At 43.9% G+C, this 144,179-nt stretch overlaps 1 protein-coding gene across 1 annotated transcript; it reads right to left on the bottom strand.

Moving 5' to 3' along the window:
• Window positions 1–39,749: 39,749 nt before the first annotated feature.
• On the bottom strand, window positions 39,750–129,107 carry GATA5 (GATA binding protein 5). The gene is made up of 7 exons (XM_086932846.1): window positions 128,250–129,107; window positions 115,901–116,493; window positions 77,802–77,971; window positions 56,721–56,846; window positions 54,732–54,813; window positions 52,611–52,735; window positions 39,750–41,354 (listed from the first exon to the last, which is right to left on the bottom strand). Exons 2-7 carry the CDS (start codon window positions 116,397–116,399, stop codon window positions 41,202–41,204), a joined length of 1,155 nt encoding a protein of 384 aa, XP_086788972.1. The 5' UTR covers window positions 116,400–116,493; window positions 128,250–129,107; the 3' UTR covers window positions 39,750–41,201.
• Window positions 129,108–144,179: the final 15,072 nt, after the last annotated feature.

The raw sequence follows: 144,179 nt of genomic DNA, 5'->3' as shown, positions 1-144,179 counted from the left end.
ACTCAACATTTGTTGACAAAATGCAGTCATTTATAGAGTTTTGGGGTTACTTATCCCAGAATGGGAGACTGGCCTGGGGCAGAATATTGAAAGGCCTGGAGGTTTTCTGCTGCAACTGGTAGATTAGGGCATTTTGGTACTGGGAGGGTAAAATGGCCCCTGAATTAAAAAAAAAGATCCTAGGTGAACTATAGCCCTGAAGAGACTCAACATTTATGACCGTGACCACTGAGACTACGGATACATGCTCTTTAATTCAATGCACAAATCAACTTATTCGGCTTTGGCTTAATTCATGAAAAACATAAACATGAAACCTAAAATTCCAGAGACACCTAAATGTGGAAAGCACAGAATATTGCATTGGACTTTACATTGGTGTGACCCTGAAATAGTTGTTGTGACTGGAATGTACCCAGCATGGTCAACTAGTGCGTACCCCTGTCCCGAGTGCTCACTGAATATGAAACAGCTACTCTTTCTTTTGTTTTGGCTGTGACGCCACGCTAATCTAGTTTGTACGCAGAGTCCAAGCCGGTGCCCGATGATGCAAGGTCCAGAATTGTTCTATGACCGGTAGGGGCGCCCAAGAGTGACCTTGATGTGGGAACTTGACTGCTGCCTATGGTGTGTTTGCATCACATAAAGCCATGGTGGCAGCGTACTGTGTTTTGTGAATCAGTATTGTGGCTTGAAAGTTTTCTCTGTCTGGTGGAGAGGTGAGCGCACTCGCCGCTTTCATGTTAAGTTCCAGTGTTATATGAAACTTAGGCCCCCTTTAGGATGACGGGCGGACTTTGTCCACCCGCCATCCCATCGGAAAAAGGGACCGCCCGCCATAACGGCGGGGGTCCCGTGGGTGGTATTAGGATGTGCCCGCCACAGTGGCGGGCACATCCTGCATTTTTATCATTGTGGCGGGCAGTGCTCTCTGCACCGCCTGCCACAATGCTATAAATGCATTAATGCATTTGCATAAACAAAACGTTTTGTTTATGCAAATGCAGGGGGTACCACAGGGACCCCTGTGTGCACCCCCACCTCTCCTTCACTCTGGGGGCCCGCAGCGGGCCCCCAGAGTGAAGACCGCATGCCTTTCCGTGGCGGCATCGCCGCCGCAGAAAGGCATCTAAAGAAGCCCATCCTAATATGGCTGCCGGTGTCTATTAGGCAACGCCACCATATTAAACATTTTCCGCCCCGGTCACCTTGCAACCGGGGTGGAAAAGCGACGGACGGTCTTTCTGTCCACTGCGGTCCCCCCCGCCATCCTAATATGGCGGGGGGAATTCAGGTGCGGATGGCGGGCGGATTGCCCCCGCCAGGCTGGCGGTGGCTCCCTCCAGCCTGGCGGGGGCAATTCGCCCGCCATCCTAATGGGCCCCATAGTGTGGAATGTACCCATACTAGAAGCAAATCACCAGAAGGCATCTTCTTCAATATCACTGTAGAATCTTAAGCCAAAGACATGAGGCTTTCACTGTTAATTCTTGTTCTTAGGGTACCACAATTGAAAGCTGTCTATTCATGTGTTATTCCTTTCTAGAATAGTAACCTTGGCCGGATGGTAAGGCAGCATGGGTATGTGATAATCTATTGTTAGATGTATCTGGCTCAACCTTTACACCCCCTTCAATGAGATCAGCCTGAAACAAACTACTGGAGAGAGTCAACGAGGCTAAACTTGTCACCCTAGGACAATAACCCTGCAGCCGGATCGGTAAGCAATCCATGAAGTCCCACCGTTGATAGTTGTAGGTGGTCCGGTAAAAGGCATGTTTGTTCGCCTCTCTCTTAACTAAACTGATGGTTATAAAGAGGGCATCAATAACGCTACTTCCTCATACCTCTCTAGAAACACAAAACAACTTGGTTGTTTACCCTAAAGTCAATATTTATTTATATTTATTTGTTAAGCTTATAAGGCGCGCAGCTACCCAAAAAGGGTTTCCCGGCGCCAATATGGTGATTACCCTAAAGTCATTTCTGCACATTGAATGTATTACCACCAGCAATGAACCCTGGATTTGATTACAATGCATGCAGCTTACAGGAATATAAATGTCTAGTGGTACCTGCACCAACAGGTGTTATCACCTAAGTCAATGACACTAATGTTATCAGCACTTCAGAGGGAGAAGAGTTTAAACTGAGCCTTATGAGGGAATAAGGTTATATTGCATGCACTAAGTTAAGTATAAGACTGAGATGCAGTTGTACATAGATTGCAGGAACTATTCAATTCTGTGCATGACATATCACTGAAATGATCATTTCCGCTCTCTGAATGCTGCAGGGATATTTCCAGAGATTAGAGCAGCAAGGCCATCCTGCCTTGTACAAATCAGAATTGTAAGGAACTAGAAATGGCCACATTCACATACATTCCCCACATTTCTCTGAAGGACATATATTGGATTATTGCCTTCATGAGCTCTACTGGTTCTACAAGATCCTGTGGATGCAAAGTACCAATGTGAAGCCTCTTTGCGCCTCGTAGTTGCCTGGATGCATGGTGTGGTAGGATGTGATAGGTCTGTGTGGTATATGCAGCCTGTATGGGTGAATTTTAGGTAAAAATGAAAATCAGGACTGGTATGATTAACAACAATGTTTGCAAGGAACTAATATACTTACAAAAGAAGTTTGAGGTGGCATACCAACGTAATCCCCAAAGCACTGAATCAATCAGCCGTGCGAGGTAAGGTACAACAACTGTCAATATCATGAACCCTCAATCATATACTGAAGCAGTGAGAATTAGGGTACAACTACCCATTACACACCAATGTATTCAAAACACAGGGGAAGGACAGAATGATATATCTGATGATGTGGAAGAGCTTATGGGTTTTTACAATAAGACTCTTAATGAAATAATTTATACTGTAGAGTACAGCATACAAAACTATTAGAATTTCATATCCTGAAGGAACTGGTTTAAGAAATAATTCAAAGCACTTTAAGACAACTAAAGAAAACCACCAGTAAATGCTGGAAAACAAGGAACCAAACTGAGAGGGAAGACACCAACTATGCTAGGAACAAATATAGACTAGCAAAACTAGAAATATAGGGGAATAACGACAGTATGGTCCTTATTCTGAATTGCTCAGAAATGTTGGAAATTACAATTGCCATGGGGAAAAACGTTTCCCCCACCTTGCAGTTTTTCCTGGTGTGATTTGACCAGGCATAACAATGAAGTGTGGCTTTACCGCAATGTAAAACTGCATGTTTTCCTTGAAAAAGTTTGAATATGGAGCTTTTCACCATACAAATATTTAAGATATAATGCTTGGGGAAATTTTAAGAAATAAAAATTGCAAATCGAAAAGCTATTTCGATAGGGTTTGTAATTTAAAGTCAGGTGCAAATATATTTTTTCACCCAATGTAACTGCTTTTAGAGATGTCTTAAAGTTCCACTATTGAAATCTTCCATTCTACATCACGTCCATGGAGGGTAAAACAGTAGAAAAACCTCTTCTTATAATAGAAGATATCTCCATAGTTACACAAGACAAGTTTCCCACTAAAACCGAATTAATCATAACGACAGTAAGCAAGAAACAAAGATGAAGTTACAATTAGAGGCCATCACCAACAATATAAGCTCTGGCATCACTCGATCACACATGTAATAATCAGGTGCACATTATTGGTTGTCTGCAAAATCCCAAATGACATCTAATGTGTCAACACACACGCACGCATGAGCATTCATGGGTAGCTATCTAGGAATGTTTTTTTCATTTCTTTATGAAAAAAAACATTCCAAGATGGCCACTGGTGCATCAGCAGGCATGCACACGCATAGGTGCCCATTATGGAATGTTTTTTGTTATCAAGAAAAGCATTGCAGGATGCCCATCTGTTTGTGGGCATGCAAGAGTTTATGTGCTGATGTGCTGGCTGCCCTTCTGGAAGATTTTTTGTCATAAAATAGAAGACAAAATACTTTCAAGACATTCTAGAGCTATTTTCAATGAGTAGATTAAAAAATTACGGGGCATATCAGCAACAACCGACGATAATTATCGCTAAGCACACTTAGCGCTAGGATAATTATCGCCGGCTGTCGCCGAATTTTATCGCTGAGATAGCGTGCTATTAGCAACGCTTACTTCAAAAGCGATAAAATTCCAGGCGCAAGCTGCCAATTGTGCGATTATCGCTGGAAATACAGCGATAATCGCACAACGTTTGGCGATAGCTTGCTGATAGGGCAGGGCAGACTCAGCCATGATATCCACCCTCTATTGGATATCATGGCTAAGTTTTACCAAAAGCAGGCATAAGGAAAGTAGCGATAACCAAGGTCAGCGCTACTTTTCTTATCGCTATGCTTGTTAGCGTGCCCATTGATAATTGGAGAAATGTCGGTTAACAACATTTCTCCAGTTATTTTGAGCTGGAACGCCCACTTTGCATCTCATTGGAGATGCAAAGGAGGGTGTTACGGGAAAGGGCACTAAAGCAACGATTCACGCGGTAGCGTGACCTTGCTGATATAGCAATAAAATGATTGCAGCTTTTCGGCCGAAAACGGCCGCAAAAGCAGCGATAATTTTTTATCGCCGCCGTTGTTGATATGCCCCAAAGTGTGCATGGAATGCTGAACAAGTGGATAGAGGCTCTGTTACAGTGTGCAGCTATGGGGTAGAAAAATGAAAAAAATAAAGTGGAGAATGGGGAGGGAAGAGGAGAGGAGAGGTGAAAAAGCAGTAAATGATCCTGGGACTGAGGGAAAAGAGAGTGTGGGGTAAGTAGAGATATACAGGAAGAAAGTGATGTGCTCCACTGAAGTGCTGAAAGTGAAACAAAAAAATCGTTCTCTAGTAGAAGCAGTGAACGGATACAACTAATCTAATTAGAAACAATGTTAACGAAGAAATACTCCAGAGGTTGGACAAACACTAGAATAGAGAGGCATGCCATAGAGATTTGGATGAACTCCGATTAATTTAATCTTCCACATAGGAACTGGAGTAAATGCATGGTATGATTCATTGAGAGCACAAGATGAATGCCAATAACAACCAATAACCAAAAACCAACAATAACCCATACCACTGGACTAACCCTAACCTTATGTTCCAGAGTATCAAGCTACCCATTGTAAAGCATTTAAATGCCTCATCAGGGGAAGTAAAAGTTAAGTGAATGAAAACACCATACAATATGATAAGAAGTAGACAAACTGGCACAGACAAAAAAGCCAGAGGCTAACACAAAGCCAACTCTAAGTGTTTGTTAAAATTTAGGATACAATATTAAAGGAGTCTGTAGCAAGAACACAGAAATGGCATGTGGAACATAAGTCCACCAATTTCAATATGGAGTTCAATATACTGCCTGTTACACTTGAGGAAAGTGTCCGAAACATCAGTGCAATGAATATAAGCCATGAGCGAACATGCTTGAGGAGACGCTCACACTAAATAAGTGGAGAGGGACACACTAGATGGTTCACTTAGGGTTTAGGCTCTCAGAAACCAGAATCCCCACCAGTCTCTGATAGCATCTCTGCCATTGACCCTGTGCGTATCCTTTACATATATCACATACATAAATATATACATATTTTGAGGAAGCTTCATTGTCCATCTCAAAAAAGTATTTTTAAGTGTAGCTAATAACAATTTAGTTGGGTGGTGTCTCATCTGACTAAAACTTGACTGGAATTGATTACCCTATGGCATATCAGCTTAGACAAACAGAAAGTTTGTCTTTTGCAATTTGCGAATTGTATATGCTTCATATTGAATAATGTTTTTTTATGTGCTTTTGTGCCCTTTTGAGACAAAATAAAGTTGAATCAAATTGAATGGAATTGTATATGAAAGGCTTTAGAAGTATCTGACATTAGTGGTGCCTGTGACTGCTGTTGCTTTGCCATTATGAAGACTTGTATTGAAATACGGGATACAGTGGCCAAAACGTGTTGACATTTTGTACATTGATCCATATTGAATAATGTTTTTTATGTGCTTTTGTGCCCTTTTGAGACAAAATAAAGCTGAATCAAATTGAATGGAATTGTATATGAAAGGCTTTAGAAGTATCTGACATTAGTGGTGCCTGTGACTGCTGTTGCTTTGCCATTATGAAGACTTGTATTGAAATACGGGATACAGTGGCCAAAACCTGTTGACATTTTGTACATTGATCGTACACAGTTATCGGCTTAAGACCCATCAGCGTATAAAAAAAAACTTGGCTGCCAGTCTCTGAGACTCCATTGAGGCGTACCTCGTTCACAGAACCCCAAATAACTTTATAGGCTTCCTATTGCCACGCCTGTCACAGTTTAGAACCTGTGTATCTGTCATAAAGTTGTTCATGGAAACGGTCCTGCATTGACACGCATTCTTATCAGTCCATAACAACCAACTCAGACATTCTGCTTTTCATCACCCTTTTTATTCGTTCCACTTTAGATTCACTCCTTCTCTTTTACACTTCCTAAATCTTGGAATTCTCTTCCCCTTGTTCGGCACCTCCAATCCAACCATTTGACTTCCATGAGATTTATGAAAACTCTTCTTTTTTATAGACTCATGGTTATGGTGCTACAAAACATTTACAGATGTTTTCCAGTACCAGGATGCCTGGAAGGGTAGCAGGATGCTCTAAAATACAAACTCATACTACTACTACTAATAACAATAATAATATTTTAATAATAATAAACATTATAATAAATATTTGGAATACACTCAGGCAGGCAATATCCACAATCTGAGTGGTTTATAATTAGAATAATATTTGTATGTTACAGCATTATGAAATTTGTGATGTGCTTGAGGAAGCTCTAATTATGTTCATGTAAGAAATAAATGATGTGATTTAATACAATAGAATTTGCATGAAATTACTTGTAATTTCAAAATTAACGGAAATGCTAGCCATTGACCGCTGTCGTTTTTACAATCTTTTTTGAGGGATGCCGCATTCATGAGCACATGGTTTGGTCGCTAATCTTTTCCTTCCTCCATGTGAACATCTCCTCTGCTTATGTTGACCCTTTGCTCTCTCCGTATCTCTGTATTTCTTTTCAGCGTGAGTTCTTGGCGCTTGCCCATGTGCTGCATGATTCCCTGTTGACTTTGGCCTCTTTCCTGCCCGTCATGTGTCTCTGACGTGCTGGCCAACGCCTTTCCTTGAACTTTGCCTCCATCTTGAGTAGGCCTTCACTTTCTCAGTTCATTCTTCGCACTGTGATAGGTCACTTCTCCTGAATTGACACCCACTGGAGCCTTGGGCCAGGTCATCTGGCATCTTGGTCACAGTGCTTGGTGTGAGTCAGCCAATCAGAAACACTCCAAAAGAGAACCGTCTCCTCCCGCGATCTCCCAGTAAGCTTTTAGGATTGGAGAACTGACACAGGGGATGGATGACTCACTTACATACCCAAGGTTCAGGGATGCTGACTTCATTAGAAAACACTTGTACTCTTTTTGTACACACGCCAGGCTGTGACGTTGAGCACTTTCAAGGTTTGCTGTTGGACAAAGAGACAAGTTGGGTCAGCAAAGGGTCTGCCAATTTTCAGCGTTCTATTGTTAGCAACCTTTCCAAAGTTGCATTAAAAATGTTAGATTTAAGAAAGTTTGAGATGATTTTTGGCTTTTTCAGATGTGCATAGAAAACTCTGCAAGAAGAACACTTGCATCAAAATATTTTGCAGACATTTCCAATTTTGCATAAACAAACTTTGCAAAAGGTTTACCTGTTGAGGATATTCGGCGTAGATTCTGGTGCGAAGAGTGGGTTTAATTAGCCAATTCGTTGAAATTATCTTTCACGGTGGGAAAAAAAAACATCTCTCATTTGAAAGCAAATACAAACTAGGAAACTTCACAGATTTCTTGAATGGTGGGAATTTGCAGAACTTTGCAGGTGTATAAAAATGGTTACCCATCCGTAGTGTCAACAAGCAGCCTTGCTCGAACCTGGACGGGTTCTTTTCGCTCATTGGCTGCAGTTCCAAAGTTGTGTTCAACCTCCTCCTGACCGTTACCTGATTTGATCTCGATTTTTGCTGCTGAAGGAGAGTAAAGAAAGACTCTGCTCCCTTTAAGGCAGGGAATGACAAGTTTGTTGTTTATTATGAGGGAACGAGCAATGCCCTTGTCTTGACAAGAGGAAAAGTCGCTTCAGGAAGTTCTCGGCCCGGTTGCGGTTAAACTGGGCTCCTGAATGGGCACTTCCGCTTCCGGTCCCGTGGAGCCATTCTGAGCAGACAGTATTATATTTAGACCCATTCACATATAAAATGACTGCTTTGTGTTGTCTTCTGAAATATGTTGTTAAGCCACCATAATATATGGGAACTAACGCATGTATTTTTGGGAATTCTGCTTTCTTGGACTTGCTTAATGTTGTACATCTGATTGTAATCTTGCAGGACATACAGTTCGATAACGTGAATGAGTCATGAAGAAATATCTAGTACGGATGTGCATTTAAAACTTTATTTAGCTCGATTTACACGTATATGTGTATTTTTTTATAGCTAGAAAGCAGATTTGTAGGTAGAAGACCTACTGGAGGTCGGATAGATAGATAGATAGATAGATAGATAGATAGATAGATAGATAGATAGATAGATAGATAGATAGATAGATAGATAGATAGATAGATAGATAGATAGATAGATAGATAGATAGATAGATAGTCAGTCAGTCAGTCAGTCAGTCAGTCAGTCGGATAGATAGATAGATAGATAGATAGATAGATAGATAGATAGATAGATAGATAGATAGATAGATAGATAGATAGATAGATAGATAGATAGATAGATAGATAGATAGATAGATAGATAGATAGATAGATAGATAGATGGATGGATGGATGGATGGATGGATGGATGGATGGATGGATAGATAGATAGATAGATAGAGTGAGGGAGGGAGATAGATAGATGGATGGATGGATGGATGGATGGACGGACGGACGGACGGACGGACGGACGGACGGACGGACGGACGGACGGACGGACGGACAGACAGACAGACAGACAGACAGACAGACAGACAGATAGATAGATAGATAGATAGATAGATAGTTAAGTGGAAAGGTATATAGAATTAATACCTATGCATGCCTCCTCTAGGCACACATTAGCGCACGGGGAGGTGGGCACTGAGACAAGTTCAACACATGCAAGAGTGTTGCAAGAGAGATTTATTGGGTGGACACCCTTGTGATTACCTTACACGCCAAACGGAGGAATTCAGCGCCATTAGCGAGTCAGAGCGGCTCACCTTCTTCTCTACTTGGCACCAGTCCACCTCTCGGCGCACCCGCTTCGCGGGTGCCCCTTCGCCTGCCTGAGGAGAGAAAGACACCTGTTGCTGGTTGTGAGGAGCGTAGAGGCGGCAAGGAGGTAAGCGGTACCGGGCGTGTGGCTGCAGCGGGGCTGCGAGCGTGCAGGGACTTCAATTCCCAGAAGTCCCTGCTAGACCGACGGAGAGCTTCCGGTCCGCTCTCCCTGCTGGCCCGCCCCCCGCCCTCCTGAGGCCTCTTAACACCAGTTTGCAGCCTAAGTGAGTGGGACACCCTTGTGATTACCTTACACGCCAAACGGAGGAATTCAGCGCCATTAGCGAGTCAGAGCGGCTCACCTTCTTCTCTACTCGGCACCAGTCCACCTCTCGGCGCACCCGCTTCGCGGGTGCCCCTTCGCCTGCCTGAGGAGAGAAAGACACCTGTTGCTGGTTGTGAGGAGCGTAGAGGCGGCAAGGAGGTAAGCGGTACCGGGCGTGTGGCTGCAGCGGGGCTGCGAGCGTGCAGGGACTTCAATTCCCAGAAGTCCCTGCTAGACCGACGGAGAGCTTCCGGTCCGCTCTCCCTGCTGGCCCGCCCCCCGCACTCCTGAGGCCTCTTAACACCAGTTTGCAGCCTAAGTGAGTGGGACACCCTTGTGATTACCTTACACGCCAAACGGAGGAATTCAGCGCCATTAGCGAGTCAGAGCGGCTCACCTTCTTCTCTACTCGGCACCAGTCCACCTCTCAGCGCACCCGCTTCGCGGGTGCCCCTTCGCCTGCCTGAGGAGAGAAAGACACCTGTTGCTGGTTGTGAGGAGCGTAGAGGCGGCAAGGAGGTAAGCGGTACCGGGCGTGTGGCTGCAGCGGGGCTGCGAGCGTGCAGGGACTTCAATTCCCAGAAGTCCCTGCTAGACCGACGGAGAGCTTCCGGTCCGCTCTCCCTGCTGGCCCGCCCCCCGCCCTCCTGAGGCCTCATAACAACATCCTACTCCCGCAGCGCGGTACGCAGCCCGGGCTAAGACCGGGCAAAGAGCGGGCCGTTTAAGGCCGTTCAAGGACGGCAGAGGACGGCCCTGGCCCTGAACCCCTGCTCTTTCGGCCCAAATCATCATTAACGTCTAAGATGTCGGCCATGCGCAATAGAACTAGAAGTTGCGCGAAAAAAGCTACGGCGGTAGCACAGGTGACTGGACCTATAGATCTTTTTATTTCCCGTGTACATGAGACTATTGACCAAAGTATTGTTTTATTGGAAAAGAGAGTCTCCATGGACCTTGCAAATGCTAAGCGCTCATCCCTGGGTTCTTTGGCAAATGCTAAATCACCCGCTTTGCAGTCTTCAACTAATTGTTCCCTACCCCTAACCATGCCCACTAATAGTGCTTCGACTGTACCAAATACTGTTGATTTATCGGTTGCCCCATCAGACTCAGACCCGTCCTTTGTTGATCTGGAGGCTACACCAGATCTAGAAGCCTGTCAGTTATCTGGCAAAGCGGCGCCGAGTCTGAGTGGGTTTAAATGTTGTGGAAACAGCTCATGTACCTAAAGTTCCTAGGGGAAGGGCTTCCAATCTCCCAAAGGCTATACCTAAGGGTAAAAATAAAGTTAAAGCATCAGTTAGGAATCACAATCTGATTTCCCCTACTCCACAAATGATGACATCAGGTATCCCTTGCTGGGTGCAAAACATGGTAACAGATTTAAAATTAGATCTTGAAGCCACATTAGTAGCACAAATCAAGCCTTTAATTTCTAAATTGGACAGGCTTACATCTTTAATACATTCTAAATGGCCACACAAAACGAATGGGCAAGGGCCTGATCAGCTCCAAGGGATTACAGAAGTAGCCCCTAAATGCACACAGCCCCTTAAAGATGTATTAAACAACGCTCAAGCAACTGTAGCCTCTGGGAATCCAGTTATATCCTATCCGTCGAAAACAGGGAACAACTCTGCCCAATCCACCACTATACCCACTTCGAAGGTGAGGGCTCCTATTTTGACTCCCCAACATCCTGTTGTTGACAATAATACCACTACTACTCAAGTAAAAGATGTTGTAGGGAAATCTAATACACCTTTAGTACCTCCTTCTACGAATAAACCTGAAGGTCTTAAGCCAAAGCAGTCACGCTTTAGGTCAATTAATCTACCACCAGAGGTCTCCCCTTTTGTGGTCGTGTTGACAGCAGTCCCCCCGTTGAAGGAGGGAGTAAAAGAAACTTTTACTGAGCTTAGAAATAAATGTGCTCAATGGCTCCACTTACATAAACCTCTACCTAACAACATGAATGGTGAAATTCTTACCGTGCGTAGAGGGGACTGGGTGGGCAGAAGCAAGAAAACAATAGTAGGGGACGTAATTACAGTTAATTTCAGGGATATAGGGGCAGCTAGCTACATATGTAATGCACCCAATAGTGGTCCTGCGACTCAAATTAACCCACTTCCTTTGTCTTATTTTTTACCGATGTCTTCAAGACCAAACCCTCCTTGTTCCACTTTTCAAAATAATACAGGATCTGTGTACCCCCAGCAACATGCTGCCAAACCCTGGCAGCAACCACTACACCCGTCTCCTTTTCCTCCACATTATGTTAATTTTCAGCAGCAGCCATTAAATGCTCCATCTTTTCCCCTGCACCATGTTAATTCTCATTGGCAACATCCCCCCCATTTTCCACCACCCCTACTTCAGCCTGCCCATCAGTGGCAGCAACCCTTTCAGCCATTCCAACCAGTTAAACACCAATGGCAACAAACGTGGCAGGACTTGCCCCCTTCCCAAGATCGCCTGTTCTCACAATTCGCCCATCCAAACAGATATGCAGTGTTAGATGAGGTAGATTGACTCAGCCCTACTGAAGCTTTGGATTCAAACATCCCTACGTCCTATTTAGAAATGGTGAGTCCTTCCCCAGTCACACCTTTAGCCGCACTTCTTGAACCCGTAATGGTGTCATCGCTAATACCCCCCCCACGTATAGGAAATAGGGGTAGCCTTGATGCATGTACAGCGAATGTTAGCTCCAGATTAAGCCCAGATAACATCTCTTGGGAAGATGGTCCTGCCCTATTACCAGCAATTCAGCCAGAGTCGTCTGTTGTTGGCGACTCTGGTAAACCTGCAGGACTCTCTCTTGTTTCATGGAACATTGCTGGCCTTGCCAGCAAACTAGGTACACCATTCTGGACCAGCTTTTTGGGGGAGGGATTGGACCTAATTTTATTGCAGGAAACTTGGTGTCTGGACCCTATTAATATTGAAGGGTACGCATCTTACTGTCTTAGAGCCACCAAATCTAGCTCAGGTAGGGCTAAGGGGGGCCTTTTGTTGCTTTTATCCACCAAGCTGTGTGATTGTACGGTCAAATACAGTACGACTGTGGGGACTCACAGCCAAGTTATAAGGGTGGAGTGCAGGAAGAATATTGATTTAGTCGTAGTAAATTTCTACAATAATATTTTTGATGCTACCAGAGGGGATATTCTACTGCCTCTAGAAAGGGAAATTGTTAAGGCCCTTGGTATCTCGAAAAGAAAGGCCGAGGTTGTCTGGGCAGGGGATTTTAACCTGCAGCCCTGCCATTTGTCTAACGGGAACATCTGCGGCTTTGGTGCAGCAACGAATAGCCATTGGGGAGGCCTGGGGGCGAGGGAGGATTCTCCACACTTCCAACATTGCAACTATGGTTCAACATTAAATAATATGCTAGTCACACTAGACATGACCCTGTTAAACTGCAACACAAACAACCAGGCAATAACATGCCCTACATTTACAGGCAGAGATGCAGGAACATTTATAGATCACATTTTGTTGTCTAGCAGTGGAGACTTTACTGATCTGCATGTAAACGAAGAAAGTCTCAGTGACCATAACAGCCTTCGTGTTACTCTCTTGGGGCATGGTACCTCATTAGTTTTAGGTGGAAAATGTTCAACCGATTTAGTACCTACTAGACCAAAGGGACTAAGGATTAGATGGACAGGACTAAACTCTAAAGTTAAGCAGAAGGAGGTTCTTACTCAATGTAAGAATCAAATTAGTTCCTGTTTGGATGATGACTGTGATTCTGGTTGCCTAATAGCTCACTTTGTTTCCATGAATAGTATTATTGATGGTATTTTTACTAAGGCCCCGTTAGCCAATAGTGGTCCGAAGCAGGGGTGGTTTGATAAAACCTGTATAGTCGCCCTCCGTGATCTAAAGAATGCTTTAGGCACCAAACCACGCGTTAAGACGGACATACAATACTTTAGGGCTAGATATAAAATAGCAATTAACACTAGGAAAAGGGTATTACAGAATGAGGCGTGGGATAAGTTGAAGGAAGCAGCCGAGACTAAAAACTGCAAACTGTATTGGGAAACAATTAACAGCCCGTTTCTCAATAAAGAAAATGTTCCCGAATTATCTTCTTATGTGGCTTGCAGTGAATGGGTTAGTTATTTTTCCAAAATATTTAACCCAGAAGGGTTATCCTCTGAGTCACTACTACCTGAGCCTACTCCATGGCTACCCCTCCCGTTGGGAATAACATTAGAAGAAAGCCACGAAGCAATTTCTTTAAGCAAAGGAGGCAAGGCCCCTGGTCCCGATGGGGTCCCGCTGGATCTATACAAAGATGAAGCGGCTTTATGGGCTCCCATCTTGGTGAGGATTTTTAATTGCGCGGCAGAAACTAATTTTCCACCCACTTGGGGCCAATCGGTCATTATTCCTTTACATAAGAAAGGGGATAAATCAGAGGCCTCTAACTACCGTCCAATTTCATTATTGGACGCCTCTGTAAAGGTGATGAGTAGGATTTTGCTCAAGAGGCTGGAAGACTGGGCAACTGATTTTAACATCTTAACTAGAGTCCAATATGGCTTTCGGAAAGGCCTGGGCACATTGGACCAGTGTGTAAATCTGGATCTCTTAATCAATAAATATACTGTGGCAAAAAATGGCAACCTCTTTTTATGTTTTGCTGATTTGAGCAGCGCTTTTGATTTGGTTAACCATAACATTCTTTCGGAGGTTTTGCTTGATGCAGGGGCCCCAAGGGAAATAGTTCATTTTTTGGCTAGACTCTACGAAAAACTCTCCTGTAAAGTCCGCTATGGCACCCTTGGTGAATGTACCCCGTTTTTTAAAGTGGCTCGGGGCATACGTCAGGGATGTGTTTTGGCCCCGCTTTTATTTTCCCTCTTTATTAATGACGTCGACCGTTCTTTGGTTGACATCCCAGCAGATGCCCCCATGATTGGTGGTAAACCTGTTCCGCTGCTACTTTACGCGGATGACGCTGTTCTTTTATCCCGAACACAGATGGGCCTTCAGCGCCTAATCGATAATTTTATGCAGTTTATTCAAGTTAGGCGGCTTCGCGTGAACAAAACCAAGACGTATGTAATGACATGTGGTCAGGCAGCTAAACAGGTAAAACATACCTTTTTTCTGGATAAGGAAAAGCTGACTGCTGTCAAGTCCTTTTGTTATCTAGGAATTACATACAACAATAGTGGGTCTTGGTTCTCGGAATTTGATTCTATCAGACTAAAAATGCTGCGGTCTACTAGCAGTATTTTTCGTTTTGCCTCTAAACTTGGCTCACGAAGCATTGTAGACATGATGAATATATACAATGTATGCTGTGTCTCCTCTGCTCTGTATGGGGCAGGGGTGTGGGGACATAGCGAGGGTATATCCTTGCAGAAGGAGGAAAATAAGTTTTTAAGGAGGTTGTTATGTGTTCCCCCTTCTGCCTCCATCCAGTTGATCCATGTAGAAGTCGGGATCGAGTTCATTTCTGACTTAGCAGCAGTCCGGCCACTTTTATTGTGGCGTTCTATTTGGGCTAAGCCAGAGACTCGATTCACTCAGGATATTATTCTTGATTGTATAGGTTTGGACCACTCTTCACGTATATTGTGGTTGAGATACATTCACCGCTGGTATCTCCTTCTTTTTAATATTGATGTGTTCCGTGAGCCTGAAGAGGTTGTTTCTATCTCAAAAAAAGAAATCAAGACAACGTTCCTAAACTTCCGAAAGGCAGAACGAGATAAAATTTCTGGCAATCTTGTTACTGTGAAATTTTATAAAGATTTAAATCTAACTTCGGGATTCCAATCCTATCTTGTGTTTGTGACTCGTCCCTCTCATCAGTATGTTTTAACACGTGTCAGATTGGGCATTGTTCACCATCTGGTTGCTTTTCCAAACACAAGAACCAGTTCAGACATACCCTGTCCGTGTGACAGTATTTCGCGGCAGAGTAGTTGCCACTTCTTACTTTTCTGTAAATTTTTTCATTTTCTCAGGTTAAAATACCTTAAGCCAATTTTTATTAAATATAATATTCGTACTACAGAAACAGCACTGATATTTTTATCCTCACTAGAGAACGAGGAGATTTGCTTTTTTCTGGCTACTTTTATTTTGAAATGTACAGCTGCCAGGAAAAGTATTGTACTATAATATATTTTATACTTACCTGTCTGTACCAATGTTATACAGCTGCCAGGAATTGATTTATGTTGCTATTACTGTTTACATTCCTGTCTGTATATTTACACCTTCAAATTTTATATCAATTTTATAATTAAGGTATTATCCATATTTGTAGATGTCCACAGTATATTATGATTATTTAAAAATTTTGATGTACAGCTGCCAGGCAAGGCCTATTGAATAATTCCTACTGATCTCCTGTTTGTCATTTATGAATGTCTTGTATTTTATGATGGTATGTTGACTTATAGAGACAAGATCACTTATTAATTGTTGCACTTTAACCTTTTGTACATTGTCTTACCATCTTTTCCTATTAGAGTTCATATGGTGATTTTAAATATTTTAACTATGTACTTCTTTTTGCTTGTATGATTTGTATGTACAAATCGAATAAAAGCTTTTGAAATTGAATTGAATTGAAATTGGGTGGTGTTTTTAGATAAGCATCATTTTTTCGAGAAGCTATGGTGCTCATTCTAGGCATTCAAAGTATGTAGTGGAACCAACTCCTCTTGCCCTCAAGGGCAGAAACTAACTCCCTAAAATGTGGGGCTCGTCCCAGTCTTGCTTTGAAACCCTAAAACTTTCCTCACAGAGGATGGTTGCCTGATCTTTCCTGCACAGGTAGTTGAGATGGCATCTCAAGGTTGGGGCTGTTCCATATGTTCCATATGTAGTGTCTCAAGACCCTGAGGGTTCTTCCTCTACGTCTCATCTGCCTGGACTTCTATTGGCGCATTCCAGCTGCATGCTCGGGGTTCAGAGTTTTCATGGGCTGGAGGACACCTTTTGCAGATAAAGACGGGTCCATTTTCAGAGAGAGGCTAGAACAAAGACTACAGGGCCTTTAATTGACGCTTTTGGTGAACTGGAAGTCAATGGAATGATGTTATAATAGATACTGGCATAGGCTGAATGACGGATGGTCAAGTGGATGGATTGATGGATAGATGAACAGATGAGCGGATGGATGGGCAAAAGGGCAATTGACTGGACATGTGGACGGACAGACAGATGGATGGACATTTGGGACTATCATATCATACCATTCTGAAGAGATTGTGCCAACAACAAAAGCATAATTCTAAAAATAATTCTAAAAAAATTATCAATTATGATAATTTAAGCGCCAAAGTCCAAAATTCTCTGAACTCATGTCGGCATAGTCTCTGGGTAGACCGACCCTTTCTCTCCTTCTATTTTTCTCTGCTTTGAAGGACTCAGCGGTGGCTCCTCCGCTAAGGTGGAAGACCGTCGCCCCACTATATTTTGAGCATATTTTGTGGATAAAATTAAAAGAGATGAGTACGGGAGCATTAAAAAAAAATCCTATCCACCACCCCACCCCAACGTGACACCTGGTGGCAACAGCCACTGGAAGGATTGTGTACTTTCTGTTTTCTAGGTTTAAGCCGAAGTCAGAGCCATTAAGTAACCCCACGGCCATCTGGTAGAAGCTGTTACCTAAGGCCTAAGGCTTCACAGGTTACCTGAGTCAAAGAGGTTATATTTGAACATGGAGTATCTAATAAATTGACCATAACATTCCAAGCCAATATTTAGTGCCTCTTCATTGAAGATATCTGACTCCCATTCGGTATTGAGTGACTATTTCTCAGTGCACAACACCCTAAAAATACATAACAGGCACCATTTGTGTAAAAAACAGCTGGCTCTAATTCTAAACTGAGCATCTATATTTCGAACACAGTAGATTCCTATTCTGTATTCATTCTCCAGTTCAGTGAACTCAACAGTATACACTGATTTGGAAGAAACAATTTTATGGTACACAAACTCCAATTCTATATTGAATAGCTACCCCAAGAAACACAGAAGGTTCACTTCTACTTGTTGCCTGAACGCATCAGATTCCAGTTCAATAACAGTCGCGGAATATATGATACTTCCATAATTACCATTTGTGGAGTTTCTAGCCATTAAAAACTGTAGGTTGTAAATCTAGAAAGAGCCCTTTGAAATGTAGCAGAAGTGTCCCCCAATTCTGCATTTGAATACACATGGCATGAGCACAAAAAATCCAATTTGTGAATAAGTGCATATTTTGTTTTAACTCAATTGTTTCGATATGTATTTATGCACTGCTTTTGTTGAACCCAGCATGATGGAATTGGACACCACAAACCAAGAAGTGCAACACAATATGTCACAACTGTGGACTCAATGTCGGTGGATGCTGGCAACAGGCGTTTTCGTGGATTCGCCAGCGATGGATGTGGGCTGTCTGGAGAGGGTTTTGTGACTGACTGGTGTCTCAGCTGTTCTGTAAGGGGTTGGTGGTGCTGTAGGCTAGGAGCTGGGATCCAGGGTTAAAAAGACCTGGTCACTGAGGACCGATGCTGGGGAAACCTGGCTAACTGAAGTGTATTCTTCATCTGATGCAAAGGTTTTCTTTTCGGTATCTGTGAGTCAGTGGTTGGGGAACAAGGCCACCGATGGATGCAGTGGCGTAACGATACTTGAGGGGGCCCCCCTGCAATGTACATGGAGGGGGGCCCCCACACTCCGGACCCAGACCCTCATCCGTCAGCCAGACCCCAGGCCTAGACCACCCTGACCCTCACTAGACTCTGACCTTCATCCCTCAGACCCCAGGCCTAGCCCTGCCCTGACCCTCACTGGACTCAGACCCCTCATCCCTCAGACCCCAGGCCTAGCCCCGCCCTGACCCTCACTGGACTCAGACCTCTCATCCCTCAGACCCCAGGCCTAGCCCCGCCCTGACCCTCACTGGACTCAGACCTCTCATCCCTTAGACCCCAGGCCTAGCCCTGCCCTGACCCTCACTGGACTCAGACCCCTCATCCCTCAGACCCCAGGCCTAGCCCCGCCCTGACCCTCACTGGACTCAGACCTCTCATCCCTCAGACCCCAGGCCTAGCCCCGCCCTGACCCTCACTGGACTCAGACCCTCATCCCCCAACCAGACCCCAGGCCTAGGCCCGCCCTGACCCTCACTGGACTCAGACCTTCATCCCTCAGCATGACCCCAAGCCCCGCCCTGACCCTCACTGGACTCCGACATCTCATCCCTCAGCCAGACCCCCGGCCTAGCCCCACCCTGACCCTCACTGTACTCAGACCTCTCATCCCTCAGACCCCAGGCCTAGCCTCACCCTGACCCTCACTGGACTCAGACCCTCATCCCTCAGCAAGACCCCCGGCCTAGTCCCACCCTGACCCTCACTGGACTCAGAGCCCTCATCCCTCAGCCAGACCCCAAGCCCCGCCCTGACCCTCACTGGACTCAGACCCTTATCCCTCAGCTAGACCCCAGGCCTAGCCCTGCCCTGACCCTCACTGGACTCAGACCCCTCATCCCTCAGACCCCAGGCCTAGCCCCGCCCTGACCCTCACTGGACTCAGACCCTTATCCCTCAGCTAGACCCCAGGCCTAGCCCTGCCCTGACCCTCACTGGACTCAGACCCCTCATCCCTCAGACCCCAGGCCTAGCCCCGCCCTGACCCTCACTGGACTCAGACCTCTCATCCCTCAGTCAGACGCCCGGCCTAGCCCCACCCTGACCCTCACTGGACTCAGACCTCTCATCCCTCAGACCCCAGGCCTAGCCCCGCCCTGACCCTCACTGGACTCAGACCCTCATCCCTCAGCCTGACCCCAAGTCCCGCCCTGACCCTCACTGAACTCAGACTAAGCATGGGCGGAAAATCCGTTTCGCTCGCGGATTTTGCGGATTTTCTGTAAATTCGCAATCCGCGAGATTCGCGAATCTCCCGCAAAATCCGCAAATCCGCGAGCAGCGGATTTTGCTCGCACTGCTCGCACTGTTCGCGTGAGTTCGCGGCTACCCAGTACAACTTCGCGCCCCGCGAATAAGTGCAAAATTGCAGAAATACGATCTTAGCAAAACTGAAACTACTTACCAGGTTCAAAAGTTCAGGCTCATCATTAGTAGCCATTTCCTGTAGTGCTTCCTGAGGGGCCCCTCCAGAGTTCAGTTGCCAGTTGCAACTATTATGTGACCCTGCTCTGAACCTCAGAATAGTTACACATATGCCACAAAGGTCCTGAATTACAGCTAAGGGAGACAAGCAGGAGCCAGGCTGGAAGTTCAAATCCATTAATCAGCCCCTAATTTATTATTGTCAGTTGGGGCAGGGCAGGTGTTGTAACTAATTTTGCAACAATGAAAGCACTTAGCAAGTGCAAAAGATTACTAATCAGGAAGCACTAAGGAAGCAGGTGCCAGCTAAAAAAATATTCTGTGACACATTAATCAGCCCCAAATTAATTCAGGTCACTTGAGGCAGGGAAGGTGTGCTTGCGTTGCCACAATAATGTACACTGACTGGACAACCAGAGGGTGCTGTGATGAAACAGAGGGTGGCATGGGTGGGCCAGAGGGTGGCATGAGTAGTCAGAGAGTGGCAGTGGTGACAGAGAGTGGCAGTGATGAAGAAGAGTGTCCCAAACAGGCTGGACACGTAGAAACAACAAGTTCGCGAAACTTGCGACCCGACAGGTAAGTTCGCAATTTGCGAAATTGTACAAAACCCTCGCGAACTGGCAGAAACCCGCGCAAACACAAAAAAAAAAATCCGCAAATTCGCGAGAATTCGCGGATTTTGCGGATTGCGAGTTCGCAAATCCGCAAAATTCGCGAACGCGAGATTCGCAAAATTCGCCCATGCTTAACTCAGACCCTCATCCCTCAGCCAGACCCCAGGCCTAGCCCTGCCCTGACCCTCACTGGACTCGGACCCCTCATCCCTCAGACCCCAGGCCTAGCCCCGCCCTGACCCTCACTGGACTCAGGCCCTCATCCCTCAGCCAGACCCCCGGCCTAGCCCCACCCTGACCCTCAATGGACTCAGACCTCTCATCCCTCAGACCCCAGCCCTAGCCCCGCCCTGACCCTCACTGGACTCAGATCTCTCATCCCTCAGCCAGACCCCAGGCCTAGCCTCACCCTGACCCTCACTGGACTCAGACCCTCATCCCTCAGCAAGACCCCGGCCTAGCCCCACCCTGAACCTCACTGGACTCAGACCCTCATCCCTCAGCCAGACCCCAGGCCTAGCCCAACCCTGAACCTCACTGGACTCGGAACCTCTCATCCCTCAGACCCCTGGCCTAGCCCCGCCCTGACCCTCACTGGACTCAGACCCTCATCCCTCAGCCTAGACCCCAAGCCCCGCCCTGAACCTCACTGGACTCAGACCTCTCATCTCTCAGCAAGACCCCGGCCTAGCCCCACCCTGAACCTCACTGGACTCAGACCCTCATCCCTCAGGCCCCACCCTGACCCTCACTGGACTCAGACCCTCATCCCTCAGACCCCAGGCCCCGCCCTGACCCTCACTGGACTCAGACCTCTCATCCCTCAGACCTCAGGCCCCACCCTGACCCTCACTGGACTCAGACCTCTCATCCCTCAGCCAGACCCCCGGCCTAGCCCCACCCTGACCCTCACTGGACTCAGACCCTCATCCCTCAGCCAGACCCCAAGCCTCGCCCTGACCCTCACTGGACTCAGACCTCTCATCCCTCAGATCCCAGGCCCCACCCTGACCCTCACTGGACTCAGACCTCTCATCTCTCAGCAAGACCCCGGCCTAGCCCCACGCTGACCCTCACTGGACTCAGACCCTCATCCCTCAGGCCCCACCCTGACCCTCACTGGACTCAGACCCTCATCCCTCAGACCTCAGGCCCTGCCCTGACCCTCACTGGACTCATACCCTCATCCCTCAGCCTGACCCCAAACCCCATCATGACCCTCACTGGACTCAGACCTCTCATCCCTCAGACCCCAGGCCTAGCCCCACCCTGACCCTCACTGGACTCAGACCCTCATCCCTCAGACCCCAGGCCCCGCCCTGACATGCTAAGAGACTGCAATTATCTGTTTAAACTATCTGTTCAAACACTAAAACAAAACACAAATCTTTTTTTTTTTTAACGGCTATAATTTGCCAAGTTCTCTTGATTTTATTTTAATGCAAACGTTTTTGTAGAAAACTTCTCACCCTTTCCCGGTATTCGGTGTAATGCAATTGTGCAATGGTTGCTATTGGGAACATTTCACTATGTCCTTTTTTTCAGGCTGACTATTTTCAAAACGAAATATATAAGCAAATATCCAGCATCCCTCAACAGCCTCTCTTGTTCATGTACTGATCTTGGTACTGAAGGTTGACTCCCGTTGGGGTGTGCCAACTGACCAGCTCTATGTGGAGCTCTTGTGGGAATTTGTTGGTACAGCCTTTAGCCAACCCGCCAAGTTTCTCCGATCTATGCCTGACAGCTGCTACAGTCTAGTTTGTTTTTTTTGTATCTTGGGGCCTGTTCATCCAATTTAACCCCAGTTAAGAATAGACCTTGAAATCTTGGCATCTATGCCTTGTTTAATACCACTGAATGCTCTGCATTTGCACTTGTAGTGTATTCTTCCTAGCATGATTTCTGGTATCTAGTTTCTTCAATGAGAACTGATATGCACCTCCCATGCCCAGTGGCAGAAAACTAATGTCTGAGGTGGAGACAGGCCCCCACCAGAATGCCCGGACCACCCTGAAGAAAATGCAGACGTGCCTGCAGAGACAACTGCGCCACCGCTCACTATTTCATTATGAAGAGGCCCGGCTGGGGCCCGGCCCCAAGCAGACTTGGAGAGGCTTGTTTGCTGGCTCGCTGAGGGGCCCCCTGGAGGCCAGGGGCCCCCGCTTCAGGCAAGAGCGCGCCCCCCCCCCCCTCCCGCACCGTAGTGGCTGTGGGGGCCTGTGTTATGCCCCAGGTCGTGTGCAGTGCCAGTGTGCAGTGCACCAATTAATTTATTAAGAGGTGAGGCCGGGCGTGTTTTAAATCTTCTTCTTTATGAAGTGGGGGGCCCGAGGGGCCCCCTGGAGGTCGAGGCCCCCCCTGGATGGATGGAGAGTTGTAGGTATTAGAAAAATAAACAGGTTTGCACCCTCCCAGAACAACGAAAGAAGCACACAGCATTGCAGTTTGTTCGGGAACAAATTAAATGTATTTGTCTGTATTCATGCATGCTTGCTGGCCAGCAAGGAAAAGGTCAGTGCACACACTCGTGCTCTCAGCCTGCTTCTTTTCCACGTGGCTGGTCTCTGGGCCCTATATACATGCAGTAATGCCACTTTAGGAGAACTACAAAGGGACAACAGAGACATGCAAAATGGACACTGTGCCAATTATAATACAGACATACAATGTAAGCAAAAATGAACAACCTGATGGGCAAGTTACCATGGTAGTCAAACAAGCATTTACAATGCAACGGTCACGTCTTTGCAAAAGTTAGAGCTATTGGCATTGTAAATGAAAACATTTTTATTTATGTGTTGGTTTTGAAAACAGATAAATAAATGGCATTTTCATTTACAATGCCAATAGCTTAATCTCTCGCAAATGCAAGACCTATTGCATTTGCACCCACATAGCACACACACAGAGCCACACATACACACAGAGCCACACACACACACAGAGCCACACACAGAGCCACACACACACACACACACACAGCCACACACCCACACACAGAGCCACACACACACATAGCCACACACAGAGCCACACACACAGAGCCACACACAGAGCCACACACAGAGCCACACGCACAGAGCCACACACACACACACACACACACACACAGAGTCACACACACACAGAGCCACACACACACAGAGACACACACACACACACACAGCCACACACACACACAGAGACACACACACATACACAGACACACACACACACACACAGAGCCACACACACAGAGGCACACAGAGCCACACAGAGCCACACACACACACACAGAGCCACACACACAGAGAGCCACACACGACACACAGAGCCACACACACAGTGAGCAACACACACACAAAGAGCCACACACACACATGCAGAGCCACACACACACAGACACACACACACACAGAGCCACACACACACACACAGAGCCACACACAGGCCACACACAGAGCCACACACACATAGCCACACACACACATAGAGCCCCACAAACACAGAGCCACACACACACACAGCCACACACACAGAGCCAAACACACAAAGCCACACACACACAGAGCCACACACGCACACTGAGCCACACACACACACACAGAGCCACACACACACACACAGAGCCGAGCCACACACATACAGAGCCACGCACACACAGAGCCACCCGCACACACAGAGCCACACACAGAGCCACACACACACACACACACACACACAGAGCCACACACACACATAGAGCCACACACACACAGCCACACACACAGAGCCACACACACAGAGCCACACACACAGAGCCACACACACACAGAGCCACACACACACAGAGCCCCACACACAGAGCCTCACACACACAGAGCCACACTGTACAACAGGGCTAAAACAATCATATTGACAAAGCCAATAGCTCTTATGTCGGTGAGGCCTACTGGCTTTGCCAATGTTTTTTTCTGCTGGGACCAGAGTTGCGCCTGCACAGCCTGAGCCAGTCGACCCCCTTCAGCGTGCCTGCTCCCCAGCGACACACCCACAGCCACCCACCGCCCAGCCAGACTGGGCTGCCGGCTCGCCGGACACGCAGCGACTCTTCATCCTCTGCCACGCTACCCGCCAGTGCTCCCTGAGCACGGGTGTTCGCAAGGCCAGCGAGGGGGAACGGTGTTCATACTGAGCCCTGGGGTCCTGAAGACACATCTGAGCCGCTCCAACAACATGGCGGGACCTCGTCCGCTGTTCTACCCACAGTCCCGTCTGCCGCCCCTCCCGGAGCCCTGCAGCACAGCCGCTCCATGTCAATGCCAGTTCCCCGCCTGCCACCCTCTGCTGCCTGATCAGCCTTTGTTCCAGCAGCAGCAGGTACGGGTCGGAGAGCAGTGCCGCATCTCGACCATCCAGCTGCGTTGCCTCCACCTTCTGTTCGCTCAGCGACGCCGGCTTCATGTCCTTGGACGAGTACAGCTCAAGCCCTCTAGACTCTGGGCCACCTTGTCTGTGCGCTGGGGTCCTGCACCACCACCACCGCAGCAGCACCCAGGAGTCTGTGGCTGAGACGCCACCCACCCACGTCCGGGAGATGAACGGCTACATGTGCATGGGGTGACCGCCCAGTGGGGCCAGCCTCGGCCCCCTCCACCACTGCCGCCTTTCCAGAGAGGAGTTGCTTGATCCGGCACACAGGAAACGTACTTATTCGCTGACCATCCCGGCCCGCCAGGGGAGCACACCGCAGGTCTCACCCGCCTCCCTGGACGCCACCCTGCTGCGCGCTGCCTGTCATGGCCACCACTCTCGCACCGCCTCTCCAAAGATACCCCGAGGACTATGGAGATGTGGAGATTGGCTCTACTGGACACCTTGGCGACGATGGCTACATGCCCATGGTGCCTGGAGCGGCTCTTGTAACTAAAGACTACATGCCCAAGATCAGCTGCACTGTGTCTGCTTTCAAGGATATCCCGCGGCCCGCAATGACAGCCCCCCACAGCTGAACGGCTACAAGACTTGCAAGAGCTCACCCGAGGACAGTGTCTACATGAGGATGCTGTGTGGCCCCGAGAGTCAGCTCAAAGGCGCCAGCGATTACTTGAACATGTCCCCTGGCAGTCAGCCCTCAGCCACACCCCCGGACTACTTATTCCACCCGCAGATTAACGGTGACAGTGACCAGTACGTGCTGATGCACTCCCCGGGTCACCTGCAGCCGGAGGAGCCAGCACACGCCCGGTACCTGAGCCTGCCCAGTCCAGAGAGCATCCTCCACCAGCGCTGCCGGGCAGTGCTGCCCACGCACCTGCCGCTGGACAGTGTGCGGACCCTACCGAGTATGACCAAGCACCCTACGGGGCCCGAGCCCCACAGCCCCGGAGGCGAGTACATCAATATTGACTTTGTGGAGCGTTGTTCGCCAGCTGGGGGCACTTCGCCCCGCTCGGTCTACATGAATCTGGACTATAGTGGCCGCTGTAAGCCGGCCCTGGTACCAGACGCCTGTAATGGTGTGCATGTGAGCTGGCCAACCCAGCTCCCAAATCAGCAGGACACGGCCTGCCGGCAGCGCTCCCCTCCACAATTGTCTCAGGCGCCAATTCTGATCACTTGATCGGACTGTTACCTGGGTCACGAGGCTGGCATTGGAGTCCGGTGTTGGTGACTCATAGGGGGAAGCTTTTCTCTCCGTAGATCTCTCCTGTCCTCCGGCGCAGCTCGGGGTAAACGGAGATGGGACTTCCTTTCCTCTGCATCTTGATGACGTGGTGGTGTGCGTCCTGGAGACTTCCTGCTGGCATAAAAGGTTCCTTATCTTCTTTATGGGGCCATCTGTCAAGTAAGCCAGTCTGAAAAGGATGGGGCTTACAGAGAAAGAAGACCATCACTAGGACCTCTTCTCTAATGGCTGGCCACCGTTTTGCATGAACGGTGACGCCAGCCAATGGAAAAGAGGGGCGGGGCTTAACCTCTCTAGTGAAAATCCCTCTAGTAATTAAGTTCGCCAGCTCGACTACACATGTGCGCAGTCTTTCGCAGGCTGAGACCTAAAAACTAAAGTGACCCCTAGGTTGATTCTGAACAGCTGTTAAAGCTTGTCCAACAAAGGCCAGATGTGTATTAAGTGCATACATATCAAGATATATATTTTTCCTGAACGGCAGGCTATGCTGTCCTTGCCAATGCTTTGCTGTCTTGGTGTCTTGGTGTCAAGGTCTGATGGTCCACGGAGCGGTGGCTTCCTGGAATGGTATTATGGTGATTTCCTTTTTCTGGTGATTTCTCTGTGTCAAAGTGCATTCTGTCTAGAGAATTGCAGGGGATGCAGGATTTGTTTCAGCTACTACTCCCATTGAGATTTCAGCAACACCACTGCAGGGGAGTGGTTGTGGCCAACGATTGGTGGGAAAAGGAAAATCCATTATGGGGACATTCCACACACACAATTATCAGTTCTGTCTTTTCCTGCCCCTGTGAATTTTGAGGACTCTGCTGAGTGGGGGTTGTGGGGTAAATTATGGGCTGACATCTCCTTTGGATGCTGTTTCCATAAGCTCTCTGTCTTAAATTATCCTCCTTCTTTTAAGGTCGCGATTTGGGTAGAGTGTACGGGTCTGGTGAAGGGTGGAACTATTTACTTTAGCTTGTTTTTCTCCATTGTTGTTCACGTTTGAATAACAATTATATTGTTCCTTCAACAATTTGTTGTTTGATTGGCCAGGGGAGTCCTGGACTTCTATTATATTTCTTTAGAAAAAGTTTTATATTTATTTGTATCTTTACTTGGCCACTGGCAAGCCCTTCCTCCTGGAGATGCCACACCCAGCGCCAAGACGGTTGTCTGCTAGAATATCCTTGACAAAAATATTGTGTGGACAGAATATCGTGTCAAAAATATCGAGAACCAAAATATTGAGAAGGAAGTGCAAATAGGTAAGTATTAATTTACTATTCATAACTCCACATCAACGTATCTTGAATATATATTTATTATGCGTCATGTGATCAAGGCTTTTGGTAGCCGAAAAGCGTCATGGTAGACTGGTGTTGGGCAAAATAAAACTTTGAACACCAAGAATTGGGTCTCGTCTCGTCTTTCCCACTATTTGGCTGTGTGCTGATTTGAGGACGAAACATACCGCAAGTATTCCCAGGATTGCTTACCTGGATTCGACGAGACCCCTCCACGTTTGGGCTAGAGCGGCTTGAATCTACGGCTCCAGGTTCTGGAGCACCTCTACAACTCCGCGAAGGAGACGCTGCCGGAACCCCAGGAGAGGCGGAGACTTTGGTGACGACGAGGGGAAGAACGTGAGCTGTTCTGGGTCGGAGGTCGGCGTTGGTCGACTGCAAGCTAGGACTGCACCGGGAGTACTATCGTCGCCGCCGGAGCCCCGCAGAAAATCCTGTGTGGAGTGGAGCAGGGGGTCGACTGCCCAGCTTTGTCGGGTAGGATTTGCACACAAACGGCTTTTCCCTGTGTTAAAACTTTGCCCCGAGTTTGATACGCCATGTCTGCCGACGCAGTACGGGGCTGTGTGGAGGCTTCAAAGGGAATGTTTACGGACTCCCCGGCTGGGGGGTCCGCTACAGTTGCAACTGCAGTCTCGGTGTCGGAACCGAGCAACAACATTAAGGATTTATACAGGGCATTAGAAAAATGCTGTAAAAGTGAGCAGGCGAAGTGGTGGGAGCATAGCTCCCTGTCTGGCTATTTGGAGGTAGGAAGGGTGCCTCGAGGACTGAGGATATTGTTAGCGCCGTCCTATGAGAAGCCTGACCCTCAAATGCTAACGGATTGGGCACAATGCAACCTCGACTCTTCTAAACGCCTCATGCAGATATTAGTACAATATGCGGAAAGCGACAGAGTGAAATTATTGGCAGAAATAGAACGGCTGGAGGCAGGAATAGCAAAGATTCCCAGCACACCTACCACTGTCAAATATCGGGAGGAGATGCAAGCACGCTTAAAACACGAGGAAGAAATCATCAAGCGGCGCAAGGCATACAAATTTCAACGAGACAGGCTCGATTACGAGCACGGGCAAATTTTCACCTTCGCTCGTAAATACGACAATTTGAAACAACACCACCAAAGAAATTACAACGACAGTACCACAGTGGACATACCTACCCAGTCGAACAGTAACAGCATACTGGAAGTTTCATTTGCATCAGGCAATAGTTCACAGGTGGAAAGTGAATCAGAAAATGAAGCCACACGCAATAAGAGATTGGGGTTTCGCAAATTCACTCCTACTCAGGAAATGGCAGTGGTCCAACAAGACCGAAAGCAAACCCTCAGCTCTGTTACACAAGGAGCAGGCGCAAACAAGCCAATGTCAAACGCGCAGAGAGGAGGAAATGCTCAAAAAGGAGAGAGCACAGGAGGGCGACAGAGGAGGCAGAGGTCCAAATGGCAACGCAATCAACCAACCAACTAAGCAATGCCAAAACAGTGGTAAACTTGAGCGACACAATGTTAACTGACAGCGAAACGGCCATTCTGTCATTGGGGTTATCTTTTAGTCCAAAAAGTGACTTTGACTACTCCAGTACACACATTGACCTTTTCAAATATGTCCGTAAGCTCAAACTTAAAAAATATCATAGTACGCGTAGATCAAATGTTGCCACCACTACGAGTACATTGACTTCACCCCCTAACAATCCACCACAATCGGGGGTATCACTTACTCAGGAGCTGTTTGAATTACAACATGAGGAAGAAATAACCCCGCAACAATCTTTAGGTGGAGAACCTGTGCTCACCACTCCAATGACTCTATTTTAACCGAGATCCAAATTTTGCCCTAGTCTGCTGAAAGACAATTTAGATATTTTTCACGACAGGGTTTCATTGGGACTGAAAGAATTACAGATCAAAAATTCAAAAACCAAAAAAAAGAAAAAATACAACTATCGTGATATACAATATCACAAACGTATAAAAAAATTGAGAGGACACAAGCAATTGATAATTAGACAGTCCGACAAGGGCGGGAATGTTGTGCTCTGGCCCAGAAAGATGTACTTGGAGGAGGCCCTTAAACAACTGAACGACAAGGAATGTTATAGGAGAACCAATGTTCAGGAAGTACAAGCAGCCAAAAACGATTTCTACTCAAAATTGATGGCCTGGAGGAGCAAGGGCTTGCTCACACTGGACGAATTCAAATTTCTAAAAAGTGATCATCCTGTAACCCCTGTCATCTATTTTATCCCCAAAATTCATAAAAACCAACAGCAACCGCCGGGGAGACCGATAATCTCGGGCAGAAATAGCCTCCTGGAAAATGCCAGTAAATATATTGACTTTTTTCTACAAGACTTTGTCAAGAACTTACCATCATTCATATTAGATACAGGGGACCTTTTGAACAAACTTTCCAACTTTGTATGGCAACCTAATTTTCTTCTAGTGTCTCTGGATGTCACATTGCTCTACACAAGTATCCACCACAGGGATGGGATAAAGGCGGTAAAACACTATCTTAACAAAAGAACTTTTGATTGTGTAGAACATTCCATTATGGTGGTAGACATGATTCTGGCTTGCTTGGAAAACAATGTTTTTTTTATTTTCAAACCAACTCTTTTTGCAAACTAGAGGCGTGGCCATGGGGGCCTGCTTCTCTCCCAGTTACGCCTGTCTCCATATGGGCTACTGGGAGGAGCAGGTTATCATGATCGACCATGCAGCCACCATGAACACCAAGGTCAAATGCTGGTGGAGGTATATAGATGACCTTTTTATGATATGGGATGGTTCCTCTGATGATGTCGCCTCATTCATTGACCTATTGAATCTCAACAATCTTAATTTGCATTTTACCAGCACTGTGAGTCCTAAATCAATTGTGTTTCTAGATGTGGAGATATATATAGATCAAGGCAAGTTACAAACCAAGCTCCAGAGAAAACCGACGGCAGGCAACACGGTGTTGCACGCATACAGCCACCACCCAGCACACCTGATAAAGAGCATCCCCTACGGGGAGATGCTCCGTATCAGGCGTATTTGCAGCAATGACACAGATTACCGTAATGCACAAGAAGAGTGTAGATGTCAAGTCAAGTCAAGTCAGAGAATTTGTATAGCGCACTACATACCCAGAGGGTTTCAAGGCGCTTAGGAAGGGGGGAGGATTACTTGTCAAATATCCAAGATCTAGATTTCTGGCTAGAGGCTATGATTTGCATACTATTGACAGTGCGCAGAGGAGAGCAAACTCATTAGATAGACAGCAATTGTTATGCCCAAATGATGCAAATTTTAAAACGTCCCGAATTGATGCCAATAATGAAATGAGACTTATTATGACTTTCAGCAGCCAACATAAATCTATTCGAAATATTGTGAAGAACAATTGGTTCCTTATCAGAAGTGACCCGGTCATAGGCAATCTGGTAACCATAACGCCCAATATCACTTACAGAAAAGCAAGATCCATGCAAACTAGTTTGGTTTCTAGCAGCCCTGAACTAGTCATGGGCTCGTGGCTGGAAGGGAGCAAAGGATTTTTGAAATGCGCCACTTGTAAGGCCTGTAAAAATGGTATTAGTAAATCTGAATACAAGATACCTTTCTCTCCTGTCCCTATCAAAATAAGAGAGAAATTAAACTGCAAAACAGAATTTGCTGTTTATGTCTTAAAATGCCCTTGCGGGCTCAGGTATGTGGGGAGCACAAGGCCCCAAGTACACAAAAGAATTCTGCAACATCTGAGGGCTATTGCCAATGCAGACCCCACATACCCTGTGGCCAGACATTTCGAAACTGCACACAACAAAAATCCTCAAGGCCTCACTTATTTTGTAATTGACATGGTCCCCCCTCAACGAAGAGGTGGCGACAGAGAAGGGCTTTTGCGCAAACTTGAGACCCGATACATCATCTTGCTGGATAGCAAGATGCCTAATGGGCTCAATAACAGTCAAGATTGCCACACCTACCTGTAACATTATCACTTTACTGAAGAACTAAATTTGCACCGATTCTGTTTATGTAACTATCAATTCTATCAGCAATAACATCTTATGTAATTCCCTTATCCTTCACACTCATTATCTTTGAATCATTAGATATTTTAATCATTCTTTTCTTCATTGGGCACATCTTTTGTTTTATCACTGGTAGCACTGTATGATTTCAATATTGCGTGATGTTGCACATTTAACCAATATGCACTGAACTTTTTGCAATTTTGCACAAGAAATTGTATTGCCCACATGGGCATCATGGTTAACATGAATTTTAACCATTGTGAACTTATTTTTAGAATTATCTCCTATATTTGCATGTCTTTTAATAGATTTTATTGTTGTTTTACAAAAACATACAGTTGACAATTAGACATGTTCACAATTGCAGCATTTACAAAATCTGATTGCAAAAGTGAGTTTGGGGCAGATTATGAATATTTATATAATTTTTAATGCATTGTTTCTATTTATGTGTTTTAAATATATTTAATTCTGAATAGCCAACCCACAACCAAATGTCTACATCTTGTGCCCGATTATATGCTGCAATCTTAAGATCAGTGCAACACAGTTCGTTATTGCATATTTATACAGTCAAACTGAACTCAACTTGTATTTTACTTGTAGTGTATTTTATTGGTTTAATGAACTTTGAAATCTCTAATGCATTTAGGCATGTAGTATGTCTTCTATGCTCATCACGCATCAGGCACCTTGCACTTTAAAAAGGGTGGCCAGGCCCCATGACTGCGTCATGTGATCAAGGCTTTTGGTAGCCGAAACGCATCATGGCAGACTGGTGTTGGGCAAAATAAAACTTTGAACACCAAGAATTGGGTCTCGTCTCGTCTTTCCCACGATTTGGCTGTATGCTGATTTGAGGACGAAACATATACAGATATGTGGAGCTGAGTAAGGTAAAACTTTGTTTACCCATAGAAACTTGCCTTCACATTATTTTTGTCCTCGATATTTGTGACACAATACTGTGTCCACATGATATTTTTAACTGCATGCTTTGTCTAAACACTGCCAAGACAACGGTCAAATGCTATCAAAGTCTGATGTAGGCGTGGCTGTGAAGGGGACACACTCAAAGGCTGAACCGGAGGTGCTCCAGTGGAGTGACATAGACAAACCAGGCTGCAAAGATTCCCCCTATGTACTTTGCATGCTTAATGTATCAGACCCATTCTCCCTTCAAGACTGCTCAGACTAACCTTATTGCACTCTTTGTTATTCATTCTTCTAGATTTGTTTCATTACGGGTTTACAACATAAGCACAGAATACAACAAGCATGCTAAACCTTTTAATTTTCTTGACACCTGTCAGACTCTTGGTCTTCTGCAGAAAGGTATTAGCACAACTTACTGTGCTGACCATAGAGTGGAGGATATTTTTAGCTTATCTGATTGTCTATTTTAAGCCTTGGTGCTTTGTCCCGCATCTGATCACTGTCTCTTTCATTATAGATTGAATTGCCTGGCCTGCTACTACTATTACATTATCCAAGGTCTATCATCCCTGAAGGTATCTAATATTTTATTGGAATTGACCTGTGATCCTCTGCCACCGCTCCCCCATTGCAGCCTCTTCCTTTTCTAAATGGCTCCTCCCAGCCAACATTCAGGTTTCTCCACTTGATAACAACTTTTTGATGGTTACATCCCATTGTGCCTTCAGTGGATTTTGTAAGATTTTTTCATTTAGGCTAGGAAATTCTCGAATAGTCCTTGAATAGGCCTGTTCTTCTTACCTTCAAAAAAAGATTGATAATGCCACTAGCTCATTTAAGGAAAATCTTAAATTTGTTAAGGATTTAGTCAATTCTATTTTGACCTTCATTCCTTCATCTGAGACTGAAAAGATCTCTCACTTTTCGTCTCCTCCAAAATTGAAAATATTTGCACATCTTTCTGGAAGATTTTGAAATGGCTCTAAAGAGCATGCGCCCCGACATTGAGGTCATCGTAGCAAGCTGCAGATTTGTGACCCCCATCTCAGCACATAGGACCATCATGCACGTGCACTGGAGGCGTATGTGATATAGAAAGAGACCCAGAGCAGGGCTCTGTGGTCTGGAAGAGTACACCATGAGCACACTCCCTACCAAGTGTGACTACTGTCCTCTCTACAGACTGGTAGTGATGGTAGCACTGCTGTCTATAGAGGCAAGTCAGACCTTTTTTACATGTCCATGCCAGGGGGAGTCTCCTGCTGGTCTCTCCCACCTTTGAAAATTGGTCTGCAACCAGGACCTTCTCCCATCCATATGGGACATGGATGATGTGTGTATGCTGATGTATATTTGTAGAGGAAATGTGTGGAGGGTATGCAACCTTCACTATGGGATCTTTGCGAAGCAGAATGTTAAAAAAATGAGCCTTTACCACACAGGTAAGAACCGCGAAGGCCTTTTTCAGGCACTTTAAAACTTGGAACCTTATCATGCAGGTAAGAGTTATTTTTTTTAAATAACATCATTTTTATGTCACTTAAAAAGGGAAGTTTAACAGTTAAGGAAAATGGTATTTAGAAGCCCAGGCAGGCAGTGCTAAAGGAAGTTAAGGGGGTTTTATGCTTCGAGGTGGGTTGTGGTAAAGTGTTATTAGGGTTTTTTAGTTTTCAGTGGCCGGTAGTAGTAAACGAAGGTAAGGGGGGTTTTAAGGTTTGGGGGCGGGAAGTGGTAAAGGGTATTAGAAGGGATTTTTAGGGTTCAGAATTTGGTAATGGTAAAGGTTGGTGGGGGGTTTAAGTTCAGGGCTGGGTAGTGGTATGGGGTAGTAAATCGTGTTTTAAGGTTCTGAGCCGGGTAGTGGTTACGGGAGGTAAGGTGGTTTTAGGATTCAGCTCTTGGGTCTGTTCCCCCTTCAGGCTTTGAATTTATGGTCTCTCTTTAATTCTGCACCACCTACTTTCAACTTCATGCTTGTGACTTCCCTACATGCCTCCCCGTGCTGAGCTACGACCACTGTTATCAGTCCCTCTTTCCTATTCATACCCCTATCTGTGTATTCACCTTCCACCCTTTCCACATTCCTAGTCCAGTGGAACCAGTCGTCTGGGATGGGAAGCTGGGGGAGGGGGGACATAGTCTTGTGGCCACAACTTTGTGTAAGTCAATGTGACTGATGGTGGGAGGGTCAGCTGTTTATGGGGCTCACCTATGTCCATTTTGGCAAGGTTGGTCATGTACTGTGGACTGTAGCTCTGCTGCAAAAAACTATTTATGATGGGTACTGAGTAAAGACTACAGAGCTACAGTTAAGGTGATCATGTGCCATGTATGGATTAAAAAAATGTATTATATAATGAAGAACCCGCTCCTCCCCCCCCCCCCCCCAGGATGTAATAACCGGACCACAATTTAATATCTCCTATATTTTGAAATCTGAAAATAGAACCCATTTGGAAGAAAAAGGCAAAATCCCCTGACTATGCCATTGCATTTGAGCAGAGCAAGGGGTTTGAGGATGGATACATGAGCAATACATGCAGCGGAGAGGTATTAGAAAAATCATTTCCCCCCAAAGATCAGCTTAGTTGCCATTTTCTGGATAAGGTGTAATTTGGCCATTAAGTGCATAGTCATACATTTTTATAGCATTGACACCAATAGCTACTGCCAGACAGAATAGGTTACAATAGGGAGATTCCTATCAAAATTAAGCGAATATTGTGGATCACATCCAAAAAGGTGGGACATTTACCCTTTTAGGCTGGCCAGAAAGTGGTTAAGCCCTATAGTGTACATCGTGAATAGCCAAAATATTTAAAAGTACGTTTGTATAGAGCTTCTATATGTAACTCCATATATAGGTACCTTGGTGACCTGTATATCTTCAAAGTACATAGTAAATCCATACCTCCCTTTGTACACTACCTCTTCGATATTTTGTCCCTCGATATTCTTGTCATGATATTGTACTCTGTCCCGTCGATATTCTGCCTATGATATTACATAGAAAAAAACAGTTCCAGCACTGATCATATCTCTGGTATTTATGTTCTTTGGGTAATGTACACCTTGCAAATAAATAAAAAATGCAATTTACACAGGGGCGGCACCTCTGTTAGAACGGAGGAATATCGCTCCACTTAAACCCCACCCCTCAAAGCCCCAGAGATGAAAATAACTAAAATTGTAATTTATTCCCATTTTATTTTTCATGACCCGTCCCGAACTGAGCGTCAGGGAGGGGGCGTGCCACTGCTTAGTGACAGCAGCCTGTCACTCAGCAGGGAGGATGATGGGCTGGCAAAGCACTGTTTAAAGTGGGCATGTCTTTTTGGCCGGCCGTTTTGCGATGGCCGGCCACACTTGCGATGCTCTAAGTCAGCTGTCCTAAGACAACTGGGTTAGAGCAAACCAAAGCCTCCAGAGCACTGTAGAGTGCCGAGTAAGGCCGCTCCCACCAATCCTAGGGCTGCTGTCATACTGGTAAGAGCAGCCCTAGGACTGGCCAAGGGAGTTGCTGCTTCCGGTTCCAGTTCCAAAGAAGAAGTAGCAGACATTGTGTTCCTGTACAGTAAGTTTACTTTTTTATATATATTATATGCATGTATTTTGTTATATATAATTTGCGCACGTTTCACCATTTTAGTTTTCTCCTATTAATTCATCTAGAGATATTCAGTGTAATTTAATGTAATGTAACCAATGCTTATATAGCGCATTGTGACCCAGCGGGTATCCTTGCTCTGTGAGATGATGGGCCTGTGACAAGGGAAAAATTAGCATTACGCTCTAGGGTCGAGCCAGGTCTTAATTTTTCCTCTAAACGGCAGTAGATCTTTCATCTGTCGCAACTCCGTGGGTAAGCTGTTCCAAAGCCTTGCTGCAGCGACACTGAAGGCTCGCCCCCCCAGTCTAACTCTTCTGACTGAGGGTACCTTCACCCAGTTAGCCGAGGATGACTGAAGACAGCGAGTAGGAGCATACCAGCTGAATTTGTTCTGCAGCGGTAAGGGCCCCAGACCATGCAGTGCCTTAAACACAACACAGAGGGATTTAAAATGAACCCTCTGCAAGACTGGGAGCCAATGAAGTTCCGCAAGGGCCTGGGAGACAGAGGACTGGCGGGGTCTCATCAAGGCCAGCTTTGCCGCCGTATTCTGGATTCTCTGTAGTCTCCCAATTAAATACTTTGGGGACTTCAGCAGCAAAGCATTGCAGTAATCCAGTCTGCTCATAATGATGCTCCTTACTACCAGTGCACGTGTCTGAATAGGAAGCATGGGAAGAATTTTACTAAGGGCCCTAATAAAGGAGAAGTAACTCCCAACGGCTTAGTTGACTTATGTTTCCAAGGTCAACTTATCATTAAAACAGATTCCTAAATTGCAAACCTTCTTAGATGGTGCCAAAGGAGGATCAGCAGGAATGGGCCAAAAGTCAGCTCGGAGAGAATGTGGCACTCTCCCACCCCCAGTACATAAAATCTATGTTTTATCTGCATTAAATTGCAGAGAATTGTTTCTCAGCCAGTGCACCACATCCAGCATACAGGCATGGAAATGATGTAGAGTGATTGACTGATCACCCTCCAGGGGAAGGATGAGCTGGGTATCATCAGCATAGTTCACCAAGCCTATATCATAAGATTTAATGACGTCCACCAAGGCACACATACATTTTGTCTTAAATAAAGACAGCCAAGCTATCACACAGTTCCTGCGTGGAGGAGATCTTCTTTTTTGTGCAGGCGGGGCTGGTGATAGTATTCATGATTTTAAACACACTCTTGGAGCTATTAGGTGCCTTCAAGATTACATCTGCACAATATCCAGCTTTAGGCAGAGGCAATATTTTTCTTATAGTTGAGGATATTCTCCTTCCAGGCAACCTTATCTGTATCAAGATACCCCTTCCTCCCCCGCCGTTCTGCCTGTCTGCAGCCAAGTTTAAATTTTTGCAATTCAGCATTGTGCCAAGGGGCAGAGGGATTGCCTCCCTTTTTTACTAGTTTTTGGGGAGCAACCCGGTGGAGTTGATCGTTAATATGTAGACAGAGGGTAGCATAGTTATCCACAGCCTGTTTTCCAGGGTCAAAAGATCCTTCAAGGTGGAATACTGGGAAATACTGGCTTTTCGCAAGAGACCTTTCCAGTCCCTACCTAGAAAACTCATTTTTCCCTAAAAATAGGGCTGATCTGTTTAGTTTTGAACACCTCAAATTTAATCAGGTGGTGGTCAGACCACCCTACCAGCAGAATATTCACCACTTCCATCGAGTCTTCCCAGCAGATCCAATACATGCCCCCCGTATGTGTAGGCTCTGTTATCCATTGTAAAAGATGCAGATCCCTACAAGATTGTAGACGATTATCATACCCAGAGTCCAAGCTCCCGTTTGCCCACAGATTAAAATCCCCCAAAATATGGAGTCTAGCGTGGGAGAGAGCCATATTGCTGAAGACATCCATCATATTTTTCTGTTGAAGGTGACTAGCCACCCCTGGGGTCTATAACAGGTAATGCCAGTCAGCACCTGGCTCCCATGGTCTTTAAGAGCAAATCCCAGTAGTTCAATCCCATTAACCTCATCAATATCAACAGGGGAGAAGTCCCATAACTCTTTAAATATAATTCCGACCCCACCACCTCTACCGGTAGGACATGGCTTGTGGAAGACTTTATGGCCCTGAGTACACGCCAGACCCAGCTCCAAATCGGATCCAGGATGGGTCCAAGTCTCAGTCAGAACCAAGGCATCCAAATTATGTGATTCTAGCAACAACTGTGTCTCCGTGTGGTGCTTACAGAGGGACCTAACATTAAGCAGACCGCATCTTAGGGTCGACCCTTTTAAGGAAGGGTGTCCCTTTTAAGGAAGTCTGTGCAGAGGGATACGTTTTGAAGTCTTCTTTGAAGACCATTGATTTCAGAAAACGAAAGTGCTTTATATTGTGCTTTAGCTTGCTGTCTGCATCATTCCACATGAGGGCCATTTTAGCTCCGTTGACCCTGTGCTGTTCTATTAATTCTTTGCAACTCAAAATTGTACTTTATCGCAGAACCAAGAATCCCCAGTGTTTATTCATGCTTACATATATTCCCCACGATTTATATTGATCCTAGATTATTTACCACTCGAAGAATAAAACATTGCAACTTACACAATTCTCTCGTATTAGATCTTCCTCCTTTTAGGTAAATATCCACTAAATTTAATAAGTTGGCCATGGGTTAGAGATTCGTTCCACCGATTAAATTTACTTTAAGTCTGAAACAAAAATCACCTAAGTTGGAAGTGCTCCTAGATGGCATCTAAAGCAAAGTCTGTGGCATTGGATCATCTCAGTTGGACATTTGATGATGATAAATGAGGTTAAGTAAAAGTCAATAGTTGGGTGACCTGTATATAAGGTTCATTCCTTTAGTTAGTTTTCTATTTTCAGATTCATTGAATGGTAAATGCGTTCCGCAGATGATGACCACAGGCAGAGTTCAACATCTGTTACACAATCCAAAAGAGCAGAGTAAAGGAGCAAATGAGAGGAGGTTTTGTTGTGATGAAGATGAACCTGCTTAGAGTTGAACTAGACAACCTTTGCCTCTTTCTGCCCATTTCTGCCTTTATTCTCACTCTTTCTGCTTGTTTCTGTCCTTTATTTTGCCTCTTCCTGCCCGATTTTGACCTTTATCCTGACGTCGCATCCACAGTGCCCAGATACCCCTAGCGGTGGTAGGGCTGCACTATACAAATGCTGATTGATTGATGATTAATATCTTCTTAATACTTGGTTAACATTCATATGTGCAATTTCCATGCTTAGCTTTGTATGTGTACCTGGCACAGCTCTTTGATGTAATTTCTTATTCTCCAACTTAGATCCCAAACGTTTTGTGGTTCTTTATTACTAAATAGGCACTTTACTTTATTTCTGAAGATTCTTGTTCAACACATAGAGCCATATTTCTTCGTAAGCAACACGCTTTTCCGAGCACAAACCACTCTTCAAGATCAATTGTATCACCTACCAAGCCATCAGAAATGGCACCACGACATTTTTGACCAACAAACGAAGCACCGCTTTCTGATACAGCCACATCAGGAGACATGGCATCTCTATAGACTACAGACAAAAGGTATAAGAAGGCAAAAAAACATTATGCAGGTCTTCCATATTTTTGCACACAGGATCTGATTGACATCAGAAAAGATCCAACCCTCTTGCAAATTTGATGTGTGATAAATAAATAAATCTCTGAAGGCATCCCACCAGGGAACACCCAATCCTTGCCCAAGGAAGCAGATTTACTCCCAAGTAATTTTGTAACATATTGTGCAATAAGTCCCGGGAGTATAAATTCACCCTTTTGAATACCAAAGGTGAATTTTAACTCCTCAGGCAATTTATATTCATGAGTTCATTCAGGACCCATTGTCCTTTTCACTTATTTATTATGTTCAGTGTTGTTACATACATGCACAAATAAAGAAAAATTCCAGAAATTATTTAAAAGAATATTTATTTATGCCCAAACCAATAAAAATATCAAAAGGCAAATCTGTTAACATTCCTAATAAAATTAAATTACTTCATGACATATTATTGGTCTTTATTGGAAAGTGAAATAAATTGCACTTATAAAAAGTAGTCATAGAATGAAATCATTACAAAATTGGTGGGGGAAATTCATGGTGGGGAGTAGAAGTGGGTGCAGATTTGAAACTAAACTCTCAGACTCAGACTTTACCAGGAGGTTTGGGATCCAGGTGACTGGGGATTAAGCAGTGTGGGAGTCTCAGGAGTGTGGGGGCTTCAGGCGTTTAGAAGCTGAGGAGGCTTGTGGGTATTAGGATTTTGTTTCCTTAATGTTGGGTTCTCACGAATGTTGGGTTTACAGTGGTGGTCTCAGGTGGTTGGGGTCAAGGAGTGGGAGCCAGGAGTGGCAGGGATCTCTAAAGTATGTGCGGCTCAGGAGGGTGGAGTCTCAGGCGGATGGTGGTCCAAAAGTATGGGTGTGTGGGGAGGAGGTTATGGGTGGGTTTGGGCCACAGGAACCAGGGAGTCTTGGATAGGGTCGCTGGAGCGTAGGAGTTTGGTGGAGGTTGCCAGGGGATTAGGGGTCTCAGTGGGTCTCCATTGGGTTTACTGTACAGGCCCAGAATACACCTGTTGTCGGCTCTCGAGTGAGAGGCTTGTTTTTGTTCTGAGAGTTAGTGGCCGGATCCTGATGACATTTATTTAAATAAACTATAATACTACATTGCATAGTGATCAACAAAGAAAGCCACCCAAGTGGCATCACTTTCCTATTCATCAAAAAGTATGCTTTCACCCACACACCATTTGATTCCATTAATATGTACATTGCCACTGGAAATTTGCATGAGGTCATTGGTGAGCTGTAGACTCTGGAAAGTTCTCAGAGGCCTCGAAGGCTGGATTACGCAAGCAGAGTTGGCAAAGCTCAGGGTGAAGATACACTCTGGCTAGTGTGAGGTTTGCTACACTTTTTCCATTTTATTACGATGATGTGAACACATTTTTCTATGGCGATAAAAGAACCCTTTGAGAAATCCCTCTGAGAAAAGAGGTATCCCACTTGTCTCTTTCAAGGAAGCCGAGACCCAAAGAGTTGTGAAAATATAACTTCCCTGGTGGCTGCAAACCCTGGCCAAGCTGTCAAACCATGTCCCAGATTCATCTGTTTCAAAGCATCAAATTTCACTTTGTCCCCCGACAGTCCTAGCAGCTGTTGAGTCATAGCCCAGTGGCTGTCGAGTTGACGATCCAAGCAGCTCTTGCGTTGAAGTTCTCGACCACCGATGAGTCCCAATCGCTGTTGAATCTAAAACCCCATGGCTATTCATTCAGCAGTCCCAGCAGCTCTTGACTTGTGCTAGCTCTTTCACAGGAAAGGCAGTGCTTGTGACAAACAGTCTTGTAAAGGCAATGTCTTACGCTAAAGCCAGTGCACACCAGGACTCCTGACGCAAAGGAACGCTAAATCCAGACTGATGATTCATTGGCGTGGAGGTGAAGATATATTCATCAGGAATGAACTTCAACTCTGGGGGGCCATTAGCAAGGTCGTCTGCATGGGTCTGACCCTAAGGGAGAAAAGCACAAAGAGACAGGGTTTAGACTCAGCGCAGAGGGATACAGCAACTAGACAGATAACAATCTACATCAATGACAAAGACAGCAAAAACCATGTAAAATACTTTGGAGATTGAACTGTAAGCAGTATCCCTCGGGGCTTGTAGGGGAACCTTAGTACCAGTCTGAATTTCCATTATTTTTATATATAGCCAAATATGTGAAGATGGTATGACTGTTTGACTGTAAGGTGTAATTTGTATCCTACAATAAATTCTATTCTATTCTCGGATTTATAAAAGCGAATGACTACCCACGAGGGCCGCCCAGTGCTATCCAATAGCTATCCAAATGAGTGTAGGCTAGCGAATGTTAGTAGGCCATGTCCAGAGAGCACTTGGATGGAGGTAAGAAACAGAGTTATATAGCTGAGGGTGCTTGTGCATTGAATCAGTGTTCAACTGTGTGTGCATAGAAGAGTATGGCAAAATTAATGGATGTCCTGTGCCGCTGTGTCAAACAGTGTTTACCGTTCAAGAAGAGGACTAGTATTTTCTATATAGCTCAGTTCCCAAGGACGTCATTCATGGCTCACCCATTTCACTTCTTTAGTTTAATAATCTTTAAAATCAGCTTCAATGCATTTTTGCTCCTGTGTGCACATGCAAGGACAATGAGTAGTTTGATTTAATGCTATGGAGATTCAATTCAGGCAGCTTTTGTTAGCTTCCCTCTGGCTGGAGAGACCCCTGACAGGCAGAGGAATTGGAGCCCCCAAACGACCTAAGGTGGCGAACAGTAACAATATCACACTTCTAAGGGTATTTGGGAACAGCAAAGGAATGGTTGTTTCTGAAAGTCTCTCAGAGATCTGAGAAGTTGGATTGTAACATATGCAAACAGTTAACCCATGCTAAAGCAATCTCACAGACTGGAAGCAACAACTCTTTGGGGCAGAGTAAAGGAGCGTTTAAGAGAACAGATTTACAGAAGATCACACATTATTTATTTATCACTTCAACTGCTCTAAAAAAGAATTCCTTCAGTAAGATTATTATTGCTAAAGATTCTTTATTTTAGATCATTTATTTTTAATACATTTCTGATCATTGATTTAATTTTGTCCATTTGTTTGTTTTTTCGTTGGTCATTATGCACCGCCTGTCTCTTACAAACCACTTCACAGTTTCTCAGAAAACAAGCATTAGAAATGCAATAGGTCTCTCATTTTTTGAGTTAGAGCTATTAGCATAGCTCAACAGCTAATGGACAGAAATTGCCGCTTTGCAGGTGCCGCACAGAGCATTGCTCTGTGAAACGGCCTGAAAGCCTAAATCGATGTGATTAGCATACAAAATAAAAAGGCAGATCAGGATGACCAGAAGGAGCTGTGTACGAATTTGGATGGCCAACTCAAGCAAACAATGAGTGAAATGGCCTGGGAGTGACCCAAGCATGCAAAGGCAGGAGAATCAGACCCAATGAACCAATAAAAACCCTGTATTTTAAAATAGCACAACAACGAACAAATGGCAATTCATGGGTAAGCCACAAGTCAATAGAGGAGATAACAACAGGTCTTGAAGGCAGCGCATGCACGCTATCTAGGCTCGACCTAAAAAGAGGTTAGTGGAAGGTAGCAAAGGAAACTGAGACATGGGAGCCACATTCTAGTTTTGTTATCCAGAGGAAGAGCATAGTTCCTCTGACCAGCCTAATACTTAGACAGACTTCATTCCCATGGTGTAACTAGAAAGTTTCGGCACCTCAGCATAACTTGTTTTTCCACAGTGATCAAAGTTACAGTTCTTGTATTGTAATTGCATTTATATAGCTCTTACTACCACTGATGAGGCGTCAAAGTGTTTTTTGGTGAGTAGCACGCTACTTTGGAACCCGTAAAGGATTAGTGGCGGATTAGTATAGTGAAATAAGAAATTAATTTGAACGGTGGTCTGTTATTTGGATTGAGAAGGATAGTGGAGGGATAGAAGGGGGGAAAGGTTTGCATTTTTATATGGCTTGCTATCCCTGAAGAGGTGTTGTAGCGCTTTTAGGCGAGTAGCACACTACTGCAGAACCAAAAAAGTTATCTTCAGACAGCCTTTTGATAAGCAAGTAAACACTTATGGAAATCCTGATGGAACAGAAATTTTTAAATTCCATTCTGAACCTGGAATGGACATGCTGTTGTCCAAGGGATAAAGTCATGATGCTACTGAATTTTGGACCTCGTCTTAATAGGGCTTTCAAATTGACATCATTCTTGTTGAAAGCTACCTAGTAATCGTTCAATCTGAGACTGATCTCAGGTTGTGAGATGGCTTGAAGTTGTGGAATAATTTAGACATGTTAGTATGTCCTGTCTGTAATGCTAAGATTATGAAGGTAACTTTTTATTTTGGAGGCAGCCAATGTAAGGCTCAGTTGGCAGGAGTGACGTGTTTCATGTTGGTTTACATCTAGAACTACTCTTGCTTCTTGGTTTTGTACCAGATGAAGTTGGGGTAATCTCTTTTCTAGAGACCTACACACATGTTTATACAGTAATCTTGTGTGACAGTACTAATGAGCAGACAAGATTCACTTTGTGAGGACTGCAGCGTTCACTTATGGAGTAAACAAGAGTCGTTGGTCACCAAAGACTCCTTAATATTTTACCTTCAGAGCTGCGGTGGAGGGTCACGTGACTTAGGGTTTCACTGGAAAGGTAACTGGTGTAGTGTAGTAAAGAGTGAGTATGTGTTATGGGTTGAACCACTGAGGCAAAGGATGCTCTCCCTTTCCTTGCACACGAGTAAACCCCAAAGGAATGTACTAGCTGTGACCACTGACCTCTCTTAATACAATAAGGCATTTTGCTATGTTAAAAATGTAATTCCCTTTACAACGGTGATAGTTTTTAAAGCTGCTGCCTGTAAGGTTTAGCTAACAATGGTTCAATCGATCAATCAATCAATCAATCAATCAATCAATTAATCAATCAGCATTTGTAAAAGCATGGAACTGTCAGCCTTGGGGTATCTGAGCAATGAGGTGCGAGGTCTCTGTTGAAAAGCCAGATCTTGAGGAAACAGTGAGAAGAAGAAGAAACGAGCAGAAAAAGGCAAAACAGAGGGCAGAAAAAAATGGCAGAAAACAGAGCAGAAGAGTGCAAAACAGAGGACAGAAAAGTGAGCAGAAAAAGGCAAAATGGAGGGCAGAAAAACGAGCAGAAAAGGCAAAACAGAGGGCAGGAAACGAGCAGAAAAGGCAAAATAGAGGGCTGAAATACAAGTAGAAAAGACAAAACAGAGCAAGAAACAAGCAAGGGAGGCTCAAACAGAGGGCAGCAGGTAGACAGGCAGCAGAGGGTAGCAGACTGCAGTCAAGCAGGGACAGGAAAACTGTAGCAGAGGGAGCTGGCACGAGGTCCTAAATGCAATTAGAATATTATGGTTCTGCTGGCACTTTGTGATGAAAGCAACATTCACTTGAGGAGTAAACAACAGTGAGGTTTGAAGATAACTCCTATATTATGGACCTTGAAAGCTGCGGTGGAGTGTCACCCAGCATAGGGATCCACTGGAAAAGTAACTGGTTTAGTTTATTAAATAGTACATGTTTATTTTGAACCACTGAGGCAGAGACTGCTTTTCCTCATCCATTCTTGTACTTGAAGGCACGCCAAAGGTAAACCCGCCTGTGCCAACCATGCATGAATCGCGCCAGGGGGAAGGACCCCTGGCACTCACAGGCTAACATCAATATGTTATACCAAACGCAATCTAATGTCCCTATGCCCTGACCCTGTCAGAGCCTGCAATGGGTCCTTAAATCTGGGGAATCTGGACATTAGGTGTGAGCACTGCGGCTTTGCACCTTCACCCCTCTTTCCCATAGCAACTACTTTAAATCAGAACAGAGTGCTTTCGGAAGAGGATCCGTTTACATTTCCCTCCTTGAACTGTAGGTCGCTAGCTAAGCATAAGATCGATATACATGGTTTTGTGGAGGAACATAGTCCAGATGCAGTTTTTTTAACCGAAACATGGCTAAATGAGGATTCCTTCCCCGATATACTCCAAGCCATTCCGCAAGGTTACACGATTGTTGGGCAAGATAGGCTACAACGGAGAGGGGGAGGAACTGCAATAATTTATAAAAATGATCTTAAATGTTCTCTTTCTGACCTTGCTATTGAGGGTTGTAAAGCCTCCTTTTTCTCATTGACTCACAAAATGTTTCTACGTCAGGAGTTCTTGTCTATTGCCCATCTAGCTTTGCTACCTCATTAGCAGGTAATACAGTACTCCAACCAGATGGTATTTGGTGATTTTCATAATTATTTTGATCACCCCAGCTGCCACGTTGCCAATACTCTACTGGGTGATTTGGAAAGTTTACAGCTTTATCAGCAAGTATCTCCTCCCACACATAAATTAGGTCATATTCTTGAACCCCTAATTACCAATATTGCCGCAATGGAAGTTTGTACACCTAACCCATCATCTGTGTGTCTTTTGAATCCATTAGTGTGGTCAAATCATTTCGCCATCCCTAAAAATGTATTTGGCGCCAGGACACTAGCGATCGTTACCCCTGCCCCCATATGGGTCTGTGAATGGTCTAAAGTTACTCTAGAAAGGCTCAAGCAGGTATTGGAACTTAATAGCTTAATTCTGGATCATAATTTACATAAAGCTTGTATCCAGCTGCATAGCTGGTTATGAGAGGCTCTCAGCCAGATTGCCCCCCTGGTCAAACAAGCTGACCGAAGATAAAAGCCATCCTCAGGGTGGTTTAATAATGAACTCTTTTTGGCAAAATAAAAACTGCAAGAGGCTTGAGCGCCTTTGGCACAAAAACTATGACCCCTGCATTAGGGCGAACTACAAACTGGCTCTAAAAACAAACCATCAGCTTATTGCTCAGACATGGCGGATATATTATTTGCAGAAGATCTCAGCTTCTAATAACTCATCACGGGAAGTCTTCCAGACTTTAAAAACTCTTATGTCATTATCTTCTGTGGCACCCTCTTCTCTGCCCTTTGAAGAGGTTGCAATGTATTTGTTTCCTTTTTTGCTGATAAAGTTGAGAAAATCTACCTCTCCTTTCCTATAGAATCCAGATGTCACCCACAGCTGAAGATGTGGGCTGATTCACCAGTCAATAGCATTAAGGTAGAACAATGTTGTCCCTTATCCTCTGCAGAACTGACTTCTCTCTGCTCTATTGTTAAATCTGGTCCACCGGTGAAAGTCATCTTCCCCACCATTTTGGAGCAGGGTTGAAAATTATTCAGTCTGCTGTTCGTGAAGTGATTAATCTCTCCCTGTCCTCTGACTATGTTCCTCAACAATGGAAACGCACCATGGTGGTTCCTCTGTTCAAAAAAACATTATTGAACCTGTCTAAGCCTGATATTTATCGACCTATGGGCCATATGTATCATACAAATTCGCATTCGCAAAGGCCGAAATTCGCAGAATTTCGGCCTTTGCGAATGCAAATTTGCTAAATGGGATGTATGAATGAAAATCTGGTGCAAAATAAGGAATCGCAAAATTTGCGATTCCTTATTTTGCAATTGCATTTAAGGAATCGCAAATTTTGCGATTCCTTAAATGCAATGTATGAAGCAAAAAAAAATTGCTAATTGTCCCTATGGAATCGCAAATTACCACCAACTTCAAGTTGGTGGTAATTTGCGAATTTCTTGAAAAATGCCCATTTTTGCATTTTACTAAGTGCCATGTGACGCACATACATGCCCTTAGGGCATGTATGTGCACCATATTTGCACCCATACGTATTTCAGGGGTGCAACAGGGTGTCTTTTGGACACCCCTGCACCCTTGAAATTATTCTTAATTTGCGATTAGCAAATTGCGAATCGCAAATTGAGAATAAATTCCCATTCCTTCCTATGGGCCAGGAGGCCCATAGAAATGAATGGGAAAGTATTCCTTAATTGCGAATTCGCAATTAAGGAATATCAAAAAATCGCAAAACAATTGCGATTTTTTGATACATACCAATTAGCGATTCTGAAATAGCGATTTCTTTAAAATTGCCATTACAGAATCGCTAATTGGTATCTTGATACATATGGCCCAATATCATTGCTTCGCAAATTGGCAGAAAAGCAAGTGAATAGGCAGCTTTCCAGGTTTTTGGAAGATAATATGATCCGGCACAAAACTCAATCCGGTTTTTTCCATCTTACAGCACAGAGTCTGCTCTATTGCCTGCCTCTGAATGTGCTAGGCAGATTATGAATTATGGATACGGCAGCCATTCTCATGCTGGACCTCAGTGCCGCATTTGGCACTGTATCTCCTAATAGTTTAATAATAGTTTAATGAAGCAACTTTGGAGCAATGACATTAGTGACAAGATACTGCTCTGGCTGTCTTCCCTTTTGGAGGAATGCACGTTTCAGGTGACATCCTTTCAGTCATCGATTCATTCCCTACAGTGCCTCAGGGATCATCAGTGAGCCCAATGCTTTTGAATATTTATTTCATTCCCTTGGTTGAAATTATTGTGGAGCAATGAACACGCGGCCTCCTCCCTTCACACATGTCTGGCAGGCACTGCTCTGTGGATGGACTACAATTGCTTACAACTTAAAACTGGAAAAACCGAGGTTCTGGTATTACGCAAACACCTTAATATCTGTCCAATGCTTGGTGGCCGGACACTTTTGGTCCTTTATCAGCTCCCAATGTCAAGAATTTGAGCATCTGGTTTGATGAGAATCTCTCCTTTGATGCCCAAATCACCACCCTTGAAGGCAAGTACTTTGGGATGTGGAGATTTCTGACTGAAGTTCTTCATTCCGGATTAGGACACCAGATAGCGGAGAGCGGGGATTGAATGCTAACTGAGACATGCACGTACCCGTGCCTACCCGGATACTCAGCCGGTTTTTCTGTCTAATACTTCGCCACCCTGGAATATAGTTGCAGTTCTGATACGGTCGCTTTTCCATTGATGTACTCTCGTGCTCTGGCGTCCCCCCTGTTGCACTGTATTTTGCTCGGCAATCAGGCCTTTTACCCGACCTCTTCTTATCCTTGATCTACTACCCTTGATCGGATAGAACTTGTTGACCCTTCCGAGTTGGAATTATCACCGGAACCAGCCTACCAGACTTTGGATCCAGCCTTTTATCCCTGAGAAGTTGTAGAAAATTGCTTGGTCTACAACAAAACACGTGTCGGCTGGCTGTGTATAACCTCTACTTGATGACCTATTAAAAAAGGGAGAACAAAAGCTCCAGAATCAACGTTGGATTGTTATTTTCTTCATCTCCAGAACTTTTACTCACACATTGTTGTTTTTCTGTTTTGAGTGCGCAGGTTGTTAGTCTTTTGGTGATTGTGTGGCTTGCTCCACACAAATTGAGGGGTTTGAGGGTCTCCCCTCCCTGCTAGCACCATTGTTAATACTGAATACTAATTACCAATCATATACGTTTATAGTGCAAGAGCGCCATTACTTCCTGTATATTAAAACCCGTCTTTTTCTACAACATTTTCTCCCAAGGTCTGTTCAGAAAGCAGTCATTCAGGCTCTGGTTATATCCCATTTGGATTACTGCAATGCTCTTTATTTGGGGGTCACCCAAACTCAATTGAACAGGCTCCAACGGATGCAGAATGCGGCTGCGAGGACACTGCTTGATCTTCCAAGACGAGCGTCTATCAGAACTGCACTAAAGAAGTTACACTGGCTCCTGTGAATCAGAGAGTCACTTGCAAGGCACTCTGTTACTGTTTTAAGGCGCTGCCCGGTCAAGGCCCAGCCAATTTGCAGGCAATGGTTACCCCTTATGCTCAAACGCGTAATCTGAGGTTGGCTGCTGCTAAACTGGCCAGGGTTCCAAGCTTTTTAAAAAACAAGAATTGGTGGTTGAGCGTTCAGTTATTTGGTCCTTAAAATCTAGAACTCAAAACCGTTGGTACTCTGGCTGGCCCCTTCCGCTAGGACTTTTAGAAAAAAACTGAAAACGTGGTCATTTGAATCTAGCTACCCCTTGGGAATGCCACATGTTATTCCTTGGGTTACCCAAGTAAACTGAACCACAGACTATCTAGGGCAGCCCTCTACCACCCGTGCAGTCTTTAATGCAATGGAGCTGGAAGCTACGATGAAAAATGTCATAAGATGCTGAGGGGTCTGTCAATATTAAATCTGCAAGATGTGCATTTACGTGAAAGTCGCAGTGAAGCTTGAGAGAAATACAGGTGGTCTATCGAACACAATTTACACAAATGTCATAAGAAAAAATACAATATAATACAGGTGTACCGCAGAGGACATAGCATTCTATAAGCAATGCATTATAGGAGATTGAAAAAAACAAATCCTGTATTAGCCAATGCTAAATTTGGAGGGGAGGGTAATTGACAAGCATACAATTTAAAGGGTGAGATCCTTAGGACCTATAAAGGTATGAAGGTAGTCGATGAGAACTTGCTGTTTTTACTTCTTTTTGTATTTCTCATGATTTTTATTATTTGTCAGTATTCTTGTGTTCATTATCATTTTAGCATTGTGCTTATTATTTATTGTTCTTTTACTTTTTTGAAAATTCAATAAAAACGAATTGAGATAAAACAAAAATCTGCAAGATGTGTATCATCAAGGGCTCCAAAGGCTCTTGTTGGTCTAAATCCTCATTTGGTTGTTACCGCTATCTCTTCAGGGCCCTTCATAGTTTTTTCCTCAGTTGGTAGATTTGAGATGAAACATTAGATGAACAGATAATTTGCGTCCAAATTCAACTTGTAAGAGAAACATATCATGATGAAGTCATGAGTTAACATTGTGAGTTAGAAACAGATTGTGGTGGCAATTTGTTGTTTCATGTAACTAGCTGGTCAAGGTCTCATATGCATGGTGTGCTGTAGTTGGATGTCATTTGTTCCCTTGATTTACCCCAATTTATAAGCAAAGAAACACGGTAGGTCAGCAACCAGTTTTTCTGATGGGATAATTGTGTTCTTTGCTTGTCTAGGTATTGTGATATCTTTTAAATTTGTGGGTAATTTTCAGGTTTTATTGTTTGCCTTGTCAGCCGTTGGTTGGAGAAGGCTCTGTCTTGTCTGGCCGCTGCTTGCCCTTTATTTTTTTTTTATATTATTTTTATTGAATTTCATTTCAGCAACCAGGTAAGACACAGTAAACTAAAAAAAAAAAGGCAAAATGAATATTTCAAGATATCAAAACAAGGTTGAGACATTATATCATTATACAATCGAGTCTTAAATTCATAGCCAGTTAATAATCGGGGACCACAGTTGTAACCCCTGAGCTTTCCTCCTCATACCCTTCGTTTTATAGGCCGCCATCTCAAGATAATATGTTGTTAATAATCTAGATTGCCAACTAGTGAAGGTTGGTAGCTCAGGATCAAGCCATTGGGATGTGATACATAAACGAAAAATAGACATACATATAAATATGAATCCTTCCTCCATTACCGGCTGCTTGCCCTTTAAGTGAAGTTTGCACAATATTTTGTTTGTGTTAAATAAGGTTACCACTTCTAAGGCGTCTAAGGCTCTTTCATACCTTTGTAGAAAAGCAAGATCTTTGTTGAACTGTTGATTAATAACAGATTTAAACATTCTCTCCTTTAATGGGTACTTATAAGTTCTTCAGTGACATTCTTCAGGACCTTACCTGGGTGATGCATAAGCTCCAGGGGCCTCATTTATGAAAAGTGATGCATCGCTGCGTGAAAACAGCGATGCGTCACTTTTCACTGCGCACTCCTTGCGACACCAATGATGCGTCATATTTAATGTATGACGCATCATGTCGCAAGGACTTACAGATACGTCAGTATTTCTGACGTATCTGTAAGCGCAAAAGTGACGCATTGCTGGAATGTGTCACAAAAGTGACGCAACTCCAGCAATGCGTCCTTTCACATGGGGAAAGCCCCATGTGAAAGGGCTTGCGTCAGTCTTACGCCTGCTGTGAGGCAGGCGCAAGATTTTGACGCAACAGCATCCTAAAAGTGACGCAGTGAAATCTCATAGATTTCACTGCGTCACTATTACGAGGCTTTTTGCGGGGGAACGCCCCCTCTGCATACATTATACCTGACGCAGGTATAATGTGGCGCAGGGGTTTAAAAAGTGACGCATCTACCTAGATGCGTCACTTTTTAAATATGGCGCAACAAGGCGCATATTTTACGCCGCTGGTGCGTCACAAAAAGTGACGCACCGGCGGCGCAAAACTGACGCAAGGCCTCATAAATAAGGGCCCTGGTTGTAAGGCATATACTAAAAAAGATCTCACTAGAGACATTTTTGGAGTTTAGTGAAGGTTTGTCAGACCTCGATTGTAAACCACCCTGCACAGTCGTGTAACAATGCTGTACTGGTTTGCACTTCTGGTAACAGTTCTGTTTGTGCTAGGCCTTCTGCTAGAGCTAGTAAGCACATTCAAATGAATACATTCAGTGGTAGTTTGGCAGAGGTGATAATGGAGCAGGAATTAACAGTGTATTGGATGCTAAGATGTTGGCCCCAGAAATATGGCTTTGATGTGCAATAGGATGTTTTGTCATGTTAAGAATACATGTATGTCTATAAAGGTAAGCTGCTGCCTGCAAGGCTTAGCTAGCAATGGGCCCTGATTGCAATTAGAATGTTGTGGTTTTGTTTACCTTTCATGAGGATGCTTCTCAAACGAGGGGATACGTTGAAGCTCAGCAGAGACTTTTGATTAATTGGCAGGGCGGGGGAGGGGTAGGGGGCAGGCTCCAGGGTCCCCTCAGCACAGTATCTTGACTTGAGAGTTCCTGATTAAGTCCGGAGGGGGGGGGGGGGAGGGCACCCATGTGCCTAGCAGGGGGGCCCCCTCAAGTTTTATTATGCCACTGAATCTCCGAATAGAGGATAATGGGAAAATAATGACTCATGGGTTTGATTATTAATCCTGTGATATATTTGTTTGTGTGCGTGTGTGTTTGTATGTGGGTGCATGTTTTTGTGCTTAGTATTTTTTTATCTTAAATCGTGGCATGTGGTTGTATGTATCTTTGTTTGAGGTACAGCAAAGTTGTAGAGTGAAGTTACCTTGCCTTTGAGAAGAGCACAATCCTGTGATGGCATTATGCAGAATACTGTGCACGTGAGGGCACCACAAAGGGCCACTGTGGATCCTTGCCTGAGAGAGGGAACCAATGCTTTCCCGTAGAGTACTCCAGTGAGTTAACTAAAAGGCAGGACACATAGGATCATTACTGTTTGCCTTACCTGTGATGATGGTACCATGCTATGCCCAGTGTATTGCGATGTGCCAATGGGCTCTGTCTTCACCACTGTGTTGGTGTCGGAGTGCGTGATGGAGGCGGGGGAGTTTGTGGCTGATGTTGTTGGTCCTGCAAATAGAATAAATAGTAGCTTAGAAAAGCTTTGATACCCTTTGTGTTCTATTTTCCACCTACCTAAAATATTACAGATGTGTACCTTCTGTGTGCATACCTGAAATAGGGCACCAGCCCATATGTTTTGGACAAGTGTTTACACAGAGAGGTTGTGGCATCAACTTCTCTGTGTACGCCCCTGTCCATACTGTAAATCATCCAGTGGCGGCTGGCAAAATCAATAAATGGTGCTGGCCAGGGGGGGAAACATTCTTTACAACGCAGTGTTTACACCGTGCGACCTTTTTGACGCGGCCATTACAACGCAAGTCATTACTACGACTTGTGCTGGATGGCGCTCTTGGTTTAGGAATAGTTTGATTTTCTATTCCAACACCTTCCCTACTGTTACGTGGGCTGGAGTCGGAATAGAAAATTAAATTAATCCTCAATCCAGCGCCCTCCAGCGCAAGCCGTTGTAACGACTTGCATTGTGAAAACCACATTGTAAAGTACCGCGATCAAAATGATCACGTTGTACTGACGTACATCCACCACGGGGCCCTCCATCCAGTGCTCCTCTCCCCACACCGATCCTGGGGGTGATGAGGAGCAGGAAGGAAAGAGAAGGACTTCATTCAAAGTGCAGCCCGGATCCAACAAATACTGGGGCTTCCCTCAGCATGAGAGCAGCTCCAGGATTGGTTGGAGCAGGCTAACCCAGCACTCATTTAGAGGCCTGTGTCAGCAATCCCCTGGCTGTTTCTCAGCCCTGGGATTGCTGGGTCCGCAATGCACAAGTCGGATAGGTCGGCTGTAGACAGCTCAATAATCTGACATACACACTGAGCCCCGGGAGACATCATGCAATCCGCAGGAATCTGCCCCGCTCACATTCGAGCAGCGCAGGTCGGCGGCACACAGAATAATAAAATGGTAACGACCATTTTATTATTCTGTGTGTACTCCTGCACCAGCAAGTGGTGCAACGCGCATCAGCCCAAGAAGATACTGTGCTGCTAAATGTATCCACTCCTAAGTATCCATAACTCTTTCTGAGTTACTGTAATTGAGCCATTTACTAACCAGTGTGCACTTTTCAGGAATGTTTCACCTTAAGATAATGTCTTTACATTTTCCAGAGTGTCATTTCGTGATCATTTTGTCTTTCCACATCTGCTCCAAGAAAATCATAATTTTTGGAGCATTCCCGAGTTCCGCTGAAAAATGAAATAATTGCTTCTTGAGCCCGACGGTGCGTAAAATTACACCAACAAATAAAAAAGTTACCAAGGACGAGAGTGGTACTGGAAGGCCGGTAGAGCTGAGTTAGAATCAGCCACATATAAATACCTGATTTGCAACAGCCCTTTCAGGTCTTTTAGAGACCGAGCAACTCTGACTCCGCCTCATCTGCACCAGCCTGCAGTTGACTGACTCTACCAGCCCTACTAGATTTTTAGTTATCATGATATGTGACTGAATCTGCCTTAACCATGGCATTGTTTCAGAAGCCTGGCATGATGTGCAGCAGCGGCTCCTCAGCTATGGCAGAGGAGAGCTGCCTCACCTGCCAGCAGCCAAAAAAATAAAACAGTAATAAACCCTTGTTTAACCCCTTCGCTGCGGGGGTAATTCCCAAGCAGTGCGGAAGAGGAAGGACTGCGCGCGGCGCCGCGGTGCTCATGAGGAGTCCAGCTCGTCATGCTGCCCAGTGGAGCTGGGCTCATGACGAGCTGGACTCGTCATGACTCCGCTCACTCCAATAGAACGCCCGCACAGGCGTGGATTTCGCCACGCGGAGGAGTACATTTCAGTGAAGAGGGGTGCGATGCGGCAGGTAAGGGATTATTTTTTTTTTTTTTTGTGGTCGTCCACCTCCCTCCTCCCACCACTCTATCTACACACTGGTCCCTACTGATGATGTGGCTGTTGCCGCTTCATCTTTCAGGGACAGTGGACTGCTAAGTTGAGTCACCTCCGATCTTTGATAAGTAAAAGGTAAGCTTACCTGAGGAGCTCTTGACATTACTCTTTGGTTTCCGTTTCCTGGTCTGGATACTTTCCTTTTTCATGGCCAGTGGTCGCGGCACCTTGACAAAAAAGGAAGAGGCGTTAGCATGGGCTTTTAAGTGACATGTGTGTGAGTCACGTTGTACTGGTTGCATGTTTTTAACTACTCCCTTTGAGTACCATTTCCTTCCTTTCAGTGTGTGCCTCATGTATTGCTTGCTGTTTACCCAGACCGCGTGGTTTCAAGGTTCTTGTCCTTCACTATGGGCTATTTACATCTCTGGCAGACCTTGGTATGGCCTAGTGGAGGCCTTCCAATCAAACTAGGCCTTGCGGGCCTTGGCGGGCTCAGTGGGTGGGGCCGGCATTTCTACCACATCAGGGCTTTGCGGAGCTTGAAGGAGACCATCCCACCCTAACAGACCCCAATGGGCCTTGAAATTCTCAGAGGAGGAATTTCCATCACACTACGCTTCAGCATGACTTGGCAGATCTGGGAGGAGGCCTTCCTGCTACAGTAGACCCCACCAGACCTTGGCATAAGTTGGGCAAGTCCTTCACAAGCAGTAGTCTAGCGAAGGCGCCATGTGCCCGAATGTAAGTAAGTAACATGGTCCCTCCAATCCATGGTCTGATTGGAAAACACAGTTTTGTTTGGAGCCCAATATGACCCTCACACCTCTGAGCCCAGGTGCAACTGCACCTTCTGCACTATTGGTCACTACGCCCACGTTCAGAAGTCACCTGGCCTACTTCCTGCTTTCCTTTGCCAGATTGTTGACTTAGAGAAAAGCGAATAGTACATCCCTCTTCTCTTTAGGTGTTCTGAAAATTACAACGTGCTGTATTTATGAGGGCTCACACGAGAGAGTTAGCTAAGTGGGTGGCCGGAGCAAAGTTTTGTGAATGATGTTACAATATGGCCTCTGGTCCCTAAGCCAGGTTACTGTCTGCATGGATAACCCAGTCTGACATCACTTCCCTTGAGTGTTGTAATAGTGATGGAAGAGCTCGACCTTCCCTATTAAATGACACACACCCTTGGCAGATGGTGGGCACAGGCTCCATGCTATTATGTCAAATGTACTGTACACACCTCAGGCTCACCAGTGGCGGCTCCTCCGTTATGGCGGAGGGGAGTTGCCCCCGCTGATGAAAGCCAGCAGAGGCAAAGCACAAAAATAAAATGATAATAAAACATTTTATTTTGCATCCTGCAGGCTACCTGCCAGCCGAGCAAGCTGCAGGGACAGCCACAGTGACTGGCATAAAGCACCAGGGAGGAGGGGAGAGTGGTGGGCACAGCTTAGTGGACATGACGGTTTGGCTGATCTCAGAGGGCCGGCCAAACCATCATGCGCACTTACCCTTTCTCCAACTGGGGGTCGACAAAATGGAAAAAGGTTAAGGATCACTGCCCTAAACCTTTCAGCAACCTCCTCACATTAATTCCTTTAATTCCACACTCTGTAATGTGTCCTAAACTAGTCCACACCCCCTACTCCTTGCCCCATTGCCACTTTGAACCCGAAACCTATGCCTCACATGAACCGTATCGCACAGCCTATCATTAAACCTACCCTTTTAAATGTAACCCAATCATAAAGCTAACAAGTACCCTAGCTCCACATCTAACATCTAACCGTAACACTAACCCTATCCCCAATCCTAAACAACACCTTATTCCTAACCCCTACCGTCTCCCTAACAAAAACTATACATTCTGAAATGTGTTAAGATGAACATATGTGAATCTTTTAAATTTTTAACAGAATCCACTTTTTTTATTTAGACGCAAATTGCTTTCTAATGAAGGTTTTTTCTAAATTTCAATTTCAAACTTTTGACTGAATGCAGTAAACTCCATGTACATTTTTATTTGTCACAGATGGCACCTGCCTTCCTCAATTGGCTACATGTGGGGGTTCCATGCAGCGCGCATCTATCCCATGCAACGTCTTTTAAGAATACAGAGGTAGTCACCTACCCCATGTAACTTCATATACAAGCCGCAAGCATTGCACACCGGCTCCCCTTCCGTGTTGCGTCTCCACAGAGTGGTGGTGGTCGTGTGGCAGTTGGTGCAACAAAGACCAGCGCGTCGAGAGGAGGACTGTAAAAAGAAAGAAAGGACAAAGCATGTATCAGACTGGACCTTGGCATTATGGGAGCAGTTTCTCAGATACTCTACATGGTTTCTAAATAAACCCTCAGGACTTGGGTACTTTAGAAGAAGATTGTGGGAAACCCACTATATTTATTTATCTTATTTACTTATTGTCTTAAATAGGGCAGACGTCACTCAACTCAGTTTCAGAGGCACAACAACACTGCCTTCAACATCTGGCCATTGTTCTTACACATGTCAGCAAAGAGTGCACCAGAGCTCAGATAAGAGAGTAAAAAAACACTTAAAGGGCAGATAGAGGAGAGAAGTGAAAGTAGAGCAGGAAATATTAAGTTCAAGATGAGAGAAACACATATAAGTCACTAGTGCTCGTGAGAAACGACTATTATTGAGATTTACAATCAACAATATTACGAAACTCACTGATAATGTAATACTGCCGCATTTAAATTCAATATGACATTGTTCTGCAATCTGTCCATCAACTGTTGTTTTTGCATTTGTCACCCCGAGTGGGATGGGTATGCTCAGACGTGAGTCCCATGCTCTCCACACCACTGGAGTCAAGCTATCCTGGCTGAAGGCGGCTGATAGCCAGAAAACGGTCCTAGAATGCTTGATTCCGGTCCAGGAAAGACATGGCTTGGCAGTTCGGGCTGGACTGTTCCCATGAAGCACAGGGTCAAGGCTGATTTGCATATGGTGATGTCTGAACTGGGGTGGTATGGAGTGCAAAAAAACGATGGATTTAGGCCCAGATCTCTGTACTGGGGTGAATGTATGACATTGTTCTGCATTCTGTCCATCAACTGTTGTTTTTCCATTTAAATTCAACAGCAGCACAAGGTAAACTTAGTGATATCCCAGTACAACTCAACTTAAATCCTATGATGTCACAGTAATCATTAAAAAAATAAAATGTTTATATGCCTATATATATAAATATATATATTTAAATATATATACATCCTACTGGAGGACACCGAACAGTCCATCAGAGGGAGGACAAGATATCAAGGCCGAGGAGGAAGGAGAAGAGCAAAAGGCGACGAGACCGGAGAAGGAAAAACCAACAGCAGAGTGGGAAGCAAAAGCCAGATGCCAAAAGCCAAATGATGGATGCACAAAGCAAAGAACTAACGGTAATAAACCTTTCTAACAGACAATTAACTATACATGAGGAACAGGTGCTTCAATTAGGACTAACATTTTGCCCTGATTCCCGTTTTGATTACACACAAGCACGTATTGATATGTATATGCTTACTAGGAAACTGAAGTTACATAAGATCCATGCTAGCAAGAGATCTCCTAGTCAAACCCCAATGTTAGAAAGTAATCCAACAGCGTCTGGCACAGAACTCCAGACTATTCTGGATGATCTTTATGAAGAGGGCGCAATAGATCCAACACAAATGGAAAGCCAAACACCAGATATAACACCCACAGAGAGTGATAATCCACCCAATACAATTGCAACTCCCTTCAAACCTAGATCCAGATTTAGACCACAGCTCCCTAGAGACAATATTGATCTCTTCCATGACTTAGTCACCAATGATATGCTCAAACTCCTACACAAACCCCCTGAGAAACAAAACCTCTCACCAGAGATGAGGGAGGCTCTAAAATCTCTAAAAAATGACGACTCAGTAATTATTAAGCCATCAGACAAGGGAGGGAACATTGTCCTATGGGACAGGAAGCTATACATCACAGAGGCAATGAGACAATTGTCAGACGAGACATGCTATGTGAAAGTTAACCACACTTACCTGACCAAACTACAGAGTAGAGTCCATCAGTACATACACGAATGGAACAATAAGGGTCTGTTAAACTGGGATGAGACCAAATTTCTCATCAATAAAAATCCTACTACACCCACACTCTATTTGCTACCCAAGGTACACAAGAACCCCACTACACCACCAGGGAGACCTATCGTGTCCTCTATTAACAGTCTCATGGAGAATATATCTCACTATGTGGATTATTTTTTGAAAGATTATGTAAAGGGTTTAACCTCCCACATACAGGACACCAAGGATTTCCTCCAAAAAGTGGAGAATATCAATTGGGAGCAACACTTCTGGTTGGTATCATTGGACGTAGAGAGCCTCTATACGTCCATAAGACATAGAGATGGCCTCAAAGCATGCAAGTACTTTCTACAGACCAGAAGTAACCATTTGAAAGCACACTCCAACATGTTGTTACAAATGATTGAATTATGCTTAGAAGAAAATGTATTTCTGTTTGATGGATCCTTGTATAAACAAATACAGGGCACGTCGATGGGCACCTGTTTTGCCCCCAGCTACGCCAATCTTTTGGTAGGCTGGTGGGAGGAACAGGTGCTCAGGGACGATGCCCATGAAGAATGGACAAAAAATGTAAATGTTTGGGTCAGGTTCATTGACGACATTTTCTTTGTCTGGGAGGGTAATGAGAATGATCTTGCTACGTTTGTAAACATCTTAAATTCTAATAACCTGAACTTGAAATTTACTATGAAGTACAGTCAAACAACCCTAGACTTCCTGGACATTAGAATGAATGTTGTTGAAAATAAGATTGAAACTGAAATTTACAGAAAAGAGACAGCAGGTAACTCACTGCTACACTCCACTAGCTGTCACCCCCCTAGCTTCAGATGGGCCATACCATTTGGCGAGTTCCTACGAGCAAAAAGAAATTGCAGCTCCCCCACTTCGTTCGAAAAACATAAAAAAGAAATGCATGGGAGGTTTGTAACGAGGGGGTACCACCAGAATATGCTCCAGAAAGGTGAGGCCAGAGTAGCTCTAATTGACCGGAAAGACACCCTGTTCCAAGCACCAAAACGCAGGCAGGTTTCCTCTACTGAACCAATTAGGTTGATAACCACCTACAACACCCAATCACCAGATTTCAGTAAGATAATAAGGAAAAGATGGGATATCCTTTTACAGGATAAAACACTAAAAAACAAACTAGGCAAACACCCATCAATAACCTACAGGAGAGACAAATCGATTAAAGATTTGATCGTACATAGCCACATGGAGAAGAAAAAGACATGGCTTGAACCTAAGGGTGGATTCTCAACATGCGGGAAATGTAAAGCCTGTAGGTATAGCACCAGGAGGTGATACTCAGTAGAGTGAACAAAAGGTGGAAGATAAACAAGAAAATCACCTGTAACACTGAATTTGTCATTTATGTTGTTACATGCCCTTGTGGGAAATGGTATATAGGGTCAACTACATTCCCAGCCAAGAAGAGAATTCTGGAGCATTGGCGGGCCATTACCAACAAAGATTTCACTTACAGCACAGCCAAACACTTCCATAGCCATCATGATGGGGACTGGACTAAGGCCAAATTTTTCGTCCTTGACTCTATACCAAAACATGTGAGAGGTGGTGATAGAGTAACAGCATTACACAGAGCAGAATCAAGATTTATTCTCCAGGCAGGTAGTATCGTTCCAATAGGGATGAACGTTGATGAAGAGATGTATGTTCATCTGTAAAATTTCTCCTTCTGTGAACTTCTTCTGTCGACCTTTAAGGACTCTGATTCTTTTGACCATACTTTTTTTTTTAAACATTTATTCAAGTTTTGTTTTGTTGATATATGTTTTGTTTAGCAAATCATTGTGTGTAGGGCAGAAGAATGGGAACTATGAATCAGGAATCAAGTAATTGACTGTATGAATAATTATGTATGAATAATGTTATGACTGACATATCTTTGTCTTTGTCTTATCTTTAATATACAGGCCAAGGATACACCACTGAAACCAAAATACCTCACGGATATGTGATATCGATATGAGCACGACTACGTTCACCATCCGATAGTGATAATTAATAAGAGCACGGTATTGCATGAATAAATAGAGGATATAATGTACACCATTGTTACTCAGTATAATAGATATTGGGTTTAGACTGTTGGAAAATAGTCATCACCATTACAACATAGGAAACCCCTTGACATAATCATCACTCTAAGTAACAGCAACCATACTCTTCTATCACTCTCACCATGGGTACTACACCCTGTATTGTCTAAAACTCCAGTCACCCTATGCTCAACTTATGCAATATCATCTACCATAGTTGGTGTCACAACCCTTATTAGGCCATTTTCACTTACAGTCCTTTTTCTTCCATTCTGATAAACATGAGTATGATTCTCCCGCCTCCCCCCCTCCAATTTATACAAACTGGAGCTATAAAATGAATTGGGTACTACACCCGCAATTTTGTACCAGTTGAACTCACTTTGCACAATGTCTTGCATAAAATCAAAGATGTATAAAAATGTGCTTTTTGTAAATTACCCATTTACATGTCTTTACATGATGCAATGTACCCTTTTTAAAGCACATCAGTGAACTCAATGTGACGGAAACATTGAGTCTTTCTTTAATTTTCGTTAAACCTATGTTACTTAATGCAACAACATGTCTGCTATGGTCATGTGACCAAGAGCCTGTGCGCTCGAAACGCGTCTGTTTTTTGCCCATTAAAAATACCTTGAACCCTACCCGGCTGGAGTGGCTCGTGATTCCTTCGCATCGCACGGCTTGTGCAGGAGATCGGACAGAATATATATATATATATATATTTGCAAAGAGGATGTCACAATGGCATTTAGCAAATCTGTGCAAAAAAACCAGAGAGGACCGTTTCAGACTTGAAAGCCTTAGCAGGCATTATGTCATGGATAAGAAACCCAGATCAAATGGAATTGTATTTAACTTGGATATGCCTATCTTGCACAGACGTTTGTTATCCTATTTCCATCTATACTTGTTTACAGAGCTTTCAGTGGGCTGACATAAGTCATCCGAACCTGCTATTTGCATGTGATTTGGTTGCTGCACGTGACACTTTACATGTTGCTTTTATCTGTCCTAAATTTGCTAATTCCTAATTAATAGTTAGGAGTACAATCAATAACTTTCACAGCAGTCATACAAACTGTAACTTGCACACCACATTCAATGCAAAAGACTAGGGGTATGAGAAATTTGAAAATAATTCCTTCATTTAGAGCGATATTTTAGCTTGAAATTCGTCCCTGAGTCAATTTTTTACATGAGGGTGCATTTCGTGGCATACAAAAAGAACGAAAACATGTAGTACAAGGAACAGGCCCTCACGTTCTGCCCATCTATGTTATTCCTGTTCACTTACTAGAAAGGTTTGAAGAAATCAATGTGTAATTACTTAATATTAACCCTGGGCGTAGTTCGCGTAGTAGCGTTACGCGAAGTGCACTTCGCACTACGCGAGCTACGCCTAGCTACGCGAACTGCATAGTGCACTGGGCAAAATGCTGTTTGCACTGATTGCACAGGGCCGGATCCTTGTCCGCGCTGTGCAATCAGTGCAAACCACATTTTGCAGAGTGCAAGTGGTAGTTTTCTGCCGCTTGAGGTATTTTGTACTCGAGCAGCAGCTTTCTCAACGCGGACTGGTACTTTCTCATCGCGAGCATACGCAACCACTTGCAATGAGAAACCTGACCTCCCTGCATTGAGAATCTCGCCGGGAGGTTATTTTCCACACTCGCGATCGGCAACTTGATGTTGCTGATCGCGAAAGAGGAAAAAGTCTCGCCGGGATGTCATTTTGCTCGTTCGCGGTCGCCAATTTGATGTTGAGGACCGCGAGCAAGCAAAAAATTACCACTATGCGTGTTTTCACTGTGCTACGTGCAATTTGCGTCGTGCAAAAAAGCGCGAACTTCGCACACCACGCAAGCGTAGCGTAGTACTTCGCCCAGGGTTACTTAATATGGTGTACTAGCGTAGTTCTAGGAATTTCATGTAACACAAAATTCCCAAAAATTGGCAATTATGCTAGTGTAATTTAAATTTCACCTGGGCCTAATCACTACCTCATCCATAATGAAAGAGATGCTTTTACAAATGTTACAAATTACCTTACAGATGACATTACATATCACATTACCCCTTACCACATTGAGAGAATGTATTGTCTTTAATTCATTTGATTATGTTTTGTTGTTTAATTACATTTAGTTTTTAGGTGTTGCTCTTCATTGGTATAAATATTGAAGGTTATAAGCATTGCAGTTGGTGTGCAATTTATGCTTTGCATGGCTGTTGTGCGAGTTATGGATTGTAGTTCTAACCATAACTTGTCAACATTTTCTTTAAATTTTAATTTGTAACTTTTACTGCACTTTAAATGTGCTTTTTCTGCGAACTTCTCAAGTTTCCTTAAATCCATATATTGAGTTGTTATTACCAACCCTTAGCATACATTTACTTTTTTTTACCAGCTATTTATTTTTGACGATATATAAAATCCATACAACATCCAGAGTTGCCATAGGTTACAACCACAGTTAAGCACAGCTTTTGCTGGCCCCCGTGCCTAACCCTCTGCGACAACCAACACCCACAGTGCAAGGCTGAAGGTCATGTGCACCGGATTTGCGCACAGAACCTTGCCTTCACAACCTGCGCCCCACAATCCACCATGCAGTAGAAGCCAACTACTGCCGTGCATGGTGTTGTGCCATTTACGGGGGGACTGCAGCTAAGCGCAAATCGAATCTCGTCCCTTACACCCAAACCCCGCATGTGGCACTTGACTATTGAGATCTAATATGTCAAGTCATCAATAATGTTATTTAATACATCAGGAGTGATGTAATATGTGAGGTCATAAGCATTCCATGGCAATGTACATTATAGTAAGTTCAGTTAAAGCATTAGTTTTTAGGTCTCACCTAGGCAGCGCATGCACTGCTTCTAGAGACACGCTGTATCTACTGCATGGCCTTTTAGCGCACCCATCCATTTTGATTCGTTCCTTCAGATGCCTTTCGAAATTCCTTTGTTTTTGTTGGTGAATAGAGTACATTTGTCCCCCCTTTTGCTGTTTTGGTCATGGATACTGGCCCTGTTACATGGATAACTTCACTAACAGTCATAAAAGTTAGTTTCGGCACACTACTTTTTCTTTTGCCTGGGCTTGGGCTTGTTTTGGTATTCCAAATGCGCTCAGCCAAGGGCTGCAAATCCTGTACTTATCTTGTTTTCCACTGTCTTTCGTTTCACGAGCGCTTTTTTCAGCAGGTGCCAATGTTATTTTTCATCCTTTTGTGATTTCATTAGCTCAAATGTCCAAACCTAAAATAATATACTTACTTAATGGAAATGTAGTTTAAGAAGATGGCCGACAGTAGGATCAACCTATTTGCATAGCACTTTTGACAGCATGATTATTTGGATATGATAAAAGAGGTAAACATGCTGTTATTGCTCCAGTTTATGAAAAGGGAAGCAGCTTTAAGTTGCGCACTTTCAACTTTTGATGCTTTCTTTTGGGTTTCAATTGTTGGTAAAAAAAAACAATATCAAGAGATGCCTCCTTGTGCCCTCCAAACGTGGCATGTAATGTGAGGTTACTTAATAATGTATTCTGCAAGTAGACAGTGCAACACCACCTCACCTTAACAGCACCACTGCAGCACAACCTCAGCATCAGCACAGCACCACTTCAGCACCAGTCAGTGTCACTTAGCAGCACCTGAGCACCACCACATCAGCACAGCACCACCTGAGCACCACCACAGCATCACTCAACACCACTGCAGCACCGCCTCATCATCAGCACATCACTGCCTCAGCACCACCTCAGCAGCAACTCCTCAGCAGCAACTCAACACCAATGCAGCATCACTTCAGCATTAGTGCAGCACAACCTCCGTACCAGTGCAGCATCACCTTAGCACCAGTTCAGCATCAGTCCGCACCACCTGAATAACACCAAAGCATCACTCAGCACCACTTCAGCATCACTCAGCACCAGCTCCACACAAGCACACCACAACTTCAGCATCACTCAGCACCAGCTCAGCACCACCTCAGCAAAAAGCACAGCACCGCATCAGTGCAGCACCACCTCACTGCCAATGCAGCACCACCTCAGCTCAAGCACACCATCACCTCAACATCAGCACAGCGCCATCTCAGCATTAGCACAGCACCATCTCAGCATCAGCTGTGCAGCACCACCTCAGCACCAGTACCACCTCAGCACCAGCACAGCACAGCATCACCTCAACATCAGCACAGCATCACCTCAACATCAGCACAGCACCATCTCAGCATCAGCACAGTACCACCTCTGAATCAGTGCACCACTACAAGCGCAGCCCCACCTTGGCACCACCGCACCACCACTTCAGCAGCAATTCAGCACCAACGCACCACCACTTCAGTATCAGCACAGCACCACCTCAATATCAATGCAGCAGCATCTCAGCATCACCCAGCACCACCTGAGCACCAGCGCAGCATCATTACTTCAGCATGACTCAGCACCACCTCAGCATCACTCACTACCACATCAGCATCCCTCAGCACTACCTCAGTATCACTTAGTATCACCTCAGCAGCAACTCAGCACCAACGCAGCATCACTTCAACATTAACACAGCACCATCTATATACCAGCGCAGCATCACCTCAGGAGCACACCACAGCACCAGCGCAGCAGCACCTCAGCAGCAACTCCTCAGCACCAACACAGCATCACTTCAGTATTAGTGCAGCACCACCTCTGTACCAGTTCAGCAACACCTTAGCACCAGCAAAGCAACAACTCATCATCACTCAGCACCACCTGAGTAACACCAAAGCAGCACTCAGCACCACCTCAGCATCACTTAGCACCACCTGAGCACCACCTCAGCACAAGAACACTACAACTTCAGCATCACTCAGCACCAGCTCAGCAAAGCATGACATCACCTCAGCATGATCACAGGACCACCTCAGGACCATCACCTCAGCATCACTCAGCACCACCACAGCATCACTCAGCACCAGAAGAGCATCACTCAGCACAACCAGCGCATCACTCTGCACTACCTCAGTACCAGTGCACCCCCACCACAGCATCAGTGCAGCACCACCTCAGCACCAGCGAACACCACTTCGGCATCAGCACAGCCCCACCTGAGCGCCACTACAGCACCGCCTTAGCATCAGCACAGCCCCATCTCAGCATCAGCACAGCCCCATCTCAGCATCAGCACAGGACCACCTCCTCATCAGTGCACCACCTCCTCATCAGTGCACCACCACCTCATCAGTGCACCACCACCTCAGCATGACTCAGCACCACAGAATCACTCAGCATCACTCAGCACTACCTCAGTATCCCTCAGCATCACATGAGGACTGCCTCTGCACCAGCACAACACCACCTCAGTCTGCCCTCGGAATCTGACATCTGTTGATTCTCCCCTAGTGTCCGTCCACTGCTTGTGTTGTAATTTAGGTACTCTTTCCCAGCCTCCACTCTCTCATTGTTTATGTCCCCCATAACAAAAAAAAGTTATAACAAACAAGCTTTAGAACAGGCAGGAAAAAGTTGTCAGCATTGCAAGGACCAAAAACTAGAAGACATTTTTTATATTCATTCTTTTTTTAATCGGGTCCTTCAGTTGAACATAATGTTTTCTTGTTATGTATAATATGGTAAGAAAAATGCTTATAACACTTTTTTCTTATAATTTTTCAACATGCTGCATATCAGCCACACTGCTCTACAACATACCTCAAAGACACTGACATAGCCAATAGCTCTGGCTAAACACGTATACGGTCGAAAGGTGAGACCTATTAGCTATGCCAATGCTTGTTATCTTAGTCCAACACCTAACTATAGCTTCACTTTAACGTTTGTTTTACAGAGGGGAAAAATGTGTATGTGTGATCATGAGTACGTGCTTGTGTGTGAGAAAGAATTTTAAATATAGCTTTACTGTTCTGTAACTCTGTTTATTTGAGACCATAGCTGCACTTTAACTCTGTTTTCAATGGAATTTTAGATTCTTTTTCAAAACATACATACAAAATTGTCTTTTTAGCAGAATATATCATAACGTTCCCTTGACACCGAATTTCTGGAGTGGTTTGATGATATACTTCTTACAACTTCTATGACAGCAACCAGTGCTACTCAAGGACTTTGGAAGCAGACAGTGGTGATTGGCTGCAGGAGTTGGACTTTGGTCACGCGCTGCACGCATCACCCTACTGGCGACCAACCCCTGCTGGGCACACCCTCTGGCAAGGGCAGCGGAGGTTGACCTCAGGAACCTGCCTATGACCAGGTTCCATATCCAAGCCAGCATGGACGGCTAGTCCCTTCTGAGCACAGCTTTCATGCATAGAAGGGGTGGGCTTTTTATGCTAAAAAAAGGAGTGATATAAAAAACCCATAATGATAATGATCATGATAATGCTATTTATAAAGCGCACAAATACCAAAATGGTGTCATAGTTCACTGGGACGCGTGAAATATAAAAAAATATGTCATGGATCCCTTTGAAATGTAGGTTTCAACATCCTAAAGGCAGTGGACAAACCACTCAGCAAACTATTACCATTGGAAGGGTCAGAAGCATTAGGTAGCAGTGGAGGCCAATTTATAAGGCAGGTGAGATTACTTATGGAAAAGAAAAGGCAAATTGTACAGCATTATGTTGCACCTTCTCTGTTAGTATTATTCTCATCCACTTGAGAAAGAAGCAGCATTATAAACAGTGGCGTAGCTAGACCTGGGGCCGACAGTGGCAGCCCCTGAGTTTGCCGCCCCGCTGCTGCCGTCTAAAGGGGGGGCTGGCGATTCCTGCAGCGGCCACTCCGCAACGACTGCTGGTAAGAATGGGGAGGAGGCCGCCGCCCCTAAAACTCATGCCGCGCGTGGGTGGACCACCTCCCCTTGCTACGACACTGAATATAAAGTAAGTACGCGGCAAGTGCAGTAAATCCATATTTGAAGTAAATGGCGCAGTCACAGAATCACACAATTGCATTTGCTCTAACAATTAAAATTGTTTATTCAACATTATGCTAAATAAAGATAAAACCTGAACATTCGGATTCAAATTAGTGCTAATTGTTAGCTGAACTTTGTAGAAATCAGCTATACTCACCTCTCCCTTCCACAGAAAAGAATGTGATTTTTAAAAGAATGCGTTGTGTTCTAATATTCTACATTTGTAACTACATAATTAAATATTGTTCTATTATTTTTTTGCAGACAACTAAAGTTAGGCCTGGTACTTCACTTATTATTTTGTGTAAATATTTCCTTTTTGGAAAAAAAACAAATTTTCAAGCTAACATACCAAACAAATAAGTTAAAAAACCATAATAGCTAGCATGTAATATAGTCCAATATATGTTAAAGTTCTTGTGATATTTACAAACCATTCAGCCTTGGGCCTTGTACTTGATGTTGTCTTCAGAACCCCTCAATGGCAATATTGGGCTTAGTACACGGCCACCAGTTATGTATCCTCTCTCTCTTTTTAATCCACAATGAGGACATTCATTATTTAATTCTTTAACAACATGGACCACAAGCATAATAGTTTGGGGCTAAAATGGCGACTATTACGGCTGCAAATATTAAATTTTAAAGTAAATATTTACATTATCATTTACAAAATCATTGCTGTTGCCAATAATAAGAAATAAACTTTTTTTTGTAAATGAGGGTTTCTTCAGAGGACTCCTGGATCAGACAACTTGGCAACCGTGACCTCGGTTTTGGCTGAAAGAGAACTTGTAACAGGCACCAGATTATGCAATAAAGTTTTTTCATCACAATCTAGCAGCATGTTTGGGAAGAAAGACGAAAAGCTGGGCTATTTCTAGTGTATACAAATGTGGAGATGAAAGGCATGTGTGCTTTGAATACCCTTCTCTGGAGAGCAGGGTTTTGACAGAGAGCATTTTTATTTCTTATTAATATTTTTTTCAGATGACGCGCGACAGCCGCGCTGTAACAAGCTGACACTCGGTTTACGCTCCAGAAGTGGTATTTTCCAGTGGTCCACTCTAAGCTTTTCTGAACCATTTCATTATCTGATGCTCAATATTCGTAATAATTGAATATACTAATCTACATGTAGCTCCTTATCCTATAAACTCTTCGCTTTTTTTGTCAAGGAAATTTTCTGACATAAGACTCAACTTAACTTTGTATGTTTCTGTGGGAATTGTATTGTTTTTCCTTATGCTGTCTTACATTCTTTTATTGTGTTATTCATGCCTATATTTCATATTATGTCTTTGCCATTTTATATTTGTGTGCAGATAAGTGATTATTGATCACTGTTTGCTAATATTGTTAAAAATATAATAAATAATTTAAATATAAAAAAGGACTCTTTGCACATGTAAATAGGAGTAATTTACGTTTGCACAAGTTAAAAATGTACTTACAAAAACGTAAAAAGGCAGTGTAAGCGAAGGGAATGAGAGTAGCTAACTTGAATACTCCTGCATAATTTACACGCTTTTGAATTTTAACTTAAGTGTCACTTGTTGGAATTCTCAGGAGTACAACATGTCATGAAAATTTGCAAATCAGTATTTATTACAATTTTGTTGCCAAATTTCTCGGATTTGTGCTTGAAAAACTCATACATTGGAGCAATACCAGATCAAACTCCTTTGGGCAATTTAAAACTTCATTCAAGATTCTGAATTAAAAACTGTAACACAAGTGCTATCTAGGATAAATGAACGTGCTCTCTCCCAGTGTTGGACTGGTCCATAGGGCACCCAGACAGTGCCAGATGGGCTGGCCTGGCGGTCAGTTTGGGCACTGGTTTTTTGGCTGTTTGCGGGCCTATTTTATGGTTTAGTAAGCCACCTTTTACTGTTGATTTCCCTGATATTGTCACAAGCGTTGCCTGTAGCAAGCACAAATGCTTGGAATTCCCCATAAATTCCAAAACACCACATAAATTCAAAACTGCCCAGATTTGCAAATATAAAAGACTTTTAGCTTTTTGATGCGCTAATGGGGGCCATTTTTATTTTGGTGCCCGGGCCTATTTTCTGTCGCAGTCCGACCCTGCTCTCTGCTAGTTGGTATCCCTCGATTTGGTGCAGCTGCAAGATCTGTTTCTGGAGCTGTAAGGTTTGAATACATCACACAGGTTCTGATCACCCTCAATTGACTCTCCACCTGGTCCACATAATAATTAAGTGAAACCTTTGCATACCAGACCTCTGTATTATCAGAACCACAAACTTGTCCAATCAGGAGGATCCTAATCCCTGTCACGCTTCGACAATTTGCGATTTGTTCTTCCAGGATAAAGAACACTCAAGCAGGCCTTTCCAGGAAGCACTGTGAAAGTATGTAGCTCCATCTTTAATGATTAGAAGCAATACTACTTGTGATTTACTTAAAAAGGTATTTAACCTTTTTCAGGGGCTTTAGCTACCGTCACAAACCAGGTGCTACTATTGTCAAATCCCGCACCCCCCCAGATGTCAGTACCTTGTTGACTCATTTGCAATTCCACTAATAATACGCTTGTATTCTATTCTCATACACAGCGGTGGCTGGAACGGATCAGGGGTAGCAGGGAGTGGGGAGAAAGAAAAAAAATACACTTACCTAACTGCGTCCCTTCTCCGTCTTCTCTCCATGTCTCTCCGGGCCAGAATGGAAGCAGGAAGCACACAGGCTCCCCTAAGCCAATCACAACGCTGCAATACAGCGTTATGATTGGACTGAGCACTGTGGTTCAGCGCTCAGTCAGGCAGTGGGAGCCTGTGGATGTTCTCCACCCAGGCTATAATACAGCCTGGGTGGAGAATATGCAAAGTGCGCATGACTGTTTGGCTGACCCAAGACGGCCGGCCAAACTGTCATGTGCACTTACAGCGTGTCCATCACTCCTCACCCTGCTCCTCTGTGAGCAGTGCGGCCCGCCCTGCAAACCTGCTTTAGCAGGGAAACATAACATGATAATAATAACATCATGTTATTATCATTTTAGTTTTCCTTATTTACACTGCTGAAAAGCAGTGGGGCGACGCTCCTCCGCGTAAGTGGAGGAGCCGCCACTGCTCATATAATTACACTCTGTCGATCTGACACTGTATTTGTATTGGATATCCCTTGTGTTCCTCTTGTAACATTTTTTACTGTTTTTCACCTCCACATCAGATGCAAAATGATCAGCTAGCCACTCCTAGTCTGGTTGGTGGTATATAAATATAGCGAAATACATGAATACATTATCAACATATTTATTGACAACCAATAAGGACCAGGTGTGACTGCTACAGAAAATAGGGTAAGTTAGTAAATACCCTCAAAAGGTGCACCTTATGTACAGAAACAGACATAACGTTCAGGAGTCATAAATTAAACCTATTTTAGTAAATGTAGCCATCTCCTTTTTTGTTGGTGGAAAGGGCATTTGACAATTTATAATGAGCAGTATGGTCACAGACAAGAAAAGCTGAACATTTAATTAGAAAAATCTTCCATTTAAATACCTAACCATCATCCTCCTCCAGCAAGTACCTGATTTGCAAGTGTTGGGTAGAACAATGTTAACAAGAAATTAATATTATAAAAGCAAACCCCACTACTAATGGAAGTTTAGATAAGTTGTTTTAATCTTACTAGGACAAGACTGCAACTTAACCATAGATATAATGCAAAAAACATTGGTAACAATGAATATATATTAAGATATATTTTAATATAGTCCAATATTAAATTTTAAATCAAATTAAGAAAGTAAATGGTATTTGTGATAACATTAACAAAGGGTTTGGAAGATCATTTTACCTAATTTGTGCATGAGCAGGCTCTCTTAAGTTTGCTTTATCGATGCAACAAAAGTGAATTTATCTGTTTTTCAAATGCTGATATTTTAAAATACATATGAAAATTGTTCTTGAAAGATCTCCTTCAAATCTAATCATATGTGACAGGTGTATCATTTAATACTTTATGTTTCATTTGGAAGAGCACTTTGAAGTGTATTTTTTCCGATCATTTTAATCTAAGCACTGCTGTCTTTGAGAGGGTGCATTGTTCGTCATGACACGCTGACAGACAGGTTTTGATATTAGAGATTTGACGCTGTAAAGCAGGTGGTTTGTTTGTTACATCCAAGTTATTCTGAAAACAGAGAACCCTGTGATCAGCAATATTTACCTCTTGAAGCATAAAAGAGGTTAGAGTGAATTACAAAAGTAGTGTAACTAACAACAATATTAAGTTAAATATATGCCAGTTCTTAAATTATCCCTCACTGTGCAATTCACAAAACTGGGCAAGGCTTAAGTTAAGAATGTGTTCAGTTTGAAATTTAGATAGATCACATTGACATAAAGAGTTACTTTTGATAGTGGATGAAAATATGGTTGAATTTATGTCATGGCTAATTTATGGCAGTGGCATAAATAACAGTTATGAAATTCAAAAAGGTGAAGATAAGCAAACATTTTTGTCTGATCACAAAATTGTTCCACAAAACACCTTATTGTTCTACCACCTATCCTCTGAAAATGGGATGCTTTCAGTTCCTTCACACACACAGTCACCCTCTCTTACTCCACTAATTTGTACTTTTAGCTTAGTACTGGCTAAAGTGAACATGCATGTTATAAAACTTTTGGGAATTACCATAAAGAAGTTGGAGTATGTCCCAATACTCAAACAACAACACCCGTTCCCTTCCATCATCTAACAATAAACAGTCCCACCACCGCTCATGAATTGGGGGTGTTTATATTTTACAATCATCCGCACAACAGACTAATTCCATTTTTATGCATCATTTGTCCCTAACAAATCAGTTTTAAATAAATGTAGCTGTGTATGTTACACACCCATGCTGCTTCTCGCCACAGCTTCAGAAGAAACATTGAGTGGAACTGTCTAGAGGACTTGTGATATGGCTGGAATTTTTAAATACAAGCTTAGCAACTCATCAACATATTTCATAGATTAAAGAACCAAACCACCCTACTGGCTCTCAGGTGGAACAAAAGGGGCCTATCAACCCACTTCTCTTTGTGGCATTGGAACCCAGGATTAATTTCAAAGTATTTTGATCATGTATAAAGGACTGACGAAGTAGAGTAGAGTAGGTACAAAAGCTTGCCCGTACTATATTCTAACGTGGATTCACAGCTCACCAACACACAGAGCATCTATCAGAAACAGCGAACATTTCAAGGAAGAACCTGGCTCTGAGAGAAGCTCAGCCAGTCATTGGAGCAGAGTCAAACCATCTGTACAAGAAAACTGGTGAGTAAATATAGGGACAACTAATGCTGGATGGCAGAGCACCGCAGAACAGTGGACAACCGTAGCCACAGTGGCGGTGCAGGCATCGCCACACCGGCAATCCGACCGCTCTATTACAAGTTGGGAAGAAGGACTGCCATTGGACCTGCGCTACCGCCAGGGATCAGAGATCCCTGGCGCCGTTTTGGCGGTCTTAAGGCGGCAATATGCTTGGCGGTGTAGCTGCGGCACTGTCAAGCATATTACGAGTTTCCTCTCCGGCACAGTTCTCATGGTGGTGAGCCCACCATGAAAACTGTGGCAGAGAGGAAACAAAGGGGGCCCTACAGGGCCCCCTGTTGCCTCCAGGCCATGGTGTGCATGCAGGGGGGCAGGCACATGATGTGCCCCCCTTTGTGAATGCACCCCAGTTCCTGCACGGCGTGGCCTGCAGAGTCCATTCCGTGCAGGAACTGTCTTTGACTCTCCAAAAGAAGCGCCCGCTAGACATGTGAAAAACCGTAATCTGGCAGGCAGTGCTCATACCGCTTTGGCAATGTGGGAGCGGGGCAGCAGCGTGAAAGCCCCGCTGCCACACCGCCAAAGTTGTAATTGGGCCCAATATTCTTTACTGTAAGCCGCAGATGCTTACCATGACCTTCCCTAAAGGTCCAAGTGTTCACTCTTCCTGATTAGTGTACATACAGCCTACAGAAGCGACCGCAGTATGACAGCAATGGTGCTAAAGAAAAAAACTCAAATATACAAATAAAGAAACAGACCCAGAAAAAAACTAATTACTTGCACAGTCTGAATTTATTTTTTAAACTGAACATTTTGCATCAAAGTAATTTTTATCTGAATACAACTCTTTAACTGCTAGTAATTTTCCATATCTTTCACTTTTTGGAACGACTTAGTTGAATGCGTAAGGATGCACCTCAGAGTGCTGTAGTTGAATTAGGTGTACAAAATGCTCAAGGGAAATTTACGTTACGTTGGGGTAATCTTGCCTAATTTCACTAATTTTGCATTACTTTTTTTGCGAGATATCCCCAAAATGATGTTATTGCACCACATTGTGTAAATATTCGCCATTTGCAAAAACATTTAACGCAATTACACAGGAACAATGCCAATGTCAGAATGGTTTTGTTGCTGTTTACTGTGCTTGCGTTTTCCTGCACTGTTTTCTAAGCACAGGATGTGTCCTTGTTTTCCAAAAATAGATGTGAGAATGTATTTTATGCTAAAAAGTAGTGCCAAAAGCTGGCTTAGATGTTTGCTTAATTACACCAAATTTCACATTAGTTCTCCAAACTTTCACTTACAATGGAATCAGTAGCGGGGAATCAGTAGCGGGGTGGGCATGCCATTACCTCATCCACATTACATTTAGCAAACATTTACCTGCCATATTTACCTCATGATTACAATGATCTCGCTTGCCATTACAATACCTTTATTGTTAGTATTACCTCGTCTAATGGTGAATTTAATTTAATTTTGTTCAATTAATATCGCTAAATATTTATATATTTACATTTAATTTGGGTTACCAAAAAGGTTAGGATAAAAGTTCCATATTTTTTCAATTAATTTATTTTACTTGCATTTATAATATATAATAAATATTTAATATTAGGGTCAGCATTACAGTTAGTTTAAAGTTTCTATATTTCTTAAATTCAATTTCAATAATATATTTAAATATCCAACATTGGCTAGTGTCTGCATTTGAGGTAGCGTACCTGATCCTTATCTTTCAATATAATTATGTTTAATTGAGTTTGATGTAATTCATATAATTAAATAGATAATATTGGTTAGAGCTATGGTTAGCGTTTGGTTGAGGTAAGCGTTTTATTCAAGCTAGCTTAATTTAATGTATGTAATAAAATGTTATATTTAATATTGACTGTGTTAGGGTTAGAGTAAGTGTTCCAAATTTTTTACATTGAATTTAATGTACTTAATATTGAAATATTTACGGTTACCGTTGGTAAGGTTAAGGGCAAAGTTACGTTAACATAATAAGATTGAGATCAAGATTGTAATGAGGTAATGCAATTGTTTATTGCCATTTATAGACTAGTGAGGTAATGGTAGATGAGGTATAAGCAACAAGATAATGGTTGAAGAGGTAATTGCAATGAAGGGAGGAGCATGTACCCGGCAGAGGCTGGCTAGCATGCCGTGGTGATGTGGAGGCTGGCGGGGCATGTGCTGTTAAGTAGGGAGGAGGTCAGCCAGAGTGAAATTTACTATGAATGGGGTGACTGGGGTACCACGGGTTAGGTAAGAAGGATGCTTGTGTACAGTGTGGTCCGGAATGGTGCAGCTGATGGACAGTGAGGACTTGGTTAGCTGGTGTAATGGGGAGTTTGGTTAGCTGGTGCAATGGGGAGTTTGGTTAGCTGGTGCAATGGGGAGTTTGGTTAGCTGGTGCAATGGGGAGTTTGGATGGAGGTGAACCTTGCACGGTGATGTCAGAAGAAAGACAACCCTTGGGTGAAGTGTATAATTGAAGTTGTTGTCGGAGCTTATGTACAGTGGCGTCGGCAGGTGCCTAACCAAGTCATGGTTAGGTGTAAACAGGAATTTAATGGTCAATGGGGAATTAGAGGTGAAAGTCAGTGTGTGGTGGGATATGAGGTGGACATTGGTGCACAGTAATATCTAGAGATGGGGCAGTCAGTGTTCAGACCATTCTCAAAGGGACAGTTGCAATAATGTGGGATAAGGGAGGGAAGTTGTTTACAATATTGTGAAGAGGTGCGGAATTACCGGTGAACAATTGTCCTACACCTGAAGAGTCTCCTTGTGTAAATTGGGTCCACATGTGGTAGGACGAGCTCATATTGTGCGATGGAATCTTGAAAGGGGATCTCCAGGGTTGCTTCAGTGGTTGCTGCTGGAAGGGAGTAGGTGACATTTGTTATACAGACTGAACTTTAGGCAAACGGACAGTCAGTGTATGGTGAAGATAGAGGCAGAAGCTGTAAACTGTAGACCGTAAACTGTAGAAAAATATTTATGGAGGCCACCTGGGAGGGATTAGGAATTTCATGTATTATGTATACTTATTTATTGGTTACATTTGCAAGTAATCTGTCTTTGAAGGACAAAGGTAAAGGGGTGGTTCCTCATGTGAAGATGGTAGCTGGAGCTCTCTGTAAAGGGGATATTCCAATTAGGAGAACCTTTGCAGAAACCTTAGAAACATACATATGAAGCAAAGCTTGTAAGCCAATTTCTTTGTGGCCCGGAGATTATGTTTTAAAGATACCTGAATACTACTGCAATACATAAACAACAATTTGGAAAAACTGGCTCTCTCACTGTGCTAGAATTTAAACCCTTAAGTTAAGGTTAAAGTTAGAAATAACACATTTTACCTATAACTTCTTTCAGAATTGTCTAACATACTTACATCAAGTTGCCTTGGCTAATGAATGCACATTAGGATATGGCATACAAAAAAAGTTGCGTGAAGAAGTACTATTTTTATTGGTGTTAACAGGGGTCTGAATTCTGGATTCATTTTCTGTTGGGGGATAACAATGATCAATTGTTGGTGAATTGTTTGAGGATTGTGAGGCTGGAAGCCCCATATTAAATTGCTAACACGAAATGCAAATTTTAAAGCAGATTTGGGCTTGTGTGATAGATCATGTATGTGGAACTGCATGTTACTGAAATATCTACTATCTCTTTAATGGCTGGAGGTTAGGCGATAGATGCTAATGAGGATGGGGCAGCTCATCTAGCAGAAGTTACAGGGGTTTGATTAAACATTTATGAACAGGAAAGGCCAAATACTCTCTGTTTCCCAGCTGTACAAGCTCTTATTTAGATTAATTTGTGTAGCTCCTTGATTCAGGAGCATGCATAGTGACTGCCCCCAAAGTTAAAGAAAACCCAAATTCCAACATTTAATAATATGTTGATGTATATAATGAAGTATGAAGAGTTCATTTTATGTCAGAGAAGGTGGAAAATTTGCAGGTTCTGTTTGTTTGGATAAATTGTTGTTCAAATAGCGTTTGGGACGGCATATAGTAATATGTATGAGGAAAAACTGGTGTATTATTTTATAAAATGTATAATGCTTTTGGGTGTTGTGGTTTATATTTATGATTGTTTGGCCATTCTGTTGGCATGTAACACAGGGACATCTTAAGGATTTTGGGGACCCGGGCCTATTGTATTTTGGGGGCCCCTGTTCAGAACAGTTTTGAATTTATGATTCAGTTTCACCTTTTACATGTCCTCTTTGGCCTGGGCACTGACAGTGCACAAGCACACTCGTCCAAATTCTAAAGCTGTTACATCAAATATTCTTGGATATTGATGTGTGTTTTGAATATAGTAACTCATCAGCAGCTCATTAATATTACTGCAAATATTATCTGTGGCACCCTTTTATTTCTCAAATATGAGGTCCTGTTTGTATCTAAAGGAAACTTTATGTATGGATGTTGCAATAGACTTTCACACATGACACACATCCAAATTAAATTAAAGAGAAGCAATATTTGAAACAATCTGATTAAGAATTATTCAAGTTCATCAGGGCAAGATTCTGTAGAACAGAGCTGACTCTATCAGGGGGCCCCCCTGAAAGGCTGGGGCCCCGGCCTAGAGCCCACTTTGCCCATGCCTTACAACGTCTCTGATGTAACAAACCTGAAAGAAATTCGGAAAATACTGCTGACTTTTAAGTGAAGGGCACAAGATGTGGAGTAAAATCTGCAGCCATGGAGGGATGGTGGAGGTGGTGGGGTCTGAGTGTAAATTGACAAATTCAAGTGGAAAGGGGGGTGGTCTTACCAGTCTCTTCTGAGGCTTGATCAGGGGCCGGTTGATACCATTCATCTTGTGGTAGAGACCGCAGGCGTTACACAGGTAGTGCCCAGTGCCATCTCGCCGCCACAGTGGAGTTGACATCGCCCCGCAGTTCACGCACTCCCGGCCTTCCCCGGGAAACTCCTCCAGGTACTCTGCAGGGGACAAAAACCGGTGGTTAGAGGCAAGGCTCTGCAGAAGAGGAAGCATCCCTCTCTGAGCTATGGGATCTACATGCTCTCCGTGGGATGGACAGGGGGTGAAGAGATGCACTAGCTGCAAAGTGAGATGGTTTGTGATAAATTTAACAATTTATCGTGGAGGATTACAAAGAAATGTAAAATCACTATGTCCTATTCCAAGAGATTTAAGGTGAAAGTTAGTATCTTATTTAAAGAAATTTACATTTGATATTTTACGCATTACATTTGACATTATCTGCTTCAACTAATGAATTTGATTAATTTTGGACATTTTTGTTGGCCTTATTTTAAAAGCATCGGCAAATTTTCAAAGCCCGTGTTTATCATTTTAGTACCCGGGTGTTTCATTCGAACACTTTCGGTAATGGTATACATTGTGAATTTTGGATCAAAAAATGCAGGTCTATGTCTATATAAACTGGATAGGATTGGCGGGAGAAACGTATTTCATCCATTTTAAATTAATATTAAGGGGTATTAAATGGCAAAGTCAAGTTACTGCAGGGTTTTTAAACATTGAAATTGCTAAAAGAAAAAGCAATGTGGGGTTTCGTAATATATTTTCTGTTCGTATTTAAGACTGTGACATTTTCAAACTAATTGTGTTTGAGCAAAGCGTTTTAACTATAGATCCTAGTAAATTTTAATATTAGGTTTCACCCAATTTGTTTAGAAATAAATGCTTTTCAAGCAAAAAAACTGGACAAGCCAGATGTGTGTGTGTTTGTGTGTGTGTCTATATATATATATATATGTGATCAAGGCTGTTTCAGGCCGAAACGCGTAATGGCGGACTGTCATCAGCAAATCATAATTGCACCAGTAATTGTGGTCCGTGTCCATTTTCTTTCGGGCAGCGGAGAACGAGGAGTGGAGAATTTGGAGAAATATATATATATATATATATATAAGAGAAATATATATATATATATATATATATATATATATATATATATATATATATATATTTCTCCAAATTCTCCACTCCTCGTTCTCCGCTGCCCAAAACAAAACGGACACGGACCACTATATATATATATATATTCATCCACACGCACAGCAGTTCCAGTGACGCAAACAGAACAGCACTAGCAAGTCCTTATTAAAATTATTTATTCGTGCACAAACCCCCGCACTGACAGACACGTTTCGGCAATCTGCCTTTCTTGATGTCAGTTTCTTCAAGTGTATGACACATTTTCAAAGTGTTAAATGTGAATTGCGTGAGTAAAAAGAAACATAGAAATAGAAAATGGCCCTGTTTAGTCACCGCATAATGCAGAATATATGGCGGCCATCTTAGAACCTGTTCCAGCGTTAATGTAGGTTCACAACAAATCAGTACTCAAAAGTTATATATCCATATATACAACTATTTACATGTGGTTTAAAAAGAGGAAATATATACAATTATATACACATTTCATTATTAGAAGATCCGCAATTTAAACATGATTAGAAAAATTACGTATTATTATGAGATCATCATATCAGGACAGTCAGTGCTAGAAGTGGCGGCTTGTGGCAGAGGTAAATACCTGTAGTCAACGTAGATGAATATTCATTATTGCCACTTGAAGACCACTAAAATACTCGCTTACTGACATAATTGTGCCCTGAATGGGCAAACCACTCACAGTACTGATAAATGAACAAAATTACGCCCTGGATGGGCATGTCAACAAAAAACTGTAAATGTGAAGAAGGGCCTAAAAATAATCTTTATATATATATATATATATATATATATATATGTATATATATATATATATATATGTATATATATATATACATATGTATATATATATATATATATATATTAACACATGTACATTATATATAGCCACACATTTACAAGCAACGCAAACATAACATTAGCTATGGCAGGACCGTTACCGAGAGACCCTCTGCTCTCCTTATCACTGTGTCCCTGAGCTCCAACATCCATGCAGCAGACCTTAGTAAACCTTTCAATTCTCCTTTGCAGGATAACTTGACCTTCGTCCCAAAAACCAGGGCACGTATTTTAAATTAAGGAAAGCATCGGGACACCAGGACAATCCTCTGAAAACCGGTACAGTCCGGGGATTTTTGGGGCATCTGTTCACTCTGCCATTGGCTTGTCAAGCTTCTCAAGGCCCCTGGTCAAGGCCGCTGACAAACTTGGATTAATCACAAAACCTGTTTAACTAGCGCTAATTCATATCTTTGGAGGTAAATAAGGCGGTGCTTGATGCAAACACCTTTTACCACTGTATTGTCAAAGCATCTATCTGAAAGCGTGAATCTGTGACAAGAATGTTTGTGTACATAGGGGGCATTTTGTTGTGGTTATGATGTGTTGTTTTGTGTTGAATTATTACAATGTGTTGTACTGTGGCTGTTGTGTTCACATTTAGGTTGTTTTCTTGTGTTGTGCACTATTATGTTTTAGTTGTGTTATTTCGCTGTGCTCATTGGCTCTTGTTTAATTTATCTTTGTCAACAAACGCTTCTACAGTGCAGCCAAACACAGTACATGCCTTTAAAGCTATAGCGACAAGCAACCACTTACCAATGTCTGCAGTGGTAAAATAGCGTTGCTGCAGCTCTTCAACTATTCAAAACACCCGTCAGCCCAAAACTGTGGCAGAGTGGGCTTAAATTAGCACTTCCAGTGCTCACTTAAGGTGATAAGGCCAATTCACTCCTCAAAGAGCTAAACTGCATTAGGTTTTTAAGAGGGCCATTCTCTCTGATTGGTATCCCCCATAGATTGACTGATGGGCATTGGTGGACAGTGTGTTGGGACTGTCCTGGCCACTTGGAAGCCTTTGTTTTCAACATGGCTTTTCATTAGAAAGAATATGAAGGCATATTAGCAAGAACCAGCCGCGGCTGGTAGTGGGAGTACCGGCTGGGCAATGACGTGGGGAGGGGCAGGGTGGGGGGTAGTAATGTATGGATTACGGACTTTAACAGGTAAGGAAACATATAAATACATAAAACGAATTTTGTTGCGTGCACTGCATCGCATTTGGTGATGCAGCGCATGCAACAAAATTTGTTTTATTTATTTATATGCTTCACGCGTGAACAAGCCGTACTGGCGAAACGCCTCGTTTTTCTATCTGCCCAAAATAATTTCACTTGCAAGGCAACCCGGGTGTCCGAGTATCATCCTTACTGGGAAGTGCTTTTGGAAAGAATATATATATATATATATATATATATATATATATATATATATATATATATATATATATATATATATATATATATATATATATATGTATATATTTGTCATTTTCTACAGCCTCGCTCTTTAAACTGTCTTTCATTGTCCATATATATATATTCTTGTTTCGAAACTGTTCAAGAGAATAAATCCTTGTCCTCCCTCTTATTTTAAGGGTCATCGTTTATACAGGGACGATCAACAAAAATATACATTTCGGAAAGCGCTCTGGCTGTGTTTTCTTTTTGAATTAACCTTGCAGTGTGTGTTTTTCGTGACTTCCCCGGTGCGGCTGATGATGGATGTGATGTCATTTCCTCTGCGCGGATAGTTTGTGTTGCATACTGTCCCCCGCCCCCTCTCGCTCTGCCCTCCTCCTCAGTCAGGGCTGTAAAAATAAGACATGGGCCAGTGTTATTATAAGATGATAAGAGAGCGGGGGCTGGCTCCGGAGGAGACCCCCATCTCCATCACAGGCCGCTGGCCCTGACTGCTGGCGACAGGCAGGCTGGGGCGCTCGCCGTGGAATGTCTATGGTTGATACCGGGCTTGGAGCGGGGAGAGAGGAGTGGTCCCACACTCCATCAATCACGGGCCCGCACTGACAGGCTGTCAGGGGAAAGGGTCAGCCGTCCCAAGTCCCGCCCCCTGTCCTCTAGAGCACCCCCTCACCCCAGACAGAAGGACTCTTTCCGGGTAGCTGGAGGTTCACGTCCCACGCCATGACATCATTCCATGTCCCAGGCCATTCCGCACTATCGGTCCCCCAGGACCCAGTCAACGCTCTTTCAGCCAAACCCCCAGTTTATGTCCCCATTCTAGAATCACAGGGGCATGCAGGAATTGAAAACGACATGCATGTATCAATAACTAATATTTGTGAAGCGCTGCACTAAGCTCAAGTTCTGTCAGCACTTGAATAATGGAGCTTGTATTGCCCAACTGAACATTACTCAAATCGACCTTGGAAAGATGAAAAGCTGAATCTGTCCTGCCAAGATTCGAGCTTGTGGCCTTCGTATATACAAAGATCTCGTCAGTAGACACTCAACACTAGGAACTATTTGGCCATTAGTTGAAGGAAACATTAGTCTGATGGTCTATTGTTTGTTATGGAAGGAGTAAAATGTATAAACGTCCCCATGGTTTGCCTGGAGTACGCTGTGGCTTAGAATGAAAGCCCATGTAACTGTAGCTGTTGCTGTAGCATGAAATACTCAGCTGCAATATATTAGTTTACACCCTTTCAAACACTAACCCTCCCAACTGGTTATATATGCTGTTTTCTATGACGAGAACGTAAAACACCACAACTCCCCAAATGCACTTCTCATAACATCAGGGCTTTAAGTGGGCTGGGTCCTGCCGGTGCTCAGCACCAGCAGTTCTAAAAAGCAGATGCTGAGATGGGTCCCTATCGGGCTCTCCATATTTGTCCTCACCCTCAGGGTGAAAAGAAAATCTTACCTCTGCAGCAGTGCCCCCGCTTAAAGCCTTTGAGGTAAGTTCAAAGAGACTCGTTTTAGTTCTTTCACAGTCGCATCATTACAGAACTGAGGCTTTTTCAATATTATATACAACAAACACATAGTTGTTGCTTATCAAGCTTATGCAACTAACAACCACTGACAAAGCCAATAGTCCTGGCTTGTTGTAGGTGTAATGTTCCTTGTTGTATTATATATCCGGGTGCAATGACAGAAAGCAGCAAAATACCAGTTGGGCGGCACGTTATGTTATGGACAGATTTTTAGCTTCGTGTTTTTAAGCCACGCCCCTTTGAGAGACCCCCCCCCCCAGTTTTTTCATATAACTTTAAGCCCTGCATAACATCACATTGAGTGGGCATGCTTGCTAACATGAATTACTGCTAATACCGGGGCCCACGTTGACTGTAACCAATCAGCTGTATGTGCAGGGACCCCGCTCAGCACCTCTATCACCAAAGGTGGCTCATGGAGAGTGCACCGTGGCTGCAGAGTCTGGGCCTGCCAGAGACTTCACGTTGATTCTGAGTGGCCAGCCCGCTGTAGGCCTAAGGCAAGGCGCTGTGGTCTACAGTCTTAGCGCCAGGGATGACAGGAAATGGTCTTTTGCTGAGCCCATGGTGCTTTGAGTTCAGGACGCAGAACTTATGATTGCCTTCTGAACCATAGTCTATGCATCATATGGTCTTACACACGTATCTGTGCACCCCCCAGTGAAAATCAGAATACGTTTGCATTTGCTAGACCAGTTTCAGTCCCTCTATAATCAAACCTCACACTTAGGGCCTGATTACGATGTCAGGCGGACTTGTGTCTGACCGACACCGTCTCGGAAACTGGACCGACCACCTGGTTTGGATGCGACCGAACACTATTCAGTCGCATTCTGAAATTTTCCTATCGTAGCATGTGTTGCGGCCATAAACCGGTCATAGTGCATGCTCCCATAGGGAAATGGGAGGTGGTGTTAAACCCTGCAACCCGTGGCAGGCACCTCAAGGTGACTGCCACGGGGTGCAGGCTACCATGGGGTGCAGGGATTAACAGGGGGCATCTTGGCCCCAACAGGAGGCCACGCACACAAGGGGATCATGCTAGGGGCCCCAAACACGCTTTCCAACAGGGTTTTTCCATGTCGGAAAGGCCAGCATGGAAACTCTGCCGTAAATAGTGCATCGTAATCCCTAGGGGGGAAAGGCCGCCCTTTGGGATTATGGGCCGGCCTCCGACTCGCCTCCTTGAACCCGTCATAAGCCAGATGGAATGACCGGACGGTTTCAATTCCGACCGGCTAATTCATAATGGAGAAGTGTGGCTCAATGGTTAGAGCGGCAGACCCTGACGCAGAGGTCTGGCCGGGACCAGGGTTCAATTCCCGACGCGGCAGGGTCTTGGTCTCAATGTCCACGGACTGGATAATTCTCGCCTCGGTGCCTACTCTAATCCCGGGTCGCAACTCTGGGCAATAGCTTGCTTAATCTCCACAATGGCCCTAAAGCGCTGGGATGCCTGGTTTCACCTTGGGGGTGCCCAGTAGGGAGCATCTCACAGGGAAAGCCAGGACGGGTTCCACAGCGGTATACAGCGCCAAGGTGCCTGTCAGGTGATAGTGCGCTTTACAAGTATACATACATTACATTTACATAATCAGCCGGTTGGAATTAAAACAAATTTAATAAGCCCCATAATATATGAAGACAGGGGATGCTTACTCTGTCCCCTTATGCACAATTATTTTTCTGTGAAGCAGAATTATCAAATTCTCAAGGCTACCTTTAATAATTTATATATGGAAATAGATTTTTTGATTTGCTAATAACTTTAGCGCCGTTTGATGGATCTTCTTAAAACGTTCCCAAAAAAAGTCCCATCGACATCACCCCGCCATGCACAGTGTTATCATCAATGTCGTCATTTCAGATGTCATCAGTGATATTAATAATGATGTCATAGAACATGTCATGGGTGAATTAATATGTGAGGCCATAAGCAGTGCATGGCGAGGGCATGAGTTATAGTTACATGAAATAAGTAGTGAATTTCAGTGTTTCTTTAAATTTAAAATGTTACATGTAAACTGGCATTTTCAACTAACTATAATGTTTCTTTAACCTTTGTTTTTTTCAGTGAATTTAAGAGTTTTTTTAATGCAAAGAAGGATATTATTAACATACCTAAATCTAGCGTCACTTTAACCTTTGTTTTCTTCAGCAAATTTCTAGGGGTTTTGTCAAAGTAAAGCAATATTTTATTACCATTTGTAACCATGTCAAGCCACCCCACACCCAGCATGGCCTGAGGGCAGGCCCTGCGCCCCACCCCCTATGAGCGGCTAATGTCCCCCTGAGGACAGCAGTCACGGCCGGTAGTAGGTGTAACTGCAGGGCGGTGGCGTGGGGAGGGGAAGGGGCAGGGTGGGGGGTAGTGGATGACGGACTTTAACAGGTAAGTAAACATATAAATAAAAAAACGAATTTCGTTGCACACACTGCATCACTAAATGCGACGCAGTGTGTGCAACAAAATTCGTTTTATTTATTTATATGTTTACTTACCTGTTAAAGTCTGTCATCCATAGATTACTACCCCCCACCCTGCCCCTCCCCCTCCCCACGTCACCGCCCTGCAGTTACACCTACTACCTGCCGCGGCTGGAGGACAGGCACTGTGCCCAATCCCCCTCAGGCAGCCGACCCCATCATGAATAGCGTTTGGCCATATGAGGTGTGGGGTTGGCACAAACCCCATGGGCAATGTATACCAGGCTGTGTGTGTGTCTGTTGTTTCGAATCATGCTGCATTCTTGCAGCAGCCAGTGGTGGACCTTGCCTCCAGAGGGCTCCTGTGAGAGTCCCGTGGGATCACTGCAACCCCCAAGTTCCAGGGGGTCATGGTACCTATATCGTGCCCCGTTATACCTTATTGTTTTTTAATATTCAGGACACAGAGACCAAGTCCCTGTGTCCTAAGATGGCAGCCACAGCATTTCTCCTCATGTTGCAGCCAGCCAATCAGAGCACAAGCTCACTGAAGCTTCTCTCTCACGCTGGAGTAAGAAAGCTGATGGAAAAGGAAGCCCCCTTGGCCAATCAGATCGCTCTATTATTTGAAGCTTCGTGATCGTGGGTCTCCCACGAGAGCCCCGCGAACCCAGCTGTCACATTTGAACCTTAATTTAAAACATTTTCTTTTAAATAATTATAACCTATCTCACTTCAGTTTTACTTCAAGTTAATTTTTAACATTACGACTAAGAAGTTAAGTGGAAGAGGATGAGAAAAAATAATAAAATACACAGATTTCCCAATCATAGGTATTGGATTGCGGTGCTAAACTCATGTTAGACTTTGGCTGGCAGCGGAGCCTTCGGATATCAAACTCTTGGAAGCCCTGGCTGTATAATAGTTTTACATGGTGTTAGCCCAGTCAGAATACTGCCCCCACAGGCCTCTTGAAATACCACCACAACAGCAAGAAACTATCCTGAAAGGAGGTAAAATCAGCAAAAAGTCCTAAAATCCACTCAAACTGTTACTGGAATATCAAAACATTCCAGATTGTCAACTTGTAATTTTCTTTGGAAACAACCATTCTTCCCCAAAGGCTAGGTTTTGGTTTTAGCAAGCAAACCAATTTTGTCCCAGGGGCCCATGCTTCTCATTTCTTAAAATAAATGAATTCAGTCACCAAATGCAAGATTTTGAACTTCCAGTCCAGGGCACTATGGGACCATACAACCTGTGGTAACATGCTGTATAAATGCACATACCATAACATGAAAAGAAACTGTATTGTACTATTGTTGCTTGCAGTTGTAGATGAACAATTAAGTGCAACAAGCCTGCTGAGCAGCTTGTACATTTAAATATATGTACAATTTCGGAAATTTATAATTTCTGTATGAGTATATTTCATATCTCCAGTTTCAATATGCACATATAGACAGCGACGGCTCCTCCACTAAAGCTGAGGAGTGTGACCCCACTGAATGTAAAAGGAAAATTAGAATTATAATAATGCAACTTTAATAACCTTACAATATTATCATGTTATTCTTCTGGAAGTAGCCCGAGCCAGGTTATGGCAGGTCAGGGCTGGGCTGTGTCACAGGGAGAGGGGGGAGAGGAGTGGTATAATGTGCACTTAAGGCATGACAGTTTGGCTGGCCGTCTTGCGCCGGCCAAACCATCATGCACACTAAACATATTTTCCACCTGACTGCATTGCACAGCCTGGGTGGGGAACATGCACAGACTCCCAGTCCCTGTCTGAGCGCTGAACCACGGCGCTCAGACCAATCATGACGCTGCTGCCGCATGACAGCCACGTCGTGATTGGCTAGGGGAGTCTGGAAGCCTGTGTGCTTCCGTGCTGCTGGGAGAAGAGAAGAGGATGGGGGAGAGGCAAAGGCCCTTCAGGTAAGTGACATTTTATTATTTTTTTTGTTTAAATCGTGCCGCTCCTCCCCAGCCCTACCACTACATTTCCAAAGCAGTTCCACAGCATATCGATATATATTATATTGCTACTTGTAAATGTATGTGAATGTGTATATATTTCAGAAAAGTGAACTATTTTGCACATGCAAGGTGATGTACACCAGCAGCCCAATACTGGTGACTCGCCCTGCTTCACACTGGCGAGTCAGGCATTGTGATACAGCCAAATGAGTCCCATGGGGTCAGATGTTTTGCAGGCTGTTTTGCAGGTCTGGCACTGTCAGTCCCAACATTGGTGGTCCCCATGACCTCCCATGCAGCGGGAGTCAGGTGGAGGCGCATGAGAGTGAGGCGTGGCAGACAGCGAGGAATACATTTCAGCTTTGTAAGCTAAATATTAAAAAAAGAAGTGTGTCATAGAGGTGGTCTGATTGTGTTGTACACACATGTGTTGTAATTTGGAACAGGCACATTTGTGGGCATTCTTGGACTATTTTGGGCCTCTTTCAAGATGGCGTCCACCGCTGGTTTAATGCTGACTGCGGCAAATATTGGTAATTCATAGAATAATTTAGGCATCGGTGTGATGATTGTGCCCGCCCTGGTTAATGCTGTCCTTGGTACATTCTGGACATCCATGACATGATGGCATCACAGTTTGTATCATGCTGGCCCTGGCTTAACTGTAGCAGTTTGTGGCATGTTGTGGGTATCCATGGCATGAAGGTGCTTATCATTGGTATTGCTCGTCTTGGCATAATAATGGCATGTCTTGATGCATCATGGCATCCAGGGTGTAAAATACATAAAAGGCTGAATCTAGCCACTTGTTGCCAAATATATAGCCCTACATGCTCACCTCTTAACTCCAGAGCACTTTAACTTTACTCTAATCTTTTTTCCTTACACCCTCTCGATATTCCCTATCAGCAAATACGAACCTCGACCATAACCAAGAGACAAATTGCCTCATCTCCAAACACACTATCTCATTCCTATACTTCTTTAAAAAAGTTCTCATGACCCTATTATTACCCCACCCACCCACTCTTTAGTCCCTGCCTGCACTACACTCACATCAAAAGCCGCATACCCTTACTTTGGGTTTGGCAGCACCTTTTTGGAGGCCCCTTCTCGTTTGATCTGTGATAATCTACAAGAGAGTCCTAGAAAAAGTTGGAGAATTAATGCACTAGAGAGGGGACTCATCTGAGGCGGTGCGCTTCATGCTGGCTCTTTAACCCTTTCCGTGCTCGTGACGGAACAGTTCCGTCACGAGCCTTGGGTGGGCTGTGCTGGTGACTGAACGGTTCCGTCACAGCCTGCTCGCCGCGCCTACGCGGCACGAATTCCGCGCCTGCGTGGCGCGAATTCCGCGCCTGCGCTGATGTTCTAAGAGTGGGCGGGGCCGTGACGGAACCGTTCCGTCACAAGCACAGCCCACCCGAGGGCCGTGACGGACCGGCTCCGTCATGAGTACGGGAGCGCCGCGCGGCCCCGCCTCCCCCTTAGCGCTGCGGTGGAATAGCCGCCGCAGCTAAGGGATTAAATAGCTGCCTCCTTGGGCACTCAATGATGCTTCACCATAAATGGAATCAAAACACTAAATAGCAGATGCTCAAAAACAAAATTAATGAGGATGATGCTAATAACTTGAACAGCCCAATAATAACGAGTGAGATTAGAAAAGCAATAGCAGCAGGAAAAACTGGTTAAGCTGCGGGACCGGATCGGTTACCGGCAGAACAGTATAGTGTTTGATGGAGACTCTTATCCCAGCAATGGAGAAGCTATTTTCTCATATATTTGAAGAGGGAGAGAATATGCCGCAATCATGGAATGAAGCCACAGTGGCTCTAATCCTCAAACCACCAAAATCACCCAGCTCCTGTGATTCATACAGACCTATCTCTCTGCTCAATCTTGACTATAAATCTTTGCCAAGATCTTGGCTGAGATGTTAAAAGGAGTGATAGATGGCTTGTTACATAAGGATCAGAAAGGCTTTGTCCAAGTGAGAGGAATTCAAGACCTCACCTACAACTTGATTGGCGCAATCGATCTAGCAAAGCTTCACAATGTACTGATGTCCGTCATCACTCTGGATGCAACAAAGGCGTTCGACCAAGTCAATTGGCCCTATCTAATGCAGATATTGAGATTATGCAATCTGGGAGAACATTTCTGTAGAACAGTAAATCTGATCTATCAATATCCTACAGCTAGTGTTTAGTGAACGGGAACATATCAGCTCCTGTTAACCCCTTCCATGCTGGGCCGATTTTTCTCGTGTGCTAGGCTTATTGAAGAATCAATGGCTTTATGACGGCCCCCAGCCGTCATGAGCACACGAGCACTGTAATGCATGACGGATGGGGGCCGTCATCAGCATGGAAGGGGTTAAAATTCAGAGGGGGACAAGGCAGGGGTGCCCGTAATCACATCTGCTGTTCAACTAGTACATTCAGCCATTTGCTGATAAGATCAAGCATCATGCCAGAATATCACCCTTCAAATATAAAAGTTGGAAAAAAAGTTGGCATTATACGCCGATGATTTGATGGTTTACACGTCTGACTTGAACACGGCAAGCCCAATAATATACAACTTGGCATCCCAGTTCGGTCAGGTATCTGGGTACGAGATAAATGCTTCCAAAACAGAATTTATGGCATGTTATATGGATAATCGTACACACCTAATTAAATTTGATACCTGGGCATTATGATCACACAAGCTATTGAGAGATTTATAGATACAAATCTCCATAAAATAAACAAAGAGATTTGCAACTCTCTGATGAGTTGGGCGTATTTACGTCTAACAATAATTGGTAGAGTTAACCTAATAAAAATGATGGTCTTACCGAAACTTACTTTCCTATTCCAAAATATCCCCCTAGCTTTCAAAGAAGAGGGTCTGAAAAAACCTCAGGCAAAAATAAATAGCTTTATATGGGCCTCAAAAAGTACAAGGATCTCGTGGAAAAAACTATGGAGAAAAAAGAACAAGGGAGTACTATGCCTACCAGACCTAGTCTCCATGGGCAATCCTAATGAGGGCAGGAAAAATGCTTCTGACTGAACCAGATAGCCCGGATATCAGGAGTATGTTTAAGGAAATGCTGACAGACTTAAAGGGAGGAGATCGAGGGTTTATATATAAATTTGGCGATCCAAGATTTTTCAAAAGGGTACGTCTAAAGAGTCTAAATGGGCTAGCCTCTTCCAGGTCCAAAATCAGAAAAGCATTGAATATTAGCAATTACAATGCACTGGCCCCTATTTGGGACGCTCCAGGCTCGCCGGAATGGGCCAAAGATTCCTTAATAACTCCCTTGAAAACAGCTGGGATATCATGTTGGGCCCAACTTGTACCAGAGGGCATGATGCTTTCGTGGGAAAATCTGAGGAACATCACAGATAATGAATTATCAAAGTTTAAATATCTACAAGCATCAAGCTGTTGGAACAACGGTCGGTATTTCCAATGAACTAGAGAATGCCCTCGAAAGCAAAAACGGGAAAAAGAAGGAGGTAGCGAACCTATACTGGCTGGTAGTAAAACTGGCAGAGGGCGATTTCAAACTTCCATCGAATCTATGGGAGGGTGCTTGCCCGGTCTACATCCAGAAGAATTATGGCAAGTATCTTATAACATCTTGTATTCCACTGTTCAAGCTGCAAACCTAAGGAGAAACCACATCTTTTGTCTCCACCGGGTGTATTGGCCCCCCTTAAGGCTCTCCAAGTTTGCGAAAGGAGCCACCCTGAAATGTCCAAAATGCCTCCAGGAAAAGTCATACGACGTGCATATGTTTTTAAACAGCCCAATGTTACATCATTTTTGGGTCAGTAAAGCTATTAAAGCCATGTTTGGCACGGATATAGGTGAGCATAAGGCTGGTATTTTTGGGTTCCTACCAAATTTGCAATCTATGTCTCCAGAGGAAAATTATTTTATATTTTATCTAGTTTTACTTGCACGGAGATGAAATCTGTAAATATTGGATTAAAAGTATTTCTCCAACGCTTCCTGATTTGGGTAAATTCCATTAAGTCTACGATGAAGCTGGATAGAGTCTTGAGAAATAAGGGGAACAAGAAAGGGGATTATTGGTTACCATGTGTAGGCTGGCTAGATACCCTTGATAACGGTACACATATTGTCCAATGATTATGCCCCTACACTGTAATACTCTACCCCTCTGGTTGTTCTCGGGGGATACCCAGCGAGAAGGTCAGAACACACCAAACATGGGAAAGAGAGGATCTGTGTATATTGCATCCACCTGGATACAGAGCTCTCTAGCCGGCGCCAATCAATAGGGGCGGAGAATTTTCAAATCCCTCTGTGTATATCTGATGGCGAATGAGGACAAAAAAAAACCAAAAATAAACAGATGCACTTCAGGAGTCTCAGGCGTTCCTGTGTAGCATGTTGATTCCACATGTTCTGTTCCCTTACTTTTTCAGTCTTTGAAATCTGTCATTCATAGGTTCTCTCCTTCAATCTACACTTCAAAGCCAGTTTGTGATAGAGACCACTGCTAATTATTATGTTTACCTTTGGTAGTTAAGGCTGTCAGCAGCTTTCCTCCCATTGCACTAAAGGTTAGTCTAACAGTTGGCTTAGAACACAACATGGCACACACCTAACACTAGCACTACCCCCTACAATACACGACACACAACTGTTTGCATGCAAACAACACAGTGCAGGCACGCCATGCAGTTGGTGTGAAAATGCTCACAGCAGCCCTTGTACTATATAACAACAGACACATATGCCCTGCACGTTAAATAGAGCACCTTACACAAATCCACACGGTACATATGCCACACAGGAGGGCATCAGGGTACCCACAACTGCATTCAAATACCATTACACACATCACCATACAAGAGTAAACATCAACACAAAACTCGGAACACTCATTCAACACAGCTCATTTGTGCCAGCAGGTGGGTACCCGGGCTCTGCAGCAACATAAATATCTCCAGTTAACACACAAACACACAAACATGCTAGGAAATGTTCATTGTCATGATCCCAGTTACCATGTACACTCCTTTGCCGCATGTTAGATTCCGCCGTCACAATAACTACCTTAAAACTCATCTAATAAATAATGAGATAATATGACATATTCTCCCACATCCCACTGTCTACTACATCTCACAAACATCAGACAGGCTGTGCTAGAATCCTTGAAAACTGGGCAAGGGCTGGACCTGATGAGTGCTGGGGGCCCCACCTATGGCAGGATGTGTGTCCAACCTATAACATAACATATTTTTGTGCAAATGTTTCTCAACTGTGAAGATTTCTTACACTGGATGACAGCCATGATGGAATGATGCTCATTAGTTTCAACATCATCACCTGCTTGCAGCAATGGCATCATCAAAATGGTCCAAATGTCACAGTCAACTACATACTGTTGCCTTTGGCACATCGTAGTGAGAGTAGCAGCTGTAGAGGCAAAACGGGTGCCATTCTACAAGCAAAGATGAAGGCGCAAAAGCAACAGCAAAGCATATCTGCTGCACATTCAAGACACAGACACACTCGATGTATGGCTTGGGGACAAGTTCAATGTGGCTAACTTTGAAAGAATGACTTATAAATCAAATGAGAACTTGGTTCAATGTAATCGCATATGAGGTTCTTTGTAGGATCATGATGACTTTGTTTATACATTGCACATTTGCTGCTACTGGGTTTACCCTTATTTTCTACAATTCGTTTACATACATTACTTTGTTCTCTTGTAATATTATTTGCCACTTTATATTGTTATATACAACAATTGTCTTTGTATGGAACTGAGGTACTTGTACTTCTCTTTTGTTTTTTTGTTTTTGTTTTTCTCGTTTTCTTCATATCTCATGTACCCTTGGCAATGTTTGTTTATATGATGTTACTTGATTGTTGATCATTGTTTATATAATTTTTTGATTTAATTTAACAAAGAAATGACATACAAAACACAGACATACAAAGAAAACTCCAACAAACAGACATAGGAATAGACAGACCAGACCTTCATTACATATAATATAATGGCCCCAGTTCTTTGGTATTTATTCTTTTGACATTTCTGTCTGTACTTATTCATGTTCATGTTTTGCTCATCAGCCGGGTATTTATCCATATTTATTGTCTGTTGGGTGAAAACATGAATTTGAAACTACTATATGTTCATACTTATTTCGGTGATAAAAGTGCATTCACACTTGGATGCCTCTCAGCTTTAAATGATATCTGCAGCCATAAGTGTCATCGAAAAAATGCACGTAAACATTGTAATGCCAACAAATACACATGTACAGCTATTTCAGATTCATTAGGAAATAAATGCCCCTTTTTAGGTCTGGTTACACTCAGTTTTAGCTGTCTGTGCCCTTGCGGCATCAAATCTTCAAAAACGTACAATAAGAAGTCCAGAGAGAAAGAAAGAGAATTGCCACTGGGTCATCTCCCTTCAACCAAAAGATATTCCTTTGATGGGCTGTCCATCAAGACCATGGTCCTGTATGGATGTTTACGTTTCCCCATGGTGTTCCAGTTCAGTTTTGGTGTTGGGATATCACCAGACTGGAGCTAGTGTGTACTGTATGATGTATTTTCTTTGCTGACACAACAATTGAATTAGCACTTAATGTGGGTTATTTTGGTTGGACTTCGGCCTGGTAAAACAAACTTTGGGCAGACAGACAGCTTTTGTGAACTGCTGCCAAAGCTTAAACTCACAAAGGAAGGCGACCACCTCTGGGTGGAATACAGTGGAGGGATTGCTCACCTATGAGAGCTTCCCTATAAAAGTCACTGATCACCCTTAGCCTCTCTCTCCCACATGGGCCTTAAACCTGAGCCCTAGCGAGCTGAAAAGAATAACAAAACTAAACACCCAAGCACATTCTCTTCTGGGAGATGAGCAAGGAGGAGCCATGGATGGCTAACACTCAGCAATGATACGAAGGTTAACATTAACTCTGGGCATAGTTCGCGTTGTAGCGCCACAAGTATCTACCCAAAGAGCACTTTGCACTACGCAAGCTACGCATAGCTACGCATAGCTACGCGAACTGCGTAGTGCACTGTGCAAAATGCTGTTTGCACTGATTGCACAGTGCCGGATGCTTCTCCGGACTGTGCAATCAGTGCAAACGGCATCTTGCACAGTGCAAGCGGTCATTTTCTGCAGCTCGAGGAGATTTGTACTCGAGCGGCAGCTTTCTCAATGCGAACTGGTAGTTTCTCATCGCGAGTGGTCGCTAGCATACGCGACCACTCGCAATGAGAAACCTGACCTCCCTGAGAATGTCGCCGGGAAGTTTATTTTCAACGGTCGCAATCGGCAACTTGATGTTGCTGATCGCAAATGAGGAAAAAGTCTCGCCGGGATGTTATTTTGCTCGCTCGCGGTTGCCAACTTGAGGTTGAGGATCACGAGCAAGTAAAAAATGCCCGCTACGCGTTTTTGCACTGTGCTACGTGCAATTCACGTAGCGCATAGTTGCGCAAACTACGTGAGAGTAGTGTAGTCCTACACCCAGGCCTAGTTAACACTCAAGGATATTTAGCAATACCTCATAGCAATTTCACCAAGGAGCAGATTACAAAGTTCAGACTGGGGATACTGCCTGTATCAAAGCATTATCTGCCTTGGAGAAGAAAGGAAAGCAGGGAACTCTACAGCTCTACAGGCAAGTACCACGGGACATCATGCATGTGCTGTGTCTCTGCTATGCCACTCTGAATGATCGTCGGAAAATCCTACAAAAAGACTTCATCAATAGAGGGATACGATCACGCGGAGAGGCTGCTGTTGCTAAATGTATAGGCCATAGAATGTATAGAAGCAGAGGGGCCCAGCAAGTAGGTTAGTGCGGCTCAGCTATTGTAGCACTACTGACATAAGTAAAGGGGTGACCTGCAGGAGCTTCACAAAGTTTAGACACATCTGCACTTCTATACTTCCATACTGTGATCCCTAATTGACAAGTCATTAGTTAGGAGTTGGATAAAACATGTTGTACAGAAACGAAAACTCCTCTGGCAGACTGTCACGAAGGCCCTTTAAATAAACCTCCTCTGCACAGCATGCCTCCTTCACTGGTAGAGGGTGCGAGCAACTTTTTACCACCACTTTAAATATTTTGGGGCAGATTTACAAGCCCCTTGCGCCACTTTTGCGTCAGTTTTAGCATGGGAAAAGTGACGCAAAAGTGGCGCAAAGGGCTTGTAAATCTGCCCCTTAATCTGCACAGTCCTAGTAGCCACTCGCCACTTACTCTGCACTCCAGTTTTAGGTGAAGTGTCAGGAAGTAATTTAAGACTAACTGGTGGTTTTACCCAGCTCTTACTCTGTGCAGAGACTGGGGTTACTTTGTTCTATAATAATTTAAATTCTTATCAGGAGATTTGCACACTGTTTTATTCATGTATGTTTTTAACCAACAATGGGTAAATGCTAGATTATAGAAGTTTTACCGCTGTATTTGATGAATTTTACTGTACTGAGGGTTATTTATATTGCAGTGGTTTTAATTAACTACGCAAAAGAAAACAAATGCCCATATGATCAGATTGCTCGGCGACTTGTCTTCCCATATCGCTAGTTTTTTTCTTTGCTCCTTTTCCTCCTCACATAAAATATTTTCCCCTTGTGGAAACCATTTCACTCACACCACCACCAAGTGTATTCACAGCCTTATCTCTTGCCCACTCCCACAATGGAAAGAGATTCCATTTCCATGACTGCTCTTGGCAGGAGTAAATCGCTGACCATTTCCAGGGTGGGAAAGAGTTGTGAAAATCTGGTTAATATGTTTGTTGGTGTTCACAAACTTTCAGACCACTTTTGTACTGAAAAGTCTACTTCTAGGCCCTGGGAGTTGATCTATTCACAAACAAATCTATGTAGGAATAAATATTTTAAAATTGAAAAAAAATACTTTTGTACATTCTTAAGGGGTTTATACTTATTAAAAAAGGCTACCTGTGTGTGTAGGCTAAACATACACAAATACCTTTGTGAATGAAGCCCCACAAGTCTACACTGAAACAGCAACATAGTGGGCAAAGCTGTGCAGACCGGACTGGGATCCGGAACCGGCCCTGGCAAAGCGCTCGGCCGGCCCCAGGGGGGTGTGTGCTAGTGGAAAGCTGTGTGCCGCTTTTCTTGCTGGGGGCAGATATTGTTGATATGCTGCAAAACCGTCACCCTGTAACAAAAAAACTGCCCCAGGGGTCTAAAACCAGACCCCACCCTGGTAGCCCGCTGGGGAAATGCCCGGGGCCCGCTGCCGCCAGTCCGGCCCTGAAGCTGTGGCATGCTTTGGTAGGTCAGAACAGGTGGGAGGCATTTGAGATTCTAAATTCTGCAGGCAATAGAATGGGTACAGGTAGATGCTAATGGTTTAGTGCTGAAAACAGGCCTTAACCCCTTCCAGGCTATTGACGGAACCGTTCCATCACGGCTCGCGGGTGAGCTGTGCTCATGACGGAACGGTTCCGTCACGGCCCGGCCGCCGCGCCTGCGCGTCGTTGATTTTTCACCTGCGCGGCGCGTTTAATTGAGCGGGCGGGGCCGTGACGGAACCGTTCCGTCATGAGCACAGCTCACCCGCGAGCCGTGACAGAATGGTTCTGTCACCCGCGGAGCTCACCCGCGCGCCCCCCCGCGACCGTTAGCGCTGCGGCGGAATAGCCGCCGCAGCGAAAAAGTTAAGGAGCCCATTCGCTGCTGTGCATGCTTCATATTTCATTTTACAAACATGTGGTGGCGCTGATAAGATATCTGAGCATAGGACATGTGTGAGGCGGGGTCTGGGGAGTGCCTCAATCACAGACGGATGCGCCAGGCACGGGGCACTACACTGTTACCCATCTTCCCCATCATAAGACTTGTTTTGGACCAAGACTCCTGCCTGGGAAAGGTTATGTATAGTGGGTAGAAATGGATCCACCCTGCCTTGTTGCCCCCTGTACACCTAAGCTCATGAAGGGCATGAGCCCTGGTGAACAGACTTTCAATCCCACTCTGAATTAGGTACTATATCACACCCATTTTTCTCGGTTGACCCTTAAGCATGGATGTTGAGTCTCAAAATGCTAATAGTAGTGGAAGTGAGTTCAGGCATGCTTTGATTCCCAGTGACCTCACCATCACCCCCTCTTGCCTACTCTACATTGCTTCACCATCATATTCCTACCGCCAAAGAGCTAGAAGAAGGGCAAGCAGTGTTAACTGTAGCACATAAACAGGCCTCTACAAGTCCTATTTACTTTGTCTTCCTGATGCTACTACTCCTAATTGAAGTCTATGTCTTTAAACCTAATCCCTGATCTGCTGGTGGCATCTGCTGGTGCTTCTCCAGAATTTAAGGAAAACGCAGGAGCAAAGTCTTTTTTTCGCATTAGGCAGTTCCAGTGGAAATGCTCACCAGAAGATCTCCGGAACATCCCACACACTACATACTTCAGAAAGGCTTTAAAGGCATATTTATTTGCAAACATTTTCCTAGGCTCGAATTAGAGCTAGTGACTAGTGACTCCATGGTAGGAGTTTTCAGCGCTACGTACATCTTCGACTGGATTGGATGGATGGAGAGTACCACGACTTGCTAGCATCAGAAGACCCCCTGCACCTCCTCCAACAAGTCTCATCAGAATCACCGAATACTAAAGTAGAAGGTGAGCGCCCACTGATTTAGGGCCTCAATTATGAAAAGTGTTGTATCGCTGCGTGAAAACAGCGATGCAAAACTTTTCACTGCGCCCTCCTTGTGACAACACAGATGCGCCGTATTTACTGTACAGCGCTCCATGTTGCAAGGATTGACAGATACGTCAGGAATCCTGACGTATCTGTCAGCGCAAAACCCATGCATTGCTGGAGTTGTGACATAAGAATGCTGTGAGGCAGGCGTAAGGTTTTGACGCAGCGGTGTCCTAGAAGTGGCGCCGTGAAGTCTGATATGTTTCACTGCACCACTTCTATGAGACTTTCTTGCGGGGAACGCAGTTCCTGCATATATTATACCTGATGCAGGTACAATGTATTGCAGGGGTTTAACAATGTGACGCATCTGCCTAGATGCGTCACTTTGTAAATATGGCACAACGTGGTGCATTATTTATGCCGCCGGTGCAAGGGGCTTATCAATAAAGCCCTTAGTGTTCACGGACAGTTGTGCTGAAGCTGGGAGTATTGCATGGCGCTGCCAACCTGGCCTTCCTCTTGCAAGCAGGACCCTTTGTAAATTAGGGCTTGCAATGCTGATGATCGGCACCATGAAACTCATTTAGGGTTTGCCTTGGGTAGCAGCTGCTACTTCCGCCTTGTCCTACGGTACCCCGGGTGCCGATCTTGCTGTCTGTGATCCCTGGAGTTTGAAGTCAGTGGCAGAAACAAAAAGCATTGGCAAAACCAACAGATCTAATCTTTAGGCTGCACATATTAACCAATAGATTTGCCAATGCTTTTTGACAATCCTCTTCAGCATCGGCAAATAGAGAAAAAATGCTTTTTGGTGAAGCTGTTAAACATCGGCAAAAGAAAGAGAAAAGGTTGGATTGACATATATACATCATGACACAGTAGTCATATGTTAAATTACTGTTTAAAGATGATAGACATCAGTTTCAGAGTGAGAAATACAAAAAAGTTTATATGTGTGCGAAAGTTCTTTATGAAAAGGGAGTGGCCCAGCAGCAGTTTGTAGCTACCAGGACCTCTCCAAATGAAAAAGTAAATTTAAAAGAAAATGAATGCGACATGGAGGATTAGCGGATGATTGTTAGAGCAGCAGAGAAGGGGGGCAACACAACAGTGGAGCTGACGGGGCAACAAGTTACAAAAGATGAATGCTTCTGAGTGACAGCCACCAGGGTGAGGGTAAGGAGTGGAGAGGTACACTCACTGAGGGGAGCAATGGGTAGCGAGATGGAATAATAAGATTGAGGGCAAGGCGTTAGAACAATAACGAATCAGAAAGGCAGGATTTGAGATGCAATAGATGAGCTGGTGGGTGCAAGCCATACGAACATTACAGGGAGGGGATGGAAATTTGATGGCAGAAACAGCATATGAGAGGGGGCAAGAAAACACATGCTGGAATGAAAAGAAAGAAGTAGTTCCCTGAATCCAAGGAGTGAAAGGATCCATCTTACCAAAAGGCTTTTGGAGAAGCAATGCTCCAACGGAGGGACAAAGATAAGAATAGAAAGGAAGCCATCAAATAAGAAGCAAGCAAATGAGAGTGACAAGAGAGCCAACCAATGGTAAGCAAAGGGCTGGCCATAAGCCCACTGTATGTGTTTGGGTGCAGTGGCGTAGCTAGGCCTTCGGCCGCTCATGGCGGCCACTGCATCAGCCGCCTCCGGAGGCCTAATCGGAGAGGGGGGGCTGACGCTTCATACAGCTGTGATGGCTGCAGGTAAGAGCGGGGGATCCCAATTCTTACAGTCGCAGGAAAGAGCAAGGGGAGGGGGGCCAGCCGCCGGCCCCAAATCACGTGACCGGGGGCACTCCGCCCCCACTGACCCCCACCCCCCTAGCTAAGCCACTGATTGGGTGTGGTCCACAAGAGGTCTTTCGGCAACAGAAAAAACCTACCTATAGGTGAGACCTAAAAAGCAAGCATGGCTCTGAGAACCCTGTTTACTCTTCCTGTTTCCACTCATAGACCTTTCCCTAGCCACTCAAGAGCAAATAAAGCTTTTGAGGGGCTAAGTGTCTGACAAGGGATCAATCCTGTGATGTCATCAGGGACTAAGAGTTCATCATGTCATTTCCACTGCCCCTGGCGCTTTGGTAAATTGATGTCCACGCTTTCTCTTGCTCATCGGTGAGGCCCTAATAGCCCTTCACAGATGTTCAGATCTCCGAATACGGATCTAAAGCTTTGCTGTACTGTGCACCTTCCGTTCTGAGAGTTACATCTGGGCCGCCATTAGTTTAAAGTGGGGGTTATAGGTAATTTTATAATGTGTGGTTTTATATGTCTGTACATACATATGTACTAAGTGAAAAAAAGCTATGTGTTTTTTCATTAGGGAATGAGGTTACAATTGCAAACTTACAAAATTTACAGTTTCAAATGTTGTTCAAACATGAGGTAAATTGTGATACCAAAAGTATCATAGCACTTTATAAAACCTAGGTTACCACGAAGAAGGCGTTATATCAAAGGTAAACATGTACGTTTGTGTAAGTTTATGCTTTTCCAGTATTCACAAAAGTGCATTTTGATAGTAAGTTTACGAGTGCAGAGACTCCGCAGTGGGGCAGAAAACTCTGCACAAATGAAAAATAGGCCTGTCACATGTTTTATATGTTGAGAGTTCTCCGCCTCGAATGTGAGTCTCTTCACTTGTAATCTTGCTATTAAAATGCAGCTTTGTGAATAATGAAAAAGCTTAAACTTATACAAATGTGGAAGCTTACCTTTGTGATTCAGGACCTGAGTGTGTGGAGAACTGCTCCTGGTTAAATCTTAGGGCACATGGAACTGAGCCCAGACACATTCACTCCTGAAGAAACAGTATACAGAAAAACAAAGTGCTTCTGTTGTGAATGAACCTAGATTAATGTACATTCTTTGTAATAAATGTACATTCATTTTCAAAATTGCATTGTGTTTGGATAATTTACTGACGTGCACTCACAATGGCCTTGTAAGAACTGCACATGTCATATCTTCCACAGAGTGGCAAAAAGATTCCGGCCTTGAATTGGATCTTGGCGAATGGGATACTTGTCACAAATGTGAGGGATATCCTGTCCGCCGTATTACAAGTTCCATAGGATATAATGATATTGTAATTTGGCAGACAGGATACCGGTCACGTTTGTGATGGAGTGACCCTGTACGCCAAACTCATAATAAGGCCCTTAGTTCGCTCGGGATGCACTTGCATTATAAAGAGGGCTCCTGGTTATATGGCATTTTTTTTTCCTTGTCTGTATTAATCCATATTTATTTTTTGGACATGTTATTGGTATTTATCTATATTTATTTTGTGTTTTGGGAATAAATGGAACCATAAATGATATGTTTCCACGTTTATTTAACTCTTGAACATGCACTCATACATGGAAGCCGGTCACGATTTGGCAAATTAAGCAGCCATGTATAACAAAACACTACACTCACAGGTACACATTAGCGTTATACTACAAATATATGTTAACATATGCCTATTTAAGGAAATCCCATCCTGTTTTTTTAACTCTCCATGCTGTCAATCTGCTCAGCTGTTTCCTAGAATTCATGAAAGACAGCATGGAGAGTCTCTCACAACAGGCAGCATTTTTAGCATTTTTCCACTTTTAACAATAAATACAGACAGGAAACACATTACTTTCTGTGTGTATTTATCTGTGAAAATCAGTAAAAACTGAAAATTGCAGCCTTAATTATAAACTTATCAATGTGTACTTTAGTTTTTTTTTAAGATGTGCAGTATGACATTCTTAACTGCAGGGGTTGGTTGTAGGACCTAGCCTTTGACTGGGCTCTCTGCCCATCCTTAGTGGCTGGCCTAACCCTGCTGTCCACAGCCTTTGGCCATACGCTGCAGGGCCCTGGTCTAAAACCAGCTCCTCTGCCCACATCCTGTGGGAGGCCAGCCGTCATGTGGCACATGGCCTTTGGCCATCTTCTGTGGTAGTTGGCTACGTGTTGATCCCCAACTCCCATTGATGGCCTACACCACTGCACAGACTTCAGTCAGGTACCCTTGGAATCCCACAGTTACCACACATGTCCTTTAGTAATGCACTGCAGTGGTTTGTTAAAGAGGGGTACGTAGGATTGACCCATTTTATTTCTTTCCTTTTTTTATAATGTTTTTGTTATTTTCATATTTTTTATTTTTTATATACTATTTCAATAAGTGTATGAACACTTTATGACTTAAGAACCCTTGTTGGGCCTCCCATGTTCCTCCAGTGTTCACAAACCTGGTCATGGGGCCAAGAAAACTTACCAGGGTCTGCAGACCAACCTTGGGCGGTGAACTCCGAGTCTGCGGAATTTTCTGCACTCCGCGGAGCACGCAGAGTTCACAAAAACTGCGCTCCGCAGAGCGGAGTTTTTTCCTCGCTCGCGCTCGTCATCATCAAGTTGGTGAGCAAGGAAATCCACCTCCTGGCGAGATTTTTTCAACACGGGCGGTCGGATTTCTCAATGAGAGTGGTGGCAGGAGGTCACGACCCCTCGCTTTGAGAAACCTTCCTTTCATGTTGAGAAAGATGCCGCTCGAGTAGAAAATCTACTTGAGCAGCAGAAAGGAATTGGCGCCCTCTTGCCCTGCGCATGGTTCTGTTTGCGATCTTTTTACAGCACGGGACAAACACCCAGCGCTCAAAATCACAGCGAACAGCATGACCCTAACACACTCCCAATTTTTTCATAAGACACAATGACCAAACCAGCATCCTGTGATGGCAGCAATAATAGATGTTTGCCGTTGCCATCCAATCAGGGCCTTTAGGACCAAGGACACCAATCTGGATTCATGAACACAAAATGCATGAGGGGAGCAAAAAATCTCTCCTGCCCAAGAACAAGGCACAAATCAAGGTTCAACCACTGTCCATGGATTGGATTACGGTCCTGATATCTCTAGTAACACTTTCAAGTCCACAAAACCCATTTTCTACCACTAATTTCTAGAAAACTACTAAATGGATTTACATCAAACCAAGCAAAAGTACTTTCCTAGTTAAAGGGCTACTTTCCTATTCAACAGATCTGCACCAAACATAACATGCCAAAACTAAACCTGACAAAAAATGTGGAAAAAGTTTTGTGCAGATTACTCTAAAAGTGCCTAAGTTATTAGTAAAACAAAAAATAACTTTGCAATAGAAACTCTGATCTAACCATAACAACAGTGTAGCTATCGCCGACATACATGTGTGTGTGTGTGTGTGTGTGTGTGTGTGCGTGTGTGTATGTGTGTGTGTGTGTAAAAGTTCAAACTCTTTAGAATGTACTGTATAGGGTGATTGATTTCTTAAATAAATTACATCATTACGTTGTTACACAATTCAACACCCTGAATTTAAATCCTTGTCTCTTGCTAAATCTTATAAAAGAGATACTATGCTTGCAGATGCAGAGAATAAATATAAATTCTACAGTGTGAATATAATTAGTAAGCAATTTAATGAAGTTGCAATTCAAACTTTTGTTGGCATGCTGGTGAGTCTCCTAGTTTCTTGTAATGAACTCTAACAGTGCAATAAATAAACATACAGTCATAAATGTCACCTTATCAGCTAATTAGGTAACATTTTCAGAGAAAAATAGCTCAACCAAAAAAGCTTCAAAGCTAACCCTCCTTTTCCTTGGCTTGTTTAAACAGCAGTTGTAATTCTGCTTAGTGACCTTCATTTCACCCTGTCTAGTGGTTCAGGGAGCAGGCATTGTTTTGTCACAACGAAACTTAACTTCACTATTACAGCTATGCCATATTCTTGTTATAGGTGAGTAGTGATTCAACAGCTAGACTGTAATAGGAAAATGATGGACAGGCTTTTAAACAGGAAACATAACTGGTAGCCTCACCCTTAATGTGACAGACACAGTTCCAAATGTCAAATATAATGTTACAGATGAAACTGCATATCACAACCCTCAACATTAGAATATGAAAGAGTCAGCTATGTATGAAGTATTATTTAGTGGGTTGACTATGAGCTGGTATTTGAATATATGGTGCTTTTAGGTGTGTTTACTTATTCATATAATCATTACAAGATAACGTTTGTATGCACTTGTGTGAGTTACAATTTGTGAAGGCTTTTGGTTACATGATAAACCACGAAGTTGAAGGCCAAGTGGTGTGTGTAAATGTCACCAGAACCCTGAAATGGCAAAATAGAACAACCTGCACATGGTCATTTGTATATTGCATGCTTATTCTTGAGTAGTTAGAATAACAAGATTGTTTTCTTTAAAGTGCAGCTAAAGGTGGGCTCTGATAGGAATTGAATTGTTTAGATTTTATCTTTCTTGAATAAATTGTTAATAAAAAAATAATGGGCAATCGTAATGGTAAGTGGATTTTGGGATATTATGATGCTGCAGCGTTTAATACATAATTATTGAATTCTGCATCTGTCACATAAAATACTACATAATTTGCCACATAATTTGCAAAATTTGCAGATTTCATAAAAAATGCTGTTTCAATCTCAAATGGATGAAAATTATACTGCCAGAAAAATGTGATGCATAATAAAATGCATACTTTAGATATCCTTGTACATAATTTAGTCCTCAAAGCTCCATGATCTCAGTAGTCTTGACAATGATAAAATTCAGCAGACTAGTTTAGGGACTGCCCAAAACTTCCTAAATAAAAAGTTTGTCCACCTCTGCTCTTTCATGAAAGGTTTCAGATTGATCTATCAGACAAGGGCCAAAAACAAGGTGGTGTCCCAAAAGTGATATATATTTTGCATGTTAATTCCCCTGGAAAACTTTGGTTTCCAATGCAGAAAAATATCTGAATGTAATTTCACCAAATCTGGCAAAAACATAGAACTTTACCCAGAAAGCCTACCTTTTGGGATTTGGTGCTAATACATTTAGCTGCATTCAAGAAATGAGCATTTAAAGAGGAAATCGGGCAGGACATGAAGAATTTAGAAAGTCAGGTATTTCAGAAAAATTGTCGTCCAGATATGCTCTGAATGGCTAATTTAAAGGGGACAAGCCATCTTATTGGCTGGATCCAACATGAATATGTTGCAGCAGCCATTACAGGGTTCAGGGACATGTCCTTGCAACCTGAAAATGAATTACAAGTAATTTAGGGGGCAGGGTGAGCACAATCAGACACCAAGGAGCATGTCACAGGGGGTGCCCAAAGCGACACCTGCTTGATTGTCTGGCCACAACACGTACAACATGTTGTGGCAGCCATTAAGAGACTTGGGGGTGTGGTCCTTATTGGAATGCAGTGTAGTGAATTTAGGGTTTTGAAAGTCTCAAAAAGGAGCAGTTATAAAGGTTGATAACAGATATTTGTCACAATATAAATTATTTGCTGCTGGCATTACATACATTTTTTCGGGATTCTGGTGAGTTCTCAGGTGATTTTACCCTTTAAAAAATACTGACCCTTTTCTGGGATTTTATGAACCATGTTCGAGTGAAAACTGTTTTCTTTCATGTTTTTCTCATAAAGGTTATGAAATTTGCGCCAGAATATATAATGAGAGCACATTTTCTGTAAGTTCATACTGGGGCAAATTTACAAGCCCCATGCGCCAACGGTGCATCACGTTGCGTGATGAACCGGTGGCGCAGCCTGCTGAGTGAAATTTACAAGCACAGGTAAAGTCACCCTGCGTGACTTAACCTATGCTTATAAATATCGTCCCTGTTCACGCAACACTTTGATTGTTAGGGGCGTGACATGGGTGTTGCTGTGGGTGTTCCCACGGAACACCCATGTCCTCTGATGCATTTCCAGATTTACGAGAAATCGCAAATCTGGAAATGCATCAAAATGCTACGCCACCATAGGGGTGGCATAGCGAGGTGCAACGAGGAGAAATTATTTTATTTCTCCTTTTTTCATCTTTCAATGCGCGCTGCATTTTACGGCACAAATTGGAAGAGGAAATCACCTCAATTGATTGTTTTTGTGCAGGAAGCTGCCCCTTCCTACACAAAAACAATCTCCCCACGATGCAGGCCTCCTTGCGCCTTGGTGCAAGGGAGCCTGCCCTGGGCATGGCAGCAGTTTGTGCGCCAGCGCAGGGGGAAGCACAGAGATGCAACATATTGTTGTAAATATGTCAGTTCCCTGTGCTTTGAAACTAACACAGCACGGCGCAGCATAATGACTTGCTGCACCGCGCTGCGTTAGTTTCTTGTAGATCTGCCCACTACCGTTGTCAGCTATGTTGGAATGAAATCTGATAAAACGTGTGCTTTTAACAGCAGCAGCCTCTCACAGTTGAATCCCCAGTTCTCGACTGTAGCTTCCCACCAAGTTCTATTGAACAACTGGAGTACTAACTTTCCATATTTATAACAGAAGTGTGCACACCTGAACGCCATCTTGATGGAATCAAAGCTGTAAAACTAAAAGCATCTCCTTCAGAAATTATCAAATGGTAAGGTTCATTTTGCCAAAGAAATTATAGTTAATGCTCTAGAAAGCTAAAATAAGGACACATTTTGTATCAATTCTCAAATGTCTTCATCATCATTGTGAGATGTCATGAGTGATTTCATAAATGATGCCATAGAACATGTCATGAGTGATTTAATATTTGAGGTCATAAGCAGTGCATGGCGGGGACAGAAGTTATAGTTAGCTCTGCTAACAATAACTGGTGAATTTCTGAGTTTTTTAGTTAAAAACGTTAATGTTGTCGCTGTCATATTCACCTAACTATAAGGTTACTTTAACCTTTGTTTTTTGCAGTGAAAAATAATAATATATATATATATATATATATATATATATATATATATCAGCGACGGCTCGTGGAGGGAGTTACGGTGGGGCAGGAGGGTGGGGAGGGGGAGGGGCAGGGCGGAGGTTGCTAAAAACCGGCATATGGATAATTGCAGGTAAGTAAACAATTTAATTAATAAAACGAATTTCGTAGCTCGCACTGCATTGCATTTTGCGATGCAAGGCGCACTACGAAATTCGTTTTATTAATTAAATTGTTTACTTACCTGCAATTATCCATATGCCGGTTTTTAGCAACCTCCGCCCTGCCCCTCCCCCTCCCCACCCTCCTGCCCCACCGTAACTCCCTCCACGAGCCGTCGCTGATATATATATATATATATATATATATATATATATATATATATATATATATATATGGAAAATGTTTCACTAATTCATGTCAAATAAAAATAAATGTGTGATGGGTCGCTATGTTCTCATTATGATGTCAGCCTCATAACAATCTGCAGAGTGCAACCATTATCTATTTTTTTAAATTAATAATTGTTTAAAACAAAATTGCAGTCAGTTCCCATCATCAGTTGCACCTTGCACAGAACAACTACAACAATCTCGTCCATCTACAGATGTGGAACAAAGTAAAGGGTGGTTTTTTTGTTTTTTTTTTACAATTTTGCATTTTTTATCTACATCATTAATTGTTTTTCTTTCACCTTTACTAAAGACAATTCGCCAACATAGTGCAATGTTTTAATATTTTCAATAAATAGCTATGTTTGAAAAAATGCATTCCATTTGCCAGTGCTCAATTTGTAAAAAAAAACATGTGCCAGGGCCCTCGTCAAGGAGGCAACATTGTCCCTGCCAGCGCCCCCAATCACAGTATCAACACAACTACTAACCATCACACTTCTACAAGTGTGACAATTCACACTATTGAAGGCCACCAAAGCAATAAGAATGACTTGGACTGCAGGTATTAGTAATTTTTAATGGATAGTTAATTAATAATCTACTGTTGTTGTCCTCATCCCCAAATTAGACAGGCAGCGCCACCATGTGGCAGACTGTTATAAGTCCCAGAGTTGACAATTAAGTGCCAGAGCCAAGCACGAAAAACCACAGGCACAAATTAAGCCAGTAGCTGTCGGTGGTGGGAGTAGCTGCCAGGTGGTGATGTGGGTAGGGGGAGGGGCAGGATGGGGGGTAGTAATCAATGGATTACGGAGGATTACAGGAAAGTAAACATATAAATAAATAAAACAAATTTCGTTGCGTGCACTTCATCGCATTTGGGGATGCAGTGCACGCAACGAAATTATTTTTATTTATTTATATGTTTACTTTCCTGTAATCCTCCATAATCCATAGATTACTACACCCACCCTGCCCCTCCCCCTCCCCACATCACCGCCCGGCAGCTACTCCCACCACCGACCGCTACTGAATTAAGCACTGCCTTTTGCAAAGCTAACTGCCCAACAATAAACCTGTTATAGCAAAATTTTTAACGGGTAAAGTGCAAAATGGTCCTATATTGTCACCACTGACTTTTGTTAACATATACAAGGCATGTAGTTTAAGATGTCTCCTGATGGCAATATAGGAGCACATTGCAATGTTAGCATTATAAATCGTCTCTATCTATACAAAAGATATTTAAACAATATTAGCTTACAAGGGCTTAAATCTGTACCGTGAGATAAAATCACATTGAGGCTCCTTGAGACCAGCTACAAGGTTCTTTTTTTCTGTGTGATGCAATTATTACATGCCATCTGGGCATCAAGAAACTGTGTTTTCTCATTTTGATGCCACTGAACTGTGGAAATAACATGGAATGTGAACTTTGCTCCTTAATAATGGATGTACGTTTACTGGTGTACTTGCTTGAAGTTTCATGTTACTTTTAAGTGACATGGCATAAACACAACCTGCACGTGTGCCAGCACACATGTATGCACCCACTTATAAAGCTATGAGAGTCAGTAGTACATTAATTTGTACATGAAATAAAATAGAAGTTGTAAATTGAGGAATGTTATGTTTCGAAGTCACTGAGTTGAAAGAAAAATTGAAAATGTAAAAATGTGGATTTTAAAATATGTGGTGGTTGGTGGGTCAAGATGCATTCTGGGTCATAGGACAAACAGGGCAGGTGCATTGGCACCTCTGTGCACACATCGTTCATGCACTTGAGTATAGTGCAACACAATGCAAAGATAACACAAAGTAGCCGTATAGCTCTATACAAAAACCCTCAATAAATAAAGGGGTGGGGGGGGGGGGCTGAAATGAAATATAATGGCCTTTCCTGACATCAACTGTGGGCTACTTCACTTCACTGTGGTGTTTCTATATAACACACACCTGTCATTGCCCGACCCTGGTCTGACTCCGCCTCCTGAGCGCCAAGAAATACTTTTGTGTTCCTGAGCGCCACTCACCAATGTGATGTCACCGTTTGTAGCTGATAATGGGAACGAAAGAAAGACATAGGTACAGATTCCTTTGGGCACATGGGTTTACCTGCAATCGATATGTACTTGATGCCAAGAAACGCCTAGAGGCGATTCACCTTTCACTGGTAGGCTCTATAAAGCGCCCAAATATAGAAAAGAGAGAATGTGTTTTCCAAAGCGTGTCCATACCAAAGTAACTACAAGTGATTATTTGTGGGGTGTTTACATTTTTGGAAATGGGCATTACTCATTGGAGAGACTCTCTTTAACATAGTCGTGTTACGGGTTTGTTTAAAAAGAGCAGTAGCGGTCGGCAGTAGGTGTTTCTATAGGGCGGTGACGTGGGCAGGAGGAGGGGCAGGGTGGGGGGAAATAATGTATGGATTACGGAGTTTTACAGGTAAGTAAACATTTAAATACATAAAACGAATTTCGTTGCGCACACTGCATCACCAAATGTAATGCAGTGTGCGCTACTGAAAAAGAGTGCAATAAAAACAGCAAATGCAAGTGAGTTTTATGAAATATGTCAAGGACAAAGCTAAGATGGTTAAGAAATCGCGTATCTTTCAGCTTCTGTTCGCTTTGCCAGCAGGACAAGGGGTTAATGAGTGGGTTTTTCTGTTTAATAAAACTGGTTTATGGACATTTAGGTTAACAGGTTTACTAATGACGCTCTATTACAGATACAAAAATATATTCCTGCGGTTAAAACAATAACACGGTTAATAAAGTCATTTGTGTGGAACGGACGACAGGTGGAGCATTCTGGCATGAAAGGAAATTAAAAATTGTCTTACAAATGAGGGTGGGTGGATGGTTTTCCGAGGCACGATTTAAAGTACATTTAAAGTTCTATTTGAAAGGGCGGCGGCCAGAGAAGGGCTTTTATTGCCCCACGCATGGCCGACCCCATTGCCCCTCTAAAGCGCTCCGGTGATGGTTTTGGGAGTGTGTTTAGATTAAGTCGAATTAGGAGACGGCGAGTCTGTTGAAACATAAACTCATTTGCCACAATAAATGAGTTAAAAGGAGCCCGGGCAATAAATCTGCCCCGGGGGTGTAAACACGGGCCGGGAACAAAGCAAGGTCAGTTAGTGGGGTCAAATGCACCCCCAAATCCATGAGTGGGGTGAGCCAGGGGTGCAGAGACAGATGACGGCTTTTCATCTCTCTGTTTTCATGTTTTCTTTCATATGAATAGTTCTGGGCTGCCGGAGCCAGGGACGGGGGTGTTTGCAAACGTGGCCATTATTTATAAAACACTACGAAATTATACTGAAGGAAATATTTTTTTTTACGGACTTTAAAATAAGCCTGGGCCCTGTCCGCGAAAGACTTCCCTAAGTAAATATTATCGCAATCATTGCAGTGTTAGGATGGAAATACATCCGCTTTCATTTCAAGAAGAGTGGGGGCCTTCCACGTGACTGCAGTTTCTGCCGTGTCTCGAGTCTAGCGGGAAATCTCCCTAGACTGGGCGTCAAGGAACTAAGCGCCGAACAGAGGCAGTTTACAGGCAGGGCCGGACTGAGACCGGCAACCAGCCCTGGCAGGTTGCTTCTCCACCGGCCCTGGTAACGGGAGGGGAGGGGGTTGTTAACCGCAAAGCACTGCTACCGCTTTTCTTACAGAGGGCCGATTTTACAAAACCGGCACTCTGTAAGAAAAACGGCCCCCTGCGTCCACAAAACCGGCCCCCACCCCTCCAGCCCACCGGGGAAATGCCCGGTGCCCGCAAATGCCAGTCCGGCCCTGTTTACAGGGGGTTAAACGTCCCTACAGAAGCATGCTGAGGGATTCCCACAGATCCACGGTCATCGCAGAGGTCTAAACATATTTACTCACTCGGAGCTGCGAGTAGTCTTTACGCGTAATGTTTCCTTGTATGAAAAAAACACAATCATTCATTTTACGCAGACATCAGTGGCCTTAAACGCGGCCCTGGGCGCTACCAGGGAGGCCCCTTTCAAAGGAAGGACAAAAGCATCTTATCGATTTGAAATAATTTAAAAGAACAGAAACGTGCAACGGGAATCTGAGCGCCTGCTTTTGTGGCATAACAAAATACAAAAAATACAAAAATAGCACATTCCATTTCTGTGGGCAGCGGCAGCCCCTCCATAAATACCACGGACTTGGACCTGAAGATATTTCAATGTACATTATTTGAGGTATTCTTTAAATAGTTAAGACACAAAATAAAAATAAGGTAGGAGTTGTCAGTATGTCTAATAGCTGATCTATCTATCTGTCTATCTATCTATCTATCTATCTATCTATCTATCTATCTATCTATCTATCTATCTATCTATCTGTCTGTCTGTCTGTCTGTCTGTCTGTCTATCTATCTATCTATCTATCTATATATCATCTATCTATCTATCTATCTATCTATATATCATCTATCTATCTATCGCCCTCACTCTATCTATCGCCCTCTATCTATCTATCTATCTATCTATCTATCTATCTATCTATCTATCTATCTATCTATCTATCTATCTATCTATCTATCTATCTATCTACCTATCTATCTATCTATCTATATATCATCTATCTATCTATCTAGCTATCTAGCTATCTATCTATCTATCTAACTATATATCATCTATCTATCTATCTATCTATCTATCTATCTATCTATCTATCTATCTATCTATCTATCATCTATCTATTGCTATCTATCTATCTATCTATCTGTCTATCTATCTATATATCATCTATCTATCTATCGCCCTCACTCTATCTATCGCTATCTATCTATCTATCTATCTATCTATCTATCTATCTATCTATCTATCTATCTATCTATCTATCTATCTATCTATCGCCCTCACTCTATCTATCGCCCTCACTCTATCTATCGCCCTCACTCTATCTATCTATCTATCTATCTATCTATCTATCTATCTATCTATCTATCTATCTATCTATCTATCTATCTATCTGTCTATCTATCTATCTATCTATCGCCCTCACTCTATCTATCGCCCTCACTCTATCTATCGCCCTCACTCTATCTATCGCCCTCACTCTATCTATCTATCTATCTATCTATCTATCTATCTATCTATCTATCTATCTATCTATCTATCTATCTATCTATCTATCTATCTATCTATCTATCTATACACACAAATAAATAAATAAATAAATAAATAAAGACAAACATGCATGCCTACATACATAAATAAATAAACAAGCAAATTAACTAACACCTTTCAACAGGGCATGGTGTTGCATCTTTCTTCTGCACCTGAGTGACAGCATTTTGCTGGAATGGAATGGAAGAATGATGGAAATACGGAGTTTAGGAGGGGAAAGACAGATTATGGCCTAGGAAACAGAAGTGTTTTTAGTTGTTTTCGGAACACAAGAAGGCTGGGTTCCAGGCGAAGTGATAGTGGTATGGCGTTCCAAAGTTTCGCCGCGTTTCGGGAGAAGAGGCGATCCCCAGACCGGACTTTATTGGTCCTGGGCGTTATGAGGAGGTTTTGGTGGTTACTGACCACTACTTTAGTGAATGTGCACTGTAGTACAAAAGCTGACGGACATATATTTTACTTTACCAATGCTTTTTGCCATCCATTCTATATCATCAGCGTTTGCTATTTTCATTGTCAATCTTATGAGTTTAAATATCGCCTTCAGCTTTCTTTGCCCCAGTAAGAATCCTATTTTCCTCTGATGTGCATTAAAACTGCCTTTGTGGATTCACAGAGGTGGCCTATGTTTTGCTGTGTTTTTTTGCTGGGGGATTGGGCATAATATTCCACTTTGGAATGTACCATATTCACACTGGGGCATATATTTACAATTGTAGATTAAACACAGCAACAGCCTATTTTTCCAGCAGTATTTCCAGCCTATTTGTTTACCACATAATGGTATTTGACACGGAAGGTCCAGAGGTGGTAGTCCACCAGAGTTCATTTTTACTTTAAAAAGCTGCCTGGTGACGTTTCTAATCTCACATTTACTTAAACCAGCTGGATCCACATTCTAAATTGTTTTGAATAACCGAAAACGAAAGAAATTTACACCGAGTCACAAAAAGGATCAATTTTGAATGAAATCTGTCTCCATGCCAAGTTTAGGGTTAATCCACCCCCCACTGTTGCTACAAATGAAAGTAAAAATAACAATGGGATTTCCTGAACATGAATAAAAACACTTAAAGCATATTATCATTTGTACCCAGTCTGACCCAAAAGTAGAGAGGGCAAGCAAACGACATATGTTAAGTGTCTACCAACGTTGGTGCAGGCTAAAATGCTGTCCAAAAGTCCATAATTCCAGCCACAATACCAAATAATTACTTCCCATAATATGTAGAAATTAGACATTACCATGAAACATTCCGTCCATTGGAGATACAGCGTCAATGACATTTCTTCTCACCCCAAAAATACTCCTCTAAACATGACAATGCTTTTAGGTTATAAAAGCATCAACTACTCTCTGCCCAGATACATCATTAACCTTTGTTTAATACATATCCTCAAAATGAAAGTTTAATAAAGCTTGGGGATTCCATTTGCAGTCAGGGCCCATTGTTAGCTGGGCACTCGAGGGTGCAGCTCTGACGCTTCTCACTTCTGTAGAAGCAAGGGCTTCTTCTTCACAACCCTATGGAATGTTTCTCTGTTGTTTTACTACTGCTAATCTAACAGTATAGAACTGATTTTAACATACTGTTTCTGCAAAACAGATTTTTGAAAATAAATGCTTTTTTTATGGTGACTGAGCAAAAATAAAAAAGTAATATAAAAGCAGATTGTGGATATTCTGTATTTATAGGATGTTGATTGAACTAATAGGGTGATTCATTTGAGAGTATGGTTTGCTGAATCAAAGATATATGCATGGTTAGAATGAATGATTGTTGAGAAATACATTCGTTTCTGTCCAAATAACTCATTCCTAAAGTTCAAAATACTGATTGACATCCATAATTCACTGCAGCGAGTGACACATCTCAAGAGGCAGACAGGCAGGCAGATGGGCGGACGGACAGACAGATAGATAGATAGATAGATAGATAGATAGATAGATAGATAGATAGAACTGCAAAATCAGAAATCTATGTTTGAATATTATTTTTCTTTAACCATCCTCAAAGTCTGTTTTCAGTTCTTTTTGGATTCCCAGCCTTGCTCGAGTTTCAAGTGCATCAGCCTGAGAGGACATCTTCGAATTTTCAACATGCCGGAAGTCGTACTAATGCCAAACCCCCTTAAACTGGTTGAAGTCCACTTAGACTGGCAGTGGCGGTGATTTCACCCCAATGCCACCAGCCACATGTGTGGTGCTACAAAGCACAGGGCTCTGATTGCAGACGTTTAGGTGACTTCTGCCCACCAGGAACCACTTCCGGGTCTGGTGAAGTCATCTCCGGCTCAGCGATTGATTGTGTAAATTCTAAACTTCGATTCCTCTCCTGTCTCGACCTCTGCATGACCTTTGCTCTCAAGGCCGCCGTTTTTTTCCTTTTTCTCCCCCCACCCCACCTCTTTTCAATATTTTGGGGATGTCAGGTGTATTTTACCTTGATTACCCTGTGTTAGAGTTTTTCTGTAGTGTTTTATCTTTTTACGTTGTTAATGAACCCCTTGGCGAGTGCAAGGGGTCCGATTTCACTTTTGAACAATTTTAAGAAGTTGATGGTTGCAGTTCATGAAAGTGAGAATCAACCAGTATGATTGCACCTGTTTTGGGTGCCAACTGGGGGCTAGGACTTTTTTTCCACTGCGCGAGCGTTTCTTGCCAACGACTCCTCTATGGCTCAACTTTTAGCTGTGCACATGATTGGAAAGTCGGGCCTTTATCCTGGAAAAGTGCCTATGCTCAGGTGTTTGCCCAGAATCTTCCAGAAACAAGTGTTCGCTTGCGGCTCCAACCCTGCCAGAAATGTTTTCGAAGGGTCATTTTTGTGTTCAGTTTTTGGTGGGCCATATTGATGGCTCCTGTACAAGGGGTGAATAAAGCTGGCAACGCTCTTTTGCATGCAATTTTAATTTTAAGTAAATAATGTGAAACTTTTGACTTTAAAAGATCGAAAGAAATAGGTTTGGTTCTACAGCGCAAGTTAATGTGAGCAGTGAGGGTCACTACTAAACTAGTTAAAGAGACTTTTGACACAATACAGCAATTTCCCCCAAAAACAGAAGAGAATTTTGGAGCAAACAAGGGTTGTTGTGGGATGTGTTCACCACTCTGAGCATTGCAGAATGAAGTGATAAGCAACACAAGCCTGTGTACACACTCTTCACCTGAGCCTGCTGCTCAGCTCCCTGCCTCTAGCTGTTGGTGGGACAGAGCTCCGAAGCCATCTCTGATACACAAAAGTTATAAATCTGAACCAACACATGTAGGACAAGGTGCGCTCTGGGTAACAAGGAAATTAAATCAAATTTCACTTAAGGAGACCTCGGCGGCCATCTTAGGTCCAGGCAGGTCAGATCCGAGCCAGATTCTCAGGTTGTCCACTATGTGAATCAGTGTAATTTTAATGCATTGAATGCAAATGTTTCTAATGTGGACATATTAAACATCAGGGTTGGATTTTGCCTTTTTTGGATATGTTGAGAGTCCCAAACAAAGGAGAGGGAATGGGTGGGGGTCAAACAAATAAGTGTACATCAGAGGTTCTAAAGTTGGAAGGCATGCATTAAACAATACAATCTATTAGCATCTATGCCTTCACGGCTCGTATTTTTCAGGCTATTTTTGGCTTTTCCTGGACATGCAAACGTTCTTAGAAGATTTGATAAAAGCGTTGCTTCCCCATCGGGTGCTCGGGTACCTACCTAGACTTGATCTTCGGCCCTGCAGAGCCTGCCTGTGCATCATGCTGCTGTCCCAGTGCCCGCTGGCCCAGCTGGGGGGCATCTCTGGGTTGCCGTAGGCCGTGTAGGGGCTGCCGTATGAGCTGCTGGTCCGCATTAGGGCACTGCCATACTGCTCCCGGCCCCCGCTGTTGCTTAACACCAGGGGGCTCTGGTAGGTGCTCTCCCTGCCTCCGCTGCCCATCGGTGGGCTATGGGAGTATGGGAAGCCTGGCGAAGTGTGGGCACTGCTGGTGCTGAAACTGTCTCCCCCTGCTGGGCCCCAGCTTGGGTGTGTCCCCAGGTGGTGTCCCTGGTGAGCACTTTCGCAGCTCTGCAGGTAGGGCAAGGTTGGCAGCATGGAGGGCACCCTGCTGCTGGGCACGTACACTGGGGAGCTGGTGGGCCCGTGCAGGAAGGCGCTGGCGTCGTGTGGGTAGGACTGCCCATGTGAAGGCGCGAGTGCCAGGCTCTGGTACATCTCTTCCGGGTTTGGCTCCTGTAATCCTGGGCTCTACAGGGGCACCAGCTGCAGCTGGGCAGTACGCTCCCCTCCAAGGGTTCACCAATGGCACCTGAAAGAGCAAAAACCGACAGATTACCCTCTAGGTAATACCAGCCTAATGACACTTATGACTAACACTCAGTAAAACTCCTCCCAAGCACACCAGCTAGTTTAACTCACAGGTAACACATTACAAATAAGGCTCTCAGTTTTCAGTTTTTACTGATGTTTTGCAAATAAATACAGACAGGAAACAATGTGTTTTATGTGTATAAATACAGAAAATGGGGCTTCTTTTAGTGATTCTCTGTGCTGTCTTTCATGAATTGTAACCCAACAACTGAGCAGATGGAGAGCACAGGAAATTAAAAAACAGTATGATTTTTTTTAACTTACGGCATATGTCAACATACATTTGTGTTTTAATGCTATATTTACCAATGGATCTATTGTTGTGTAATATTTGGCAGCTTAAATGGCTAAAACATGAGAGGTATCAAAGTATGACTGCCCGTCTATCAGTTAAATATGGAAATGTACAGTTTTACAACTTCATTTATCCGCGAAACACAAAATAAATATGGATAAATATAGATAAAACGACCCAAAAATAAATATGGATAAATACAGACGGAAATGTTGCAAAAATAAATACCATAAAACCGGGAATCTTAATTATAAAACAGTACAAATACAAAACAATACACTAGCCATTTAACCAATAACTTCAATACTTTCGAACAGACTATGGGAAATATGACGTACGACGGCCATACAACGTCCGAAAACGAACCAGTGAGGAATGCTCTATAGCCGCTCCATCCAAAGACCAACTAACAGCGAATGGCCAATAACTCCGCTCATATACCAACTGAGAATAGGCTCTTACCAAATAGCAACGAGCAAGAAATGATCTATTAGGCTTTGCTCAAACACCAACTGACAGTGAATGTTCCAACTGGCTCTGCTCAAACACCATGTAACAGTCAACGTTCAAGCTGGCTCAAACACCAACTGTCAGTGAATGTCCCAGACTGTTCAGTCTCCCCACACAGCAAATGTTCAGCTAACTCAACTCAAACAGCAACTACCAGAATGTTTTTCAATAGACTCCCCTCAAACGCCATCTAGCAGTGAGTGTCCCAATGGTGTCTGCTCACATATTAACAAGCAGAGAATCCTCCACCTGGCTTTGCCGAAACACCAACAAACAGCAAATGCAGCAACCAACGCTGATGAACTTTAGTAAACGCTTAGTGGGTGTTGGGACCGGTGCTGCCCAAAGACAATCCAACAGAGAATGTTTCCATCTGCTGCTTGCAAACACCAAATTATAGTAAATCTTCCAACCGGCTCGGGCCAAACACCACCAGCGAAGGGACCCCCGTGCCTCTGTGCACACCCCAACAATGAAGGTGCCACCTAGCTCGCCCACACACCACCAGGGAAGGTGCCACCCTGGCTCTGCCCACACACCACCAGTGATGGTGCTCCATGGCTCTGCCAGACACCAAAAATGAAGGTCCCATCTTCCTCTGCTAGACACCACCAGTGAAGGTGCCACCTGGCTCTGCCCACATACCACCAGTAAAGACGCCACCTTGCTCTGCTCACACGCCACCAGTGATGGCGCCCTGTGGCTCTACCCGCACACCATCAGTGAAGGTGCCACCTGGCTCTGTCCACACACCAGCAATAAAGGGGCCACCTGCCTCTGGCCAAACACCACCAGCGAATGTGCCACCTGGTTCTGCGCACAAACCAGCAAGGAAAGTGCCATCTTGCTCTGTCCACACACCACCAGTGAAGGTGCCGCCTGGCTCTGCGCACACAGTACCAGTGAAGATGCCACTTGACTCTGCCCACATACCACCAATGAAGACACCACTTTGCTGTGCTCACACACCGCCAGGTTGGGTGCCCTGTAGCTCTGCCCACACACCATCAGTGAAGGTGCCTCCTGGCTCTGCCTAGACACCAACTAACAGCTTATGTCCATCATGATTCTGCCTGAATAGCACAAAAACACAGTTTGATCTGATGTGTTCCTAGGAGGAACTCTCCACGCACTGGTTACCCCTCGCCAACTGACCTCCCACACCCCACAAATTCGCTCACTTGCAGGGGCCCTGGCGACTTCTTCATCGCCCTACTTTCCACCTCCGCTTAGAAAAGTCACTGACCTGGCTTTCGGACCACTGAAATACAGACGAGAATGAAGACCCCACTCCCTCCAAGCCTCTCAAACCTCCCTCTGGGGTCTCCTCGCTGTACCCCACTCTCAGAGAGACCCTGGTCCACACAAAAAGCTGCTGCCAGCCTCGGTACCATCCTAGGACACTGGCATTACACCACTTTAGAGCTTAAGTCACAGACTCCCTTAACTTTACAACTCCACCGACCACATAAAATGAATTTATTTACTAACCACTTTTGTAAAGCACAGACCAGCTCAGAAAAGATCTGTCTCATCTTTTTGCCCAAAACAATATGAAATCATGAGTCCATTAACCCCTTCTCTACGGGGCGTTTTCACCTGCTGTGCGGGGGTAGGGGGGCCGCGCGCAGCGCTGTTGTGCTTGTGACGAGCTCCGCTCGTCATGAGGCACAGTGGAGCTGCACTCATGACGAGCAGAGCTCGTCACTACCACACCCGTTTTGGAACGTTCAGCACAGCGGGGAAATTATCCCCGCGTGTGAATGTTCCAACGGTCATGACGAGCTCAACTCGTCAAGAGTGCAGCTCAACCGTGCCTCATGACGAGCTCAGCTCGTCATGAGCTCACAACGGGTTAAAGACTTTGGCAAGCCCGTATCGGTACATTGTCACTGCTCGAAAGCAGGCGGAGTGAACCTGGTGTATAGGAGAGAAAACACAAGAGTGGAAAGTGGTGCTCTCAGCTTCCACACCACCAGAAAACGAAGTCACTTGTGAGATCAATGACGTATCAATGGGACTTTAAGATTCCCTGAGGCTTATTTTTCAAGCCCCTTGTGCCGCAGGTGCGTCACTTTTTCCCATATAAAAAGTGACTCATTAGTGGCACAATGGGCATAAACGGTTATGCAGTCTATTCCCCAGGGCTGCATGGAGAAGCTTTTTTACAAGCCCATTGTGCTGCCTGTGCGTCACTTTTTTTGACACACCAGCAGCGCAATTGGCCTGCCCATATTTAGAAGGCTGCATAAAGTCAGCCTGGGTGACTTTTCATGGCCTTCTACACATAGGGCCCTTTCATGCACTCCTCTGCGTGACAGGGGCGTTCCAGGGGTGTTGCTGTGGGTGACACATTCCCAGATGTACAACATTTTGTAAATATGGGAATGCATCAGAATCCTATGCCTACGCCGACTCAGGGGAGGTATAATCAGGTGTTTTTTCCTTTTTCTATGCGTGCTGTATTCTGCAATATGACGCACCCTTGCAATATGACGCACGTGTGTCTGTGCAGGTGCACGGCTACTGTTTGTGCGCTGGTGCAGGGGAGAAGAATAGAAATGCTCGGTTTCTTGTAGATACGGCGCATTCCTGACCTTTTTTTTTTACGCATGGGCGCGCGGCAGGAAGGCTCGCTGCACTGCTGTGTGCGTCGAAAGATTGTAAGGGAGGTTCAAAATATGTATTACACAAGAATAATTTCAGGGAAATCCTGATTATTGGGTTCCACATATTTAGCAAAATTAATAACATTTCTTGCTGTGATTTTCTCTAGCAAGAGACTGGTTTGAGCAGAAAACATCTGGTGGGAACTTTGACACTGGATGTGTGCCGTGGCACCCTGTCCTGAGCTGGCAACATGGAAGCTGTGCGGCCAAAACATGGAGCAGGCAGCCTGTGTGCCTTTTGTACCCAAGGGCAGTCTTTGGTATCATTTTACACATGGACAACTGCCCCACAGAACGCCACGTAATACTCTCAGTTCTCGCGAGAGTTTACCTGGTGCATTACACATAGAAAAAACACAATTTCACCAGACTTAAATACTGAGGTGTTAAGCAGAGACACTTTAAGCACGGGCACATTTCCAGGACCCCCAACTTCCAAAGGGTCCCCTGGCAAAGTGAACTTTATCTCTGTTTGACCTCTGTATACTCTATTTCTCTAGTTAAACTCTCTCCCTCTCTGACTTTGGGGTCCCACGCAGGACATTTCAGACGTTTTGTCTGACCTTTTTAAAGTTTAACATATAATTTAGCATTGTTTGGCATCGTGTGTGCTTGAATTTGCAGGAAATGGGTAATACATTTCAAATTAGTTTGCACAGGGTCCCTCAAAATATGTCTTGTCCATCGTCCGCCAAAATCCTAAAGATGGCACTCGCAATAAGTGATGTACAATGAAGTTCAGAGTTTGCTAAGGGCGCAGGAACATCACCCACTGTGCTGCAGGGCTACCTCAGAAACGCCTTCTCAATAACTATCACGGATGCAATTTTTTAAGCTTCTGGGAGTCAACTTGCTTAGGGGTCACCTGGCTTGCCCGGTCCATCACTATTTCTAAAGTAAATCTTTCATTTTTGAGGGTCTGTTCCTATCTAGGCTCATGGTACCATGTGAAAACAGACTGCACCAGCAGAGGCTGCAGGACAAGGCCCACCGACCTCTCGACCTTGAATAAATGTCTTATTACCAGAGTTTCATCTGCACCAGTCAACCTCACCATTTCCAGCTCTTACACCAAACATTCTAGATGTGGTTAGAACAGTAAATAAATCAAGTGTTGAAATGTGCGGTAAATGGTGGTGATCTGTTGCACTATTGTGTAAGGTAAGCATTTCATCCTCCGAGGGCATAAGTGCTATATGGTGCACGTAGGTATAGACAGAGTTCCACACATTCATACCTTAACATCGGGATGAAAATACAAGTCAAAGAAAAGTTTCTAAATTTACGCCTTGGCGTGATCCCGATACTGCCGCACCTGCCCCCTTGGGAGAGAACACCCGCCTCGCAACAGTGTCGCCTGTGTAAGTCCGGCAAAGAGGACATTGTCCACGTGATTTCTATATGCCCTACATTGAGGGACTTGAGGCGCAATCTTCTGCTTCCATCTTTTAAGTCATATGCTGTTCGGACCTGCAGGCAGGCAGTCGAATTATGCTTTACCTCTAGTAATACAAAATGTAACTGCCAGGTCGTGAAATTCTTTGACTCATTAAGAAAAAGACTTGATATCGCTTGAAGTTCTTCATTAGTACCTGAGGATAACCTTGGTCTGACCACTGCAAACTTTGTTCTTTTTAATCCGAACTACAAATTGGTTTTAATGTCTCTATTGGTGTTTTATATTTTTGTCAAGATTTTAATTAATCGTATACAAATAAATATTACTTACTTACTTACACACATTCATGTACACCGTTATGCAATAATTTTGGATAGTGTGACTAAGCGGGTGTTGTTCCAGCAGCAACAGGAGCACAGCTCTCAGCCTTTCATATTCACGATTTCATATGAGAAGCAAACACAAGTCCCACGTGTGCTAATCCTGACGTAAAGATTGTCTGGTACTTTGAAATAAACAGGTGAGCAGGTCTAAGAAGCTGTGTCTTACATAAATAAGCATTGGTGATACATATGTCACAGATTGTGTCAGTGTTTTTTGTGTTAAATTATAATTCCGTTAACAAACTTGAGTGAAGGAGACCAACTTCGCCTAAGAGTGAAATTTCCTGCTAAATTTTCCAGCAAAAAGATTTTTTCTTTTCGCTTTTGGCAGAAGTTTTTACTACAAAAATAGTACGTTTTCGGTTTTTTTTTCTAATTTTAAAACTCAGTACCAATTTTTACTCACAATATTTTTTTATCTTCGTCATCTGTGCAAAATTAAGAGTTGACAAATTACAAAATAAAGCCCTAGTACTTAAGAGCAGAATATTTTTTTACCTGCCTGTCTCAATCCCGTGTGGCGTGAGTTCTGTTGAAGATCATATATATTTCGGACCCGTGGTGCACTTCGTTGTTGGGAGTGAGCCCGTTAAAGACAAGGCCTTCAGTCCCGACACATGTCACTATGGGTCGCCGAGGTGAGTGAGCTCTGGCGCGGATCTAGTCACTGGGTGCCTGGGGCCTGAGTGAGCCTCGTGCGTTTTTTATGCATTACAATATTTAATCCTGTGTTACTGGCGAGAGGCCTTCACTTCACGCCTCTTACATTTCTGCCGAGGTTTTATAATTTTCATAATTTCAAAAACACAAAGTTTTAAAAGCCAAATCCGTGCACAGCGAACACAAACCGCCACGCTGCGAAAACAAGGCATCAAGAGAGTAAAACGAGTCCGTTCGGCGAAACCCTGCCTACTGTGACCACCTCAGAGCTACCTGCAGACAGCGCCTTAACAGCAAATTAGCGACAGGCACAGAAGCACAGGTGCAAGAATGAACACATCACACAGCAAAGCGCCAAGAGGTGAAGGAATGGCACGTTACCCTTGGCATATGTACTTGCCAATAGTGCTTGTAATACAAAAACATGTCGGCGCTTACTATTAGTCACAAACATACAGGACTTCGACTGCCCCATTACCCCGACCCACAGCTCCAACTGGAGGCTCAGCCAGTTAAGCGCTCGCTGCTGACATCTGGCGAGATCAGCACATCACAAGTTCACAACCCAGCCTTTCATCTTTCCGAGGTCGGTAAATGGCGTGTTATAAATCTAGGTTTCTACGACACTTGCAGACCTCACAAACGGAAGTAAGAGGCGCTATAGAAAGGGTTATTGTTTTATAAAATCCTGAACTCACTGCCCAAGGGTGACAGTAGAGAGCCCTGAAGTGCTTCCTTTGTGGCACGTGGCGCTTTACACAGCGTCATGCGCTCCGCATAAGGCCTTCTCGTACCGAAATTCAGGAGTCCCTCCGAAATGGGACCCCACTAGGTATCATACAAGCATCCGCCCTTGCATAAAATACCAACATAAGGCCGCCAATCAAAATTCAGCAGCAAAAACAGAAGCGCGAGGAGCAAAGGCCGCTCTCAACCCAGCCTGGAACCGAACCCACTCCAGAGACAGAAAACGTCAGAGCGCCCATCTTCAGAGAGGCATAGGAAAGGAAGGGGGTGTACTATAGATGAAACTTTGCACCGGTCCAGAAATCGACTGGATGGATTTGCACCACGCTTGCTGCTTGTGCAAAGGGGACGTCTCGCCGAACAAACGGTGGCAGCAGCGATATAAATATAATTAACATTGATTAGTTCTACAAAAGCTGTGTTTACGTGATACGAAGTGGGAAAATACGCGTTTCCCATCCAAACGTGAAATTCCACTATGTGTTCACCCAGCCCCCCGTCATTCACCACTGAGTGCCCCGGAGTGAAAGAGGGTCTGATCTATTTGGGTTATTCGAAGACTGGGACGTCCATTTGAATGTATCTGTCACTCTTTTAAAATAAAATGCAATGTAATGGTTACACGTATTTTTCGAGGTTGTTAAAACCATTTTGTTCCTTTTATATAAATATTTATAGAATATGGAGCAGGGAAAAATATATTTGCCGCTATTGCTTGCCCGGCAAAATCGGGCGAACCCCGTTGCCCTGTTTTATGCACCAGTGAAAAAGGCGTCCTTTGATGCTCAGACTGACTGTAAGCTCCCACCACGTCCCTATTCGCTCAATAGAAGTACCCGAACCATGGATGGGACGAGACCGGACCGAATCAAACCCCTACGACATCCGCGGACCGCGTTCACCGCCCTCCTTCCGGAACAGAACGGCGTCCCTTCCAACCACCGGTCGAGCCAGGATCTGAGTGAACTCCCCGGAGTCCTGGAAGGAAGGACGGACAGCTTACAGTTTACAATCCCCTCTTAACAACAGCCGTTATTCGGGAGCCCTATGTTCCAATCTGAGATTCCCCACCAGAGCTCACTGTGTGATCCGTGGCACATCGTATCACCTGCATATGTTCTCATTTACGAACCAGGAGCCGAGGACAGTGCGAATAACGACTTTTACCTATTTATCGATATATTGCGGGTAACAACATCCATATGTCAATTATGGTATACAAAACTAAATGAAATAGAAATGTAATATTCGGTGCAGCCAGGTTCACAACTTTGGAATATGACATAAACTAAAACACGTACTCGGTCTATAAGATATTTTTCAAATAATCCACGAAGAAGCTGAACCGTGCTTTTTATTAATTGATGCCGGTCATATTTCAAATTCACGCGAAAACTAACAAGTATTACTATTTTAACCCCTCCCTCCAACGAGAAGATTCATTAATATTCGTACAAATACACTTGAGAAAAATGTACATTTAAAAAAAAACTATCAAACTATCTATTGATCATGCTACTTTATATTTTGCAGCCTCGAAATAATCAGATTTTGATGTGAAAGAAAACAGCTTTTTTAAAATCCATATATATTTCGGGTCAAAACGTCCAATTCCTGTAGACGTTTAACTTTTTTTTAAATTAGACATTATTGTTTTAATACGCTTGTTTTTTACGGTCTTTTGATAAGCTGACACTCGGTTTTTTCCGCGGAACCTAATTAAAAATAAAGTCGAACTCGTTTCTAAGTGGAGAGTTTCCAAGGCAGTTTAATTGTTGCCCTTGTGTGTATGGTCTAGTCTTTGGTGTATCATGTGGAATTGTCGCAGAAAAAGTACAGGGAACATTAGAGGGTGGAAAAGTTGTGACTGAAGCGAAAATGGAAAACGAGTAATGTTGAAATAAAGTACAATGTCGAAGAAAGGAACTCAAAGTTAAAAAAAAAACGAGAGAAAGAAAGAAGAAAAGAGGCCGAGGAGGAAGTGAATACATGATCATAATTTTAAAAAGTGTTCGATAAAAATTGTGATATTCCAGATCAATGCCCTGTCGAGCTGCCTGTTCCCAGAGCTCCCACCAATCGCATCCTGAAGCAGCGTCGATGCAAACGGAAGCCGAGCGGACCCAGGTCCACCACTTCGGTGTGTGTCCAGCATGGACTGGACCAATCTATATGTTCTCTAGATTTAACATTTGGACCAGAGAAAATTTCCAGCACCTTGAATTTAGGTTTTTGTTTTATTTTGTTTTTTTGCTTAATTTATGTAACACGGAATTAGATAAATATATCTTTCAATACTTTTCAGCTGTGAAACATTAAATTTAGTCTGATGCAAACTCACTCAGTTACGTTTTTTTCTTACTTGTAGTTAAAAACGTTAGTTGGGCGTCGCAAAAGGGTTATGCATGGACAGAACTCAGCTGCAACGCATTTTAATTGATTTATATGCAATACTTACGTTGTATAACTTTAACAATTGTTTCACAATGAATCTCCCAATGCTTGCACTGGTGCACACAACTTTCTGTGACAAACTGGAGCGACCTCTATATGCGGCATTGTGCGGCGCTGCACCTGCATCCATATGGTGCAAGCGGATTCGCCGTTTTTCACCAAAAGGGAAAGTTGGTCGCAGTTTTTCTGAATCCTCCCCGGGACTCCAAAGTTGACCCCTGTTATTACCCAACACCCTGTAATTGACAGCATTTCAGTGAAACAGGCGGCGCCATTATCAATGGGATAAGGACGGCTGACGGAGGGTGTGAGAAAAGTATTCGACGCACAAGCGGCGAGAGGAGGTAAGAGTACTCACCGCACACGCGGCGAGAGGAGGTAAGAGTACTCACCGCACACGCGGCGAGAGGAGGTAAGAGTACTCACCGCACACAAGGAAGTACCTATCCATCGCACATGGGAGACGTACTTGTGGGCGAGAAAATGAAAGCAGTACTCACCACACATGTGGGGAGCAGAGAAGTACTCGCCACATATATTGAGAGAAGAACTCGCCACACACAAGAGAAGTACCCACCGTACTTGAAAGACGCGCTCATGGAGTGACAGGAGAAGTACTCGCCAGACACGAGGAGAGCAGAGAAGTGCTCACCACATAGGACGAGAGAAGTACTCGCCACATATAAGGAGAGAAGTACTCACCACATATAAGGAGAGAAGTACTCACCACACAAGTGTAGAGGAGAAAAGTACTCACCACACACAAGAGAAGTGCCCACTGCACTTGAGAGACGTACTTATGGAGTGAGAAGAGGCGAGAAGTACTCGCCACATATGTGGAGAGCAGATAAGTACTCACCACATATAAGGAGAGAAGTACTCACCGCACTTGTAAGACGCGCTTTTGGAGTGACAAGAAAAGTACTCGCCAGAAACGTGAAATGCATAGATGTGCTCACCACATATGTGGAGAGCAGAGAAGTACTCACCACATGTAAGGAGAGAAGTACTCACCACACAAGTGAAATGCATAGAGGTGCTCACCACATATGTGGACAGCAGAGAAGTACTCACCACATGTAAGGAGAGAAGTACTCACCACACAAGTGAAATGCATAGAGGTGCTCACCACATATGTGGACAACAGAGAAGTACTCACCACATGTAAGGAGAGAAGTACTCGCCACACAAGTGAAGAGGAGAAAAGTACTCGTCACACACAAGAGAAGTACCCATCGTGCTTGGAAGACACGTTTATGGAGTGAGAAGAGAAGTACTCGCCAGACACCTAGAGAGCAGAGAAGTACTCACCACACAAGTTAAGGGGAGAAAAGTGCTCACCACACAAGGGAAGTACCCCCTGCACTTGAAAGACGCACTTATGGAGTGAGAAAATGAATTGAGTGCTCACCACACACCCGGAAAGGAGAGAAGTGCTCACCACATATAAGGAGATAAGTACTGATGACACAACATGGGTGAGAGGAGTATTACCACACACGTGGAGAGGAGCGAAGTACTCTCCATACAAGTGGAGAGGAGAGACATACACACCAAACATGGGAAGGACCTACCACACGTGGGAGTCGAACTTACCACACACAGGACGAGAAGAGGAGAGAGGTACTCACCACACATATAACCTAGGAAGCGCGCAGAGGATGGAATTACTCACCTCATAACCTAGGAAGCGTGCAGGGGAGGGAAGTACTCACCTCATAACCTAGGAAGCGCGCAGAGAAGGGATTACTCACCTCATAACCTAGGAAGCGTGCAGAGGAGGGAAGTACTCACCTCATAACCTAGGAAGCGTGCAGAGGAGGGAGGTACTCACCACACATCCTAGGGAGCGCGCGGAGGAGGGAAGTACATGGTGCGTCAATGAGAGCGAAGTACTCACCACGCGCGGCGAGGGCGCGCAGGATTCATTAGTGGGTTAGTACTTGATCAATAACTACTCTCTGTGTAGATGACACAGAAACGCACTCATAACTTATGGAGCATGGAAGGAGACAAAGTACTCAGCACACGCGTGAAGTGCCTATTAGGTAAGTACCCTTTGAATAATAAGAGTGCACTATATAGCGAAGTACTCGCCGCATATGGAGGATGCAGAGGACAGAAGGACTCACCACACGCGTGAAGTTCCTGAAAGGTAAGTGCCTTCTACAGATTAAGTGTGCACGATGCAGAAAAGTACTCACCGCATATGGAACAAGCAGAGGCGAGAGGTACTCGCCGTGCACGATGGGTAAGTGCAGAACGCAGAAGCGCCCCCTGCAGGAGACAGAGAAGCGCTCAGTGACTGCATATGGAGGAGGGAGAGAAGTACTCACCACCAGACTGGGAGCAGCTACGTCATCGGGGGGCGCAGTGTTAGCCCGCACGTGGCCGGCCAGCTCCCGGGCACCGAGGTCCAGCTCCAGCCGCCGGGGGGCTCTTGCCTCCCGAGGGGAGAGTCAGCCCTGCCCGGGTCGGCCCGGGTCGTGACTGTACTCACTTGTCCGTCCCCGGGACAGGAGTACTCCCACCCTTATCTTGAAGCCGGGGGGCTGCCTGCCTCTCTTCCCATCTCACCTGATCTCAGCTTGGAGTCTCAGCCTCGCTTCGCACTTCTCGGATCTCAAGGCGGACGTGACTGCCCTCTAGCCTTCTCGGGGCTGGAGTGCCCGCCGTGCTTGTCTCTCTCCTCCTCTGACCCCTGGGCTGGAGTGTCCCCTGTGCTTGTCTCTCTCCTCCTTGATGCCTGGGCTGCAGTGCCTGCTGTGCTTTTCTCTCTCCTCCTCTGATGCCTGGGCTGTAGTGCCTGTCCCTCTTCCTTGCCTGCTGGTCTGGAGAGCCTGCTGTGCTTGTGTCACTCCTCCTCTGATCCTGGGCTGTAGTGCCTGTCCCTCTTCCTTGCCTGCTGGTCTGGAGAGCCTGCTGTGCTTGTGTCACTCCTCCTCTGATCCTGGGCTGTGGTGCCTGTCACTCTTCCTTGCCTGCTGTTCTGGAGTGCCTGCTGTGCTTGTGTCACTCCTCCTCTGACCCTGGGCTGTGGTGCCTGTCACTCTTCCTTGCCTGCTGGGTTGGAGTGACCGCCGTGCTTGTCTCTCCTCCTCCTCAGGTGCCTGGGCTGCAGTGCCTGTCTCTCCTCCTCCACTGATGCTGGTCTGGAGTGCCCTCTCGGCCAGTCTCTCCTCCTCAGGTGCCTGGGCTGCAGTGCCTGTCTCTCTTCCTTGCCTGCTGGTCTGGAGTGCCCCCTCTGCCAGTCTCTCCTCCTCAGGTGCCTGGGCTGCAGTGCCTGTCTCTCTTCCTTGCCTGCTGGTCTGGAGTGCCCCCTCTGCCAGTCTCTCCTCCTCAGGTGCCTGGGCTGCAGTGCCCTCTTGTGATCTGAGTCCACGCTGTGCTCCCACCTCCTCCTCCTGTGATCCGGGGCCAGGAGTGCCCGCCCTGGGCTCCCGCACAGGCTCTTCACTGCCGGGACCTGAGTCACGTGACCCGGGGCTGGAGCGAACCTGCTGCGCGCTCAGGATTGGGTGCGAGCGGAGGAAAAGCAGATCCCTGGAAGATCTGCCGCCCGCCCGGGTGAATCACCAGCCTGCCTGTCTCTGTCTCCAGCCCCGGTGCCCAGACAGGGGGGTCGCCCGCCCCTGGCTCCAGCCTCCCGGCCCCTCCCACCAACGCACTGTTTGACAAATTGATAATCCCAGTAGAACTCTACCGAGGGGGTTGGAAGAGAAGCGCCCCGTGTTTTCTTGGCATCGGCTCACTCGCTTTATACTGCCTGCCTGGTCCCCAAGTGCACCAGGATGGAAACGGACAGCGTTCTAGTTGCAAATTACTGTCACGGTGCAGGTGTGCAATACAGAGGGACAGGGAACACTAGAGGGGGGAGAAAAATCAAAGAATCAAGGTGACTGCTTTTATTTTTATTTGGTTGATGAGATTTATTCTCTTTCTCGTTTTGGAAACGTTGATGCTCCTGGGGCCCGATTCACAGAATGAATTTAAGACTCAATCCTAAACTTACTACTATTTTGGTATTCACAGAATGCACTTACTACTTTTGGTATTCACAGAAGTTAGGATTTTATCTTAAGTTTGTCTTAAGTGTGTCTTAAATTTGTCTTAAAACGAACTTAAGACAAAATCCTAACTTCTGTGAATGCCAAACGTAGTAAGTGCATTCTGTGAATACCAAAATAGTAGTAAGTTTAGGATTGAGTCTTAAATTCATTCTGTGAATCGGGCCCCTAGTGCGTGTGATGAGGTATGTATGCTGCCGACCCGTGCCGAGCTCCCAGGAGGCATGTGAACTGGAGACACACTGGGACATTATACATGTTTATGTATACATCCATGAGCGGGAGTTAGGCTCCTTGAAACAGTGGAAACCACATTTTAGCTGCCGCAATGAATTTGCCCACTCTGGACCAGGTAGCATCTAGCTATAATAAATGCCCCCGAAATTCAGGCCTTTAAAAAAAAAATTAGACCCCCATTTCGAAGGCTGCATCATTAGGAGTGTGCGCGGTGGTGACAGCTCCATCAACAGTTTCCGCAGTCTTCTGAAGGTGGGGGTGCATAAACTGGCTTCTGCCAGACATATTTGTATGGAGGAAGTTATGGTTGGTGGTGGCTAGTTGATAGGCCAAGCAATTGGTTTGAATTTGTAGGTCATGACCTAGAAAACCTTTTGCCCCCAAGTCATCTCCTGTCCAAGAAAACCCCCACCTGGATTACTTGCTTTTGCCCCTATTTTCTTGTTTTACCCCTGCTGCCGCTCTGGGCCCCTTCTTCTCGGCTTGTTGGTTCTGTGGTCCATGGTATTGGCTCCAGACGCCTCGAAGTTACCTTTGAAGTTACGGTGGGTTAGTGCAACGCTTTTAAGGCCCATTCCCGCGTCCTTAAATGCTGGGACCTTGCAGTTCCGCTGGTGGGGTGAGGTGGTGGTGGACAGGCCAGTTTAAGTTTGGGCCTTGTGTGGCACGCCTCTGGTGGGCACTATTTATCTTTTGAAACAGTAGAATTTAGGAGGGCCAGATCCTCTTTCAACATATGGAGTAAACCTAACCAACAGAGATAAGGCCTCGTTCTTCTGGACCATATATCAAGGAATCTCTTCGGATCCTGGTTTAACTTCTCTCTTTCCTTACTACTGGACCACAACGAGTTGTTAAAAGGACTCTCACCCACAGAGGGCCCGATTCACAGAATTAATTTAAGATTAAATCCTAAACTTACTACCATTTTGCTATTCATAGAAGGCACTTACTCATTTCGGTATTCACAGAAGTTAGGAGTCCTAATTTTAGGACTCCTAAATGCCTTCTGTGAATACCATAAGTCTTAAAATTAGGATTTTTCTCAGTTTAGGAGTAGTAAAGTTAGGACTCCTAACTTTACTACTCCTAAACTGGGAAAAATCCTAACTTTACGACTTTAGGTATTCACAGAAGGCATTTAGGAGTCCTAAAGTTAGGACTCCTAACTTCTGTGAATACCGAAATGAGTAAGTGCCTTCTGTGAATACCCAAATGGTAGTAAGTCTAGGATTTATTCTTAAGTTAGTTCTGTGAATCGGGCCCAGAGTGGCTGTGGCAGCTTCATCATAGAGTCCCACGTCCGGCAGGGTGATATCACTGGATTGGCTCATCCTGTTCAGAGGGAGCTCCTGGCATTCTTATCTGAGGACCTTATATAGAAAAAAGTTCAAATGAACTGGTTGGGTGTCCTATACTGCACATTTTATTAATTGGTACCACTGGTAAGCTTAAAATATACAAAAGGTACAGGTTGACGAGTTGAGATGCAGAAACACGAATGGTGCGACGAAAATAAGAAAAATTATCTCATTCATGACTCCATCTGAACTCTTTGACCTGCTAATAAGCCAATCTTATTGGATGAGGAAGCCACACCCACATGTTGCGGCATGCTTCATCATCGCCACCTTATCCCACCCTTTTAAGACGATACCACCAGGTTAGACCCAACTTTACTTGAGATGGAGTTCTTAATAATTCCTGTCACAGGATAATGAGGGGATACAGGTAATTCTAAAAATACTCCAGGGTACACCTAAAGGAAATGCCTTTATTTGTAGGTACCTCAGGTAGGTTTAAAAACAATATGTTGAATGATGAATGGTCCATTTCCCCTGGACGCGATGAGGTACTTAGTACACTAATGTCACAATATCTTTCTCAGGACCAAAAAGTTCCCTAGCGATTCCTGATGCGAACCCAGCCATGGTTCCTGTGGAACAAAATAAATATCTCACAAATACAGTAGCATACACACAGCCAAGCCTACATACATACAGTTCTTATATTGTAAAAACCCATGCAATGTTGATATCACTGCAAACCATAATAGGTGTTGTATATAAAGTGCAACAGAAGGCTGTTCAGTGTGAAAGAAGATGCAAAAAAAACCGACAGATAAGTCTGAAGTATTTCCAAAACGTACCTCTAAATAAGCTGAATTAAAGCCCCATAGTGGCCCAGGACAAGGTGTCCTTATAGTCAAACTCTACAGGGTAAAAAATAAGCTGTTAGTGAACATGGATGGGTAAAGACATATAACAGGTGAAACGTAGATGGATTCTTCTCACTTACTTCAACCAAAGAAGCAGCAGCCAGTGTTGCCTGGTACGGTCCTTGGCTCTGAATGTTAGCAAGGGAGGGAAATGGTAAACCATATAAAGATCGCAGTAATCCTGCCCTTGTCTGGTATCTCCCTTCCGCGCCGACAAAGTGACGAGTCAGTTAATCACATGTTTCCTGTAATGCTATTGGGCGAGAGATTCACACGTCTATGACGGACAAACCAACTAGGGGTGGGCGTAACTTGCATAATTCAGTGTAGCATAATCACGTGAAATTACCCCCCCAAAATCATCGAGATTATGCATAATGACACAAGAAGAGTAATTCTACTTTTAGTGCTATGTCTTATACAAACATGCCTCCTCGTGCCCATAAATGGGCGCAAGAATGCATTTTGGTCTAAGAAACAGTGCTAAATGCAACAGAACATGAATAGCAAGTGTGCTCTTGGGGTAGGATTTTCTCCCAATTTACCCCCCAGCATTTAGTGTTATTTTTGTATCGTAAAAAGCCCCCATCGCATCCACAAAGGGTGCAATAAAGCATCTTGTGGTATGAAATAGCAATAAACGTACTGTTGGGGTAGAATTCTATTACTTACCTATTAATATCGACTTGTTGGTCTAGCAATAGGGGAGTTGCTTGTCTTACTGGAACTGTATTCTTTACTCTTTTTTCCTTTTCCTTTGCGCCCATGATTAGACTCTCAGCTCTCATAACACATTTATTACAATATCTCTTTTGATACAGGGCTGATTATCTCTGGGTTTTCCTGATTCTCCTTCTTCCTCTTGGGTATCACGTTTCTGATTGGTGATTGGTGTAGGCAATACTGGATTTGCTGTAGTATTCTGAAATCCTTTTCTTATCACGTTTTTGCCACGTATTAAGACACTTAATTGTCACTTGGTGTTTTTTCAAGTGTCGTTTTATTGTCTCACTTGGATTTTTGACTTAAGGGTCAAATACCTTTTAATTGTTTTTATCTAGCCACTTACTGGTAGGTTTTTGCTTTTGACTTATTTTATCACAGTAGTGATATATGTTTTGAACAATGTTGATGTACTTCAATTGTGCAATGTGATTGGTTTTGATTATGTGTATTATGATGTTCTAGCCCTGAAGAAGTCTATGGTCTATATTACCAAGACGAAACACGTGTTGGCGGCTAGATTGTTTTAAGAAGAACAACATCGTAACAAAGGAAGACATGAAGACCATCTCTTTTTTGAGACTCATTTGAAGAACTTTATTGACTCTTGTGCTTAGCTCAGGATATATCTTGCTTTTTGAGTTACTAGCGCTGTTAAGGTCCCCTCAATCTAAACAAGGTAACACTCTGGCTCCACCACGGGAAGCCAACAATGAGCATCCTCTGAGGGTAACTGCCCTACTGGGCCAGTGGTCCTAGATAAGAAGCCCTGGAAAAATGTAATTACTGTTGCCCAAAGAGGGTGGTTAAGGAGCCAGCTCCAGCAGTGGTCCCGCCCACCATCTGTTCCACTTGCAATCACCCCAACCCTAACCCCAATCCCTCTATCTAAGGGACAGCCACGGGAATCCGCTTCGCAACAGCCAGAAGATAGCAGTTTGATTTCCAGAATGGAGCATGCGCTCTCTTGGTAGTCTAAATTGGGGGTTTTGGCTTCAGATGTTGATTCTTCCAGCTCAACTTGATGTGGGGGATCAAAGAATCTCACTACTGTGAGGAAGTTAGTTACACTATTGTTTGAGCATACGCTAAGGTCTGTGGCCTGTTCCACCATGCCTGTAATGCAGGGTATGACTGGGTTGGGGTAGGGAGCCAGGCACAATGTCCTGATGCAAGTGGTCCAGGAGGCTCTTAACAACAGCTGCCTACACTGCACGCACCTACTGAGCAGGGGAAGCTAGCAGATAAGGACATCTCACAGCAAGGCGAAAATAAGGCCACACCGGTCTCGTTAGCAGCTTATGTCTTCTTGTCTACCAATTGTGGCTGTATTCTGTTTGTTTAGAAAGTCGGTAAGTTTGGAGAGGAAGAATTCTGAAGAATCAAAAGGCAGCATAAACCAAAGGTTAAGAAAACATTAACAAATTGGGCGAAGGGCTTTTCAACAACTGACCCATCTGTGGCTTTTGTGGGCTTTCAGTTTCCTGTTATCAAAATAGGTTTGACAGTGGCAACAATGAGTTTGTTGGAAATTTAGGGAAATAGTGTGACAAGGTGTTTTAGTTTTAAAAAGGGGTTTAGTGCTCTATGTTTTGGGACCAGGTGGAAATGAATGGTTTGCTTAAGTGTGTGATGAAGAAAACGGGTGACCTTGGAGTGCAGCAGTCCTTTTGGCCATGATAGGTAGAAGGTGTGAAAAGAGGGTGAAAAAAGCTTGATGTATATAATTTTATTTTTACATGACCAGCAGTACCTGCAAGTTTAAGCATAACTAATAGCGGTGAAAAAGAGAGACCAAAACATCTAAGGAGATTTAATGTAGATGTATTAAAGCATATGGAAAAACCTCAGCCAGCAACATTCAACTGCATCCTTCCTTAACTCCTACTTCAGTCTAATCATAAGATTCTAAGAACCTTAACATCAGGGCATTTTGTACATTCCATGCATACCACACACCTTCACCCCATAGCACAAAATAAAACAATAAGAGACAATGCAAACTTTACACATGATGTGAAAAATAAGAACACAAATTATCAAAGTAATTCATAGTACTGAATGATACATTTGGTTCATACCCAATCTTCATCCATGCACACTCTTATGAATCGTACATAACTTTTCAAGTAAGAAGGCTTTCTCCCTTCTTAAAGCCTTTTACTCACCATTGGGTGAGATTTAGATGCATTTCCCATACATTTTCTATAAATAAAGAAATAAAATGTACAATCAAAAAATGAAAACCATTCTATGATTGTGAAGGAATTTAAAATTGGAAGCTAAAAATTAAGTTACTATCCTCAGATTGATTCCTGGGAGCAAGGCAAGTGCATCAAACAGAATATAGTATGGATGATGAGTGGCCTCAATTGAAATAAGAAAACGTTGATTTTTCAAATATTTGTTTGTGAATTAAAATAAATAAGTGATCATTTGTGTATTTGTTAGATGAATGCTTTTTTTCAGTATTTTTTGTGCATTGTTTTGTTGTTCAAAACATCAAAAATGCTAAGGCTAGGCTCTTCGGTTTCCAGTAATTTATTTATTTATTTATAAAGTTTTATATAGCGCGGACTCTTTGGGTGGTCCTGAAGTCCAATAAAGATTTAGTGGGGGTCCCTGGGTTCCAGGAATGATTAAGCGGGGTCCACAGAAGCCAAAAAGTTAAGAGCTATTGCTTTATGGTATTCATCAGATCCCTCTTGGGCTGAATTCTCCCAGCAGTGGTATTATGACCCACATGTTCAATCTAAGACACATTAAATTAGCATTTTTCTAACTTAAGAGTAAGTGTACGAGATTTCAATCATTGGAGGCCTCACACTGTCTCATATCATGTCCTCTATATTCCTACAGTACACTGAAGCATCATCCTAAATCTTGACCCCTTCAACACCCTTCAACATGTTGTCCATTGCTCTCTGGAAGACAGAGAAGGCTGCTATTAACCCAAAGGACATCTTCATGTACTTAAAAGTACAAAAAGGAGTAAAAAAAGATGGCAAGTCTTGTGATTGAGGGCGTAGCTTGATTTGGTGACATGCAGATGTTAAACCAAGGGAAGAAATATGCTTGGTATGATGCAAAGAGCTAAACATTTCCATTATGTTTGAAAGGGGATTATGATTCACAACCACACATTTATTTAACACTCTTAGATCTATGCACAACCTTGCTTCACCATTGGCTTTGAGTGCCATAACAACTGGAGACAACCACTCAGTAGCTACCACTTCCCCTATGATGTCAATTTGCTGTAATTGTTTATTCTAACGAGTCATTTCTTACCTTACTTTGTGTAAAGGTCCAGGTTTAAGTATAATAATAATAAGAACGTTTTTGAGGCAATCTAAAACAATTTTAAAAACACCTGGAAAGGCCTTTTCATAATCTGAAGTTGTAGTAGAGTCATGAATTACAATCACACTTTATTTCAGCCTTACTGACAGTGATTCATTGGAATCTAGATTTAGAATCAACTCCTTTGATAGAACGAGCGAATGATGGAATCACCTTTTTCGGAATATTTTTGGGATATATCTTTCCTGGAGTCAATCTACCACCAAACTCTGCATCCATTGAAATAACCCAGCAATTTAATTAGATCACTGTTATACCCTTTCGGTTTTATGACGGGCGGGTATTATTTCACCCTCCCTTCCAATTTAGCGTCAAAGAAATCCTTGGTAATTAAGGTGATCTGAGCTCCAGATTCAAATAACATTTTACTGGTTGTGCTGTCTATTAAATTCAATGCATATTTATTAAAGTATAATGGAAGCAACCTCACTCACCAACACCCAACTGCACCCTTCCTTAAATTCAGCTTCATTCTAATCAAAACACTCTAAGAACCTAAACATCAGTGCATTCTGTCTATTCTATGCATACCACAGGGCTCCTTCTATGGTCTACCAGGTCACTCGCAGTTCAAGTTCTTTAAAAAGAAGCCAAAGAGAGCACAGACCCTGTTTCTCCTTAGGGTCACCTCACCAGTTGTCTTGTAAGAAATGATTCATTAGTTTATATCTATACCCTAACACAGAAGTAGTCCAGTAAATGTACTATGGTATTCACCACGGTTTGGAAATTCCGGCACGAGGGGTCATGGTGGAAAGATCTTACAAGAATGAGCTTTTTTAAACAGCAAATAAAGAAGTGGCTATGCAAAAGATTGAGGGGGAAAGGTGCACAGACAGGGAGGTCAGTCCTTTTGAGCCAGAACCATTTCAGGATTTTGTGTGTCCCCCTTTGGAGATCATGACTTACAGTGAACTGGGCCACTTTACATTGATACTTATTTTGTATTCGCCTAAGGGTACATTTGTGCACAATTCCCTAGTTCCAGGTCATTTTCAGTTAAATATGCATCCATAGACAATGTCATTGCCTTGTTGAAGCTTCCTGCTTGTAGAAAATTGCACATTGTAGGGAATGATTTGGTTCATCATGGTAGAAGGGATCGCATTGGGCTTCCGAGGACCGACATTTCTTGGCTGGCTAGGAAAATTGTTGAATCAGTGATTGCATGGACCTGTATTATTTCAAGGAGAGTGTGGAAGCAAAGGTCCTCTGATAGGCTGAAATAATTCTTCCAAGCAATTGAATCGATACATGGCCAGGCTTCCTAATACAGGATATTTGCAATCCACACCAAATGTAGACTGGAGTGGAGCAGATTTCCATATCAATGCCATTCACTTATCCCAGCAGTTCAATGAGTTGTTCCCGGACTCTAATTTGTTTTTCTCCTCAGTACCTACCTAGACCCAAACGTAGGCATTGGAGAAGGCTGAATGGTATGGGGACCATAGTTAACCTCTGGCGGGGTAGGTTCATGCTTTGTGAAAGATAAGGGCACATACCTCTGGCATCCTGCATCACAAATTTCTTACACACTTGATGTCTTTCCGCGCGGAGCTCTAATGGTGATAGGGGGCTGGTGAAGTGGGTTAGAGGAGTGTCCATATGGAGGCATCCTGCATGGCATCAGGCCCATGTCAGAGGTGGGCCTGCCTCCCATTTGGAGACCTGAGTGTTTCTTTAATTTTTGAAGGAGCACTGGTTTTGGTCAAAGTGCTAGATCATGACGCAACAATACGTTTTAATTCTAATGGTGATCCTGATGAAGACTGGTATTGTCTGGATTGCATTGTAAAATATGCCATGCACACAAGAATATGGTTCTGTTGTAAGACTGTGATGATATTGTTTTTATATTTTGTTGGATATAATACATATGCCCTGAGTGGTAATCTCAAAATGAAAAACCATGGTTTCAATACAGTTTGGTCGGTGGACCTTGCACTGGTGCCCTGTTGAATCGCAGGCCCTCCTCCTATACGAAAGTAGACCCCCGAATTGGGAGCTGCCATCATTAGGAGCTGGACTGGGCCATGGTAACTGTCCCATCAATGCCCCCCAGTGGTCTTTCTAGGGATGTGAGCAATTTGGTATATATCGGACAAATTGCTCAAAAGTTATAAGTGGAGGGAGGATATTTAAATGTTCAGAATAACAATACATTTTCAATATTTTATGTGTGCAACTATATCTAAAACTGATGAAGGAAAGTCCTGAATATCTTAATGGCATGTCAGCCTTTTAGTGTCTGTCTTTTGCTTTAGTGAATTTTCATCCAATCATGTGAACAATAGGAGGAAAAATATGACTGTTCCTTATCGAAGTGTCAGTGCTTTATATAACCATAAAAGATCAGGCTCACTGGAAAAAATGGTCAATCAATCATAAACAACAAAAAAGCAAACATTTTGCATGCATCACTTTGGCTCATTTAGCATCCCCACTGCAACAATGTTCATGCTAAAAGGGGAAAAAAGTTATAAAAGCCAGTGATGCAATATGTATAGGCCTCCCACCTATGCAGATAACTTCCATCCTGTGTGCCTGGGTGTGCCAATCTGTGCCAACCACACCCCTCAGGTGGGAAAGGCAAGGTGAAGCACGACCCCGGGCTCCGGCCATCTTGAAGATGGGGAGCCCTGTCCAATCACAGCTAGGCTCCTGCCCCCCTCCCACAGGAGAGGAGCAGACTAGGGGGTGTACCCATCCCAGGACAGGGACCTATTGGTCCCTGCCCTTGCCCTCCCTTAACGCCCCTAAATTCAGCATTTAGGGGCTCCCTGAACCTTCCTTCCTCAGATCCCGATAAGAAAAGAATAAAGAAGATCAAGAAGAAGAAGACCCGCCGTGCAGCTAATAACAACAGGATGGCACCCACAGACTTGGCCCCAGCCCTACCGGCCTGTCAACCCTGGAACCTGCTCCTGCTTAATCCCGGAGACTCCTGCAGACAGCAACCTTGGGACCCCCAGAGGACCTGCCTGCCTTGAAGACTGGGACACCCATAAGCAGAGGCTCTGCTTCAACAACCATTTTCCTGGTGCCAGCCAAGAAGCACCAGACCAACCCACTCTGCACCCGCCGAGCTCGGCCCGTGCCCGAGTGATCCAAGACCACTAGGACGTCCCCCCAGTGACTGGGACCCAAAGTCCAGTGCCCAAAGACCATCCTTGATGAACTGGACGACGCCTGCAGCCTCAGAACCAGGGACCCCTCCAACCGCGACCAGCTGAGGTAAGATTTCCCGACGCCCAAAGAAACCCCTGCACCCAGCACCCTGCAGCCCCTTGTGCCTCCCTTTGGGGACCTACCTCTTCTCTAAGATCCCAACTTACCTCTCAAAGTGGTGGTCGCACCTGAAGAATCACCGTCCCCAAGTCTACAGCCTTTGTTCCCTTTTTACCTTTCCCATTGAATAACATTGAGCGTCCAACGCCTCAAAACCACCCTGCACCCAGCCGCCCGAGTGCCCCTGGTAATGCACCCTGTGTCCTAACCTACTTCTCCATTTGCCCTGAGCAAGTGACCAGGAGCCCAGCTCCCACAGCTGCGTGGCCTGCTAGCCAGCAGCCACCAACCGAAGGCCCCCTGCCTCTCATTGGATAACATTGGGCCTAACTACCTCTGCACCCAGCTGCCCCTGTGCCGCTGGGGGTGTACCAACTGTACCTACCTGACCCTGGGGCACCCCTGAGTCTATGCCCAGAACCTTAACTTCACTGGTCGAGTACTCACTTGGAAACCGATAACTCACTTACCTGCCATAGGATAACATTGACTGGTTTGACTCGAAAAATCTTCTGTGTGAAGTTTTGAAACTCTAAAATATTTCTAAAAAATCAGCCGAATACCGAATTCCGAAGTACTCACATGTGATCAGGAGAGAAGCCAGTTCTGTACCTTGTAGCTTAGTACTGAACCGCAAAAGTAATCCTAACCGCGTTTACAAGTAACCTGAATTTTCTCCATAGGAATACATTGACTGATTTTCTATTACATTTCTTATGTGTCTACTTTTGAAAACTTGAAATATTCCTTAAAAATCGCACCTACTACTGAAACGTAATGACTTACCCGTCTTAAGTAGAGATCCCAGTCCTGGACCTAGGAGCCCAGTACTGGATTACAAAAGTAACAAGAAAGTACTTTACCTATAACCTGAATTTTCTCCCGTTGGATAACATTGCTAGATTTTCACAGAAAAGTTTCTGAGTGTGAACTTTTGAAATACCTTTATATTCTTTACAAATCATTGCAATAACTAAAACGTTGTACTAAACTGTTTTCAGCTTAGACCCCAGGAATGAATCTAGGATCCAGTCCTGGAATTACAAAAGTAATCTATAAAGTAATCAGCTGCATTTATGTAGAAAAACCACCCTTTGAGCTCAATGTTAAATTGTGTTTAGAATTGTGTTGCCTACTGCAACCCCTGTACCTATTGTGTTTACAAAGTTATTACCATTCTGCAAAGTACTTACCTGTGATCACTCAGAATTGAGAAAAGTATATTTAGATACCTGTTGGTTCTAAAAATAAAACAACTATATCTTTTGATATAAAAGCCATTGGCCTGGAGTTCAGTCTTTTAGTGTGTGAAACCTTTTGCTGACTGAGTGTGTACAACAAATGTTTTACACTGTCCTCTGGTACTGCCTTACTGCTCGACCAAGCTACCACTTTTGAGAGTAAGGTCATCCCTGACTTTAACCTCTGTTATACCTCTGAGGTTGGTGGCCTCTATACACCCTGTACCTTACTTTGGTCCAGTATATATATATAGCCACTTTCTCACAGAGATGTCTTCTTATAGGCCAATAACTCTTATAAATACCGAATCCAAAATATTTTCTAAGATTACCGCATATAGACTATCTACCAGCATTGAGTCTCCTGTTTCTAACTGGCAGCATAGGTTCATCCTCAAAAAGGGCACCACAGAACACATCCGTCGGACTATCACTCTATTTGACGCTGCTAATGTGACAGGAGACCCAATCTCATTAATCTTACATAATGCTGAAAAAGCTTTTGCTCGGTTCTCCTGGCAATATTTGTGGGGCGTCATGAGACGGATATGTTTTGGACCTAGGATAATTCAAGCTCTTCAAGCCGTATACCAAAATCCTATATCCAGAATCTCAATCAAGGGAAAAAGGACTGAGCAAATAGAGATCTCACGTGGGACGAGACAGGGGTGCCCTTGTTCCCCGCTGCTCTTTGCCATGTATATTGATCCCCACATTAAAAAAATTCGAAGATAATCCAGAAGTTCAGGTGGTGAATAGGTTTGGTATGGATACTTATGGCCTATGCTGACGATCTAGCACTGGTGACCCCAGAACCTGAATTGGTCATCAGTGCCTTGGAATAAGAGGCTCAAGAGTTTGGGAAGCTGTCTGGATATGTGTTCAATAAACAAAAACACAGATTATTTTATGGAATAAACATGGTAGATAGCAGAGTAGTCCATAAAGCGAAATATTTAGGGGTCAATATCATTGCCGATATAGATTCAATAGTAAGGGAAAATCTGACTACACCAGCGGTTGATACTAAGAGAGCACTTAATAGAATCAACAATCTGCATCTGACCATAGTGGGGTGGTGCAATGTTTTAAAAATGATTTTCTTTCCTAAACTACTTTCTTTTTTTAGGGCAATTCCCTTACAATTTAAAAAAAGCATGCTTCAAAAGTTCGAGCAATTTTTTTCCAATTTTTCTGGGCTTAATCTCAGCTGAGGAGGGCTTTTAAACTGCTCTCTCTTCCTAGGGATAGAGGAGGGTGGGCACTTCCCAATTTAAGATTATAATACTGGGACGCAGTATTACAATATTGGACTTAACTATTGCATGAACATTCTGATACGAGTACTTCAGGACTTCCATCTCCCTATATATCCCTACTCGGGGAGGAGGCGCAAGGCTGTTTTTGGAGGCAACTAGAGTTCGGCTACTATAAGCGGGCCAGGGTCTTTGCCAAGTACGTAGACTTTTTGGACTGGGCAGACTAAACTACTATACACCTATATCTATACTACTATAATAAAGTAAGAACTTTCAGGCTTTGAGGCAGGTAAACTCGGGAACCACAGCACCAATGTACACACCCGATACACCGTTGAAATCGTCAGGGTGTGTAGATGGTTATAGGCTATATAGATATAAAAAATAAACGTTATTTATAAACTTTATATTAAAAAAAAAGTAGTCCCTCCAAAGTAGCGCCGGCCGCGACGTGCGTGCTCACGTCAGGAGCACGGGGAGGAGCGGCGGACATGGCGCGGGGGAGGAGCGGTGACGTGAGGAGCAGTGGACAGGCCAGCGGCGGTGCGAGCAGCGGAGAGGCAGACATGGCGCGGGGGAGGAGCGGCGGCGGACAGGCGGTAAGGAGCAGTACGGCACAGAGCGGTGAACTGAAGAGCGGCGGCTGAGGTAAGGCTCCGGGGACAATGTCGGGGCAGTCGGGTGTCGAGCCAGGCGGGGGACGGGGCGGGCAGTGGCACGGGCTGCTGGGCAATGTCGGGGGAGGCAGGGGTAGGAGAAGCCTGAATGCTCCCGGACAAGGTAGGGACGGGCTGCTAGTATAATAATATTAACAGACCAATCATTTTCGGGAAGACGTATCTCCAAAAATGGTATAAAACAGGTATTTTAAAGGTGGGGGACTTATTGACTTCTGAAGGAGTTCAGCCTTTTAATGACCTTAGAACTCATTACAACCTGAATGATAAACAGACTTTCTTATATCACGCCATAAAAGACTTCTTGTCCCGTAAGTCGGGAGGGTTGGCAGGTTTTGCAAAGCTACATCTTATTGACAAATTGCAGGGTTTAGTTCCACCACAGATTGGGTATATTTACTCAATATTAAATAGTCAAATGCCCGATGACCTGGGAAAGGTAGATGAAAAATGGCAGCAGAAACTGAATGTCCCCCCGTAACACCTTTTGTCTCGCACTGAGCTCTGCTCAGAGCAATCTGTTGTCAGCCAAACTACTGGCTCAATTTTATAAGATAGGATTCTTCTCATATATAACTCCCAGCAGAATTGCTAAATAGGGAACCAGTAGTGGAACATTATGTCCTAGATGTTCTAAGTTAAGTGCAGACTTGGTACATATGTTCGCCACCCGCGTGAAGTTAGAACCTCTAGTGAATAAAGTACAGCAGTTCCTGGGCAGCGTTTTATTGCGGGACATTCAACTAACTCCAGTAATTATTATGTTGGGTTTAAGAAACATTGAACAGAAGGAATGGGGGAGCTTTATCATTTGTAGCTATTACCATTCTTAGGATCTGTATAGCTTCCCACTGGATAGATCCAAATCCCTCAATGTTTTCGCAATGGCTGGCTTGACTGATAGCAACTTGTAAACTGGAGAGCACCATCTATGCCAAAAAAGCATACGGGCTAAAAAAAAGGCTTAGAGATATGGGAGCCTTTAACCAGGTGGCTTAGACAAATCACTTCTTAGGGCTCGCCTAATGTATTTCTCATGTTGAGTTTTTGATTGTCCCTATTTTTTTCACTTTCTATTCAATGTCATCAAAAGCTAATGATTGCTTAGATGGATAGACACTTGTGTGGGAGAATACAAAAGTAGTGTAAATCTGTGTTTTTGAATTCCCACTGCTTGTAAAATGTACGGTATTTGTCGCTGGGATTTTGGGGGGGGTTGGGGGTGACGTAATGAATTATCCAGATTTTTGATCCTTTGTACTGCATATATATTTATAAAATAGAAAAAAGAGAAAAAAATAAAATTGCAATTCCTACTCATTCCTTATTTGCGACTCGCAAATTGCGAGTCGTAAATAAGGAATGGCTTCCCAATCATTTCTTTGGGCCAAGAGGCCCATAGAAATTAATGGGACTTGCATTTACAATTTG

This window comes from Lissotriton vulgaris, chromosome 7, assembly GCF_964263255.1.
Source record: "Lissotriton vulgaris chromosome 7, aLisVul1.2, whole genome shotgun sequence".
NCBI classification, from domain to species: domain Eukaryota; kingdom Metazoa; phylum Chordata; class Amphibia; order Caudata; family Salamandridae; genus Lissotriton; species Lissotriton vulgaris.
This window is presented reverse-complemented; position numbering and strand designations above follow the sequence as displayed.

What these genes read in the sequence shown, in the direction of transcription:
- GATA5 (XM_086932846.1), bottom strand. Translation starts at nt 116,399, where the DNA reads ATGTACCAGAGCCTGGCACTCGCGCCTTCACATGGGCAGTCCTACCCA. An exon ending in GGGCCGAAGATCAAGTCTAG is followed by an intron (nt 77,972 to 115,900) that starts GTAGGTACCCGA and finishes TGTCCCCTGCAG; the next exon opens with AGTACCTGGAGGAGTTTCCC. An exon ending in GCATGGTACCATCATCACAG is followed by an intron (nt 41,355 to 52,610) that starts GTAAGGCAAACA and finishes TTTCTCCCTTAG; the next exon opens with GGTCAGACCCATGCAGACGA.